General features: G+C 42.6%; 4 protein-coding genes across 8 annotated transcripts; 3 read left to right on the forward strand and 1 right to left on the reverse strand.

Annotated features, from left to right (window-relative positions):
- Positions 1-8,217: 8,217 nt before the first annotated feature.
- LOC121533686 (receptor expression-enhancing protein 6-like) lies at positions 8,218-21,509 on the forward strand. 5 transcript variants are annotated; one of them, XM_041839831.2, is made up of 7 exons: positions 8,218-8,535; positions 9,888-9,981; positions 10,119-10,257; positions 10,635-10,803; positions 13,807-13,863; positions 13,900-14,069; positions 20,646-21,509. In XM_041839831.2, exons 1-7 carry the CDS (start codon positions 8,403-8,405, stop codon positions 20,772-20,774), a joined length of 891 nt encoding a protein of 296 aa, XP_041695765.1. In that variant the 5' UTR covers positions 8,218-8,402; the 3' UTR covers positions 20,775-21,509. The 5 variants fall into 5 exon arrangements, with proteins under 5 accessions (XP_041695765.1, XP_041695768.1, XP_041695764.1 ...); XM_041839830.2 differs by having other exon boundaries at positions 8,219-8,535; positions 13,807-14,007; positions 14,044-14,069; XM_041839833.2 differs by adding an exon at positions 17,033-17,076 and having other exon boundaries at positions 8,222-8,535; positions 13,807-14,069; positions 20,646-20,733.
- Positions 21,510-22,141: 632 nt separating this feature from the next.
- LOC121533687 (UPF0449 protein C19orf25 homolog) lies at positions 22,142-23,980 on the forward strand. Its single transcript, XM_041839836.2, has 3 exons — positions 22,142-22,344; positions 22,502-22,666; positions 23,546-23,980. Exons 2-3 carry the CDS (start codon positions 22,519-22,521, stop codon positions 23,728-23,730), a joined length of 333 nt encoding a protein of 110 aa, XP_041695770.1. The 5' UTR covers positions 22,142-22,344; positions 22,502-22,518; the 3' UTR covers positions 23,731-23,980.
- A 318-nt stretch (positions 23,981-24,298) lies between these two features.
- Positions 24,299-65,726, reverse strand: LOC121533685 (adenomatous polyposis coli protein 2-like). Its single transcript, XM_041839828.2, has 15 exons — positions 65,641-65,726; positions 51,373-51,534; positions 48,515-48,605; positions 48,037-48,349; positions 47,760-47,868; positions 47,204-47,317; positions 46,805-46,891; positions 34,729-34,797; positions 34,023-34,410; positions 33,805-33,903; positions 33,531-33,670; positions 33,380-33,457; positions 33,108-33,224; positions 32,759-32,973; positions 24,299-32,627 (listed from the first exon to the last, which is right to left on the reverse strand). The coding sequence occupies exons 2-15, from the start codon at positions 51,511-51,513 to the stop codon at positions 27,023-27,025; spliced, it is 7,566 nt and encodes a 2,521-aa protein (XP_041695762.2). The 5' UTR covers positions 51,514-51,534; positions 65,641-65,726; the 3' UTR covers positions 24,299-27,022.
- A 1,598-nt stretch (positions 65,727-67,324) lies between these two features.
- On the forward strand, positions 67,325-78,606 carry LOC121532754 (GTP-binding protein Di-Ras1). Its single transcript, XM_041838547.2, has 2 exons — positions 67,325-67,632; positions 77,824-78,606. The coding sequence occupies exon 2, from the start codon at positions 77,866-77,868 to the stop codon at positions 78,460-78,462; it is 597 nt and encodes a 198-aa protein (XP_041694481.1). The 5' UTR covers positions 67,325-67,632; positions 77,824-77,865; the 3' UTR covers positions 78,463-78,606.
- The last annotated feature ends 65,573 nt before the right edge of the window (positions 78,607-144,179 follow it).

Consider the following 144,179-nt stretch of genomic DNA (forward strand, 5'->3'; position numbering starts at 1 on the left):
TCAGCCTCGAAACCTTAATGACTTGGAGAAGATCTGCAAAGAGGAGTGGGACAAAAACCCTCCTAAGATGTGTGCAAACGGGGTAGCCAACTACAAGAAACGTCTGACCTCTGTGATTGCCAACAAGGGTTTTGCCACCAAGTACTAAGTCATGTTTTGCAGAGGGGTCAAATACTTATTTCCCTCATTAAAATACAAATCAATTTATAAATTTTTTGACATGCATTTTTCAATATTTTTTTGTTGTTATTCTGTCTCTCACTGTTCAAATAAACCTACCATTAAAATTATAGACTGATCATGTCTTTGTCAGTGGGCAAACGTACAAAATCAGCAGGGGTTCAAATACTTTTTTCCCTCACTGTATACAAACTGTTACAAAATGCCGTGATTATGTGTAAAAGTGTCAATATACAGAACATTTAAGGGCTAATTGCTAAACAAAGCACACATACACTGAGTGTACAAAACATTAGGAACACCTGCTCCTTCCATGACATAGACTGACCAGGTTAATCCAGGTGAAAGCTATGATCCCTTATTGACGTCACTTGTTAAATCCACTTGTCGTGGAAATTACCACCAGGGACTCAAAGTCAAACTTTAAAATAATAATTATTTATTATCAGCAAGCTGGAGAGGTTCCAACAAACTTAATGCACCATAGTACACGTCGGTCAGGAGCTCTGCCGGGGCAGTACCGTTAGTTCTCTTATATACTGCTTACAAAGACAAGTTATATTTGCATGATTTAGCTTATTCATAATTAATTCATCATTAACACTTGGTTCATGCATGTGACCGACCAATACCTCACAAACGTATTCTCTCCAAGCTGAGACCTTGAAACTGAGATACCCCTTTCGGATCTCAAAGCAATGTTCTGGGCATACTGCCAAATTGCTTATACTGATAGTGAGGATTCCTCCCAGGCACGATCAATCAGTCACTTGCATGAACCCAGTCGAATTGGTTATTAGAAAAGCAAGAACATAAAATGTTCCTTTACACACTTAAATCAGTGTAGATGAAGGGGAGACCGGTTAAATAAGGATTTTTAAGCCTTGAGACAATTGAAACATGGATTATGTATGTGTGCCATTCAGAGGGTGAATGGGCAAGACAAAAGATTTAAGTGCCTTTGAACAGGGTATGGTAGTAGGTTCCAAGTGCACTGGTGTGAGTGTGTCAAGAACTGCAACACTGCTGGTTTCACGCTCAACAGTTTCCCGTGTGTATCAAGAATGGTCCACCACCCAAAGGACATCCAGCCAACTTGACACAACTGTGGGAAGCATTGGAGTCGACATGGGCCAGCATCCCCGTGGAATGCTTTCGACACCTTGTAGAGTCCATGCCCCGGCGAATTGAGGCTGTTCTGAGGGCAAAAGGGAGTGCAACGCAATATTAGGAAGGTGTTCCTAATGTTTTGTACACTCAGTGTGGTCCTCTGTAGCTCAGCTGTGGTCCTCTGTAGCTCAGCTGGTAGAGCACGGCGCTTGTAACGCCAAGGTAGTGGATTCGATCCCCGGGACCACTCATACACAAAAATGTATGCACGCATGACTGTAAGTCGCTTTGGATAAAAGTGTCTGCTAAATGGCATATTATTATTAAAATGTTCATATATTGTAGAATGCTAGAATAAAAATAATCAGACATTTCCTGTTGTTGGAAATCATGTATTTAATAGTTAATGTCTTTGCCTTCTGGCTTGCAATGAAAAACCCAGCGACAATCAAAATCACAGTTTCAATTACCAATACAAAAATCAAGGTGTACCACAGCACTTTCTTGAACAACCTTTTGACAATAAAGTACATAGATTCACAGTGCGTACAGACTACTTCTGTTCAAAGTTGTTGCTAAACAACTCCAATGGACCAAGAGAAGGGCCCTCTCATTTGTTATTGAAGTCCCAGGAAGCAGGGTACCAAACATTGCTGTCTTTCTCTAGTGAAGGAAGGCTCTCTTCCACCATCTTGTTTTTCCCTCTGTTGGACCGTCTTTATGTGACACACCTGGCAAGATGCCAAAGTGATCCTACACAGCTGCAAGAAAAAGACACAAAAACTTCGTACATGATGAGAAATAAGTATGGGCATTCTACAAACATGCCTACAATCACTCATATATTCAAGTCCTTTTCAAAGCACTGTCTTTCTGTTTATTTAGAAAGCATTTCCTTTCTTTTTTTGTATAGACAATTTGTTATATATTTTTCATCTTTAACATAAAACAACCAACATATTACACCAAAAAAAACACAAATACAAAACACAAATAAATACATATATAAATTATATGTATTTCATGGTCATGATATTATTTAGAATCGTTCCCATATCTTTTTGGAGTCTGTATTATTTTTCTCCAGACTCTTTGCTAACATGATTTCATACAATGTTGTTTAAATCAACATGTTCATCCACTCATTAGAGCTTTTCCAATGTAAAGCATTGCCTTTCTGTTCTCTGTGACTTGTGTAGCTTTCTATGTGTTTCTGCTTGTTCTCAAATGAACTTATACAGTATCTCTTCGAATGTGATTAAATATATTATTGGACTGTTAATCTAGTTATGGTTTTTATGTCCCCTCTGCAGCTGACAATTCACTACAAATATACATTGTTTACATTATACAATATACATTATATTATTGTATATTTGTACAGTGGGGAAAAAAAGTATTTAGTCAGCCACCAATTATGCAAGTTCTCCCACTTAAAAAGATGAGAGGCCTGTAATTTTCATCATAGGTACACGTCAACTATGACAGACAAATTGAGAAAAAAAATTCCAGAAAATCACATTGTAGGATTTTTTATTAATTTATTTGCAAATTATGGTGGAAAATAAGTATTTGGTCACCTACAAACAATCAAGATTTCAGGCTCTCACAGACCTGTAACTTCTTCTTTAAGAGGCTCCTCTGTCCTCCACTCGTTACCTGTATTAATGGCACCTGTTTGAACTTGTTATCAGTATAAAAGACACCTGTCCACAACCTCAAACAGTCACACTCCAAACTCCACTATGGCCAAGACCAAAGAGCTGTCAAAGGACACCAGAAACAAAATTGTAGACCTGCACCAGGCCGGGAAGACTGAATCTGCAATAGGTAAGCAGCTTGGTTTGAAGAAATCAACTGTGGGAGCAATTATTAGGAAATGGAAGACACAAGACCACTGATAATCTCCCTCGATCTGGGGCTCCACGCAAGATCTCACCCCGTGGGGTCAAAATGATCACAAGAACGGTGAGCAAAAATCGCAGAACCACACGGGGGGACCTAGTGAATGACCTGCAGAGAGCTGGGACCAAAGTAACAAAGCCTACCATCAGTAACACACTACGCCGCCAGGGACTCAAATCCTGCAGTGCCAGACGTGTCCCCCTGCTTAAGCCAGTACATGTCCAGGCCCGTCTGAAGTTTGCTAGAGTGCATTTGGATGATCCAGAAGAGGATTGGGAGAATGTCATATGGTCAGATGAAACCAAAATAGAACTTTTTGTTAAAAACTCAACTCGTCGTGTTTGGAGGACAAAGAATGCTGAGTTGCATCCAAAGAACACCATACCTACTGTGAAGCATGGGGGTGGAAACATCATGCTTTGGGGCTGTTTTTCTGCAAAGTGACCAGGACGATTGATCCGTGTAAAGGAAAGAATGAATGGGGCCATGTATCGTGAGATTTTGAGTGAAAACCTCCTTCCATCAGCAAGGGCATTGAAGATGAAACGTGGCTGGCTCTTTCAGCATAACAATGATCCCAAACACACCGCCCGGGCAACGAAGGAGTGGCTTCGTAAGAAGCATTTCAAGGTCCTGGAGTGGCCTAGCCAGTCTCCAGATCTCAACCCCATAGAAAATCTTTGGAGGGAGTTGAAAGTCTGTGTTGCCCAGCGACAGCCCCAAAACATCACTGCTCTAGAGGAGATCTGCATGGAGGAATGGGCCAAAATACCAGCAACAGTGTGTGAAAACCTTGTGAAGACTTACAGAAAACGTTTGACCTGTGTCATTGCCAACAAAGGGTATATATCAAAGTATTGAGAAACTTTTGTTATTGACCAAATACCTATTTTCCACCATAATTTGCAAATAAATTCATTAAAAATCCTACAATGTGATTTTCTGGAGAAAAAAAATGCTCATTTTGTCTGTCATAGTTGACGTGTACCTATGATGAAAATTACAGGCCTCTCTCATCTTTTTAAGTGGGAGAACTTGCACAATTGGTGGCTGACTAAATACTTTTTTTCCCCACTGTACATGCCATCTTCTTACTGGTCCTGCATACAGTTGATTCCTAATGACTTGAAATGTACGTTTGTGGCCTTAACTGGGGCATAAAGATATCCAGAGCAAGTAAAGACAAATCTATTTAAATTGTGACTGCTAAATTGCATTGCACTCAAAAGGAGTTTGCACTTGTCTGATCTGCACTTCTCCGGGATCGACTATGTTTGGAATATCCAGCCAAGCAAACTAAACAGGTTTTGCCCAATCAAATTCAAATTTTTGTGAATAAACTTGATTTAAACCTTTTTTCCAGGTTAAGATTGAGTTGCTTCACTGCAGTTCCATCATTATGTTCTAGGATAGTAGGTTGTGCTAAATTGCTCTTGGAAGTATTACAGCCGAGTCAGTGGTCCGTTGTCCATTGTTCTGTCTATGCAGTGCATAGTGTTGTGGTCCATTTCTTCTCATTTCATTATCATAGCAAAGGTTGTTCCCAGAGGTAATTTATATACTGTAATACTTTATTCAAGCTGAGTGAAGGAAATAGTACATTATTCATGATTAATGTGAAGCCCCCACCCCCCTCTCCCCTGGTTGAAGAACATTGCAATGTAAAATATATATATATGTGTGTTTATATTTCCTAATCGCACTGGACTCCAAGTGTATCGGCCAATCAATCACTCCAATCTTAATTCCAACCCTAAAATGTCCACAGACTAACCCATCTTTCCCAGTACACTCTCATTTTACTATTTCCTATTTCCTTTTGCAATGCATCCTTCTGATTTACTATTTGAGGTTGTTATTTGTTTGTGTCTGACCTCATTGCGCAGTTGTAGGCAGCAGGAGAAAGGCAGGCACTCCACAGGCTTCCAGACTGGGGTTCTCCTCAATGCACTGGAGGTAGATTTTATCGGACCAGTCGGTATGAACTCCACAGCACTGGAACTGCAATCAGAACCGACAGGTATATTATCCCCTCTCTCTGGTCAGTCTCACCGGAGGACGGGAAGGAGAGAGCAGCGACCGTGAGAGGCGGACCCTCGGTCGCTCTCTCCCTCCCGCTGAAACCGGTGTTCAAAATAACTAGGAACTCGGACATTTCCGACTTCCGTGCTTTCAAGACAACTGGGAACTCGGGGGAAAAAAAAGAGATCCGACTGGTGAAAATAGTTTTGAATGGTCATCCAACTCGGAATTCCAAGTCGGAAACTCTGGCATCTTTCTAGATAGGATGCAGCGTTCAAAATAACTGGGAACTCTGAAAAATATTAGGTTGAGTCATGACGTCAGTGATCATCAGGTCGGAAAGTCGGAGCTCTAGAAAGAGGCCTATAATGTTGTAAATGGAGTGGCGCAGTGGTCTAAGGCACTGCATCGCAGTGCTAGCTGTGCCACTAGAGATCCTGGTTCGAATCCAGGCTCTGTTGTAGCCGGCCGCGACCGGGAGACCCATGGGGCGGCGCACAATTGGCCCAGCGTCGTCCAGGGTAGGGGAGGGAATGGCGGGCAGGGATGTAGCTCAGTTGGTAGAGCATGGTGTTTGCAACGCCAGGGTTGTGGGTTCGATTCCCACGGGGGGGGGCCAGTATGAAAAAAATATATAATAATAATAATGTATGCACTAACTGTAAGTCGCTCTGGATAAGAGCGTCTGCTAAATGACTAAAATGTAATGTAAATGTAGCTGGAAACGGCTGATTTTTTATGGAATATCTACATAGGTGTACAGAGGCCCATTATCAGCAACCATCAGTCCTGTGTTCTAATAGCACGTTGTGTTTGCTAATCCAAGTTGATCATTTTAAAAGGCTAATTGATCATTTGAAAACCCTTTTGCAAGTATGTTAGCACAGCTGAAAACTGTTGTGCTGATTAAAGAAGCAATAAAACTGGCATTCTTGAGACTAGTTGAGTATCTGGAGCATCAGCAATTGTGGGTTTGATTACAGGATCAAAATGGCCAGAAACAAATAACTTTCTTCTGAAACTCGTCAGTCTATTCTTGTTCTGAGAAATGAAGGCTATTCCATGCTAGAAATTTCCAAGAAACTGAAGATCTCGTACAACGCTGTGTACTACTCCCTTCACAGAACAGCGCAAACTGGCTCTAACCAGAATAGAAAGAGGAGTGGGAGGCCCCGGTGCACAACTGAGCAAGAGGACAAATACATTAGAGTGTCTAGTTTGACAAACAGATGCCTCACAGGTCCTCAACTGGCAGCTTCATTAAATAGTACTCGCAAAACACCAGTCTCAACGTCAACAGTGAAGAGGCGACTCCGGGATGCTGACCTTCTAGGCAGAGTTGCAAAGAAAAAGCCATATCTCAGACTGGCCAATAAAAATAAAAGATTAAGATGGGCAAAAGAACACAGACACTGGACAGAGGAAGATTGGTAAAAAGTGTTATGGACAGACGAATCGAAGTTTGAGGTGTTCGGATCACAAAGAAGAACATTTGTGAGACGCAGACCAAATGAAAAGATGCTGGAGGAGTGCTTGATGCCATCTGTCAAGCATGGTGGAGGCAATGTGATTGTCTGGGGGTGCTTTGGTGGTGGTAAAGTGGGAGATTTGTACAGGGTAAAAGGGATCTTGAAGAAGGAAGGCTATCACTCCATTATGCAACGAAATGCCATACCCTGTGGACGGCGCTTGATTGGAGCCAATTTCCTCCTACAACAGGACAATGACCCAAAGCACAGCTCCAAACTATGCAAGAACTATTTAGGGAAGAAGCAGTCAGCTGGTATTCTGTCTATAATGGAGTGGCCAGCACAGTCACCGGATCTCAACCCTATTGAGCTATTGTAGGAGCAGCTTGACCGTATGGTACTTAAGAAGTGCCCATCAAGCCAATCCAATTTGTGGGAGGTGCTTCAGGAAGCATGGGGTGAAATCTCTTCAGATTACCTCAACAAATTGACAACTAGAATGCCAAAGGTCTGCAAGGCTGTAATTGCTGCAAATGTAGGATTCTTTGACGAAAGCAAAGTTTGAAGGACACAATTATTATTTATATTAAAAATCATTATTTCTAACCTTGTCAATGACTACATTTCCTATGCATTTTGCTATGTTTCCTATTCAAACTCATTTCATTTATGTTTTCATGGAAAACAAGGAAATTGACCCCAAACTTTTGAACGGTAGTGAACATTTATATCAACAATCTTATCTTTCTGATAGATTAGCATGGCATCATTGGTCAACATTAAAAGTATATGCTACCTTAACAGGCTACACAAGGCATGTCTCTGCTTATAATATATAATTTTTTTGTCATCTTACCCCAAAATGTAACAGCAGACGAATAAAGTGTATTTAACGGTTCTATATATATTTGTTTTCTTTCACCATTCTCATTCTGTATTAGGTGAGTTCTAGAAAAGTCGGGTGTGGTGGTTTTGAAATCGGCAGACATTACTGCAATTGGTTGTATTCCTGTTCCCCCTCCTGATTTTACTCTCAAGACATGCCTCATCTTGCATGCTTTCTAGGGACTACAATACGCATTATTTGACACTTGAGAGATAACTAACCTGACGTCACCCCAAATATGTTCCTAATTATTCATAGTGGGCAAGTTCATTTAAAATTGAAGTTGCCATTAGGCCCAGATCCAGGATAAGCGTAATTTCCCTTAACCTATCAATGTGTGAACGCAAATCTGACCTTAGATCATTGTCTAACTTCATTCCACTCCTGGAGGGATCACTATGAATCAGGACACTGACACCTGCTGGGTATCCTAACAAATTCCACACAGCAACACATATTATTCCCGTTTGAAATATAGACAAATTATAGGCACACGCCCATATAGGCTGTTTTACCTGTTGAAATGAATACAGTGTAGCAGATAAACACCTGCTGGAATTTGGCACTGTACAATTTCAGATTATAACCTGTATTCCTATTGGTTTCCTTCTAGCCAGTCATGATCCTTGACCATTCCCTCTCCACCGCAAAATGACGCACGGAGGGACTCTCCAGAAAAGCGGATTGAGGAGACGAAACCTGTCCCGTCAGCGGATTTGAACTGCACGAGGACTCGGATTTCCACAGGGAAAATAAAGTTTATTCCATTATTTATATGTTTATTATTATAATTTAGCCTTAAGAAGCCCCGAACCCTGTAACCCATCACAATGGGTATCTCAGAAGTACTTAACAAACTTCGAGATCGCGCAGATAAATTTCTAAATGAGAAAAACATAGTGACAGATTTCCTTGGGAAACTGGAGGAGAAAACCGGGATCAAGAGAAAAATTATTGCCGTAGGTATGTAATTTTTGTGTAGGCTATTTGGAGGACACATTTGTTGCCATGTTAATTTGATGTGCATGAATAGATACCCTGGATACCTAAATCGAAATAACATGTCTTATTATGTCAATGATGGAAACCTGTAGGCTATTAATTCATAGGAAGCCTGTGTTTGTCGAATGCGCAGCACACTTCGGTTAATCCTTGCTGTGAACACGAACTGCAGCTAATGGAAGTCCTATAAATAGCTTACGCTATGGCGCACAGTTTGGAATTCACCAACAGGTGTGTTTCTTTAGACGCACACTCTTCAGACTAACCTCTACCTACACTGTAATTATAAATTATAAATATTAGACCTACCTAATACTATTGTAATGAAACAAGCAGGGAGATTACTTTCATGAGATTTTTAGGAATATCAATATTTTAATGGTGCAGTATTATAATTGAAAGGACTACTGCTATTACTGTATGTAAACAAAAATAACCAAACTTCCTTCAGATACTTCACTGTCACAAATCCTACCACAGTGCCATGTCTTGGTAGTTTCAGACTGTCCATTATGTTGAATGATTCATTGTCACCCTCCAGAGGACTTTGGCAAGGCATGAGACAGGAGTGCATTCATGCCAGTGGGTGGCACTTATACAGATCTATGTCACATGTTGATATTAGCCCTAGACAGCACCACCATAGAGAGCCATGTGCTCTTGTGCCATGGGTTCAGTTGTGATGATGTAGTTACCGGTGCCTGGTGACCAATGGCACCCACATACTACCATTAACCCACAATTGCTTCCAGCAAATTCGCAATACTGTTTTATTCAACAAGGAATGAATAGCTGCAAGCATGCGCAAGACTAGAGACGTGTCTCTGGGTATAGAGATTAACAAGGAATCGACAAAGCCATAGAACAACTGTAGCCACCTGTAGACCTAAATATGAGAGTAGGCCAATGTAAGTATATCATCACTGGCAAACACAGCCTTTTGTAGATTGGACTATTCTCAAGTTATAATTTCTTCAATGTTTTTTCTGCAGCTGTTACAAGGCATTCTCTCTCTTATACTATTTCTCTCTCGCTGTCTCTGTCTTTGTCTCTGTCGCTCTCTCTCTCGCTCTCTTTATGGCCCCAGAATTATGAAAACAGTTATGCATTGCTATCAAGACAGTTATGCATTTTGCATGACATTCCACAGTTCTGTAAATCCTTTACTATCAGTCAATAGCAGCATTTGAGACTCCTTTCATAATTTCCCTAAGACTAATTACATTCTCATGAAGTAGCAGTGAACTGCTTGATTAGGATCTTTGTGCAGTATAATGCTTGACCACTCGTCGTGTCTCTTGTGTTATCAACAGGTGCAGTGTCTCTGACGGGACTGTATTTGGTATATGGCTATGGCGCCTCCCTCCTCTGTAACATGATTGGATTTGTGTATCCTGCATATTACTCGTAAGAACAGTAGCAAACTAGCTTTAAAGTTAAATGTTTAAGCCAGAGCGTTTATGTGTTGCCATTTTATGTTATGTAGTACCTTGCCTCAAGTAGGGCTATGTCATGTTGGTTACTATTTCCACTCTTCCATGTAGAATCAAAGCCATCGAGAGCACAAACAAAGAAGATGACACAAAATGGCTGACCTATTGGGTGGTCTACGGAATCTTCAGTTTGGGGGAATTCTTCTCTGACATCTTCCTCTACTGGTTTCCTTTCTACTATGCTTTCAAGGTAAGGCGAGAATCAGATGTGTATCACACAGACAGACTATCTGTGTGCCTTATATTCTAAGCAAACTGAAAACGGCTTCAACTCACTCATTGTGACCAACCACTGACCTTACAGTTACAATATAATTCAAGATCACTATAGGCTACGGAATATAGCAGCATATAACACATTAATAAGCAATTAACAAGCCATTATAAGCTTGCTATACATAAACATTAATAAGTTCCTGTCAATAAAGTCTCAGTATACCTGTGATCAAACACCTGTATTTATGCTTTATTAGGCTCATGGAGGTGTCACGCTTTGCTTATGTGGTTACTACAATATGTGTTGCCCTTCAACTGATGTTCCTGTTTTTTTCCCTCTCTCTTTGCCAGTGCCTGTTCTTGTTGTGGTGCATGGCCCCTGTTACATGGAATGGCTCTCAGATCCTGTACAACCGGGTGGTGCGGCCCTTCTTCCTCAAACACGAGGCCACCGTGGACAGCATGGTCAATGACCTCAGCGGGAAGGCCATGAACGCAGCTGAGTCCGTCACCAGAGAAGGTACAGAGGCCCCTGACGGCCCAGTCCAGAAACAGCAAGCTCCTACCCACAATGCATTTCATGTACACCTTAAAGTTAAGTATTAGCTTATTTTCGACTTCCCTAGGGTGTTGTCGTTTCCTCCAAACAAAATCTCCTTGTAAGCCTGTTCGGAGAATGTAGCAATGCTAGTGGAAACGGATTGTATCATTTTGCGGTCAGTACATTCAAAAGCATGCCCAACAAATATTGTACCTGATTTAGTTACACAGCTAATTTCCCTCTGCAGTCCCTAAATAGCTTGATATTTCACAGTATAAATCCTATTAGAGAGCTACGTGTAACACTGCACCCATATAGATGCGGTAACGAGGTCAATGGAACGCAGGCCGTGGGGGATAGAATAAGGATGCGGGATTGGCGCAGATTCAACAAATCTGATCTAACAAAGTGGATATTGGTTAAATCCGTCATGATTGATGTATTGTAACAGGCCCACAATGTGGTTACTAAAGTTCGATTAGGATATACAGTGGGGAAAAAAAGTATTTAGTCAGCCACCAATTGTGCAAGTTCTCCCACTTAAAAAGATGAGAGAGGCCTGTAATTTTCATCATAGGTACACGTCAACTATGACAGACAAAATTAGAAAGAAAAATCCAGAAAATCACATTGTAGGATTTTTAATGAATTTATTTGCAAATTATGGTGGAAAATAAGTATTTGGTCAATAACAAAAGTTTCTCAATACTTTGTTATATACCCTTTGTTGGCAATGACACAGGTCAAACGTTTTCTGTAAGTCTTCACAAGGTTTTCACACACTGTTGCTGGTATTTTGGCCCATTCCTCCATGCAGATCACCTCTAGAGCAGTGATGTTTTGGGGCTGTCGCTGGGCAACACAGACTTTCAACTCCCTCCAAAGATTTTCTATGGGGTTGAGATCTGGAGACTGGCTAGGCCACTCCAGGACCTTGAAATGCTTCTTACGAAGCCACTCCTTCGTTGCCCGGGCGGTGTGTTTGGGATCATTGTCATGCTGAAAGACCCAGCCACGTTTCATCTTCAATGCCCTTGCTGATGGAAGGAGGTTTTCACTCAAAATATCACGATACATGGCCCCATTCATTCTTTCCTTTACACGGATCAGTCGTCCTGGTCCCTTTGCAGAAAAACAGCCCCAAAGCATGATGTTTCCACCCCCATGCTTCACAGTAGGTATGGTGTTCTTTGGATGCAACTCAGCATTCTTTGTCCTCCAAACACGACGAGTTGAGTTTTTAACAAAAAGTTCTATTTTGGTTTCATCTGACCATATGACATTCTCCCAATCCTCTTCTGGATCATCCAAATGCACTCTAGCAAACTTCAGACGGGCCTGGACATGTACTGGCTTAAGCAAGGGGACACGTCTGGCACTGCAGGATTTGAGTCCCTGGCGGCGTAGTGTGTTACTGATGGTAGGCTTTGTTACTTTGGTCCCAGCTCTCTGCAGGTCATTCACTAGGCCCCCCCCGTGTGGTTCTGGGATTTTGCTCACCGTTCTTGTGATCATTTTGACCCCACGGGGTGAGATCTTGCGTGGAGCCCCCAGATCGAGGGAGATTATCAGGGGTCTTGTATGTCTTCCATTTCCTAATAATTGCTCCCACAGTTGATTTCTTCAAACCAAGCTGCTTACCTATTGCAGATTCAGTCTTCCCAGCCTGGTGCAGGTCTACAATTTTGTTTCTGGTGTCCTTTGACAGCTCTTTGGTCTTGGCCATAGTGGAGTTTGGAGTGTGACTGTTTGAGGTTGTGGATAGGTGTCTTTTATACTGATAACAAGTTCAAACAGGTGCCATTAATACAGGTAACGAGTGGAGGACAGAGGAGCCTCTTAAAGAAGAAGTTACAGGTCTGTGAGAGCCAGAAATCTTGCTTGTTTGTAGGTGACCAAATACTTATTTTCCACCATAATTTGCAAATAAATTAATAAAAAATCCTACAATGTGATTTTCTGGATATTTTTTCTCTCAATTTGTCTGTCATAGTTGACGTGTACCTATGATGAAAATTACAGGCCTCTCTCATCTTTTTAAGTGGGAGAACTTGCACAATTGGTGGCTGACTAAATACTTTTTTTCCCCACTCTATTTCTCTGTTTTCGCTGCATAACATTTAGAAGTTGTCCCTTTTCACGTTTAGAAGAAGTGATTGCTAAATGCTAACACCTGTTCGTTTAAGCTGGTAGCATAGCTAGCATACAGAAATCGGTGGTGGTAGTCAGTCGTTTTGAACTGTAATGCAGTTGATTGGTGACGATGACATGAACATGTATTGGGGTTGACATCCATACAAGCATTATACTCCGATTTTTACTTCAACGAAGTGTGAAATGTACATATAAACAATAGCCTAAATGTGGGCTAATTTTGCTGGGGGGCAATGAGGATAAAAAGGATCTTTCCCCCACACGTTTACATGGCATTTCCATTGTTTTGGTTGAGTTCCTTTGACCTCTTTACCGCATCTATTGAGAAAACAATGAGGATAGATTTAATGTGCTGTAGGCTATGAGGTCACACCAGTGATGGATTTCATAAGCTGGCAAATGGTCCAGCAGGGATTAATGTTGTCAACTGAGGTCATAGACAGCTTACAACAGTTAGACGGAAGGATGGCAGGAACCAGGTCATCTGATATAAATAGAGGTAGCTATTTTCAACCTGTGAAAGAATGGATACTTACTGTGAGAATAATGCAAAGAATAAACAAATGAATTTATACAGAATAAACAAATTAGCCTAAATATTGCTATCCATTTAAGTTTCAGTAAAAACTGAGCTATACTGTTGTGTGTGTGCGCGTGCGCGCATGTGTACTTGTGTGTGTGTGTTTTAGCCTCGATTGTTTGTTTCATCCTTTCCAACTGCTTTTGCAATTTCATATGCACAGATCGCTTACTTGTTTCTGAAGGAACCTTCATGTCTCTTTGTTTGCATGTGGCTTGTCTCTTTCTCTCTTTCCTGTCTGGCCTCAGTCCTTCAAACACTGGTGAAAAACAAGAGTATAGTACCACAAGCATCAGGGGCCAAAGGCTTACCCAGCACATCAGATGCATCAGGGGCCAAAGGCTTACCCAGCACATCAGATGCATCAGGGGCCAAAGGCTTACCCAGCACATCAGATGCATCAGGGGCCAAAGGCTTACCCAGCACATCAGATGCATCAGGGGCCAAAGGCTTACCCAGCACATCAGATGCATCAGGGGCCAAAGGCTTACTCAGCACATCAGAATCAGCTGTATGTAAAACAAACTCTTTATTTTTGTAACAAACTCTTTATTGCTTGATTTCCTTTGCCCTTAGTTACTCCCTAACACTGCTCCAGCTAAGTTAATATAGTCCCACTATTAGTTTGTTTGCATGTTCGCTGTGAGTTGTTTCCCTAGAGTATGTGTTGTCTATACAGTGCCTTCAGAAAGTATTCATACACCTTGACTTATTCCACATTTTGTTGTGTAACAGCCTGAATTCAAAATGGATTAAATAGATTTTCTTTCTCACCCATCTACACACAATACCCCATAATGACAAAGTGAACATGTTTCTAGAAATGTTTGCAAATGTATAGAAAATGAAATACAGAGATATCTCATTTACATAAGTATTCGCACTCCTGAGTCAATACATTTTAGTCATTTAGCAGAGCGACTTACAGGAGCAATTAGGGTTACGTGCCTTGCTCAAGGGCACATCGACAGATTTTTCACCTAGTCGGGTCAGGAATTCAAACCAGCGACCTTTAGTTTACTGGCCCAACTCTCTTAACCTCTAGGCTACCTGCCGCCCCAATACTTTATAGAAGCACCTTTGGCAGTGATTACAGCTGTGAGTCTTTCTGGGTATGTCTCCATAGCAGCGGGAATATGTTTGGGGGTGGGGGTGCTGTGAATTTTTTTGCCCGTGCTACAGACACCTATATAGGTCCGCTAATAAAGGACTAGTAAAGGCCCAGAGCACTACTAATATATATATTTGTATTATATTCTTCTTCTTTTTTTTCAGGGGGTGCTGCAGCACCCTCAGCACCCCTACTTCCTGTGGCTATGTATGTCTCTAAGAGCTTTCCATACCTGGATTTTGCAACATTTGCCCATTATTCTTTAAAAAGAATCTTCAAGCTATGTCAAATTGGTTGTTGAACATTGCTAAACAACCATTGCTAGACAACCATTTTCAGGTCTTGCCGTAGATTTTCAAGTAGATTTAAGTCAAAACTGTAACTCGGCCACTCAGAAACATTCATTGATTTGATATGATTTGATTCACTGACTTCTTGGTAAGAAACTAGAGTGTAGATATGGCCTTGTGTTTTAGGTTATTGTCCTGCTGAAAGGTGAATTCATCCCCCAGTGTCTGTTGGAAAGCAGGCTGAACCAGGTTTTCCTCTAGGATTTTGCCTGTGCTTAGCTCTATTCCATTTATTTTTTATCCTGAAAAACTCCCCAGTCCTTAATGATTACAAGCATACCCATAACATGATGCAGCCACAACTATGCTTGAAAATATGGAGAGTGGTACTCAGTAATGTGTTGTATTGAATTTGCCCCAAACGTAACACTTTGTATTCAGGACAAAAAGTGAATTGCTTTGCCAAATGTTTTGCAGTATTACTTTAGTGCCTTGTTGCAAACAGGATGCATGTTTTGGAATAGTTTTATTCTGTACTGGTTTCCTTGTTTTCACTCTGTCAATTAGGTTAGTATTGTGGAATAACTACAATGTTGTCGATCCATCCTCATGGTGAAATCCCTGAGCGGTTTCCTTCCTCTCCGTCACCTGAGTTAGGAAGGACGCCTGTATCTTTGTAGTGACTGGGTGTATTGATACACCAACCAAAGTGTAATTAATAACTTCACCATGCTCAAAGGGATATTCAATGTCTGCTTTATTTTTTACCCATCTACCAATAGGTGCCCTTCTTTGCAAGGCATTGGGAAATCTCCCTGGTCTTTATGGTTGAATCTGTGTTTGAAATTCACTGCTCAACTGAGGGACCTTACAGATAATTGTATGTGTTGAGTACAGAAATGAGGTAGTCATTCAAAAATCGTGTTAAACACTATTATTGCACTTAATATGTGACTTGTTACGCACATTTTTACTCCTGAACGTATTTAGGCTTGCCATAACAAAACATAATTCCACTTTGACATTATGGGCTGTTGTGTGTAGGCCAGTGACAAAACAAATCTAAATTTAAATCATTTAAAATTCAGGCTGTAACACAACATAATGTGGAAAGAGTCAAGAGGTGTGAAAACTTTCTAAAGGCACTGTAACCCCTGTTGTAGCCTCTAAGAAAACCACTCCTTCATTCTAGTTGCTAGTATCAACTCTTAGTTTTGATATCTCATTTGATTGCTATTATTTGTCAGAAATAATTCAATGGTTTAATTGAACAACAGAAGATGACAACACAGTGTGATTGAAAGTCTGAACACTATTGAAATGCATGTCATCAAATTAGAATGTCATCAAATTAGAATAGAGATATGTATTTAATGGAGCATGTGTCAAGCCTCTCACTCACATTGTGGACCACTTTTTTCTCCCCTCTGGCTGGTAAATGTTGTTGGTGTGATCGTTCCTAAACTGATACTCTGTAGAGTCGTGTGGAAGTTAATGGGTGCTAACTAACTAATCCCACTCCACTGCAATCTGTAGACAATGGATACTGATAATGTTGCCATTAGTACCAAAGTTATTTTTCACGTAGTCACTTTCTGCAAGCCTAGAATGTGGGTCTATTGTTTAATTTTGTGAGTGCCTTGTTGGAGGAAATGCAGTAGAAAGCACAGCCTCAACACAAAATAAGCTATCAAAATGGTTTGTCAGAGCTTTTAGCACAGCAACAGATGGCAAGGTCTGTAGTTGAGGGCTCTCCTCACCAACTGTTTTCTGAAGAAAGAAAACAAGGATGTAAATCAGCAAATCCCACTTGTGAGAAGAACACATGCCTGGATTAAAGATTATGCTAGGCTTCCCTCCTCAGGGTCTTATCTAGAACCACTACAGCAGGCATTAGCTGAACTGTGAAAAGAGGTAGTCCACCATCAGCCAATTAGCTGATATTTAAATGATTCTAAAAGTATGCTTCCCACTGCTTTGTGTTTCCCTTTCATAATGTGGTTGTGAAGCTATTTTGAAAGTAATTCTTCCTCACTGTCTTGTGTCTGTTCCTATTCCATGTCTACTCATAAGATGATCAATGAGTTGATCTACACCGAACCCACTGTAGACTAATGGTAAGTGACACACAGTCACACTGTGTGTGTATACAATATCACTCACTGTATTCACCTGGTCAACCACAAGGTTTTGTGGGCAGTGGCTGGATCTGGTGGCATAGATTACTAATTGCATTAACCAAGTGCTCTATCCTCATCAAGGAATAGTTCATTACCAAAGTTTGTCAGATGTTTTTAGACTTCCAAATTCGTCTCACGTCATATGCCATCTGTTGTGTAGATCCAGCTATACGGTGTTCCCAAATGAATGAGAAAAATATAGGCACCGTCTACTTTCTGCTATGTAAACTCCCCTCCATATGTATTTGGACAGTGAAGCTTATGTTTTAAATTTCTTCATGTATAAGTCCACAAATTGATGTAGCAACTGCAGATTGCCTCTTTATGTGAATTTGTCCACATACTTATGACTTGCTCAACTGGGGGACTAGATACATGAAGTGCTTTAATTTCTAAACGGTAAAACAGATACAGTGCATTTGGAAAGTTTTCAGACCCCTTGACTTTTTCCACATTTTGTTACGTTACAGCCTTATTCTAAAATTGATTAAATTACATGTTTTCCTCATCAATCTACACACAATACCCCATAATGACAAAGCGAAAACAGGTTTTCTGAAAGTTTTGCAAATTTATAAAAAATAAAAAACAGAAATACCTATTCAGACCCTTCACTATGAGACTCGAAATTGAGCTCAGGTACATCTTGTTTCCATTGATCATCCTTGAGATGTTTCTACAACTTGTTTGGAGTCCACCTGTGGTAAATTCAATTGATTGGACATGATTTGGAAAGGCACACACCTGTCTATATAAGGTCCCACAGTTGACAGTGCATGTCAGAGCAAAAATCAAGCCATGAGGTCGAAGGAATTGTCCATAGAGCTCTGAGACAGGATTGTGTCGAAGCACAGATCTGGGGAAGGGTACCAAAACATGTCTGCAGCATTGAAGGTCCCCAAGAACACAGTGGCCTCCATCATTCTTAAATGGAAGAAGTTTGGAACCACCAAGATTCTTCCTAGAGCTGGTCGCCTGGCCAAACTTAGCAATTGGGGGAGAAGGTCCGGGAGGTGACCAAGAACCCGATGGTCACTCTGACAGAGCTCCAGAGTTCCTCTGTGGAGATGGGAGAACCTTACAGGAGGACAACTATCTCTGCAGCCCTCCATCAATCAGGCCTTTATGATAGAGTGGGCACATGGTAGCCCGTTTGGAGTTTGCCAAACGGCACCTAAAGGACTCAGACCATGAGAAACAAAATTATCTGGTCTGATCAAACCAAGATTGAACTCTTTGGCCTGAATGCCAAGCGTCACGTCTGGAGGAAACATGACACTATCTCTATGGTGAAGCATGATGGTGGCAGCATCATGCTGTGGGGTTGTTTTTCAGCGGCAGGGACTGGGAGACTAGTCAGGATCAAGGGAAAGATGAACGGAGCGAAGTCCAGAGAGATCCTTGAAGAAAACCTGCTCCAGAGTGCTCAGGATCTCAGACTGGGGTGAAGGTTCACCTTCCAACAGGACAATGACCCTAAGCACACAGCCAAGACAACGCAGGAGTGGCTTCGGGACAAGTCTCTGAATGTCCTTGAGTGGCCCAGCCAGAGCCCGCACTTGAACATGATCGAACGTCTCTGGAGAGACCTCAAAATAGCTGTGAAGCGACGCTCCCCATCCAACCTGACTGAGCTTGAGAGGATCTGCAGAGAAGAATGGGAGAAACTCCCCAAATACAGATGTGCCAAGCTTGTAGCATCCTACCCAAGAAGACTCAAGGCTGTAATTGCTACCAAAGGTTCTTCAACATAGTACAGAGTAAAGGCCCTGGGTCTCAACCCCGCTCTGTGCAATTGGGTCCTGGACTTCCTGACGGGCCGCCCCAAGGTGGTGAAGGTAGGAAACAACATCTCCACTTCACTGATCATCAACACTGGGGCCCCCTCCTGTACTCCCTGTTCACCCATGACTGCGTAGCAATGCACGCCTCCAACTCAATCATCAAGTTTGCAGACGACACATCAGTAGTAGGCTTTATTACCAACAACGATGAAACAGCCTACAGGGAGGAGGTGAGGGCTCTCGGAGTGTGGTGTCAGGAAAATAACCTCTCACTCAATGTCAGGAAACAGCAGAGGGAGTACCCCCTATCCACATTGACGGGACAGCAACGGAGAATGTGGAAAGTCCCTCAGCGTACATATCACTGACAAACTGAAATGGTCCACCCACACAGACAGTGTGGTAAAGAAGGTGCAACAGCGTCTCTTCAACCTCAAGAGGCTGAAGAAATTTGGCCTGTCACCTAAAACCCTCACAAACTTTTACAGATGCATAATTGAGAGCCCACAACCGCAGGGCTCTCCAGAGGGTGGTGCGGTCTGCACAACACATCACCGGGGGCAAACTACCTGCCCTCCAGGACACCTACAGCACCCGATGTCACAGGAAGGCCAAAAAGATAACCAAGGACAACTACCACCCGAGCCACTGCCTGTTCACCCTGCTATCATCCAGAAGGCGAGATCAGTACAGGTGCATCAAAGCTGGAACCGAGAGACTGAAAAACAGCTTCTATCTCAAGGCCATCAGACTGTTAAACAGCCATCACTAGCACAGAGAGGCTGCTGCCTACATACAGACTTGAAAATCACTGGCCACTTTAATAAATGAGCACTAGTCACTTTAATAATGCCACTTTAATAATGTTTACATATCTTGCATTACCCATCTCATATGTATATACTGTTTTCTATACTATCTTAATAATGTTTACATATCTTGCATTACCCATCTCATATGTATATACTGTATTCTATACTAACTATTGCATCTTAGCCTATGCCGCTCTGACAATGACATTGCTCATCTATATATTTATATATTCTTAATCCATTCCTTACTTAGATTTGTGTGTATTAGATATTTGTTGTGGAACTGTTAGATATTACTTGCTAGATATTGCTGCCATGTCGGAACTAGAAGCACAAGCATTTCGCTACACACGCAATAACATCTGCTAACCATGTGTATGTGACCAATACATTTGATTTGATTTGAATACTTATGTAAATGTGATATTTCAGTTTTCTTTTTTTTATACATTAGCAAAAAATTATAAAAACCTATTTTTGCCTTGTCATTATGAGGTATTGTGTGTAGATTGATGTTTAAAATTTTTTTATTTTAGAATAAGGCTGTAACGTAACAAAATGTGGAAAAAGTCAAGAGGTCTGAATACCTTCAGAATGCACTGTATGTATCCTCAAATAAAAGGTGACATTCTATACTGCGGACTCGTGAAACATTTGATCTCAAATCCAAAATGGTGGAGTATAGAACCCAATTTAAAATTGTAGCTTCACTGTCCAAATAAATATGTTGGGGAGTGTATACTGTGCCCATATTTCTCTTTCATTTGCCGATATTTCTCATGCCATTTTGACATAAAACTACCTTGAAAGTGTCTTACAAAATTTGATTTTGTGAACTATGAGCAACTACGAGTGAAATATGAGCAACTATGAGTGAACTATGAGCAAGTGTATTTCATTATCTTTACAGACCCACAGGGAGAGGCATCCAACCAAGACAAGTCTCAGTAATGGTACTGAATACAGAAAACCAAACCATGCCAGATTCACAGGAAGGACTTTGGTTTCCATGTTGACGTGCAAACTGCTGAACCACTAATACTTGATGTCTTATGATTGGAAAACAATGACACAAGTCTGACAGAGATTGGGATACCATTACACAGACAGATAACGGGACAGGAAAAAACATAACCAAGGTAAAATGCTGCTTCATATCGACCAAAACCATTGCAACTGAAAAACACTTCACATCCGCGATGTTGTGGGTAGTTAGTTGAATGCTATGCAATGTCTGATATTTTGACCTTCTCATCACCTGATTAGAGTAACTGAATTTAACTGGTCTTTGGTTTACAATCAATCCTTGTCCTTGTCCTCCAATGCAGGAGTGTGAGGGCTCAATGCTTCAACAATAGCCCACAGTGTTCTGGTCTTAGACTTCATTGCTTTAGTTTTCACTGTTGTCCTTTGTTTCTTTTTTATTTGGACATGTTTTTGTCTCTTTTTGTCTTGTAACAGTTTTGTATAGTCAGATCTAGGCCATATGAAAATGAAATTGACACATACTTCTACTGTAAGTTAGAAATGCATTGGGTCTTGGAATCCGAGTGATATAATTGTCCAATGTTAAATACTAGTACTGTGTATTTAACCAAACATTTAAGTTGAAGGAGAAAGGGTAATAAGTGGTACTAGTAGTCATGAGTTATGCAATTAAGTTATTTCAGAAACATTCCTTTATTCCTTTATTATTATACATGTACCTATGTTGTACTCTCAAAAGGACATAAAGTAAGTTGTACCTTGTGTATCAATAAAAGTGTCCTTCTTATTAAGTGTATTTTTTTACTGGTCATGTTGCTTGTCATCATGATGATCACAGATTATTTGGCATGGAGCAAAGGAACTAACACCGCGTTCAAAGCAACTGGGAACTCGGAAAAATACGAGGTCAAATCATTACGTCAGTGACGTTCAGGTCGGAAAGTCGGAACATTAGAAAGAGCAAGAGTTCCCGAGTTGAAATTCCGAGTTGGATGACCGTTCAAATCGATGTTTCCCAGTTGGAGTTCGTTTTTTTACGAGTTCCCAGTTGTTTTGAACGCACTGAGGTTGGCAGTCGGAGAGTTCCGAGTTCCAGTTGTTTTGAACGCGGCATGTGCTAGTCAGAACTAGGAAATCGTAAATGTCCGACTTGCTAACTGGTTGAAGTTATACACGTGCCACGTTCAACGAATCAGCATGTCGGACATTTCCGGCAAAGGCATTTTAGAGGAAAGAGTGCTCTCTAGTCGTCATCATCATCATTGGCTCAACGCCAATCAAAAACGGTTTCTAAATTGCGTGTGGGCAATAAATACAATTGAATGTATTATTCAACAGAGGAATAAATTGTTTTTTTCTTGATAAAAACATAGGATTAACAATACAGTGAACAAGGTAAAACATAAAATATGTGAGCAATGACGTATCTGTCTCACACGAATGACGTGTCAACTTCAGTTCCACGCAGAATCAGTTGTTTTGCCTCAACCTTTGTAGCTAGCTAGCTATGAATATTAATTTTGTCTGAAGTTATGTTGTATGTAGAGTTAGCGACGTTTGCCAGACAGCTTAGTGAAATTGCACCCGTAGAAAGTCTTCAGTTTTCTACCAACAGAGAAGTGGTAAGTTTAGGAGACCCCGCAACACCATTGACTTGCTTAGGAAATCTGGCGTCTCATGTCAAGTAGACAGACACCAACAGGACTCTGATGCAAACTGTTTCGTAGCTAGCTAATGTTACATGTATAGACAGAATCTTCCACGGTGTCATTATTGCAGATAGTACGCTCTGCAGAATGAATATCAGCATGGGTGCTAAAAATAAGAAGCGAGTGGTACTTCCAAGTCGACCAGATCCGCCCACTGTGGAGCAGATTCTTGAGGACATCAACAGGGCCTTTTCGAATGATCCAGTCTTCAGCGTCCTGGAGGATGCCAACCAAGGTATGCGCCTTTGAATCAGGGTTGTACTCATTCGTCTGATTCCGTTGCAAAACATTTAGCAGTGGAAACCGTTTACTCCAAACGTAAATCGTTTTGCAACGAAAACGAGTTTCTATTGGACAAATTCAGGTAGGTCACTCTGTTTCGTTCCGTTTGCTCTGTTTTTTATTTTTATTTGTTATTTTATGACGGCCTACACCGGCCAAACCCGGACGACGCTGGGCCAATTGTGCGCCGCCCTATGGGACTCCCAATCACGGCCGGTTGTGATATAGCCTGGAATCGAACCAAGCACTGAGATGCAGTGCCTTAGACTGCTGCGCCACTCGGGAGCTTCAGTTTGATTCCTAGAGTAAACGGTAAAGAATCCGACTAATGAATACACCCCAGTACATCAGTCAAACAGATGGCAAGTCATTCAAGGTAGGCTCATCGAAATGACATTGCCACTAGCAGCACCGCAGATATTGAGATGAGCAAGATGCAAGACGTTGCTCTCTCACAGTCACACACAGTATCTGTGCATGTGCACGGGTTCTCATCACGCTGTTACAATGTGGTAGCCAGGGCACCAAAAGAGCGGAAAGGTTGAACCTCGTGCTTCACAGTTTTGCGGAAATTGACCCACTATGCTGTTAACTTTCTGCATCTTCATCATATCGCTGAGTCTACCTTTAAGTAGCCAATTCATGTCCACCTTTAAGTAGCCTGTTCATTGACATGGTAGCCTGCCTTATTACTAAGTGAATTCAAACCGACACTTTCACTTTATTTCACCTAATGTAATGTTGAGCTTTCAGCAAATGGTCTACTTGATTAGGCAGCCTATATGTTTTAACAAACCTATAGAACTAAACTGGATTTTGTCCCCTTCCACAGATGCCAAGAGGGAGTCCTCAGACAATGAAGTGGAGACAAAGTACCTTCAGAGCCGCAGGTACTTGGAGATGAACGAGCGGCTTCAGGAGTTTAGAGGTGAACTTGTGCAGCGGAGGGAGGAACTGCGGGTGGCCAGAGAGCAGTTGGAGATCAGTGTGGCCGAGGTCAAAGGGAGAGCCCTCTGACCAGTCTTCCCTCACACCTCAGGGCTGGGGGTGCACATTACCTCAGCTTAAACAGATTCACTAGGAACGAACATGCCACCTCAATCTCGCGGATGAGGTTCTCATAGCAGAAAATAGAAATGGGACACAACAGTTTAAAATTGTCTCCATACCTTGGTTTGACTTTTCACGAAATGGTAAAGCAAATTAGTTATGTGTGTTGTCTAAATTTTCTATAATGAATATTAATAAAATAATGATTGTAATCAAATATAACTTGTTTTTTAATGTTCAATCACACTGACATGTGCATGGATCGAGGGTCAGGCAGGAGTCAGGCTATGGGTCATATGACTATTATTATATTTTAACTTAAAGGTCATTATGTAGTTAATGCAATGATTAAGTAAATGTCAGTGTAGAGTATATTTGTTTATATCTTAATTAGCTCAGAAAACTCCACATTTCATTGGCATGAGTGCATGCTTAGTCAATATTATTGAAAGCTCATATTATATTGCTTTGATATGTTCAAGAAAAAGTCATATTAAGGTTTTAAGTCAGCCAGGTAAATGAAACACGTCCACAATTTATTTGATGAGGATTTATTATGATGACTTTCATTCCTTGGCCTATATCACATGGTACCATTTGCCTATGGCCCTGTTCATACATGGCATGAGATTTCTTCTACCCCATATCTGATCTGGTATAATACTTATTTCCTTTCACCCAGTGGTCCAACTTAATTGAGCCTATCCTAGTTGTAGCAAAGTGAGTAATATCAAAATGACACAGGTCTCACAGGAAACCTAATTGCTAATACAGTATTCCAGTTCCAAGTCATGGCCGATCCAAATCGGCTTTCTATTCCACCTTGGGAGGTGACTAGACTCGTTCACAACCAGTTTCCAAATCATTCTGGTGCTTTCAAGCATTGAATCTAACTTTATGTAATTTAATGCCAGGTATAAACAAGGTCTATGACATTCATGGTGTAAAACCTTAGATCTTTTAATCAGATTCGTAACATACAGTATACACCATTTCAGTTGTAAGGACCTTTACAAAAGATTTCAAGAATACTGTCTTCATTTTTGACAACATTCCTATGTAATGCATTCTCACTACTAGTCTTTAAGGGCTGTTTATACATTATCAATGGTCATTGTGACAAAGGGGCTTGGTTCATTGCATTACTCAAATGCTTTGGAAATGTTACCTGACTCAATTTAACATTGCACATTCAATTAGAATAAACAGCTCTTAAATTCCATGGAGATCACGCCAGAGTAGTTTCATTTCTGTCGAGCACTTCTCTCAATCGAGTTGTCTTGGTTACATCTCTAAGAACATATGAACAGATGATGTTACAACTACAGAGAATATGAATTTTTATTTCTAAGGTCTTTATGCTTGAGTTCTTTGACCTATCACTACTGACAGCAAGACGTTTAAGCGGATATTAACACATTCTGTAAATATTTCTACAGAATAATTTCTGTACGAGGACTCTTCTATAGAACCCAACAGTTGTTTCTCTCTTAACGACCATCATCCACCTTCACAACATATTTTACCTGCTCTCTGATTACTTTATGTGATTCTAGAGGCAAACACAAATATAATGTCATAGCATTCAATTGACAAAGGCATTTACAGCTATTAAGTTGAAATACAGTCATTCAGTCTGTTCATCTACAATTAGAATCAATGAGCATGGCATCTCCTCATTGCCACTTGATCCAGATTGCAGTGGACTAGAAATGCATGTTTGTTCCCATGGCTGGTTCTTTTTTGTTGGTCTTTTTAAATAATGAAGAATGCCACTGAGGATAAATTAATTTCTGTCCAACATCCACAATATGAACAGATGTAATACAGGTATATTTAGCATGATGTAAGGAGCAACACACATTTTAGTTTTTGCTCACTGGGAAGCTTATAGAGTTCTACTGTATGTCTGCACCAATGTTCCCTTACATTTTTTGGAGCACTGAGCAAATTTTTGGTCTTGTGAGCGGAAACTTGAATGTTGTAAGAATTTTGTGCTTGAAATGTAGCCTACACGTTTTGTGCTCTTGAAGAAGCAGTAACTCCCTATTGCTGACCTATAATTATCTATAACTAGGATAATAACTCCCTACTCAGCAAAGAATATCAACGAATGTGCACACGCACGGCTCTGCGCTTTGAAATGAACTGATCTGAAAAGCGCATTCCACTCGCGGGTGATTGAAAGACCGCTCATGGCTACCCCCACCAATAGAATTCTACTCCATTGCACTCTGGCTCTGCCTACAACAAATTAACAGACTCAATCTTGCAAAGTTAGATTTGTTTTGGTTTGTTGCATTGAAAAGGGGCTGATATAATGTTGATTCGATCACAGAATATGTTGCTCTATATAGTGCAAACTAAAGGGGGGGGAATTCAGTGAAGTTCAATCTCTTGCAACTCTGAACTGCCTGGCCTTTCTGCGTGGCAGTCCTGGAGGAGGTGCAGGGCTGCGCATGCGCTCAGTTTAGAGGGAACATTGGTCTGCATGCATTTACAATACCGTTTATAAGACAGAATAAAGATAACATAGTGTTCCAGCAGTGCTGATTGTTTAACATTAACTATTGGCAATAATAATTCCTGCAGTGGTTCTAAAGTGAAGGCTAACAGTGTGGTATCCTCAGTAGTAAGTAATTTGGCGAAGGCGAAGCAGTAACATGTGGGTACATAAGTAATACTTTACATAATATTATGTCCATATTTTGATGTATTTCAACAGTCTTTTTCAAATTAGTTTGGAGCCACAGTAGTACCTTTTAAAAAACACAAGTCTTCCAGCTGGGTTTTCACTCAATGATTTGCATATTGTTTTTCATTAATGGTTGTTCCTTCATTTTGATGATGGTACTGTATGTCTTGAAATCCAGACACAATTGTATTTTTTGTATGTTGTCATGTCTACACTAATCTTCTAACAAGCAATGGTTTATATACAAATACAAAAATTACAAAAAGGTGCATTTTGTATGAGATTAGGCTACTCCCCGTAACTCTTAGGATAGTGTTATTCTATCCAATGAAGTCCTGTCTTAATGCATACATCCAACTTGTATGAATGGCATGTGGGATCAGATGATTTGAAATGACAAGTGTTCTTTGTTGAAGACATGTTTCTGATGCATTGAGGAAAAATAAGGTTCAATACCCGAGGTAAAAGGATTGATATACACAAGTGTTTGTGTTAGTTTCAATCACAGTAGGATTTTTCTCATCTCAAATGTACAGAAATACATGCGGTACTACGTAGTAGGTACTAGGCTTCAGATTTTTCACATGACTTCTCATTGATTGTTGTTGCTTGGCTCTGTGCGTCTTGCAGGCAGCATGCCATGGGGCTGGGTATGTAGTTGAATGGGGTGACCCGAACTGCCTTGCTGGGGGAGCTCTGACGAAAATGGCCGAAGCCGCCTGTGTGAGTTTCCACAGAGTGAGCGTTTCCAGAGGATGCTGTGCTGTAGCTCTTTAGGGATCCATCAGAGTCTCCATCTTGGCCGGAGCCAATGCTGATCTTTCTAAGGAGGGCTAGTCTCGCTGCCTCCTCTGAGATGATTGGAGCTGTCTCAACAGTTGGAGAGGTGCTTGAGTTGGTCTTGTTGGACGAAAAATCCTCAGTTTGGACTGTAGCGTCGCTCGTCTTTCTTGACTTAAGTAAAATGGTCGGCAGTTTCCTTTGCAGTGCTGGTGGTTTTGGTTTTGGCCCTTCAGGAACAGGCAACAGAGGCAATGCAGTAGATGGCAGAGTACTCTTCAAGATTTGAGGCACATCCTCATCCCGAATCCTCCTCCAGGTGACTCTGTCATTGAGGCGTGATTCAGTTCTCTGCTGCTTCTTCTTTGTATCGTCCTCACTCTTGGCTCGTCCACTTGAGTCGGAGGACGAGGAGCGGAGGGAGGAGCGGCTGGTTACTCTGCTTAGTATGTTTATGCTGGGCGATGAGGAATGACGCTTGATGGTGTCTCTTGCCTGCTGCTTGGTTGCGGTGACGTTTCTCTGAGGCACCCTGCAGGGACTCTCTGAGCTGGTTCTCCTGGCTGGACGCCTCGTTGAGAGGTCTCGGTCACTAGAGCAGGCTCTGGACAGAGTCACAGTCTGCCTTTGAAGCCTCTGCTCCTGCCCCTGCCTTGGCTCTTGCCTTTGCTCGGGCCCCTTTCCTTGCATCCTTCTTGGTCCCTGAGCAACTGCCTTTAGCTCTTGGCATCGAGATGAACATAGGTAGACTGCAGGAGCACCTGGAATTGCTCTTCTGGGCGATGCATGCTGTGAGGTAGGCACAGAGCGTGAGGACGAAACGTCACGTCTTCGATTCATTGTCTTCGATTCCTTGATAAAGGTCAATTGCCTCAGGAACCCATTGCGGTCAGACTCGCTGCTGCTTGAATGGGCAGATGTCATGCAGACTAAGTCAAAACGATTTGCTGGAGGGATTATTTTTCCTGCCACCTGACTGTTTTGTCTGCTGATACTTGTGGGTTGGTTGGTTACCAATGGAGATAGAGTTCTGGACTGTCTTGCTGCATTCTGCATGAAGGGTATTCGGACGGGTGACTTCTGTGTTTTGTGTCCTGGAGATTTTGGGCTCTGATTTGAAGGAACAGTGGAACGTCCCTTCCTTTCAGGTGGACTACTTGCTGGTGTGGTATCTTTTTGGGGAACATATTTACTTGTTTGTGAGGGGGAGGTTATTTTCTTCTGTGACTGTCTCGATGGAGTAGAGCTTTGAGATGATCCAGAGGATGAGCTCTTTGGTATCCTCGGAGGTGGGGTTGAGCTTCTTTTCGGCAAACACCACTGTGTGGAGTCCAGGGGTTGTCCCAAACGGTGGAGACTCCTTGACCTCTGTTGAGCAAGGTTTGGATTCTTTGGAGCATCTGTCTTGGGTGATTCTTTATTAGGAGGCGGCCTTTGCGAAAGATTTGTCTCTTTCTTAGGTGTGTATGTCACTGTTCTACCTCTGAAGACCACTGGCAGATTTGGAACTGGCTTACGTTGGTTGAAGTCCAGTGGTTTGTTTGCTTTTTTGTCTTTAAAGATCTTCTTTTCTTTAGGCGTAAAGCTAGATCCAGACATAAATGAGAGGACAGATTCAGTCTCTTCAGAGGAATGTTCTTGAGACTTCGATGCTTGTAACCGTGTGACAACAGAATTAGCTCCTTCTTGTATTGCTCTCCATTCAACACTGTTGAGGTCTGAGTCTTTATCAGATGCTATATCGTCACTGTCAAAGTCTTGTTCATTGTTCCATCCACCGGACACTTTCTGCATGTCGTTTCTTTGTTTCTGCTTCTTCTCTGCTTTCTTTCTTGCAGAGAGCTTCTTCCTCTGCTTAGGCATTGCAGATGTTATGCATTTCTGCAGAAGATCATCCTCTGAATCCATACTGACTGAGCTTGGTGAGCTTTGTTCCTCATACTGATTGTGGATGTGCATTGGTCTTGTTTGTTGGACCTGGTTAGATATCTTGTTGTGTTTGTTTTTCACCCATACTTGCTTGGATTTTGATTGGTGTTCCTCAAATTCTGCATCACTCAAAGAGCTAAGAGATGAACTAAGAGAGTAACATGGGGGTGTTTCCTCCATGATTAGTTTGTGCTTGATCCTATTAAAGCCTTTGGGTCTTGTCTGGTAATTGTCAATCCGACCAATATTAGTCATACTTCGGGAGAGAGTGTTTCTGCTGGACTCTCTCATCTGTTTTCTCCCTGTCCTTTTCATCACTCCCTCCTCTTTGTCTGTCTGGTCATCATAGAAGCAGCAAATGGCTTCATCTGTAGGTGTTGGATGGCACATGGACTGAAATGCCTTATTCCCCTCTAGTGCTCTCTGATTTTGGTTCCCTTCTATGTTTGGCTTTATGATAGGTAGATCCAGTTTCCTTGTCAGGACCTGTCCCTGCTTTTGTCTTTGTTGATTGGGTGATTGATCAAGGTTTCTCTGATTAGCCACTCTATCAGCCACCTCTTTGCTCTGCATCAGTACTTTTTGAGTGGATATTACATGTTTGATTGACCTGCTCATTTGATTGACTGGTATGTCAGGCTGACTGGTCATTTTAGTGGGCTTGTGGAAGTGCGAGAAAACCCGAAGGTCTTCAATTCTCTTTGCCTCTTGATCCAAACATTCCTGTTTGTTCATATTTCTAACCCTCCAATCTTTTGCCCCCTTGTCCCTCACTGGGTACTGAAGTGTTTCATCACTTAACGATGTTGTGCTGGAAAAGTTGACAGGGGTGCCCTCAGCAGAATCAGTGTATGATGAATCATCAAGATATAGGTCCTTTTGTTGCATCACAATCCTTCTCCCTGAGCACATTTGATTGGCATTGTTAGGAACCATCATATAAACAGGTATAGCTTTTCTGGTTTGGGAGTTTAGAACATGGGTAGGTAAGGTGGAGATCAGGGAGGGCCTTACTTTCCTGAACTTGGAGGGCATTGCTGAATTGATGCATTCTTTGAGAATTTCTATATCATCATCTGAATTGCCCTCGCTATATCTTTCCCCTTGGTCCATAAAGGAACGATGCTCATTGTCATCTCTCTCGCCATGAGCCCGTGGGAATGTTGGATTGTTGTCCTTTTGCTGGAGTAAGGGGGTCAATTTCAGTTCCACATCCTTCTGAATGTAGTGCTCGTGGAGAGGTAGAGCACTCAAGCTAGAGGCGCATGAAAAGTTCTCTGTGGGCTTTTCCACTGTAAAGTAGATCATGGTGTCCAAATCTGGAGGCAGGTTGAACCTTTCCTTAAAGTCTGCAATTTCCATGAACTTGCGCAAGCTGCTTTCCCACTGCCCTGCTGTCCCAGCATTTTGGGTTTCTGGTCCATTTGATTCAGCAAAGCATGGGGTTTTGCTTCGACTGGGGGGCATGGTTTGCCCTGGACTGTCAGGAAGATCACTTGGACTTATGGTTCCACTGATCATTCCGCTGCATGGATCACTAAGTATGGAGCTGGCAATTGAGTGAGACTCAAAGCTACCCAGTGAGCTGACCGAGCTACAACGGCTCATCACAAGTGGGGTCTCATGGATGTAGTTCTCTGACGAACTTGAAGGTGATCTGTCCTCAAGTATTCCTGGTGATACACCCCTGAGGAACACCTTTTCACGTTTGGTGGGGCAGGGAATTTCAATAGGATCAGACCCAATGCTCAAACAGGTTTTTGAATCAGTGACTAGCAGTTGGCTATCACTTAGATCCTCCAGGGTCTCATTCTCCTCCTCCCTCTTTACCAGATCCCCATCTTCCATTTCAATGATCTCAAGTGATGAGTCACTCTCCAACTCATTTTCACTTTGACTCTGTCCGTCAAGAGCTCCATCACCAGAGGAGAGGGAGGACAGAGAACTGCAACGGGAGAAACAGATTGGTGTGTTCTCCACTGAATACTTCTGCAGTGTCTCCATTGGTCCAATGGTTGGACTTCTAGCAGAGCTCATTGGAGAAAACTTGCCTAAACTCACTCCAGTCATCACAGTTGGGACCCAGGCTTGTCTCCTCATTGCTTGAGCTGCCTGCACATTGATGGCACTCTTTGCAACACCAAACTTGGTGACACTTTGAATTAGAGGGACATGTTGGTAGGAAGGGGACAACTTAATGGAAGTCATGCTGACATCAGAAGAGAGTTTAGTTGATGCACTAGCTGGTGTTTGCGGGGGCAGCTCTTGGCTCTTCTCTGTTTCTGTGCTATTTAGTTCAGGCAATTTAACTTCTTTGTTGTCCACAGAATCTCTCTCTGGCACATCGATCTGACTTGTCTCATTGAGGACATGAGCTCTGATGTTAAGATATTCTTGATGGGCCACCTTAAGATCAAGCTTGTTAGGCCGTCTTTGAGATGTTGCTGATCTTGCTGAGGGCCTAATCTGGTCCTTGCTACCACAATAGCCATCACTGGTACTGCCACTGTTGAGACTGTCAGTGGACAAACTTGCATGGGTGGTTTTGAGATGTAAGAGAGCATGGGCTCTGTTTAGACGTTCTCTGTGTGCAAAGCTGCTGGTATCAGAGAGCCGGCAGGGGGAGCATGACTTGGCCCGGGCCTCATGGAGTTCATCTGATCCATAGGGCCAGTCTGCGAAATGGTCCTCTGAGCTAAGGCTGAAGCTGTCCTCCGAAGATGTATGCATGGTAATGTCCTCCACAAGCTTATCAATCTTGGCCACGGTGTTGGTGATCTTTTTTGCTAATTGTTCTGCTGCAACAGACACCTCGTCTTCTGGAGGCGCTGGCCTCTTATCCTCTGTCTGTGGTGGCTCCATATCTCTCTCCGGTTCACTGTCCTTCTTGCGAGGCTGGTTTTGAAGGAAGTTGGAATTGGTCAGGAACATGGAGAGCATGGAGAAACTCCCTGTGTCCAGACTACTGGAGACATTAGGGGCCTCATCGTCGTCAAAGCAGCCTGAGTCAGATGCATAATCCTTTGCCAGGCTCTCGATATGCCGCAGCGGCTTGTTAATGCTTGGATGCTTGGGGCTGCTTTGTTTTTCAATGGAATCAAATGTTTCAGCCAGGTGCTTTGCATCTAGCTCAGCCTCCAGTGCTTTCTGCTTCCTCATGTAGAGCGAGGGCATGCAGGAACCAGGGGATATGACTGCAGCATCCTTATACTTGAGGGGCCGGTTCGTGAGCAGGTTCCGTAGCGCTGCGGCACTTCCCATGGCTATCATTTTGTGCTTGGAGTGGATGAGGTTGCGCAGCATGCTGACTGCTCCCAGGTCCCACAGCAGCTCCTGGTCCTTGGGACTGCGGGCAGAGAGGTTCCAGAGGGTCCCACAAGCGTTGCTCACAATGGTCAGGCTGTGAGAGCGCAGGTGCTGAAGCAGCGTTTGGAGGCAGTTGTGGTCCCTGAGGATTTGCCTGAATTGAAAGAAGGGAAAAAATACTTAGTATTCAAGCATGTTAGAATGTATTTAGTGGATATTTATGGCAATAATTATTGAACATTTGCGCTGATATACAGTAGAATTCAATTCAAGTAAATACAGTACCTGTAATCATCCCGTGTGGCCACAAGACTGGAAACATTGCGCAGGATGCCACCTCCACTCTCGATGATTGCCAGTGAGTTGGTCTGACATCTGTAGGTGAGGGTGCTGACCAAGAAGCCCAGAGCCCCATCTACTGAGCAAATGGCCACCTTGTTCTCAGGACTGTGTGCTGACAGGTTCCACAGAGCACTGAGGAGGCTCTTCAAGGTGGATTCCTAAAATGGGATTTTGCATTTACATTGCATTAGAGATGAGAATTTTACAGATATTTTGCCATTGTTTCCATTGATTATTGCTTTGGTTACAATTGGCAGCATGCATCAAATACATAATCTCAGTGTGATCTTACCTTTGTGGCTTGAAGAGCACATGTTATCAGTCCTGTTACACTCCCTATGTCTCTAAGGACCCTCTTGCTGTTGATGTCTGCACGCCATGACAGATTTCTCAGAATACTCGACACTACCTGTGAGGGAAAAATAGACATAACCTCTTTAGCCATGTGGTACTGGAAACATTGATTTAAATCACTGAAACTGAAAAGAGTAATGTCTCGTGGTCCTGAAATGTTGACAGAAATAATATACTCAAGTAGTTAGGATAGTAGTAACAATGTTGTACCTGATGTAGTTCCTCACTATCAGATGCAAGTTGGGCGACAATGGCCTGCAGGCAGCTTTTCTTTGTGCAGAGAGTGGCCTGTGTAAAAGAGAGTTTCAGATAAATATGTATCCCGCTCAGTTTTTTCAATGCTTTTCTCATGATACCTTACCTTGTTGACGACATCTCCGAAAGTGAGGTTTGTCAGCGCCATGCCCGCGTAGCGTCGAAGCGCCATATTGATGGGATCGTTCTTAATTCCGTACAGCTCCTGGTCCAAGTGCATTAGCTCTGCAACTACCTGCAGCCCCCCTAAACAGAGACACACCAGCCATGCATATCACAAACTGAACAATCAATTCATTTACATATCATATTTGTCAGTAAGGTTATGCTTTATCATCTTTGTTGGAAGTATATTTCCCATTGACGTGTTGTTCACTAACCTAGTTCATTCATGGCCCGTCGGTACTCCTCCTCAAAGGAGAGCTTCATGACAGCACACATGGCCTGGCAGATCTGGGGCTCCAATGGCTCAGGGATGTCTGAATACAACACAGACAAGTACAGCTGGAATTACTTTCACATTCACAGTATAATCCACAGTGTGCTATAGAGACGGCAATAATCGGCTAAAATAATCCTGCTTCCCTCCACTACCAACCTGTGGTTGTAGTACCTCCAGGGGAGGGCCTCCCCATGTGGCTCTCGATCCAGTCCCAGCCGCTGTCACAGTGCGAGCGGATCTGCTCCAGCACGTGCAGCACCCTCATCTCCCGCCGGGCTTGGCCCTCGTCTGGCTGGGAGTACACTATGTTGTGCAGGGCAGCGCTGGCTCTGGATCGGGCCTCCCGGCTGCACCCTGTACTCCCGGCCGCCTCTCCGGCGCCCCCTGGGCCGTCGTGAAGGATCTGCACCAGCAGGGGGACACAGCCTGACTTGCGCATGGCGATGCAGCTGTCTTGGGAGCTGGACATGGTCAGCAGAGTGCGGGACATCTCCTCCCTGTCCCGGTTGGCCAGCATGGAGAGCAGCCAGAACACCATCTCCACCTAATCCAGATAAAATACAAAATGGCCGTGGTGAGAATGTATTTAATTCACCTTTATTTCGACTTTTGTATTTTATATATTTGTATTTTACTACAATATTTTACAACAACGACTTGAGAAGAATATTTGATATTATAACATTGACATGCATGACCAACGAATCGGAAAATGGTGGTTGGATAGGTTCATATGCATGTAAGCTCTACTTTTGCTCCACCTGAACAATTATTCATCTAAATAATGCAAAGCCAGTAATGCAAACTGCATTGTACATCTGAACTGACATTCATCATACTAAATATGTAATGGTGGCCCTACTTTGCTTCCATCTCCTTGTGCATCAAGAGCAGAAGAAGACGATGCATTTTCTGTTTCACAGCTTGAGATCTGCAAATAAAGAAAGGGATAGGAAATGGCATGGTTTTAAGATGCTTCGTGTCATGAGGGTCAAGTGACATGCACTTATTATTGTTTTGCAGCATGAAAGTCAATAGAAGGCTGTTTGCGTTGAACTTTCAATACAGTCTTCACAATCAAGACGGTCCCCAAGTGACCTTGAGAAAATGTATTCTGTTATTAATTCCATTCTAAATCTCTAAATTACGTAGAGATATATGGATCAATCCTAAAGGTTATGTAACTTAGAACAAAATCTTTGTAGATAAATTATTCTGTAATTTCCATTTGTATGTGTTTCTTTGTTTGAACAGACTTAATTTAGCAATAATGCCATTTGAATGGAAAGATTGATACATTATTTATTTACAAAATGTTAGCTAGTATCTCAATAAGTACGTTCCTGTGTAGCTCAGTTGGTAGAGGATGATAATAATAATAATAATAATAATAATATGCCATTTAGCAGACGCTTTTATCCAAAGCGACTTACAGTCATGCGTGCATAAATTTTTGTGTATGGGTGGTCCCGGGGTTCGAACCCACTACCTTGGCGTTACAAGCGCCGTGCTCTACCAGCTGAGCTACAGAGGACCACCAGGATTGCGCATGTAACGCCAGGGTTGTGGGTTTGATTCCCACGGGGGACCAGTATGAAAATGTATGCACTCACTACTGTAAGTCGCTCTGGATAACAGCGTCTACTAAAATGTAAATGTAAAATGTAAATTAATTATTGTACAAATACAATTATACCTGAATGGTAAGCCTAAATAAATAAGAACAGTATCCAGCCGCTGGCATGTGTAGATAATTGAAATTTCATACAAGATAAAAAAACAAATAATGTCCTAAATTTGCTGTTTAATCCTAAGTATTTAGTAGTCAGCATCAGAACCCCCTGAAGTGAACACCAGAGTGAGATGTTATTGTCAATAGACCACTAACAGCTACAGTGCCTTCAGAAAGTATTAATACCCCTTGACTTATTCCACATTTTGTTGTTACAACCTGAATTTAAAATTGATTAAATTCTCACCCATCTACACACATTACCCCATAATGAAACATTTATTGAAAATGAAATACAGAAATATCTAATTTACATAATTATTCACACCCTTGAGTCAATACTTTGTAGAAGCACATTTGGCAGTGATTACATCTGTAATTCTTTCTGGGTAAGTCTCTAAGATCTTTCCACACATGGATTGTGTGACATTTGCCCATTATTCTTTTCAAAATTCTTCAAACTCTGTCAAATTGGTTGTTGATCATTACTAGACAACCATTTTCAGGTCTTGCCATAGATTTTCAAGTAGATTTAAGTCAAAACTGTAACTTGGCCACTCAGGAACATTCACTGTCTTCTTGGTAAGCAACTCCAGTGTAGATTTGGTCTTGTGTTTTAGGTTATTGTCCTGCTGAAAGGTGAATTAATCTCCTAGTGTCTGGTGGAAAGCAGACTGAACCAGGTTTTCCTCTAGGATTTTGCCTGTGCTTAGCGCTATTCCGTTTCTTTTTTATCCTGAAAAACTCCCCAGTCCTTAACAATTACAAGCATACCCATAACATCATGCAGCCAGCACTATGCTTGAAAATATAGAGAGTGGTAGTAACTAATGTGTTGTATTGGATTTGCCCCAAACATAGCACTTTGTATTCAGGACAAAAAGCAAATAGCTTTGCCACATTTTTTGCAGTATTACTTTAGTGCAGGGATCCCAAACTAAGGGGTGCACGTTTTGGTTTTTGCCCTAGCACTACACAGCTGATTCAAATAATCAGCTAATCATCAAGCTTTGATCATTTGAATCAGCTGTGTAGTCTTATATATTCAATGTCTGCTTTTTTTTTATTTCTACCCATCTACCAATAGGTGCCCTTCTTTGCGAGTATTGGGAAACCTCCCTGGTCTTTGTGGTTGAATCTGTGTTTAACATTCATTGCTCGACTGAGGGACCTTACAGATAATTGTATGTGTCGGGTACATAGATGAGGAAGTCATTCAAAAATCATGTCCATGCAACTTATTATGTGACTTGTTAAGCACATTTTTTACTCCTGAACTTATTTAGGCTTGCCATAACAAAGGGGTTGTAGACTTATTGACTACATTTCAGCTTTTCATTTTTAATTTGTAACATTTCTGAAGGCACTATATAAATACATTTCATTTCAGCTAATAAATCTTAATCTTGGCCCTGCAGACAGACATACTCTTTTCTCATCAGGTACCAGCTGCACACTCCAAGCATACAGACACAATGCATTTGCATACGACATACCAATTGGCTCCATCACAAATCTTCAGAGAGTATCTATCAACTCTTTTATCCCCCCAGCCCATCACCATGGTAACCCATGGTGCTGCAGGGTGTGTGTGTGAGCCTGTGACTGATCGCCTCAAAGACTCACTCTCAGACAAAGGGGGAGGGCTATAGACATATGCTTGTCTGAATAGCTCCATGTTGTAAGCAATAAAGTATTATCTTGCCGATCACATTTTAGTCATTTAGCAGACGCTCTTATCCAGAGCGACTTACAGTTAGTGAGTGCATACATTTTCATACTGGCCCCCCGTGGGAAACGAACCCACAACCCTGGCGTTGCAAGCGCCATGCTCTACCAACTGAACTACAGGGGACTACAAGACAAACATGCTAAATGTGTCTGTGTTTTGATGGATTGAATCTGCAGTGGCTTTTACCCCATTCATTGTCGTAGCCACGCAGTTCAAATATATAATCAAAAGCTTACAATGTATTGACCAGGAACCTGCTGTGTGCTGCAAGATAGATGACAATAACCCTGAAAAACATGGAACATGTGTCTATTGTAGCCCCTTTTATTTATAATTCTCCTTGAATCCTGGTACTATAGAGCTCGTTGCTATTCTCCTATAGAGCACCAGCAGACAGAAACACAGCCACATAGACGGGCCAGTCTGGGACCAAGACCATGCTTGAAGTGCCTAAGCAACTCTATACTTTCTGGGAGGAGCGACCAATTGGAGCCGAGCTAAAGAGGGGCAAAGCCTGTGTTCTGCATAGCAACACGGCAGCGCTAGAGAGCACAGCCAGGGAGCGACACAAGGTGAGGGGGATAGAGAGAGAGAGAGGGGGATAGAGAGAGAGAGAGAGAGACGCGGCTGGGCAGTGCAGCAGCTCAGCTCAGTCAGCCCAAGGTTAATATAAAAGTGGATTTACAGTATATTACAGGATAACGGCATTCCACACTCTACAGGATTAGATTAGATCCTACTGTATAACAGGTACTTCTGTATACAGTCACAGTGCACTGTCCTTATTAGAATCATATGTTCAGGAATCAACCCCTCATAAAAACCATATAGGATGGAATTAACATAATTGGCCTATACAGTAAATACTAATTAAATATTCTACTTATGTAAAACAAGTGATTCTGTATTACAATTTTAGTTTGAACTGTGTTCTGATAAGATAATAGTACTAAGGCCCAATCAAACTGTCACTTGTGTGTACAATATGTTGTTTGGGTTAACCAATAGATCTTTTTTGTTTACCCCTGCTTTTCTAGGCCAAAGGATCGCCCAGGTTGAATCTGATAAATTATTAAATGGCCTCAATCGAATTGTCTATAATGATTTATTCAAACTAGTTCATAATTAATTAACCCTAAGTGAAACCCCCTCAAGTAAAATGACAAATAACTGATTATGTGAATCAATATATGACGATGGACTAATTTAAAACCTGAAAATGTCCAAACCTGGTGTAACCAGTTAATTACCGTTTTCAAATTCACAATTATCGAGTGTTGCTTTTCAAACGAAAACAAAATTATCTCATCTGTGTTTCTCATCAATATTAAATGAACTGGAGCAGCTTGTGGTTTTCCAGGCATAGGCACGAGAAGCTGGGCCTACCCAATAAGATTGAGCAAAAAAATATATACTATACATATATCGTTTTTATTTTATTTGTATTCTTTACTTGTCAGTGTTCCAAACGGGACATGATTTGTCTTTGCTTGACTTGCACAGTACTTGACTTGGGCAGGAGCTCAACGGAACTGAGTACCAGCACCTCAAATGTTCTTCTGCTTGAGTTCCTGCACCTCCTATAGAATATTAGCTCAAAAGTATAGAGGAGTTCCTGCACCTAAATATAAACGGTACCAGCACCCAAAATGAGTACCGGCACCTATTTCAGTCCAAGTCAAGCACTGGCCTAAACATGCATACACCATCAGATAGAATTCATAGCAACCAGTAGTAAGGTGGTGGGAAAACGAAAGGGATATATATATTGACAATAATAATAATATATTTTATTTGGCAGATGCCTTTCAGGACACTCAAGGACATCTAACATAAAATCTAGTGCTGTACATAAAACGTATTTATTTAGGCCTAGGTAATGAATTTGAATTTGTAAAGCGTATCAATTTCAAAATAATGGGCGGGTTCTGCCACTTGTCACTTTGCACTGATACCATGTGCAGTAAATAGTAGCTACAGTGGCTTGCGAAAGTATTCACCCCCCCTTGGCATTTTTCCTATTTTGATGCCTTACAACATGGAATTAAAATTGATTTTTTGGGGGTTTGTATCATTTGATTTACACAACATGCCTACCACTTTGTGTGAAACAAACAAGAAATAAGACAAAAAAACAGAACTTGAGCGTGCATAACTATTCAACACCTTAGGGTCATTGTCCTGCTGGAAAGTGAACCTCCGTCCCAGTCTCAAATCTCTGGAAGACTGAAACAGGTTTCCCTCAAGAATTTCCCTGTATTTAGCGCCATCCATCATTCCTTCAATTCTGACCAGTTTCCCAGTCCCTGCCGATGAAAAACATCCCCACAGCATGATGCTGCCACCACCATGCTTCAGTGTGGGGATGGTGTTCTCGGGGTGATGAGAGGTGTTGGGTTTGCGCCAGACATAGCGTTTTCCTTGATGGCCAAAAAGCTCCATTTTAGTCTCATCTGACCAGAGTACCTTCTACCATATGTTTGGGGAGTCTCCCACATGCCTTTTGGCGAACACCAAACGTGTTTGCCTATTTTGTTCTTTAAGCAATGTCTTTTTTCTGGCCACTCTTCCGTAAAGCCCAGCTCAGTGGAGTGTACGGCTTAAAGTGGTCCTATGGACAGATAATCCAATCTCCGCTGTGGAGCTTTGCAGCTCCTTCAGGGTTATCTTTGGTCTCTTTGTTGCCTCTCTGATTAATGCCCTCCTTGCCTGCTAATTATGTGACTTCTGAAGGTAATTGGTTGCACCAGATCTTATTTAGGGGCTTCATAGCAAAGGGGGTGAATACATATGCACGCATCACTTTTCCGTTCTTTATTTTTTTTAAATTCACTTCACCAATTTGGACTATTTTGTGTATGTCCATTACATGAAATCCAAATAAAAATCCATTTAAATTACAGGTTGTAATACAACAAAATAGGAAATACGCCAAGGGGGATTAATACTTTTGCAAGGCACTGTATCGCTGTGTAGGCTATGCTACACTGTGTAGGCTACTCACCGTAGCTAGCTAGTTAAGATTTTTTTCAAGAGGCTGTGTACAGAAGAGGATGTTGGAGCTTTTGCCAAGTTATTTGATATCAGTGATTTCGCCATGAAGGGCCTCCAGTCCCACTCTATATCAATCACTGATTGCATTGATCTAATCGAGGGCCTTAAAGACATTTTCAGTACATTCAGAGACAATGATCAACACTACAACACTATTTTTATTAAACACTTTTAGAAATCATGAAACACGCTTCTCCAATTTCGACTTGCACTCTCTTGCTCCCTCCACTGAGACATGACCATCAGTCCAGTGAAATAAAAAAACAAGTTATTTTAATTTATGCTCCGATGTGCCTCGCAAGTAATAGGCTAAAACAACTGACCTACAGTGAGGGGAAAAAAGTATTTGATCCCCTGCTGATTTTGTATGTTTGCCCACTGACAAAGAAATGATCAGTCTATAATTTTAATGGTAGGTTTATTTGAACAGTGAGAGACAAAATAACAACAAAAAAATCCAAAGAAACGCATGTCAAAAATGTTATCAATTGATTTGCATTTTAATGAGGGAAATAAGTATTTGACCCCCTCTCAATCAGAAAGATTTCTGGCTCCCAGGTGTCTTTTATACATGTAACGAGCTGAGATTAGGAGCACACTCTTAAAGGGAGTGCTCCTAATCTCAGTTTGTTACCTGTATAAAAGACACCTGTCCACAGAAGCAATCAATCAATCAGATTCCAAACTCTCCACCATGGCCAAGACCAAAGAGCTCTCCAAGGGACAAGATTGTAGACCTACACAAGGCTGGAATGGGCTACAAGACCATCACCAAGCAGCTTGGTGAGAAGGTGACAACAGTTGGTGCGATTATTCGCAAATGGAAGAAACACAAAATAACTGTCAATCTCCCTCGGCCTGGGGCTCCATGCAAGATCTCACCTGGTGGAGTTGCAATGATCATGAGAACGGTGAGGAATCAGCCCAGAAATACACGGGAGGATCTTGTCAATGATCTCAAGGCAGCTGGGACCATAGTCACCAAGAAAACAATTGGTAACACACTACGCCGTGAAGGACTAAAATCCTGCAGTGCCCGCAAGTCCCCCTGCTCAAGAAAGCACAAATACATGCCCGTCTGAAGTTTGCCAATGAACATCTGAATGATTCAGAGGAGAACTGGGTGAAAGTGTTGTGGTCAGATGAGACCAAAATGAAGCTCTTTGGCATCAACTCAACTCGCCGTGTTTGGAGGAGGAGGAATGCTGCCTATGACCCCAAGAACACCATCCCCACCGTCAAACATGGAGGTGGAAACATTATGCTTTGGGGGTGTTTTTCTGCTAAGGGGACAGGACAACTTCACCGTATCAAAGGGACGATAGACGGGGCCATGTACCGTCAAATCTTGGGTGAGAACCTCCTTCCCTCAGCCAGGGCATTGAAAATGGGTCGTGGATGGGTATTCCAGCATGACAATGACCCAAAACACACGGCCAAGGCAACAAAGGAGTGGCTCAAGAAGAAGCACATTAAGGTCCTGGAGTGGCCTAGCCAGTCTCCAGACCTTAATCCCATAGAAAATCTGTGGAGGGAGCTGAAGGTTCGAGTTGCCAAACGTCAGCCTCGAAACCTTAATGACTTGGAGAAGATCTGCAAAGTGGAGTGGGACAAAATCCCTCCTGAGATGTGTGCAAACCTGGTGGCCAACTACAAGAAATGTCTGACCTCTGTGATTGCCAACAAGGGTTTTGCCACCAAGTACTAAGTCATGTTTTGCAGAGGGGTCAAATACTTATTTCCCTCATTAAAATGCAAATCAATTCATAGCATTTTTGACATGCGTTTTTCTGGATTTTGTTGTTGTTATTCTGTCTCTCACTGTTCAAATAAACCTACCATTACAATTATAGACTAATCATTTCTTTGTCAGTGGGCAAATGTACAAAATCAGCAGGGGATCAAATACTTTTTACCCTCACTGTATTACCAGTGTTATCAAATAGCCTAGCTTGAGTTTTGAGTTTTATAAGGGACTCTACATTATTTATAATAAGGGGTAGGCCAACAAGGAGAAAATCGGACCTCTCTTATTATACAGTATATGAAAATAGGCAAATGCATGAAACAATATTTATTTCCAGTCAACATAAATAGCCTATCATTTTTTACAATTGAATTGGAAATAAAACTGCCCTGTGCTTCTCCGCTCATGCACTATAGTTAGGCCCTATAGGCTATTGATCATTTCATTGATATTAAACAATACATTGTAGGGCGCACTTCATCTCCCACGCCCAGCAGAGAATTGCACTCTGCTTGCATTTTGACTCATAAAGTGATCTCAGTCAAGAAAAGTTTGGTGACACTGTTTTAGTCTATATACAGTGGGGGAAAAAAGTATTTAGTCAGCCACCAATTGTGCAAGTTCTCCCACTTAAAAAGATGAGAGAGGCCTGTAATTTTCATCATAGGTACACGTCAACTATGACAGACAAAATGAGGAAATAATTTCCAGAAAATCACATTGTAGGGTTTTTAATGAATTTATTTGCAAATTATGGTGGAAAATAAGTATTTGGTCAATAACAAAAGTTTCTCAATACTTTGTTATATACCCTTTGTGTCACGATCGTTGACTGATGAAGCGGACCAAGGCGCAGCGTGATAAACGTACATACTTTATTCAGTACTTAACACGAACAAAACAACAAATGAAACGTGAAGTCCTGGGTTAACACAAAACCTTAACGGAACAAGATCCCACAACCTAACATGCCAAAAGGCTGCCTAAGTATGGTCCCCAATCAGAGACAACGAGCTACAGCTGTCTGATTGGGAACCACCCTGGCCAACATAGAAACTAAACGATCTAGAACAAAAACCAATGACAACTAAACATAGAAAATCCACACCCTGGCTCAACAATTAAGAGTCCCCAGAGCCAGGGCGTGACACTTTGTTGGCAATGACACAGGTCAAACGTTTTCTGTAAGTCTTCACAAGGTTTTCACACACTGTTGCTGGTATTTTGGCCCATTCCTCCATGCAGATCTCCTCTAGAGCAGTGATGTTTTGGGGCTGTCGCTGGGCAACACAGACTTTCAACTCCCTCCAAAGATTTTCTATGGGGTTGAGATCTGGAGACTGGCTAGGCCACTCCAGGACCTTGAAATGCTTCTTACGAAGCCACTCCTTCGTTGCCCGGGCGGTGTGTTTGGGATCATTGTCATGCTGAAAGACCCAGCCACGTTTCATCTTCAATGCCCTTGCTGATGGAAGGAGGTTTTCACTCAAAATCTCACGATACATGGCCCCATTCATTCTTTCCTTTACGGATCAGTCGTCCTGGTCCCTTTGCAGAAAAACAGCCCCAAAGCATGATGTTTCCACCCCCATGCTTCACAGTAGGTATGGTGTTCTTTGGATGCAACTCAGCATTCTTTGTCCTCCAAACACGACGAGTTGAGTTTTTACCAAAAAGTTCTATTTTGGTTTCATCTGACCATATGACATTCTCCCAATCCTCTTCTGGATCATCCAAATGCACTCTAGCAAACTTCAGACGGGCCTGGACATGTACTGGCTTAAGCAGGGGGACACGTCTTGCACTGCAGGATTTGAGTCCCTGGCGGCGTTACTGATGGTAGGCTTTGTTACTTTGGTCCCAGCTCTCTGCAGGTCATTCACTAGGTCCCCCCGTGTGGTTCTGGGATTTTTGCTCACCGTTCTTGTGATCATTTTGACCCCACGGGGTGAGATCTTGCGTGGAGCCCCAGATCGAGGGAGATTATCAGTGGTCTTGTATGTCTTCCATTTCCTAATAATTGCTCCCACAGTTGATATCTTCAAACCAAGCTGCTTACCTATTGCAGATTCAGTCTTCCCAGCCTGGTGCAGGTCTACAATTTTGTTTCTGGTGTCCTTTGACAGCTCTTTGGTCTTGGCCATAGTGGAGTTTGAAGTGTGACTGTTTGAGGTTGTGGACAGGTGTCTTTTATACTGATAACAAGTTCAAACAGGTGCCATTAATACAGGTAACGAGTGGAGGACAGAGGAGCCTCTTAAAGAAGAAGTTACAGGTCTGTGAGAGCCAGAAATCTTGCTTGTTTGTAGGTGACCAAATACTTATTTTCCACCATAATTTGCAAATAAATTCATTAAAAATCCTACAATGTGATTTTCTGGATTTTTTTTCTTCTCAATTTGTCTGTCATAGTTGACGTGTACCTATGATGAAAATTACAGGCCTCTCTCATCTTTTTAAGTGGGAGAACTTGCACAATTGGTGGCTGACTAAATACTTTTTTCCCCCACTGTAGGCTAGTATTGTGTGTATTAGCATACTGTTAGGCTATAATCTAAGTTTCCTTTGATGTCTAATGCAAACCGCATCTACATTGATTGGCCTCTGTGCCAGTGATTAACACTCGTTGGACACCCTCTTCGGCCCAATGAAGGTTCTTATGAAAGTCAACATTCTAACAGTCTAATAAATACATTTCATAAATGCTATTGGAAGAATAATCATTTGGTTGTATTTATGAAGGTCTTAGGAAACATTAGAATACGAAAGAGAATGTATTTCAAAGAACACAATAGCATTTCCATTAGTTTATGTAACTGTAGGCTATATATACATAAGAAAAACCAATAAAACACCCCAATTAGGTGTTAAAAATCATTAAATAAACGTATTCACAAAGATCATTCGTTATTAATTTATTAAGGGCAGGTCTTAAGGAACGAATTGCATTTCAAAAGAACAGAATGGCATATTTTGAGTTTAAATATATTACTGTGCTCTGAGTGTTGCGAGTGCATGCAGGGAGTGCTTGTAATAGCAGTAATTTTGCCCCAAAAATGTTATATTTTGAAATAGAGCTCAAGGGGTTATATTTAAGAGTTGTTTGGCAAGAATAGGTGATTTGGAAACTGCAGAATCTGCTCTTTCTGTAACTATATAGATATCAAAACGTCTTACCTGCTTGTGACTGTAGGAGAATTTGCAAAAGCCACTTTTTGGAACTCCGTTTCATTTCCCTGCCTCTATGTCAATTCCAAGCTGCGCTGTTCATTCGATTCTTCATATACAATTCAACAATTGATAATAGTCTCACCCATCAGACTATTGTCAATTTAATCTTGTCTTTAGGCTATCTATTATTATGTGTGAAATTAGTTTTGATATAGTTAGGTGTAGTTTTGACAGGCCATCATCAGCTGCACAGGCCTGACAGGCAGAGAAAAAAAAGCCATGTCCTCTTAAAACTGCTAACACAAATTCTGTTTGTGATATGAACATTTTAACAATGATAGTGTGTTGGATAGAATTATTTAGGAAAAGTCAAGGACAAGGACAGGGGGACATAACTTTAAAAAAGTAAATTTGTTTTGAGTCAATATGATGCTCTCCTAGTGTTAAATGCTTACATTTGTGGCCGCCTAGCCTAGCCTAGCCTAGCCTAGCCTACTATCTAAATTAAAAATGAATTGGTCATTTAGCAGACGGTCTTATCCAGAGCGACTTACAGGAGCAATTAGTGTTAAGTGCCTTGCTCAAGGGCACATCGACAGATTTTTCACCTAGTCGGCTCTGGGATTAGAACCAGCGACCTTTCGGTTACTGGCACAACGCTCTTAACCACTAAGCTACCTGCCGCCCGTATCTCCTGGTATCTGAGCCAGTGAGAGGTTGCCAAGCCTATTGTAATTATTACTGTTATATCAGGGCATTAGGTTATAGTCTCATTGTCTATTATTTATATGCCTATGTGTTGTGTGCGATCGATTACAGTAGGGTATAAGGTAGGCTTTTATGATCATTTAATGATGATTGAATGCACACATTTTGGCCCACCTACATTTTTGCTTGCAATCAACAGATTTCTGCCTGCGCCACTGCATAGCATTGAATATTTATTGTAAATCCACTATGGTGGTGTGCGTGTGTACTCTCCCAATCATCAGTAAAGATGCTTCTTGAAGGCACATCAAACATCACTCAGTTTCAGCATGTGCCGGTGTTGAAGGCAGCGGTGTGGAACTGCACCTGTTTGTGTACAGGCCCTCTAGTGATCGCATAGCCTCAATATTTCAAAGCACCTATAAAACATTCAGCCTAGTGCTGACAAGACACAGGAGAAAAATATTAAACCCGCCACAGGATGAGGAAAACTGACAATATTATCTAAATTCACCGACAGCTGCTGAGGCGAGGGACAATGTGAAATAAATCCTTGTCATCTTTCATGTTTTACAGTACAAAATCATTTTGTGAAAACAGAACACAGGATTATCTAGCTTGCCTCAATCTCTGTGTGTATTCATTGTTCATAACGGTCTCTGCAGTTGAAGTCTGATGTATCCACTTCAGAAAACCAATTCATCTGTGCTGCTTCTGTTGGACAGTTTTACCTGTGTCTCAAGTGTGTGTGTGTGTGTGTGTGTGTGTGTGTGTGTTTGTGTTTATTATTTCACCTCACACAGGCTCTTCTCCTGGGTGCCTCTGGACTCCTGGGCCTCCTGTAGCTCTTTCTCCAGCTGTTCCAGACGAGCCACACGGATCTGTGAGTGGAGACAGAGAGAGAGAGAGTGAGCAAGAGAGAGAGCGAGTCTTTAGTCGCCACAGACATTTTGTGAGGTGACAAACATTGTACAACACCCTCCATAACAGCACAGTTTTAATTTATGCGGTTTTACATGTAAACTGTGTGTGGATATGCAAGGCAAACTGGGCCGTCTGTTGCATCCCAAACATGTTTCAGAAAGAAGTACCACACTCAATAATGTAAGTAAATGCTTTGACAACAGTTGCCAAATGTCACTGTCTGTGTTGCCATTCCAGAGACAGACTTGGCAGAGAGTCCTTCTCCTTACCTGTGTCCTCTGGACCATTTCATCACTGGTTCCGAAGCGTTCCTCCATGACAGAACGCAACTGCTGCGCCTCGAATTCCAGCTGCTGGCGAATAAGGTCCATCTGTATGGAGAACTATGAAGTTAAGGAAGAGGAGGTTAGTTTCCACACAACACAATAATACATTTTGAAACAAAATGGTTGCTAGCTTCTCTGCCGAAGAGTTTTAATCTCACCTGCGCACCTGTTTAAATAATAATGAGTTGATTTCATGACAATGAGCATACAAAAAAAGCAATAAGAATAAATGTTGTGTCTATCTATGTAAAGGGGTGTCAAACTCAATTTGCCCCGGGGTCCGCATTCGGTCTTCAACGAGGTCCGGAGGGCTGCACTGAAAATTGGTTATATTTCCTCGCTGCTAATTTTCAATGCTCCCAACTGTCTAGCTTTCATTTAGCTAATTATTAACGAGCTGGACACAGTCAAGAAACTGTATGAATGTAGGTCCATTATCATTTCTACACAGTTTCAATTTGGTTTTAGGCATTTTAAAGTATATTGAGTTTGCGCTCACTGTGTCGATGCGTGGCAGTTGGTTCAGCCGCTGAGACAGGCCTTGGAGCTGGCTGTAGTACCAGTGACGCTCCCGCTCCTCCTTGTCTATCTCACTCACCAGCATAGTCCTGGAACACACACAGCCACACAAACCTTTAACACATAGACTGCCATCCTCAACATCACTGGGGATTCATAGTACCTCACCTTTGGGGGGACTAAAGATTTATAGTGAATTTTTCAGGTACTATTACATGTAATACATGCATCTAATTGAACAATGGCAAAGCGCTTACCTCTCTTTGTAGAGGTCTTCCAGATGCTGGGCAGTGATGCGTCCTTCTCCCAGCATGACTTTGGCCAGAGCTCCATCCATGAGGTGGGGGTGTCCAGGATGCACGGCCGTGCCCTCCCCTGACAAAGAGGAGCTCTGGCGAGATGAAGGCCGCAGGGGGCTCCTGGCTCTGGAGGAGGAGGGAGGCAAGCAGGCCAGACGATCGTCCATGTCACTCGACTGAGCTGCCAGACTGGCTAGACTGTCTGGGAGGACACGCAGATTGTGCGGCTGGTACTTCAGCTCATAGTAGTTGGTCAGGTCCATGTGCAACTCTGAGAGAGCGAGAATGAGAGAGAGAGAAAGATTATATATTTTTTTAAATGAACCATTGAAATGGCCTATTATTGAATTAATCAATGAGCTGTGTACAATATCAGTTTCATGCAAGACAGACATTAAAAGGTGAGAAAATAGACCGAAAACTACATCAGACGTACCTTTGAGCTGGTCCAGCACATCAGTCCTCCCTGAGGAGGCCAAAGTGCCAGCCTCCAGCTCCAGTTTATTCTGTAGGCCCTTCAATACCCCCTAGAGTGGAGAAAGCAATTCATAATCTATACTCCTGAGTGGCGCAGTGGTCTAAGGCACTGCATCGCAGTGCTAACTGTGCCACTAGAGATCCTGGTTCGAATCCAGGCTCTGTCGCAGCCGGCCGCGACCGGGAGACTCATGGGCGGCGCACAATTGGCCCAGCGTCGTCTAGGGTAGGGGAGGGAATGGCCGGCAGGGATGTAGCTCAGTTGATAGAGCATGGCGTTTGCAACGCCAGGGTTGTGGGTTCGATTCCCACGGGGGGCCAGTATAAAAAAAATATGTAATCACTAACTGTAAGTCGCTCTGGATAAGAGCGTCTGCTAAATGACTAAAATGTAAATGTAATAATCACTGTCTGTGTCAACTTGAAATTGTTGTTGTGGCCACAGTAAAACCAAAAACGAGTCACAATGACCTAGAGATGAAATAAACCAAGCAATGAAAATATATGCCTCTTATTCCTCTCCTTTTTATCCTCTCATTAGATGTCATATTTGTATTTATATTTTTTATTTAACTAGGCAAGTCAGTTAAGAACAAATTCTTATTTACAATGACGGTCTATAGCCAAATCAATGTAAAATCCAAGCCTTTTCTTCTTATCAATGTCCTCTTACTGGAAAATATACATTGTCTTTGTTGTTTTTTTAGATGGGCGGTTTGGTCTGTTTGCTACCAGTATCTGGCAGTGTGAGCTCTCTACAGAGCATCTTGGTTTTCTGCTGATAGCTCAAGCCGACCTCAGGAATATGAAGACTTTAGCTGGGGATTATCCAGCTGTGCTCAGCATCTGGGCACATGTGCCAGAGGAGTAATAGGGCGAACCCGCGTGCATTGGGTTTGGCACCTACGATTACAGCTTAAGATGGAGGCCTATCTTGACTATGATTGATGTTTTTGGCTGCAGCTATGGAATGAAGAAATTGTATTTCGGTAGGTTTTGTTGTTCATTTCATAAATTCTGATTGAAATGATTCATTATGAAAGAAGGATGAGCGGGGCTTTTTTAATGACCAGATTATGTTATGTGTTTTGACCTTTCTGCTCATGCCTTTCAGAATCAGGTACACAGTATTTTAGTGGTAGTCCACAGTACACAGAATTTAGGCTAAAGCCACTCTAAAGCACATTGGAAACCCTGATTCCACCCCTCTTGGGATGGTCCCTAATTCTGCCAGTAATCCAAACTCCCCTGACATTGAGAGTGTCTATTGGGTCAGAAGCAGCATGACAAAGCGATCAAATTAGTCAAGGATTCTTCTCTCCATTTTCAAATGATGGCACATCATTGGGAAAACAAAATCTCTATTCAGAGCCAGTAGACAACCAATAGGTCTATTCCTTCCTGTGAATAAAATATACCAAGGCAGAAGTCCTTACTATCCCTTTCAGCAGAAGGAAATCATTTTCCAAATAATATAGTTTGATTTAAGTAAAAGTGACAAGAGCTGGGTGATTATGCAGGATCAAGCTGATTTATTCCTGAGGTAACGCAAGGACACTGCAATGTTCTACAGGAGATTAAATGGCACACACTGAGAGTCAGGGTGTGCCATTTCATCTTCAACTGATCCAGATCATATTAATCCACACAGATATCATGTTATGATGCATGTCTATAAAGGCCAACCGTTTCGTCAATAAACAGATGGATACCAAACAATCAACCATCATTGCAATGACACATGGTGTGACAGGGAGGAGTCTATTGACAGAAACTTGAAGCAGATTCTTTCCTGGAATCCAGGGAGAGGCTTGGCCACAGAGGGAAAAAAGGACTATCCTGTTAGACAAGCAGGGATTTCAAACAGCAAAAAATCTATAATGACAAAATGTCTTAGTGGGCTGAATGGTCTAATGGTTTCCTTCTTCCTCGGCAGCTTGTCTCAATCCCTGCTGGCATCATTACTGTAACAAAGATAACTGGATGGATCTGTGCAGAAAGAGGAATGATTTGTGTAGCCCAGTGCCTCGTCTATCTAGGCTAGGGATGCTAGCCATGAAGCATTAGCGTCTCCAGTCACTCAGGAGAGAAACTGGGTCACTAGTGAAGGAGTTACATGAAGTCTACAGCATCCTCCAGAATTGGGGCTAAACTCTATCCATCTCAGGCAGAACTGAGTGGATTTTGAATAGGAATATGTCCTATCTGTATCTCAATCATGCTTTTAGCCCATTACTTGACAAAATGGAGGGAAGGATCCTACATCCTACAGATGTAGGATCTTAATTTGAGCCTGTTTGCTACTGCAGGAAAATTATCCTGCAGCAACAGGAAATGTGAATTGATATGTGGATTATAATTAATGGACATTTCTGTAGGGGTTGATACATTTTTCGTAATGGAGAATCGTCTGAAATTTCAATGTGGAAATTACAAACTTTAGAAGCCTCAAAGAAGCCTTTAGAAGCCTTTTTAAAAACCTCAAATAAACTACAGGTTTTAAATGTCCTGCTTTGCAGGAAAGCTCCTGCAACATGGTGATCAAATTAAGATCCTACTTCTGTAGGCATAGAGAAATTCCAAAATGAAAACATTGTCTTTTAGAAACCAAAGCAACACTTTATCTTAGCAACACTTAATCATCTGTGTCTTAAACGTTTTTAAATCTTTGGTCCATATGCAGAGAAATAACAAACTATAAGGTCAATGCAATGGTTGAACTTCCACCTTTCCAACATGTCACCAAATCAACACACTAATCTTATCCTATTCTTATTTCTCCCTTAGCCCTGGGGTCGTCCCTCTGTCCTCTCTCACCTTCATGTCGGTGGTCTCGTTCTCGAGCATAGACAGGTGGTTGGAGTTGTCCTCCAGCTCTCTACGCAGATGGGAGTTCTCCTGGCGGAGAGCTTCCACCTGGTAGACCAGCTGGTCATAGGAAGCCGTGGAGTTCGCCATCTTCAGGCAGTGTTGTGGTCCCTGCAAGGAAGGAGAAACAAGTGAGATTGGAGGTTAGTGTGGTGTGGAGGTTAGCTTCATGGCAAACGCCGGCATATTATGCATTGCTTATTATAAGGTTATTCCATTGTGTCTTTGCTGAATTACTTATAGGAAAACTGCTCTTTGCAGAATCACTTATTGGAAAACTGCCAGTTTTATTTCCCAATTGATACTCATAAAGCACATAGATATAAACAACATAGATAAAAAGAGATGCTCAGGGCTCCTCCATACATGGATATATACAACATAGAACATGCAAAGGGCTGCTTCAGCTACATCCCTTCTCTCTCCTCTCTGCAGTGTAAGGTTGGCAGCAGATGGTACACAGAGAACCTAATCATCTGTGCTGAATTCACTCTGTGTGGCCATTCAATATGGGCAATGTGTTAGATGCTCTGCGGTTTGTTTAAGTATCTCATTAATCTGGTTTTAGAGTCTATGACTGGTACGGATATTGGATAATATTATGGTATTTGATACCGCTGGTTACATCAGTTGAGTATAAAACCATATCAAAATGACATTGCAGCATACAATATTTATTATAGTTGCTGATCATTTGAAACTTCTGTGCATCATTTGTGTATACATAACATTTTAACTCATACATTTTGTCTGTGCTACAGATGTAGGATCTTAATTTGACCAGTATTTTTCACAGCAATTTGAACGTTTCTTAAATCAAATTAAATCAAATGTTATTTGTCATATGCGCCAAATACAACAGGTGTAGACCTTACCGTGAAATGCTTACTTACAAGCCCTTAACCAACAATGCAGTTTTAAGAAAATAGAGTTAAGAAACATTTTACTAAATAAACTAAAGTAAAAAATAAAATAACAATAAAGAGGCTATATACAGGGTGTATCGGTACCGAGTCAATGTGTGGGGGTACAGGTTAGTCGAGGTAATTTGTACATGTAGGTAGGGGTAAAGTGACTATGCATAGATAATAAACAGCGAGTAGCAGCAGTGTAAAAACAAAGGGGTGGGAGCGGGTGTCAATACAAATAGTCAGGGTGGCCATTTGATTAATTGTTCAGCAGTCTTATGGCTTGGGGGTAGAAGCTGTTAAGGAGCCTTTTGGACCTAGACTTGGCACTCCGGTACCGCTTGCCGTGCGGTAGCAGAGAGAACAGTCTATGACTAGGGTGACTGGAGTCTTTGACAATTTTCTGGGCCTTCCTCTGACACCGCCTAGTATAATGGTCCTGGATGGCAGGAAGCTTGGCCCCAGTGATGTACTAGGTCCTCTGCAGCGCCTTACGGTCGGATGCCGAGCAGTTGCCATACCAGGCGGTGATGCAACCGGTCAGGATGCTCTCAATGGTGCAGCTGTATAACTTTTTGAGGATCTGAGGACCCATGCCAAATCTTTTCAGTCTCCTGAGGGGGAAAAGGCGTTGTCATGCCCTCTTCACGACTGTCTTGGTGCGTTTGGTCCATGATAGTTTGTTGGTAATGTGGACACCAAGGAACTTGAAACCCGCTCCACTACAGCCCCGTTGATGTGAATGGGGGCGTGTTCGTCCCTCCTTTTCCTGTAGTCCACGATCAGCTCCTTTGTCTTGCTCATGTTGAGGGAGAGGTTGCTGTCCCGGCACCTCACTGCCAGGTCTCTGACCTCCTCTCTATAGGCTGTCTCATCGTTGTTGGGGATCAGGCCTACCACCGTTGTGTTGTCAGCAAACTTAATGATGGTGTTGTAGTCGTGCTTGGCCACGCAGTCATGGGTGAACAGGGATTACAGGAGGGGACTAAGCACGCACCCCTGAGGGGCCCCCGTGTTGAGGATCAGTGTGGCAGATGTGTTGTTGCCTACCCTTACCACCTGGGGGCGGCCCGTCAGGAAGTCCAGGATCCACTTGCAGAGGGAGGTGTTTAGTCCCAGGGTCCTAGCTTAGTGATGAGCTTTGTGGGCACATAGGGGTTCTATTCTCACATAGGTGTTCCTTTTGGCCAGGTGGGAAAGGGCAGTGTGGAGTGCGATTGAGATTGCGTAATCTGTGGATCTGTTGGGGCGGTATGTGAATTGGAGTGGGTATAGGGTTTCCGGGATAATGGTGTTGATGTGAGCCATGACCAACCTTTCAAAGCACTTCATGGCTACTGATGTGAGTGCTACGGGGTGGTAGTCATTTAGGCAGGTTACCTTCGCTTTCTTGGGCACAGGGACTATGGTGGTCTGCTTGAAACATGTAAGTATTATAGACTCGGTCAGGGAGAGGTTGAAAATGTCAGTGAAGACACTTGCCAGTTGGTGCATGCATGCTCTGAGTACACGTCCTGGTAATCCATCCTGGCCCCGCGGCCTTGTGAATGTTGACCTGTTTAAAGGTCTTGATCACATCGGCTACGGAGAGCGTGATAACACAGTCGTCCGGAACAGCTGGTGTTCTCGTGCATGGTTCAGTTTTGCTTGCCTCGAAGCGAGCATAAAAGGCATTTAGCCCGTCTGGTAGGCTCGCGTCACTGGGCAGCTCGCGGCTGGATTTCCCTTTGTAGTCCGTAATAGTTTGCAAGCCCTGCCACATCCGACGAGCGTCAGAGCTGGTGTAGTAGGATTCATGTGTTGACGCTTTGCCTGTTTGATGGTTCATCTGAGGGCATAGATTTCTTATAAGCGTCTGTATTAGTGTCCCACTCCTTGAAAGCCGCAGTTCTAGCCTTTAGCTCGGTGCGGATGTTGCCTGTAATCCATGGCTTCTGGTTGGGATATGTACGCACGGTCACTGTGGGGACGACATCTTCGATGCACTTATTGATGAAGCTGGTGACTGAGGTGGTATACTCCTCAATGCCACTGGATGAATCCCGGAACATATTCCAGTCTATGCTAGCAAGACAGTCCTGTAGCGTAGCATCCGCGTCATCTGACCACTTCCGTATTGAGCGAGTCACTGGAACTTCCTGCTTTAGTTTTTGCTTGTAAGCAGGAATCAGGATAGAATTATGGTCAGATTTGCCAAATGGAGGGCGAGGGAGAGCTTTGTACGCGTCTCCGTGTGTGGAGTAAAGGTGGTGTAGAGTTTATTTTCCTCTGGTTGCACGTGACATGCTGATAGAAATGAGGTAAAACGGATTTAAGTGTGCCTGCATTAAGTCCCCGGCCACTAGGAGCGCCGCTTCTGGATGAGCATTTTCTTGTTTGCTTATGGCCTTATACAGCTCGTTGAGTGCGGTCTTAGTGCCAGCATCGGTTTGGTGGTCTACAGCTTATCATGAGGTACTCTACCTCAGGCGAGCAATACCTCGAGACTTCCTTAATATCAGACATCGTGCACCAGCTGTTATTGACAAATAGACACACCACCAACCCTCGTCTTACCGGACGTAGCTGTTCTGTCCTGCCGATGCACGGAAAACCCAGGCAACTGTATATTATCCGTGTCGTCGTTCAGCCACTACTCGGTGAAACAGTTTTTAATGTCACTTTGGTAGGATAGTCTCGATCGGAGCTCATCCAGTTTATTCTCCAGTGATTGCACGTTGGCCAATAGAACGGATGGTAGAGGCGGGTTATGTTACGTGATCAGTGGTTAGGCTATTAGTTGACCAAAGTTAGGGTACATGAAAAGTGCAATACTGTTAATTTAACCATGTGTTAGTGTAGGTTTTCAGTGAATGTATGTAAATCATGAAGCTTATCTGCATTTCCTGTGTTGCAGGAAATTGTCAGCAATAAAAGAATGATCAAATTAAGATCCTACACCTGTACATGTTATTTGATAATTTGGTACTCTTTTTACTACATAAGAAATGTTGTCAGTGAAGAAAAACAATGCAGCCATTTTGATAAATGGGCTGCAGGGAGCCATTTTCTGAGGTTTGACCGAGTGGAAGTGTATCATAAATATATGGTACAATAAATCGAATTTGACTCCAATCTCACTACTGGTGGCTTTGATGCAATTATATAGAAGCAAATCAAATTCACAATTTCACCCCTAGTCACCTTGACATCAATGAAACCAAATGAAGCCAGTATGCATTTGTGCATAATGCCTGAAGCAGTCATTCGCTCTTCTTTTTATGGAGACTCAGACTGCAGTGACAGATTTGCATTATTAACGCCTTCCTGCTCTTCATGACTGGTGATGACAACAACTGCAACCGTGATTCTCCTGGGCCTGTAATTTGACACATTCTTTTTATGTGTAAGACTTCCATGGCAAGTGGTGTGAAATTTTAAATATTTGATGTTTGCTTTTCAGAGAGAGCAAGAGCAATCGTCTGCTCTATTATGGAATTACAATGATTGCTATTTTTAACAAAGAAATTAAAGATAACCCAGCATTGAAATGCATACATTTTTGTAATTAGTAGTCAGAAATATTACTTGTTGAAAAATTACTCATCATCAAATCCCCATATGAATACAAACCGAGACATACAAAAAATATTTGTCTTATTCAATGAATTTCAATGGATTTTGATGACACTTCATTTAACTTGAATAGACGTTCATTCCTACACAGTGCAGCCATCTGAATTGCTAAAGGACCTCGTCCAGTCTTTGTTGGCCCTAGTGATGAGATTCCCTTCCCGCAGCAGTAGCGTTGATAAGGGGGAGGTGCTCTCCAGACGTTATAGGCATTTCTGCACACGCAAGCACAATCCAGCCCACTTCAATATTACCGGTGAGGGCGTCTACAGCTCTGGCGCATCACAAAGGTCAGGCTATGGACCACGGTGCTCTGGGGGCAGACAGGCAATGTCAGTGCGGCAAACCGTCCGCTGGAATAGTACTGCATTTCATTACGGTGTGTCTGTCTGTCTTTCACCCCTTAGGGAATTCACAGTGGAACAAAATGGAGGAGATACGGCTGATGTAGTATTGGATTGTATGTGTTGAAATGTTATATAGTAGAAAATAGAGGACCGGTATATACTCAAGCCTCTTTCACTGGAGTTCAATCAGATTTGCATTAAGAAAAATAAAAATGTTATGTGATTTATTTGTACAATATTTATTGGTGAAACAGAAAAAAGCTCATTTTGATTGCAACAATTGTATTGCAACTTTAGCAGTGAAAACCCTAGATGATTTTTCCACAGTGTGGGTTTGATTGAATTCGATCCATTCTTTTGTTGTCCTGTCTATGTACTCTTTTGCCTTATTCCGCTAAAGTCAAATCACATAATCACTCTCAACAAGCAAACTGCGCAATTACGTAATGAACAGATGGTTGTTAATTTAAAGTGAACGTCAGGCCAGAGTTTGTTATGCAAAGGACATCCACAAGCTTGGAAAAATCAATGTAACTCAAATACAGACTCGCGAATCAATGCTGAAAACCCAATGGGTTGGAGCAATGAGAGCGGTGGTATTTTTCCAAAATGTTCCATCAGTGAGTCACATTCTCTCACACATTGTTATCTGTGTCCTCATGTACTGATAAGCAACGCAGTATGTTACTGCAATTAGGCAGGTGATAATATGCATCCAGCCTACACAAAGCAGCCTTAGCATGTCTATCTAATGGCTGTGAACATATGGGGACACATCAATGCCCATGGCTTGAACACACAGCTCTTTATCATTTCAAAGTGGGGGACATGAAACACATCCATTATTCTGCTGGACAGCATTGAAGGCAGTGTGGCAGTCTGTTGTTGAAGGCCAGCCACTGATGCTTGAGCAATGCTGGATAGGGAGTAGGGACTGAGGGGGCGTGTTGGATTGTGGTCCTAAGGGAATTCAATACAGCTGGTTGATTTTTCCAATTAGGTTTCTTCCATCAAAGGAATATATTCATGAGCTGGCTCACGGTCCAATGTTATCTCAATGTCCTTCCATCTTAATTGCCCTTGTGGCAAAAGCATTAATTGCAGTGACATATTTATGTCAGGTGATGGCTATTTCTCTTGCATTTTTTCCTCTCTCTCTTTTTATCCCCAACATGGCTCTTTCTGTTGTGTCCTATTTGCTGCTGGTGGGGCCGCAATGCATGCTGGGTAATCTGTGAGGAAATCGTCCCCCAGAGGAATATAATTCAGACAGAGCCGTGTGAGTGTTTGCGAGCCTGCCAATGGAGTGCTACAGTTCGAGACAGTTTCTATGGAAACAGCCAATCCCCTTTTCATGCTCTGTAAAAGGTGGTAAAAGTGAGGATGAGATTAATAAAGGCGAGCCAAGCAGAAGGGGTAATAGGGGGTAGGGATAATCAATGTAGCAGAGCAAAACAACTCTATATTATATTCTCTGTCCTGCAGCTATGTTGGACGTCACATCCCTGTTGTGTGTGGTTAAGTAAGCAATTCATATAGTGCAAGTCTATTGATTTCCGGCCAAATAGATGCCATTGACATGATGTGCTACGTACTTCCAAACTGGTCTGTGCAGTTTCCATTCAGAACCACAATCTGACATTGAATCAGTGAGTGACTAAAACACTATATCATCAAAAGTATGTGGACACCTGCTCGTCGAACATCTCATTCCAAAATCATGGGCATTAATATGGAGTTGGTCCCCCCTTTGCTCCAATAACAGCCTCTACTCTTCTATGAAGGCTTTCCACTAGATGTTGGAACGTTGCTGCGGGGACTGGTTTCCATTCAGCCACAAGAGTATTAGTGAGGTTGGCACTGATGTTGGGCGATTAGGCTCCAGAGTCCAATGGCGGCGAGCTTTACACGACTCCAGCCAATGCTTGGCATTGCGCATGGTGATCTTAGGCTTGTGTGCGGCTGCTCGGCCATGGAAACCCATTTCATGAAGCTCCCGACTAACAGTTATTGTGCTGACGTTGCTTCCAGAGGCAGTTTGGAACTCGGTAGTGAGTGTTGCAACTGAGGACAGACGATTTTTACGCGCTACACGCTTCAGCACTCGGCAGTCCAGTTCTGTGAGGTTGTGTGGTCTACCACTTCGCGGCTGAGCCGTTGTTGCTCCTAGACGTTTCCATTTCACAGCACTTACAGTTGACCAGGGCAGCTCTAGCAGGGCAGACATTTGAAAGTCACTGAGCTCTTCAGTAAGGCCATTCTACTGCCAATGTTTGTCTATAGAGATTGCATGGCTGTGTGCTTGATTTTATACACCTGTCAGCAACGGGTGTGGCTGAAATAGCAGAATCCACTAATTTGACGGGGTGTCCACATACTTTTGTATATATAGTGTATATACAGTAACCAGAGCTTACACAACCCTTGGCCTGGGAGGCTATCTTCGACTTCTCTACTGTGAGTAACACATTACACACCTACACTTTATAGAGAAATGTGGCAAGATGAACCCTAACTGATTGATGGCCATTTTCGGATTTCGTAATAACCATGTTTAGGATTAAGTAATACCCATTAGACAATGTAAACAAACAAAGTGTGAACAAAGCCTTGTTCCACGCCTATAAGGTCAGGCTGAACATTAGCCATGCTAGAGCATAGATGCCCTTCAGCAGCAGTGGGCTGGGGACGAGCCGTGCTGTGATTAGCTAGTCAGCTCTGTACTGCAGTCTCTCTCTCTTGCTCTCTCTTTCTCTCGCTCTCTCTTTCCATCGCTCTCTCTTTCCATCTCTCTCTCTTTCCATCTCTCTCTCTCTCTCTCTCTCTCTCTCTCTCTCTCTCTCTCTCTCTCTCTCTCTCTCTCTCTCTCTTTCTCTTTCTCTTTCTCTTTCTCTTTCTCGTCATGCAAAAACAATAGGAGCCAAAGGTCTGAGCATCTACTGGCTGCAACTGGCGCTTGTGAAGTCAGCGAACTAAGTCAGGCAAAACAAAAAGGCTAATCAAGAGCAGTGTCCCCTGACGACGGACGATGACTCATAAGCTGTGTGGGCATAAAAGGGAAAAGGGGGATCTGAGTTTGACAAGAAACAAGCAGACATCATGGTTTCTGAGTGTTGTCTTGTCGTGTTTAAACAGTCAAGGGCTCAAGTCCAGAGGTCCATGAGGGTTGTTTGTTTAAATAATTAGCCATTAATAGAAAGGATACTGTAGTAATAATACTACTACTACTACTAATAAAACATTAGAATATAATAATAATAATTGTAATACATATTCATTAATAATGAATATATTTATATTGTAAAATAATAGGCTACTAATTTTCTAACATTACTGAGTTTATAAATGTATTTCAGTCCAAAAAAGGGTAGATAAGTAATAGATTTGCATTATCATGATCATCATATATGTTTATTTTTACGCTATCATTATGTTATCATTACATTGTTTACAGGGTGAGTCATATCGATACAGTCCAACTGTCCACAGCTCATTCTGTACAGTGAAAGTAGGCCATGAATGGCTGCGCAGAGTGTGAGGCCAGAACAAAGAACACGCGTAGCATACAGCTAGGATTCTCCCCCAACCAACACACCCGCCCACCACTGCTGAATTATTTCTTCCTCCACCACCCTTTCACTCCAAGACTGTCTGGTTACCACGGCAACGGCACCTGCCAGTGAAGATGGTGAGCCTGAGGATCTCTCTCTCCTCAACCAGACTGTCTTGTCCTTGTGCACTATTGAGTGGAATCAATCTTATTATACTGTAGTAGGTGTAGGTGAAAATGTACAATGCTCTCACAGTAGCGCAGTAGCTCAGGTGCATTCAAGGTGTTGATAAATACATAAACCGTTGCTAAGCCTTTTTCTAGTATAAAATGCAATTCAATAATATAGTATACGGATCAACAATGCAGCAGTGCTGTGGTTGTTCAAACCTACTTATTATTATGGTCACTTTGGTCAAAAATATATAGTCAAAAACAGAGGTGTTGAGTGAAAGTGAGTTCTTAAACGTATGACACAGTATTAAAGGACATTTCACATCTCATGAGAAATGCTTCACCACACCACCATTTCCCATGAATGAAAATCCACTTCCATGGATTGAGCATGGAGTCAGACCAACCCATACTGACGGTGACGGAGCTTATGGGGTCAATAGGCCAGGTAATATACTGTCATACCAATACACTTAGAATGAGCCAGGTAGGAGGAGCATCTACACACTCATCCAAAATGAAATCCACAACATGAATTATTCAGATATTGTGAACGGGGGAGGAAGTACTGCAATCTGATCAAAATGTTATTTCCTAATGGTGAAGTGTTGTGAGGTTTCCAGACACAGATGTTTTTCTTCTTTCAAGATGGCGTCTTTCATGGCAATTGGACACATCCTAAGCTTACAGAAGGATTGTCCTTGCATGGGCAAATACGACAGAGCAGCGTGTTATTTTTAGATTTGTATAGAGTTTTCTGGGTCTAGCACATAGCTAACACAACATAGTCAGTAGATATACCTAGCTAGCTCATTGCTAACGTTACAGCTAATGCTAACAGCACAGATCATTGCTAGCCTGGAACTGAATTGCCATCCCAGACTAGGGACTGGACTGTGAGAGCTAGAGTATTTCCATCAGCTTGTCACAGCTGGGACTGACTCTTCTGTACATGCTCATTAAGTGAGGAATCAATACGGTGTTAGCATTGGAGTTGACTAGAATTCCCTTGCCAAAAAGCCTCTCTGCGACAGTCTTCGACTCTGTGCCGAAGTTCTCAAATGACCCAGACACAAAACGATCTGTCTCTCTGGGGACACGTCCTTCAAAAGTGACCGCAACATTTTATTTTCATCAGTTACGTGGATGCTAGATGTGAAGGGTGATATGCGAGTGGTAAAAACAACTTAAGAAGACTGCATAATTAGTGACCTGCCCTTGGCCCTTTGTTTATACAAGCTGACATCAAGAAGGGAAAGGCTTTCGCTAGCTATAGCTGTCTACAGTTTATAAACCATACATGTCAGACCACAAATGATAGACTAACGCTATGGTCTTTAACCTACAGTGGCTTGCGAAAGTATTCACCCCCCTTGGCATTTTTCTATTTTGTTGCCTTACAATACTTTGTAGAGCCACCTTTTGCAGCAATTACAGCTGCAAGTCTCTTGGGGTATGTCTCTATAAGCTTGGCACATCTAGCCATTGGGATTTTCGGCCATTCTTCAGCGCAAAACTGCTCCAGCTCCTTCAAGTTGGATGGGTTCCGCTGGTATACAGCTATCTTAAGTTATACCACAGATTCTCAATTGGATTGAGGTCTGGGCTTTGACTAGGCCATTCCAAGACATTGAAATGTTTCCCCTTAAACCACTCAAGTGTTGCTTTAGCAGTATGCTTAGGGTCATTGTCCTGCTGGAAAGTGAACCTCTGTCCCAGTCTCAAATCTCTGGAAGACTGAAACAGGTTTCCCTCAAGAATTTCCCTGTATTTAGCGCCATCCATCATTCCTTCAATTCTGACCAGTTTCCCAGTCCCTACCGATGAAAAACATCCCCACAGCATGATGCTGCCACCACCATGCTTCACTGTGGGGATGGTGTTCTCGGGGTGATGAGAGGTGTTGCATTTGCGCCAGACATAGTGTTTTCCTTGATGGCCAAAAAGCTCAATTTTAGTCTCATCTGACCAGAATATCTTCTTTAAGCAATGGCTTTTTTCTGGTCACTATTCCGTAAAGCCCAGCTCTGTGGAGCGTACGGCTTAAAGTGGTCCTATGGACAGATACTCCAATCTCCGCTGTGGAGCTTTACAGCTCCTTCAGAGTTATCTTTGGTCTCTTTGTTTCCTCTCTGATTAATGCCCTCCTTGCCTGGTCCGTGAGTTTTGGTGGGCGGCCTTCTCTTGGCAGGTTTGTTGTGGTGCCATATTCTTTCCATTTGTTAATAATGGATTTAATGGTGCTCCGTGGGATGTTCAATGTTTCAGATATTTTTTTATAACCCAACCCTGATCTGTACTTCTCCACAACTTTGTCCCTGATCTGTTTGGAGAGCTCCTTGGTCTTCATGGTGCCGCTTGCTTGGTGGTGCCCCTTGCTTAGTGGTGTTGCAGACTCTGGGGCCTTTCAGAACAGGTGTGTATATATACTGAGATCATGTGACAGATCATGTGACACTTAGATTGCACACAGGTGGACTTTATTTAACTAATTATGTGACTTCTGAAGGTAATTGGTTGCACCAGATCTTATTTAGGGGCTTCATAGCAAAGGGGGTGAATACATATGCACGCACCACTTTCCCGTTATTTATTTTTTTGAATTTTTTGAAACAAGTTACTTTTTTCATTCCACTTCACCAATTTTGACTATTTCGTATGTCCATTACATGAAATCCAAATAAAAATCCATTTAAATTACAGTTTGTAATGCAACAAAATTGGAAAAACGCCAAGGGGGATGAATACTTTTGCAAGGCACTGTAAGTGGGTCTTCCATAGCAACTAAACAGTAACGATGAGTCAAGAGAGGAGGTTAGCAATGTACTATGTAAAGAGGTGGTAGGCTTCCATAGGTAGAACAGAGGACATTTCCCATTGTTTAAGTGACAGAGGTCAACAACATCCCACTATATCCTCTGTGGATAAGAGATCTTATATTTGCATTCTAAGTGACGTGCATTCAAATGGTGAGCAGGGCAAGCCTTTGTTCACTTCAGCTAATTCTGTCAATAACTTTGGCTCGGAGCTGAAAGGTACTGCCTCAGATATTGTATCTGAAGCAGCAGCAGCATTTCAGCATCCATTAGAGGAAAGAACGCTTTCAGTGATAATGGAAATAAGGCCCTTAACTGTAGGAGAGATGAAGCAGGAAAGCCACAGAGGAGAAAAACAAACAAATGATTGTTCCTTCCTCCCAATCATTGGAAATGTCTGTTGCAGTAGGCTATTTGTTTTTAAATGGAAACTGGCAAACGCATGTCAAACGCATGTCTATATGGTTGTTTCCTCAATGTAGTTGACAGGGATTCTTCCCTATCAGTGACATTGAAGAGAGAACCATAGACATGCATTTGATCTGAGGTTCTGTAACTGACTGTCAAAATAGTCTGAAAATATACATGTCTTTGATTAGGTGATATACATTTGTAATCTGACAACATTGCTAAACTTGGATATTCCTTTGAGCGCATCAAGATAAACACACATCATTTGGAAAACACATATATCACAGCTACACTAGACTGGCAAATGCTTCCCTCAATAACAAAGTCATACAAAGATAAATAATGACAATTCTTCATACTTATTCTCTGGGTGTGGTTGACCATGTCAATTCACATCGACTACTCATAAAGTGCTCAAGATGGGTCTATATCCTAATCTCCTTTCAAATATGATGTAAAATGCTTTGGACCTGTCAGTAAAGACCTTTTCCGTTCTTCTCAGGACTAGAGAATGATGTGAAGTTATGGGAGGCAAGCCAATTAACGTTCTATTGGTTAAAAGCTAATTGATTTGTCAACCTTATTTAAATTCAATTCAAGGCTTGTCGTTTTCCGTAGACATCCATACACAGAATAAATAGCAATGCCAACGACATCAGGGTTCAGCTGTTTTCCTCCACAAAATCTGCCGTGTCAGTTAGTAGCCCATCCCTTCCCTAAAAAAATCATCAAATTATGTAATATTACGTAAGTGCTTTCCATTTTGCTGGGCTTTTTGGGCCTGGGGATTACATTAACATTTTTGTAATTTAGCAGACACTGTTATCCAGTGCAACTTACAGGAGCAATTAGAGTTAAGTGCCTTGCTCATGGGGACATTGCCATATTTTTCCCCTAGTCGGCTCTGGGATTCGAACCAGCGACCTTTCGGTTACTGGCCCAAAGCTCTTGGAAGATTCCAGGCCGAAGATTCCAGACCTGGCTGTTCTCTCTGTGGACCAGTTCAGTTCCCCTGGGCAGTTTGTGCCCAGACAGCTCAGAACATCATGACATACAGCGCTGCCCCTAGTTAGCAAACTGCAGTAAGGAGGTGAAAACTGTGAGGGAAATAGTAATATTGGATTCCTGGATGTTGGTGTGAAGACCTGATATGAGACATAGGCCTACACTGATGGTAAAATACCTAATAGGGCACAGCCACACCCCGTAGTTGTATGATTGAAGCCATTCGCAGTATAATCAAAGTCATGGGCACAGTGAGTGGCCAGTCCCTTAGAGACTCATTAGAGTAGGATCTGCACTGGTTACCATTGCTGTGTGTGTGCGTGCGTGTGTGTGCGTGTACGTGTGTGTGTGGGTGTGTGTGTGTGTGTGTGTAAATAAGATCAATGATGCTATAAAACAGAATAAAAGCTTAAAAAGCTTATTTTCTTCTCTGCTGCTGGGTTTAATCCCCATGATTCGTGTGTTATATGAAGCCTGTAATATTTAGCTGTATGTGTCTATTGCTTTCCTTCTACACATACGATATCTATTTTTCTTATGAGGTGGATTTTTTTTTGATGAGGTTCAGGTGATTGATTCAAACAAATGACAGAATTTACGTTTTATGAAAACATTGTGTGTGCAAGCATTCTAATGTAAATTCGATTAATTGTGTAATCCATAGACTAAAAATAATGACCGACAATGAAGCCTCCTTCTCATCACCCAGTATAGGTTATAAATGTCTATCCACTATTGCTCAGCCAGACAACTTTATAAAAAAGGCTCCAAATAGAAATATGGAATATAAACTGCATCTGTGAAGGAGGACATCACACAACAGCGATGGTCTCATTTTCTTCCATTGACGACGTAAATGATTCACCCTCCAAAAAGGCCACCATCGCCAAAATGCACGAATCAATGTTAATGCAAAATATGTCTAAGATTTATTGACGTCAAATCGAGGGTTGATTATCTGTTTGATAAATAGCCTTCCATTTACACTTTAGGATAAACCATCAAATTAGGTTACCTGGATAAGCCTACCTATTTCAATCGACCTTGCCTACCACAACGCCATACATTTTCAGGTATTAGGCTACTAACCTATAGCCTACACTATCCAAATACATTGGACAATTGGGACTCCAAAATATTTTTGGGGGTTCAAAAGATTGAACATAACATTCATTCAAGGATAAAAGCGTCATGTATATCTTGAACAAACCCACTTTCATGCATTTGCCTGTTTAACATTCTATTCACATCAGGACCACTCTCCGTCCGCGCAGCTCGCGACGCAACCAATCCAATATGCAGCATCTTAAGAAAGCGATAGAAATAATAATCGTAGATTTAAAATGTTGGCATGTAAGACAATTCTAAGCTTTACAATTGTGTTGGATTCTTACCTCATTTCCAGAGCCTTGTTGATTTCAATAGGGCGTGGAATGAGAGAGCGGACTCTGTGGGATGGATGGTGAATTCAACACTAGCTGCGTGCGGTGACGCTATAGTCTGATGTCACATACCACAGCCTCTCTCTCTCTCTCTCTCTCTCTCTCTCTCTCTCTCTCTCTCTCTCTCTCTCTCTCTCTCTCTCTCTCTCTCTCTCTCTCTCTCTCGCTCAATGTCACACAAAAAAGCTATTTATTTCTCTTGGCAGGCAAATGTTGAATATAGAAAGTATTATAACTATTTTTGAAATAGTTTGACCTCTAGCTAATATATATTTATTTATGTATTGCATCAGCTGCATTCAATGGAAACTTTAGAAACTCTAAAAAGCGCCAAAGCACAAATGCAGTGGGCTATGGGTTGGAAGGATTTAGTTCAGACGTTAGGCGTAAAGAATGGTCAGCAAAGCCTGAACTTTAACTTAAACTTAAAACGTGTATATGGAAGTGCGGGACAAGCAAACAGACGTCAGATTTTGTACCCACCTATAATTTGTGCATCTGTGAATTATAATACTGTGCACCCTTTTATTGAATCAAGGCTTAGTTGTTTTGACGTGTTCTGCTACAGGCTTCCCATGGGCTGTTGTCCATTGTGCTGAACAGGTGGATGGCGATGCTGCCTTTTCAGAGGTTGCTGTCCAGGGTGACGAGGTGCTGAAAGGACAGATCCCCAGTGTACTTTGCCTCCCAGTTATTATTTATTCTTATTCATTCACCTGACCGAACACAATGAAGATAAACATTGAAGAAGTGCATATGACCCAATTCATCATTGGTTAACCATGGGCCATTGTTGTGGAGGTGTTGTCTCTTTCTCTTGTAGTTTCTCAGTTTACCACTGGAGCGAGACAAAAGCTCATCTATAGTGTCAGCTGCACCAAAGAAAGGCTGGCTGGGAAGTGGGAATGCGTCTGTTGGAACATTTTTGATGGCCAGACAGTGGCGCCAATACCCTCCTGACACCAATGTGGCAAATTTGTGTGAAGTCCATGACGTACCTCACAATATGGCTTATAGTGGCTCTTGGATCTTGCTAACAAAGTTTGGGAAGTATTGACATGTTAAAAAAGTCATATTCTTTTGACATTTCATGTGCGAATTTGATTTTGAAACACGGGGTAAACACTAAAAATGAGGTGTAGCCTAGCCCTAGAATACATGACATGACACATATAGCCTACAGTAGCTACACAGATTCAATAAGCTATATGGACTAGCACGCCGGGGAGCTGTCCCTTCAGCACCATGCTACTCTGGAGCCCCTATGCTATTTAACAGGCAGAAAATAGCGACTACTCAATTACACAAATTATGTAAGCCTAAAGCACCGCATGTTACAGTATATCACATTGACTGACTAGAAGAACCCGATCTAATCAAAGGCAATCACATATTGTGATTGACATTATACTATTCCAGCTTCTCTCCAAAATAAACGGATTGGTTTCACAAACAGGCTATAATCTAATGATCGATTAGTGAGAGAGAAAAAACGATTGGAAATAACCCAAAGGATTAAATCAGGCAATCATATTAGGTATTGAAAGTAATAATGGAAAAAAAAATAATCAAGATAAAGACGGAGCCGAATAAGAGGCGTATCTCAGATGCGTATCTGAATAATGGAAGGAGGGAGCGCACACATCTTAAGCAAAAGCAGGATAAGGAGTGCCCATTCGCTTGCGTCAGTATTCGATGAGCACCTAAATAGAATGGAAAGCATCTCCTATCTTTGGCATCAAGGGGTTTCAATCAGAAAAACAGAGAGCGAGAGAGAGAGCTGCAGTGAAAAGGGGAGGACCTGGCTACAACAACACATCACGTATACTGTAAAATGTTATTGCTATAGAAGGACTCTAGCGTCAATGTATTTACTTACATGTGTTACATGCGGGCATATTTAAATCCGCATAATCACAACGGATCTGGGAAAGTAAACTTGAGGTAAGTTCGATTAATTTAAACTCAACACGTTCATCCATTCATTAATTCACTATTTATTCCCTCACTCATCTAGCCTACTGACTCATTCAACCTTCTCTCCATTGTTCAGTATCTGGTGGAAATGTTTATTTAGCCTTAGGTTACATTTTCTAGCAATAATAGTGAGGCCAGTCCTTTACTGTGTGATAATAGCCTACCTGGCCATAGGATGAGACACTGTAGCGACGCTTTCAAGACAAGTGTAGGTTAACATACCCTCTTTATGAATACAAAATTACTCAGATGCTTTAAAATGTGTGTTTGTGGTATACAGGGCTCGAAACCCTGCATTTCTCTCTCAAAGTTAACCCCACAATAAACTTTGTACAGATAATCTTCTTTTCTTAATAGGGTTTGGAATGATATCTCATTTCTGACTTCCCATAGCTTACCATTGGATTAATGTGCTGTTATATAGGCATATCGCTGCTATAATATGATATGGTCATCCATATGGGATGTGCTCCAATGCGGAGTGTGTGTTTGTGTAGCCTAAAAGCGTGTGTGGGACTCGGGAGGGAGGGCTATCAATGTTTCGTTCATTCATTCAACAGTGTGGATGTCGCCGCCAAGCATTACGCCAGGGAATGAGTGATTTATGCTTTGATTTAATGCCGTTAAGTCGGTACCGCGGGCCTGTTAAGTCAAATTCCTGTGTGATTATCCAAAACGCGTGGTTGCATTTATGTCAGTCTTCTAAAAAGCCGTGGGAGACTGACACTTCGTTATTTGCGTGGGCATGGCATAGAGGGGGGTAATGCTGCTTTGACGTAAGCTACTCTGTAGTATACTCACGTCTTTGTTGTATAAGAATGTTGTGACGTACATGATACGTTTATGTTTGTGGGCTATAATGTCTGCATATATTCGATGAGGTTTACAGTGCCTTCAGAAAGTATTCACACCCCTTGTCTTTTTCAAAATGTTGTTGTGTTACAGCCTCTATTTAAAATGTATTAGATAGAGATGTTTTGCCACTGGCCTACACACAATACCCCATAATGTCAAAGTGGAATTTTTACAAATTAATTAAAAATGAAAAGCCGAAATGTTTTGAGTCAATAAGTATTCAACCCCTTAGTTATGGCAAGCCTAAATAAGTTCAGGAGTAAAAATGGCCTTAACAAGTCACATAATAAGTTGCATGGACTCACTCTGTGTGCAAAAATAGTGTTTAACATGATTTTTTGATGACTACTTCAAACACAGATTCAACCACAAAGACCAGGAATGTTTTCCAATGTCTCTCAAAGAAGGGCACCTATAGGTAGATGGGTAACAATACAAAATTCTGAAATTGAATTTCCCTTTGAGCATGGTGAAGTTATTCATTACACTTTGGATGGTGTATCAATACACCCAGTCACTCCAAAGATACAGGCGTCCATCCTAACTGAGTTGCCGGAGAGGAAAGAAACCGCTCAGAGATTTCACCATGAGGCCAATGGTGACTTTAAAACAGTTACAAAGTTTAATGTCTGGGATAGGAGAAAACTGAGGATGGATCAACAACATTGTAGTTACTCCACAATAACCAACTGACCTAACTGACAGAGTGAAAAGAAGGCAGCCTGAACAGAATACAAATATTCCAAAACATGCATCCTGTTTGCAACAAGGCACTAAAGTAATACTGCCAAAAAATGTGGCAAAGCAATTAACTTTTTGTCCTGAATACAAAGTGTTATATTTGGGGCAAATCCAATACAACACATTACTGAGTACCACTCTCCATATTTTCAAGCATAGTGTTGGCTGCATCATGTTATGAGTATGCTTGTAATCATTAAGTACTGGGGAGTTTTTTTTAGGAAAAAAAGAAACAGAATGGAGCTAAGCACAGGCAAAATCCTAGAGGAAAACATGGTTCAGTCTGCTTTCCACCAGACACTGGGAGATGAATTCACCTTTCAGCAGGACAATAACCTAAAACACAAGGCCAAATCTACACTGGAGTTGCTTACTAAGAAGACAGTGAATGTTCCTGAGTGGCCGAGTTACAGTTTTGACTTAAATCTGCTTGAAAATCTATGGCAAGACCTGAAAATGGTTGTCTAGCAATTATCAACAACCAATTTGACAGAGTTTGAAGAATTTTGAAAATAATAATGGGCAAATGTTGCACAATCCAGGTGTGGAAAGCTCTTAGAGAATTACCCAGAAAAGCTCACAGCTGTAATTGCTGCCAAAGGTGATTCTAACATGCATTGACTCAAGGGGTTGAATACTTATCTAATCAAGATTTGAGTGTTTTATTTTTCATAAATATTTCACAAATGTTAGAATTTTTCTTACACTTTGATGTTACACAGTATTTGGTGTAGATTGTTGACAAAAAATAACAATTAAATCAATTTTAATCCCACTTTGTAACACAACAAAATGTGGAAAAAGTCAAGTGGTGTGAATACTTACTGAAGGCATTCTAGGTTACCTGAGCAAATCCACATGCACATAACACAAAGGAAAATAATGCAACACGGAGGCTGAGGAATTTAACAGTTGTTTCTGCAACGGACACCTGTGTTGCATTGGGACAGAACTCATTCTAGCACATCAAACAGTTTCTTCGAAGTAATACTATAATTTCTTATTCTTACTCAAAGAAAGTAGCCAAATACAGGTAGGTCATTTTCTTTGCTCATTAATAGATTTGAAGCATTGGTATAATGACATGTTATTACAGTGTTTGCAAGGTACACTCTTAGAAAACGAAAAGGTTCTTCAAGGGTTCAGCAGGGGAACCTTTTTCATCTGACAACGTTCGAAAGACAGGGTTCTAAAAGGGTTCTTTGTTGAGTGAAAAGGTTCTTACCTGTAAACAAGGGCTGTTCTGCAGGTACAAGCCGAATAACCCTTTATGGTTCTAGCTGGTGAATATAGGCTACAACATTATAGACCACTCCAAAGATGTAGCCATACTGCTAGAACTACAATCAATCATTTAAACTTGTATACTACACTTGTACATTTTACATTGGAAATCAATGTCATTATTGTGTGAAACGGAAAGGGATTTTCAAGGCAACCATTTCTAATTTGCAAGAAGCAATGGTGGCATGTAAGATGCATGAAATATGTATTGTAGGGGTGAGACCCTGTTAAAGTGAATGATAAAGAGCCCGACTTTATAACTGCTAACATTAGCATGTGTTCGGAAAGTAGTGGTGCAATCAGCACAGCTTGATCACTAGCGTCCAGGGAATTATCAACCATTTTTACCACCACCAGTCAATAGGGAACCAACTCCACATAAATGACCCCTGCATGGAATGTTTCGCAAGGGCCATAACATGTTTTATTATCAATCTAAAATACAATCATATCTGCTACATAAACATTTCCTCAGGCATCACCAGATGTTAAGAATCTATGAATGTTTTAAACATTTACTGATTTTCTAATGTAGCCTACATCATATTACAATTACTTTTCCCCTGTTATCTTTTGGTTGATGTGTGACTTTTTTCACCATATCCTATCCTTTTATATCTAAACATTGAGAGGTATGGAGGAACTAGGTTGTTCTAGATGGGTCTAGAACGTCATGGGGTTGTGGGGCAGCGGGTGGTTGCCGCTATAAACCTGTAGTAGGGAATCACAGGGGAGGTTTCAAAAGCATGAAACTTAGTCCCAGTGGAGCAATTTGTCCAACGATTGAAAAAGAAAAAGCTCACACACACACACACACACACACACACACACACACACACACACACACACACACACACACACACACACACACACACACACACACACACACACACACACACACACACACACACCATGTACAAACTGAGAAAGACAGTGGATACATCTAGCCAGGAGCCCCATCTATCTTCTCTCATGTCCTCTGCCCACTTTTCCCAAGGCCACCACCTAAATGTTGTATGGCAACATTTGGCTCAACCTACACCCGAGATCTGCAGTAATAGTAATAGCATACAATATAATACAGTATGTCATGTCAGCATTATCTTTGTTGTTTTGTGGTCCTCTGTAGCTCAATTGGTAGAGCATGGCACTTGTAACGCCAGGGTAGTGGGTTCGATCCCCGGGACCACCCATATGTAGAAATGTATGCACACATGACTGTAAGTCGCTTTGGATAAAAGCGTCTGCTAAATGGCATATTATTATTATTATTTATTATTTGTTTGGGAAATTCAACTGTAATTCGTAGATCTACAGATATTATTCATATTAATTTCCATCAAAGAGTAACTACCCGCTATATATAACTGATGTGTGTGTGTGTGTTGCCATGTTTGGCAGTTATTCCTTGCTGAAATGCACATGAATCAAGAGATTTGAGGTTGGAATTATTTCCCAATTGTCATGACATTCAAAATCCCCCTCTCTTGACATAATGTTGTTTATCAGACATTTTGGTCTGTTTACTAGAGGTAGTAGAACCAGGCGTCACTACAGACCCTGGTTCGATCCTGGGCTGTATCACATCCGGCCGTGATCGGGAGTCCCATAGGACGGCACACAATTGGCCCAGCGTCGTCCGGGTTAGGGGAGGGTTTGTCCGGGGTAGGCCGTCATTGTAAATAAGAATTTGTTAAATAAAGGTTAAATAAAAAATACAAATAAATACTACCTCCCCCACACCATTCTGGCAATACTGGTATGTACGGCACTTAATGTCTCTTATAGATCTGAGTGTATGTGTGTCTGTGTAGATGGCCCATCCACAAATGGGCCAAATGTTTGAATGGTCTTGTGGGAGTAACCAACATACAGTAGCGCATACTATTTCAAAGTCCTCCTTTATTCAAGCCTACAGATGCCTTCAAGCAGAGATGAGACTGAATGTGGCTAGCAAGTTGTCAAATCTCGGTAGTGGTCCAAACATAGGAATTACCAAACTGTCAATGTCAGAAAGCTGTTAGTCAGGAAGAGTTTGACGTAAATCCTTGACATTTTCCTGTTGTGTTGTTGACCTCTCTGAAAAAGGATGTGACATAGAAGGGTGTGGGCAGGTAACCATGGCAACTGAGTGCTGACAGGGGTGATGACATGTTTATGCCCCCGTCCCCCAATACACAAGTCATTACCCCCTCCGCTCTCTTTGTCTATCTCCCTTATGTATGCGCACCCACGCACGCACGCAACACACACACACACACCTCTGTCATAGATTTTCCTCTGGGCCCTGTTGCCACAGTAACCAAAGAACTCCCAGAGATATGTAGAAAAAAACACAACAGAGAAATCCCAGGGCTGCAGAGGGAGGGAACATGCACGCACGCACACACACATGCACACACACAACACAGTACACACCTATACATAATAGCAAGATACACCAACACAGCAAGAACACCTGCCCACCCGGCTCGTCTGCTGTCATCATGACCAGTGGTTTACAGTTGTCACCGAGGAAGAGCATACATGGACCAAATCTGGGGACTAGATCGATTAGCAGACCTTCAATTAGTCACTCTTCTAAATCTGTCTCTCACTGTGGGAAAAGGACTGATGTCAAACATGAGCGACAAAAGCTCCTGGAAATGCTACATTGTGTGAAATGACTTTGAAGCTCTGTTCATACAGTAAATGAAATATAAATAGAATCACAAACACTCTCCCTTTAAGACCAGAGTGATTTATTTGATTTATTTTGTAAGGTATTTATAATTTTAAAAAACATGAAGCACGTGTCAGGGAAACAATATTAGTCTAACTGGAACAACAGGCTACGTGGTTAGTTTCCCATATAATTCATGTCACAAATTACAATGTAACCACAGGTCCACACGCCAGAAGAGGGGTTTTCAACGAAAATCACAGAAGTGGGCTACTCGCCAATCTTTCCCCATTGAAAGCAGTTCAACCAAGCCTGAATTCAAGCAATAACGACACACATAGTTAAAAAAGATATAATGGAATTATAATCGGATTGTAGCTCCCCTTCCTAATGTTGAACAATGGCCTCCTGGACTATATGATCTGACAATCACCCTGTCACTTGAAATGGCTACCAGACATGCAGGTTGGGGGGAGCCCTGAGCAGCAGTGTCCAGGCTGTCACTACGCATGATATCACAGGCAGATAGATGGGGGTTGAAGTATGGAAACATCTCTGATTGGGGACCCAATCTCTCCACTGCTCTACAGAGCCATCATAACCAACCCAGCAGCCTCTGTTGGTGGACAGAGCTGTACAGCAGGCACTGGCGGAACTGACAGTGATAGAGCAATAACTCAAACCCTAGTAGCACCATTTCATTATGTAGCAAACCTGACATAAACATAAAATGAGGAGTTGTTTTTGATGTTCATACAGGACATTAACATAGTGCTGTAAGCAAGAACCAATGCTTTTTACTGTCAACCTTTTTTTTTGTTGCAATTAGCCGTTAGCTTTATAAGAACAAAGTCCAGATGCAAATTACATACAGATGTAGAATCTTAATTTGATCACTCTTTTGTTGCTCTTTTGTTTCCTGCACAGCAGGAAATGCAAACTTGTAGTATATTCAACGTTTAAAAGGCTTCTAACGTTTGTAATTTCCACTTTAAAATGTAAAACTAGATTTTCCGAAAAATGTATCAATCCCTACAAAAATGTCCATTGATCATAATCCACATAATAATTCACATTTCCTCTTGCTGCAGGATTATTTTCCTGCTTTAGCAAACTGGCTCAAATTAAGATCCTACATCTGTACGATAGACAGTAATTGGGCAGCAGATCACAATATACTATAAAGACTACATATTTGTGTATTATGTATGTTGTGTAGTGGAGTTGTGCCGCATAGCATCATGGGGGTTGTATGTGTTGAGATGATCACATTCTGGACAAAATTGTTGAACTGAATTCCTGTCTCCCATCTCATCATTATTGAATTGATATAAAGCCGTGGTTATGAAACCCTCGAGGCATTACAAAAGATCTGGTCTGAACCTACAGTAACTATTCTGTCAATAAAAAGTCGGGTTTTACAAGTTTAATTAAAACTGTTATTTTCCGTGGTACAGTCGAGGCTAATGTTAGCACAGTGTATTGCTAGCAAAGGCAAGTGCATAGTCGAGCTAGCTAAGAGACAGTTAGCATCATCATGGACTGCAGAAAAGGATTCGAGGCAACGTCGGAGTGGGACGTATGGGGGTATTGTGGAAATACTTTGACACTTTTCACTAAAATCACTGGAAGGTTTAGATTCCACAGAAGAAATCAGGAAGAGAAAATGTTTGCTAAATAAACTTTCAGAGCACTGTGAGTTTAATGATGTTTTAAATGACACCATTAGAGACAGACTAGTATGTGGGCTACGGAGTCAAGCTACACAAAAGAGACTATTGACTGAAAGTAATCTGACCATGGCAAAGGCTATTGAAGTCAGTGTTCCCATGGTACTAGCTGCTAAAGAGGCTCAGCAGTTGGGTTCATCAGGACGAGTGCACAGAGTTGCAACTGAAAACCAGAGACAGGGAAATCATGGCACATGCTTCCGCTGTGGCAAAGCGAGACGTCTACATGCTGGCGTAAGGACATGGATTGCCGAGCCTGTGGAAAGAAGGGCCTCTATGCACGAGCCTGCAGAAACAAAAAGAGATCAGAGAAAATGTCAAAGACTGAAAACAAGAAAGAGACATTCCTATGAAAGAAAAATAAACATGTTTCACGCTGTTGAGCAAGAGAACACAGAGGTGAGTGACTCATCAGATGAGGAAGTGACATAAAAAATACTGACTGTTGCTGGGGGGCCGCACGGGGCAGCTGTATCTTTGTGTCAGACACAGTCTACAAAAAGACACTGAAACACCTTCCACTTTGCCAGTACACATCGTGTTAAAGACTTACACAAGTGAATCTGTCGCCGTGAGAGGCATCACTGAAAAGCTGCCACTCTACGTTGTTAAAAGGAGACTATCCATCACTATGGCTGGAGAAAATCATACTGGACTGGCTATCAATGACACATGGAGACACAGGCCTACCCACCATCTTAAAGAATCATGGAGAAGTCTTTAATGGAGAACTGGGTAGCATGAAAGACATAATAGTGAAGCTTAGCATTAAGCCAGACAGCAAACCAAAGTTTCTGAAAGCACGACCCGTACCTTATGCTATCAGACCAAAAGTTGAGACTGACTTGGACGCTTTCGTCAAGAACAATGTACTGGAGCCGGTCAGCATGAGTGAATGGGCGACAACCATCTTACCAGTCCTTAAAGGAAAACTCCACCCAAAAACTATATTTTGGTATTTGTTTCATTAGTTCATTCTTGATTTAGTCCCAAAATGTTTTGCTTGTCAGGAAGTTTTCAAGATATGTAACTCAAAATACAGAAATCATCCCTGTATGATGCATTTTGCATCATATGATGCAAAATGCATTATACAGGGATGATATCTGCATTTTGAAAGTTACATATCTTGAAAACATGATTGCTGACAAGCAAAACATTTTTGGGCTATGTCAACAATGGACTAATGAAACGATGTAAACCATATGCCATAGACGTCTCAGTCACCAGATCTCAACCCAATTGAACACTTATGGGAGATTCTGGAGTGGCACTTGAGACAGAGTTTTCCACCACCATCAACAAAACACCAAATGATGGAATTTCTCATGGAAGAATGGAGTCACATCCCTCCAATAGAGTTCCAGACACTTGTAGAATCTATGCTAAGGTGCATTGAAGCTGTTCTGGCGGCTCGTGGTGGCCCAACGACCTATTAAGACACTTTATGTTGGCGTTTCCTTTATTTTGGCAGTTACCTGTACTTAAAGTGATTTTTAGCAGTTATTTAATAGGGATGCTTTGAGTGTTTTAAACAACACAGAGTCAATAGAACTGATACCGATCACTTGATTAAGTGACAGATAGCTGGCAAAATGCTTTTTTGACCATGTCCCTATGTTTGAGCAAATCCCCCAAACAAAACCTTACATTTGTCATTTTGACTCTAGATCCGGACTGTTCTTCCTCTTAGTCTCTCACTCAGTCATCTTCCCACTCAGAGGCAATCTGTCAGCCCTCCCCAGGCTTAGCCCCCTTCTTTCTCCACCACCTCCACAGTAAGATGAATGACTCCCTAATACAATCTGACTATAGTGTTGATGGCAGATGAATCACACACACACACGCAATTCTTATTTGCATGTCTGAACGCGTTCTCATGTGACTGATTGGGTATTGAACCTGGGTTATCTGTCGCCTCAGGATTGTGTTAGCCCACTGAGCTAAAGGCAAGGTTATTCATCATGCAAGCATAGCTTACTGAACCACCTCCGTAACACTCACTGTCATGCACCTGAGCTCACATCTGAAAATACAATAGTTCTACATAACACCCCAACTGTGAAGATACAGTATTGCTTTTCCTAACATCCATTTCTATCCATTACCAATGAGCATTAAGTTAAATGGTTCTTGTAATACATTTTCAGAGGCTATTTGGATCAGTCAATTGTGTCGATGTTTTCCATACCTTTCCAATCTCTGGCATTATTTCAAGGCAGTCCTCATGTAACATTGGACCACACAAACACTAGCCTAGTCTGAGATATGTTTTTTTGCTGCCAACAGTCATTGCTTGCCGTGACAATCTACATAGGAGTTGGCAAGACTGCACAAAAAATATGTGGGCCCAGGCTACACAAACACACCTTTGATGACAATGTACTTGGCCTCTGCTTCCCACTGCACTGTGCTTTCATAGATCTGAGAGCCCATCAATGAACTGCCTCTCCTGTGTCTTGTTCAGGTTAATGATAATCTATGATGGCAAGCCTGGCTTTAAGGGGACCAGCTTGTTGCGCTGTTTATCTCAGTCAAGGGTCTCTGAGATATTGTTCAAGTGCACAAGAAGATAGCGAGGATGCTATTTAGATAAGAAAATAAATGCTTTTTCAAGATAAAGCTCACTGCATGTCATGATTATGCTATTGTGTTGTGTATGATCTCAATCTGATGTGATTGTAGTGGGGATATTTTTTTTGCCTTATCCCAGCTTGTAAAAATGATTGAAATGACATCATGTCAACCAGCTTTACCCGGTGGGGTAGCTTCAACACCAAGGCAAATTCAAATCAACATAGTTGGCATTCATGTTTTTCCTGATACTGCTTTCGATCCCATATTTGATGAACATTCCTGATCTTCTCTTCCTTCTCTCTTCCTCAGGTCTTAGGAAACAGATAACACAGGGATCCCAACCCCCCCAACATGCCGGAGCAGAGCAACGACTACCGTGTTGTGGTGTTTGGGGCCGGCGGTGTGGGCAAGAGCTCCTTGGTCCTTCGCTTTGTCAAGGGAACCTTCCGGGACACCTACATCCCCACCGTGGAGGACACCTACCGCCAGGTGATCAGCTGTGACAAGAGCGTGTGCACCCTCCAGATCACTGACACCACGGGCAGCCACCAGTTCCCCGCCATGCAGCGTCTGTCCATCTCCAAGGGCCACGCCTTCATCCTGGTCTACTCCGTCACCAGCCGCCAGTCCCTGGAGGAGCTCAAACCCATCTACCAGCAGGTGCTGGCCATCAAGGGCAGCGTGGACGCCATCCCCGTCATGCTGGTGGGCAACAAGAGCGACGAGACCCAGCGTGAGGTGGAGACCAAGGAGGGTGAGGCGCAGGCGACAGCATGGAAGTGTGCCTTCATGGAAACCTCGGCCAAGATGAACTACAACGTCAAGGAGCTCTTCCAGGAGCTGCTCACCCTGGAGAAGAAGAGGAACATGAGTCTGAGCATCGACGGCAAGCGCTCCGGCAAGCAGAAGCATGCCGACAAGCTCAAGGGCAAGTGCAGCATCATGTAGGGAGGGAGAGGTGATGCCTGACCCCTTGGAGGAAAGACTGAGGTTGGGAAGGGTGGTGGTGGTGGTGGAAAGGGTGGGCGTTCTTGAAGAGACTCACTTCGAGGAATGGAGGGAAGGTGGGGGTGGAACGGGGGTCGTCTGAGAGGGATTTTGTTATCTCGAAAGAGGCGACCCCCCCCCTCCCCTTACTTTATACGACTACCCCCATCTCCACCTTTCCCCCACTCTGCTCAAACCATTAACCAGGAATCGCCCCTAGGGCACAGTCAACCCGTCTGTCTTATTGGTTTTGATTTGGAGGTTTGCCTCTCCATCAAAAAATGTATGCCACTGAAGGACCGAATAGAAAGGTTTGGGACACAAGAGTCAAGTTCTAAGAGAAGGTTAAGTATTGATGCAACTCTACTGTGATGGGAAAAAGGAAAGAATATGCAGCTCTGGCAATTCATATCCTCTCATGTTCAGGGTATAATCACAAAGAAGGGGGAACTCCCTACTCAGTGCCCATTTCAATATTATTCACTCCACGTACACCCTCTTTTCCCTATAGCTGTCTCTCTCCTGCTAATATGAGATAGCCACTTGACTCTTATGATTGTGAAAGGTAATAGGGTGGATTTGCGGGAGATGAGAGGGTATCAAATGTATTGTGAAAGTAATGGAAACATGACTTTCATCAATTCAAGTAAATTTCCAAAAGCAGAAGTTGGACTTCCGCTTTCAGTCTCTGTATTTACCTGGTAATTGGATGGGAGTTGAGAACTAGACATTGTCATCAAGAAAGGGCTCTATTCAATCCGTATAGTGGAAGTTCAGCGTTACAGCATCGTTTAAATGTAAAGGCAATGTTCTTGTGTTAGTGGAGACTGCATTCACGGGAAACGCTGCATACAGTGCACTCAAAGTATTCAGACCCCTTGACTTTTTCCACATTTTGTTACATAACAGCCTTATTCTAAAATTGATTAAATCATTTTTTTTCTTCATAAATCTACACACAATACCCCATAATGACAAAGCAGAAACAGATTTTTAGAAATATTTGCAAATATATTCAAAATAAAGAACTGAAATATCACATTTACAATTTAAATTGCAAAAATGTTGAAAAACCTGTTTTCGCTTTGTCATTATGTGGTATTGTGTGTAGATTGATGAGGATTTTTATTTATTTAATCCATTTTAGAATAAGGCTGTAACGTAACAAAATGTGGAAAAAGGGAAGGGGTCTGAATACTTTTCTAATGCACTGTATGTTGGCTTAATCGGAAATTACCTTTACATTTCTAACGCGCAATCTGTAACGCTTCAGCGATACAGATTGAATAGAGCCCAAAGTTGTTTATTGAAAGTTATTGATACATTAATACAGTGCATTCGGAAATTATTCAGACCCATTGACTTTTTTCTAATGTTGTTACGTTACAACCGTATTCGAAAATGTATTACATTGTTTTTTTCCCTCGTCAATCTACACACAATACCCCATAATGACAAAGCAAAAACAGATTTTTAGAAATTATAGCAGTTATTAAAATAAAAAAACTGAAATATCACATTTACATAAGCATTCAGACCCTTAACTCAGTACTTTGTTGAAGCACCTTTGGCAGCAATTACAGCTTCGAGTCTTCTTGGGTATGACGCTACAAACTTGCCACACCTGTATTTGGGGAGTTTCTCCCATTCTTCTCTGCAGATCCTTTCAAGCTCTGTCAGGTTGGATGGGGAGCGTTGCTGCACAGCTATTTTCAGGTGTCTCCAGAGATGTTTGATCGGGTTTAAGTCCGGGCTCTGGCTGGGCCACTCAAGGACATTGAGAGACTTGTACCGAAGCCACTCCTGCGTTGTCTTGACTGTGTGCTTAGGGTTGTTTTCCTGTTGGAAGGTGAACCTTCACCCCAGTCTGAGGTCCTGAGTGCTCTGGAGTAGGTTTTCATCAAGGATCTCTCTGTACTTTGATCCGCTAATCTTTCCCTCTATCCCGACTAGTCTCCCTGCCGCTGAAAAACATCCCCACAGCATGATGCTGTCACACCGTGCTTCACCGTAGGGATGGTGCCAGGTTTCCTCCAGACGTGACGCTTGGCATTCAGGCCAAAGAGTTCAATCTTGGTTTCATCAGACCAGAGAATCTTGTTTCTCATGGACTGAGAGTCTTTAGGTGCCTTTTGGCAAACTCCAAGCAGGCTGTCATGTGCCTTTTACTGAGGAGTGGCTTCCGTCTGGCCATTACTATAAAGGCCTGAGTGGTGGAGTGCTGCAGAGATGGTTGTCCTTCTGGAAGATTCTCCCATCTCCACAGAGGAACTCTGGAGCTCCTTCAGAGTGACAATCAGGTTCTTGGTCACCTCCCTGACCAAGGCCCTTCTCCCCTGATTGCTCAGTTTGGCCGGGCGGCCAGCTCTAGGAAGAGTCTTGGTGGTTCCAAACTTCTTTCATTTAAGAATGATGGAGGCCACTGTGTTCTTGGGGACCTTCAATGCTGCAGAACATTTTTGGTGTCCTTCCCCAGATCTGTGCCTCGACACAATCCTGTCTTGGAGCTCTACAGACAATTCCTTTGACCTCATTGCTTGGTTTTTGCTCTGACATGCACTGTCAACTGTGGGACCTTATATAGACAGGTGTGTGCCTTTCCAAATCATGTCCAATCAATTGAATTTACCACAGTTGGACTCCAATCAAGATGTAGAAACATCTCTAGGATGATCAACGGAAACAGGATGTACCCGAGCTCAATTCTGAGTCTCATAGCAAAGGGTCTGAATACTTATGTAAATAAGGTATTTCAGTTTTTTTATTTTTAATACATTTGCAAAATATTCTAAAACGCTGTGTTCACTTTGTCATTATGGGGTATTGTGTGTAGATTGAGAAGGAAAAATATTTATTGAATGCATTTTAGAATACGGATGTAACGTAACAAAATGTGGAAAAAGTAAAAGGGTCTGAATACTTAACGAATGCACTGTATATTACAGGGACAGGTTAGGCCTATCAAAGTTAGCTAATTAACGGGAGCATGTGTAGTAATAAAAAGATAGGAAAGATAGCTGCAAGTGGTCTCTGCATTTTGCTGTACATTTGAAATGCCTTTCCTTCCAGCTGACTTGACATTATGTATCATTTCAACATCTAAGTGAGCTTTAGCTAAACAAAGCACAAACAGAACAAATAACGAAAGCAACAAGCAGACAAAGCACGTTTGAAATGTAAATGTTTTTGAAGAAATGTAATTAATCTCTGTAGCACAAATATTTGGACCCTCATATCATTAATGTAGGTGTCTATATCAATGTTGATCACATTAAATGCGTATCTTCTGTTAATATACTGTATAATATACTGTAAATAATATATTTTATGCTCCAAATGCTCATATTGTCTTGCTTTGCCTCTCCTCCCTATTGAATATTTGTTGCAATCCAAAAATCACATGCCCTTGCTTTAGCAATATGACATGACAGCACTTTGAGGATTTGGAGCACAGTGACATTTGATCTTTTGGTAAAGCCTTTGACGTGCTCTGGTTGAATAATTTCACTTCATTTTGCAATTTGAATCATATGAAGGAACTGCTAAATAAAGACAACTAAATGTACATAGAATTGGTAATTGGTCAATTTACATACACACTGTTACATGCAATGTCTAAAGCAGTGATGTAGTGGTAATAAAATAGGTAGGTAAACTGATAGCCGGTCGCAGTGAGAAAAGTAACTCTCCCTATATTTTCAATGCATCTTTCCCCAAAAGGTGGGCAAAATGTTGTTGAAAAAAATGTGGGTAAACTGCATTTACTTGCATTTTATTTCTTCCACTACACCACTGGTTTAAAGCATGAGTCCTGCAGGAGTAAGTACATGATCATTTTATTTAGAGAAATACTTGTTCTTAGGTGAGCTGTACCATTTAATTCATTGCCTAATATGAATAGAATGATAGAACATTTATCCAACACTAATCCCTCATCTCAATAGATGTCCCAATCTTTTCAACAGCTTGACTTCCATTGTTTTGTATTCAGTTAGTTCCCAGAAAGAAAATGACATCTGTCATTCCTGTACATGTTTCCTCCCAGACAGTGTTGCTATAACAGCACCATGATTACATTGTAGATGTTATTCTACTTCGTCTGAATGCTGACCCGTCGTGTCATGCATTATTGAAGCAGAGGGAGGTTCTGTGCAGCAGCTGCAGCTGGATGGATGATAGCTACCGAACAAGCTGTCTTCTTCATTGATTGACTAGAGGCGAAAATGCCCACAAGTCCGGCGGTTGGAAGGAGCGGGCTGAAATCAATGGGGGGATTTGCTCTGAGGGATTGGACAGGTCGCAGGGCGACAGTGTTTGATCACTGCAGAAAACGAGCACGAGCTGCCATCGGGATTCTTACTAAGTAGAGGGCAGGAGAGATAGAGGAAGAACCACACATGTGTAGTGGGCCAACAGACCGCTATAAGGGGATTACACAGGGCCAATGGGCCATAGTAGTAGCCTAGCCAGGAGGGCAATGTGTCCACTACAGTAAACAGGGTTACAGAGTGTCACTGTTTGACTGACAGATATAGATTCAAGGCTGTCATACCCTATCATTAGCAACACGACTGACTCCAATGTGCTCTGCCTGGGGAAGGGTCAATAAGAGATGTTCCCCATGACAGTGTTCAGTGTCACTTTATATTAAGACGATCATTCAGAGATACGATATTATGGACAGAGGAGCAACACCTAAATGTAGCTACCTCTGTATTTGTTTTGATTTGATCAGATGATCAGATCTTTTTCAGGGCATGACAAAAATAGCATTCTTCCTGCCCTGAGAGAGAGTCCTTATTGTACATATATTCTACGTAACATATATCTGAACAAGCTCCTGTTTTTCTGGGTTAGAATGACACCACATCCAGGTCAGCAATACACAGCATCGGGAGTGACTTATTCTTTCAAAATCGTACAATCTCATACAAACAATTTATATCTTAATCTTTTTACGGATTTGGGATGCTTGACATCTTGAGTTTTCAATATTATAGATTTTTCCACTATACAACAAGGTGCTTGATTTATCAATTTTTGCTATTTGTTACTGTATTATAATTTTGGGGGGGAGATGTCTTACATTTACATGATCCCTTATTAAACCCTCGCCTAAAAACTAGTAATCCTTCAATTCCTGCTGAAATATGCAGTGACTAGAACAGAATGAAACAGTGGGACTTGTAGATTGCACAAAATATGGAGCCAGCATCCTTTGACTGGCACTGATGTTTACAATTTTTATCAAAATCTTAATTTTTTTAGTCTTTATAAAATAATTTGTATCCCCCTATATAATATATATATATATATATATATATATATATATATATATATATATATATTTTTACCCTACCACAACAACACATCTTCAACTGCTACTTACAGCCACTTACACTCACATATACAGTACACTTTAATCTTAATTCCAACCCTCAGATGTCCACAGACTAACCCATCTTTCCCAGTACACTCTCATTTTACTATTTCCTTTCGCAATACATCCTATTTTACTGTGATGTCTTACGAGGGTCTATTTGTTACGTTTTTACAGAGATTGCCCTAAAAATAAATACTTTACCTAAGAGTATAATCATATTTCCCATTGATTGATCATGGTTTTTCAGATCTCCTACCAGTACTGTTTGTACGTCCATCTGAACACAGTCATTATGACCTAAGGATCGGACCCTTTTTTTCAATTTTCGCCTAAAATGATATACCCAAATCTAACTGCCTGTAGCTCAGGCCCTGAAGCAAGGATATGCATATTTTTTATATCATTTGAGAGGAAACACTTTGAAGTTTGTGGAAATGTGAAATTCATGTTGAGAATATAACAAATTAGATCTGGTAAAAGATAATACAAACAAAAACATTTTTTTTTGCGTCATCTTTGAAACATTTACATTTACATAATTCAGCAGACGCTCTTATCGACTTACAAATTGGTGCATTCAACTTATGATAGTCAGTGGGACAACCACTTATTTTAATTTTTTTAAATGAGCGGGAACTGTGCTTCCGTAGAGGTAGGGGAGCTAGCAGGCTAGAGGTGGATGAACGCAGTGCCCTCGTTTGGGTGTAGGGTCTGATCAGAGCCTGAAGGTAAGGAGGTGCCGTTCCCCTCACAGCTCCGTAGGCAAGCACCATGGTCTTGTAGTAGATGCGAGCCTCAACTGGAAGCCAGTGGAGTGTGCGGAGGAGTGGGGTGACATGAGAGAACTTGGGAAGGTCGAACACCAGACGGACTGCAGCGTTCTGGATAAGTTGTAGGGGTTTAATGGCACAGGCAGGGAGCCCAGCCAACAGCGAGTTGCAGTAATCCAGACGGGAGATGACAAGTGCCTGGATTAGGACCTGTGCCGCTTTCCGTGTAAGGTAGGGTCGTACTCTGCGAATGTTGTAGAGCATGAACCTGCAGGATCGGGTCACCGCTTTGATGTTAGCGGAGAACGACAGGGTGTTGTCCAGGGTCACACCAAGGTTCTTTGCACTCTGGGAGGAGGACACAATGGAGTTGTCAACCGTGATGGCGAGATCATGGAGTGGGCAGTCCTTCCCCGGGAGGAAGAGCAGCTCCGTCTTGCCGAGGTTCAGCTTGAGGTGGTGATCCGACATCCACACAGATATATCTGCCAGACATGCAGAGATGCGATTCGCCACCTGGTTATCAGAAGGGGGAAAGGATTAAATTAATTGTGTGTTGTCTGCGTAGCAATGATAGGAGAGACCATGTGAGGATATGACAGAGCCAAGTGACTTGGTGTATAGAGAGAATAGGAGAGGGCCTAGAACTGAGCCCTGGGGGAAACCAGTGGTGAGAGCACGTGGTGCGGAGAGACAGATTCTCGCCACACCACCTGGTAGGAGCGACCTGTCAGGTAGGACGCAATCCAAGAGTGAGCAGCGCCGGAGATGCCCAACTCGGAGAGGGTGGAGAGGAGGATCTGATGGTTCACAGTATCAAAGGCAGCGGATAGGTCTAGAAGGATAAGAGCAGAGGAGAGAGAGTTAGCTTTAGCAGTGCTGAGAGCCTCTGTGACACAGAGAAGAGCAGTCTCAGTTGAATGACCAGTCTTGAAACCTGACTGGTTTGGATCAAGAAGGTAATTCTGAGAGAGATAGCAGGAGGGTTGGCTAGAGATGGCACGCTCAAGAGTTTTGGAGAGAAAAGAAAGAAGGGATACTGGTCTGTAGTTGTTGACATCGGAGGGATCGAGTGTAGGTTTTTTGAGGAGGGGTGCATCTCTCGCTCTCTTGAAGACGGAAGGGACATGGCCAGCGGTCAAGGATGAGTTGATGAGCGAGGTGAGATAAAGGAGAAGGTCTCCGGAAATGGTCTGGAAAAGAGAGGAGGGGATAGGGTCAAGCGGGCAGGTTGTTGGGCGGACGGCCGTCACAAGTCGCAAGATTTCATCTGGAGAGAGAGGGGAGAAAGAAGTCAAAGCATAGGGTAGGGCAGTGTACTGAGAGACAGGCCAGACAGTGATGTAGGATTCTAGATGTAATTTAGATATTTTCCACAAGATGGCAGCAGTGTGTGTGCAAAGTTTCAGGCTGATCCAGTGAAGAATTACATCACTACACAATATTTTGTATCAAGTCTGCAAGGAGTTTTCCCAAATGTGCTGAATTGGTTTTCAAGTACATAACTATAGAGAACATACAAAAATGCTATGGTAATACAAAATTTAAGTTTGCACACTCTCAGGAATGTCATAAATGATGGTTCATTAGCTTCCCTACAGAAAAGACAATAACCTTCACACATCTAGATGGCCGGGCAGGAACCCAGTTCCTACATTTTTAATATAACAATTGATTTTTCAAAACAAACTACACTACATTTGATCTCTGGGACCCTCAGGATGACAAATCAGAGCAAGATTACTGAATGTAAGTACATTATTTACCTTCAGAGGTGAATGTACCAAACCAGTTGCCGTGATAAAAGTGTTTTGTTGTTGTGTACTATCCTCAAATAATAGCATGGTATTTTTAGCTGTAAACGCTACTGTAAATTGGACACTGCAGCAGTTAGATTAACAAGAATTTAAGCTTTCTGTCCATACATGACATGTCTATGTCCCAGAAAATTGGCTGTTGTTTACAACACCATTCTAGTCACATGTCGCATATTGAGCAACAACCGTCCCATGTAAGGGACACCGATCCCGTAGAGGTTATGACCTAACAACCACTCCTGGACTTGACTCGGGCCCAGCTCCACGAGGGGGCAAAAGTGTGCTTAGCGCCCTCAGTTGAAACTTGTGCCCCCTCAGTTTTAGTTTCATTGCCAAAAAGTTCAAATGATTGAGTGACAGGTTGGCACAAAATCTGTGTCTCTGCTGCACTGTGTCAGCACAATGGACAGAGCGCACCGCTGTGTGTGTAGGGAGGCTATGCAAAGCCACTGGGGTGGTTATGTATGACTCCTTTGTGTTTCCATAAAAAAGCGGGAAAAAACGCTTCTAATCTGTGGTACGCTAAGTGAATAACATGATATGCCTCCGGGCGGGGTCAGGTTTACAGTTGAAGCTGCTTCACTCAACTCTGCCTCACGCCTCACCACTACAGAATTGAGTTAGCTTCTTAGCTAGCTGTAAAAATAAAGTGTTAGTGTTATTAGCCTTAGCCTATTTAGCTAGCTCAAACCAGCTAATCTGCCACTTCCACGATGGATATCAGAAATTGGCTTCGCCAAAGTACCCAAACAAAGCCACAGGAGAAGGAGAGCGATGATGCTGCCAAACTCCAGCTAGCAGAGCCTACCCACTCTTCCACAAGCGCTGCCAGGATAAAGGCTCCACAACCCCTTCCACCTCCGACTGTTCATGATGATCTTGGAACAGAGGAGCCAGCCCAGGTTAGCCTAGAATCCTAATCTATACCACAGGTTTTCTGTTCAAAAACGTTAATTTAATAGCAACTGGAAAATAGGAAGAGTGTGGCTGGAATACTCGGTTACTGCAGATGCGGCCTTTTGTTTCCCATGTCGAAAGTTCTGTGTTCAATACTAACGCAGACAGGGCTTTCACCAAAAGCTGGGTATTCTAACTTGAAGCATGCTATTGATAGTACCAAAGGATTCGCTAGGCACGCATCAAGCAAAGAGCATTTGAAATGCACTGCACTGTGGAAAGAAAAACAAGTTTGAAGTGCTATGGGAACATCGGTGTCAACACTTGTTAAGGATGGGCAGCTGACAAGAAATCACATGTATTTGTCGGCGATTGTGGACATTATTGAGTTCGTTGTTTCAAACCAGCAACCATTGAGGGGGACTTTAGATGCAATAGAGTTAAGAGGGGATGGGGCAGTGGACTTTTTCTGTCTGTGATGGAATATACTCTTTGAAAAGATAAGGAACTTGCCAAGGTGTTTAGCACCATACCCCACAATGCCACATACGCGTCACACGATATTCAAAATGAAATCATAGGGCTCATGACTGGGGCGTCCACAGCTACATGAGAGAACTCATTTTCCACTTTGGCAAACGTGCTCAGTCAGCACAGAAGAAGCATGCTACACCCGAGGAAAGCTCAACTAATATTTCTGGCATTTGAGGGGATCTTACAAGAAGATTTCGGGAAGAATGGAATGATCTATTACTCAGGAAGTTCCACAGAGCATCAAGAGGCTGCAACCAGCTAGAAACAATCTAGCTGGTTGGTTTTTATCAAAATCTTGGTGGTATAGCCAGTGGTGTCGTTTCAGCAAAAATGTAGGGTATGGAATGACAAATGTACTTCCTTAGTCAGCCTAGGTTTTCAACGGAATTGCTTTAGTATGTAGGGCACTGTCCATGGTGCTGATAGAGCACAGTGGCGATTTCGCTCCAACCTGTCACTTCTTGGTCAAAAGCACTTAATGGTATGGAAGTCCAGAGAGGACATATGAATAAGAAAATAGTTCCCTCGTTATGTCGAGATCACAACTTATTTATCTCATGATCACTACATAACAAAAGTTGTTTTGTCGAGATCACGAGAGAACTTTCTCGTGATCACAACATAACAAAAGTACCACTCATCATCCATTAATTTGGTCAGATGCACCATAGTCATTTCAGCAAGGAGCCCTGCGGCTTTGATGGCAATGAAGTTTACATACACTAAGTTGACTGTGCCTTTAAACAGCTTGGAAATTTCCAGAAAATTATGTCATGGCTTTAGAAGCTTTTGATAGGCTAATTGACATCATTTCAGTCAATTGGAGGTGTACCTGTGGATGTATTTCAAGGCCTACCTTCAAACTCAGTGCCTCTTTGCTTGACATCACGGAAAATCTAAAGAAATCAGCCAAGAAAATGGTAGACCTCCACAAGTCTGGTTCATCCTTGGGAGCAATTTCCAAACGCCTGAAGGTACCACGTTCATCTGTACAAACAACAGTACGCAAGTATAAGAGATGAACGTACTTTGGTGCGAAAAGTGCAAATAAATCCCAGAACAACAGCAAAGGACCTTGTGAAGATGCTGGAGGACACAGGTACAGAAGTATCTATATCCACAGTAAAACAAGTCCTATATCGACATAACCTGAAATGCCGCTCAGCAAGGAAGAAGCCACTGCTCCAAAACCACCATAAAAAGCCAAACTACGGTTTGCAACTGCACATGGGGACAAAGATTGTACTTTTTGGAGAAATGTCCTCTGGTCTGATGAAACAAAAATAGAACTGTTTGCCCATAATGACCATCGTTATGTTTGAAGGAAAAAGGGGGTAGCTTGCAAGCCGAAGAACACCATCCCAACCGTGAAGCACGGGGGTGGCAGCATCATGCTGTGGGGGTGCAGGAGGGACTGGTGCACTTCACAAAATAGATGGCATCATGAGGAAGGAAAATGATGTGGATATATTGAAGCAACATCTCAAGACATCAGTCAGGAAGTTAAAGCTTGGTCGCAAATGGGTCTTCCAAATGGACAATGACCCCAAGCATACTTCCAAAGTTGTGGCAAAATGGCTTAAGGACAACAAAGTCAAGGTATTGGAGTGGCCATCACAAAGCCCTGACCTCAATCCTATAGAACATTTGTGGGCAGAACTGAAAAAGCGTGTGCGAGCAAGGAGGCCTACAAACCTGACTCAGTTACACCAGCTCTGTCAGGAGGAATGGGCCAAAATTTACCCAACTTATTGTGGGAAGCTTGTGGATGGCTACCCGAAACGTTTGACCCAAGTTAAACAATTTAAAGGCAATGCTACCAAATACTAATTGAGTGTATGTAAACTTCTGACCCACTGGGAATGTGATGAAATAAATAAATGCTGAAATAAATCATTCTCTCTACTATTATTCTGACATTTCACATTCTCAAAATAAAGTGGTGATCCTAACTGACCTAAGACAGGGAATATTTACTAGGATTAAATGTCAGGAATTGTGAAAAACTGAGTTTAAATGTATTTGGCTAAGGTGTATGTGAATTTCCGACTTCAAATATATATATATATATATTTATACTCTGGACTCCGACATTGCTCGTCCTAATATTTATATATTTCTTAATTCAGTTATTTTACTTTTTAGATTTGTGTGTATAGTTGTGTATCGTTAGATATTGCTGCGCTGTTGGAGCTAGGAACACAAGCATTTCGTTACACCCGCAATAACATCTGCTAAAGGAAGGCCCAAAAAATTGTCAAAGACTCCAGTCACCCAAGTCATGAACTGTTCTCTCTGCTACCGCACAGCAAGTGGTACTGGAGCGCCAAGTCTAAGTCCAAAAGGCTCCTTAACAGCTTCTACCCCCAAGCCATAAGACTGCTGAACAATTAATGAAATGGCCACCCGGTCTATTTGCATTAACACTGCTGCTACTCTCTGTTTATTATCCATGCATAGTCACTTTACCCCTACCTATATGTACAAATTACAGTGGGGAAAAAAAGTATTTAGTCAGCCACCAATTGTGCAAGTTCTCCCACTTAAAAAGATGAGAGAGGCCTGTATTTTTCATCATAGGTACACATCAACTATGACAGACAAAATGAGAAAAAAAAATCCAGAAAATCACATTGTAGGATTTTTAATGAATTTATTTGCAAATTATGGTGGAAAATAAGTATTTGGTCAATAACAAAAGTTTCTCAATACTTTGTTATATACCCTTTGTTGGCAATGACACAGGTCAAATGTTTTCTGTAAGTCTTCACAAGGTTTTCACACACTGTTGCTGGTATTTTGGCCCATTCCTCCATGCAGATCTCCTCTAGAGTAGTGATGTTTTGGGGCTGTCGCTGGGCAACACGGACTTTCAACTCCCTCCAAAGATTTTCTATGGGGTTGAGATCTGGAGACTGGCTAGGACACTCCAGGACCTTGAAATGCTTCTTACGAAGCCACTCCTTCGTTGCCCGGGCGGTGTGTTTGGGATCATTGTCATGCTGAAAGACCCAGCCACGTTTAATCTTCAATGCCCTTGCTGATGGAAGGAGGTTTTCACTCAAAATCTCACGATACATGGCCCCTTTCATTCTTTCCTTTACACGGATCAGTCGTCCTGGTCCCTTTGCAGAAAAACAGCCCCAAAGCATGATGTTTCCACCCCCATGCTTCACAGTAGGTATGGTGTTCTTTGGATGCAACTCAGCATTCTTTGTCCTCCAAACACGACGAGTTGAGTTTTTACAAAAAAGTTATATTTTGGTTTCACCTGACCATATGACATTCTCCCAATCCTCTTCTCCCTCAGCCCCCAGCTGTGCCCTGGACACCATATGTGAATTGATTGCCCCCCATCTATCCTCAGAGTTCGTACTGCTTGGTGACCTAAATTGGGATATGCTTAACACCCCGGCCATCCTACAATCTAAACTAGATGCCCTCAATCTCACACAAATTATCAACGAACCTACCAGGTACAACCCTAAATCCGTAAACATGGGTACCCTCATAGATATAATCCTGACTAATTTACCCTCTAAATACACCTCCGCTGTTTTCAACCAGGATCTCAGCGATCACTGCCTTATTGCCTGCGTCCGTAACGGGTCCGCGGTCAAACGACCACCCCTCATCACTGTCAAACGCTCCCAAAAACACTTCAGCGAGCAGGCCTTCCTAATTGACCTGGCCCAGGTATCCTGGATGGATATAGATCTCATTCCGTCAGTAGAGGATGCCTGGTTGTTCTTTAAAAGTAATTTCCTCTCAATCTTAAATAAACATGCCCCATTCAAAAAATACAGAACTAAGAACAGATATAGCCCCTGGTTCTCCTCAGACTTGACTGCCTTTGACCAGCACAAAAACATCCTGTGGCGTACTGCATTAGCATCAAATAGCCCCCGCAATATGCAACTTTTCAGGGAAGTTAGGAACCAATATACACAAGCAGTTAGGAAAGCAAAGGCTAACTTTTTCAAACAGAAATTTGCATCCTGTAGCACTAACTCCAAAAAGTTTTGGGACACTGTAAAGTCCATGGAGAATAAGAGCACTTCCTCCCAGCTGCCCACTGCACTGAGGCTAGGAAACACTATCACCACCGATAAATCTACAATAATCGAGAATTTCAACAAGCATTTTGCTACGGCTGGCCATGCTTTCCACCTGGCTACCACTACCCCGGCCAACAGCTCTGCACCCTCCGCTGCAACTTGCCCATGCCCCCCCCGCTTCTCCTTCACACAAATCCAGACAGCTGATGTTCTGAAAGAGCTGCAAAATCTGGACCCCTACAAATCATCTGGGCTAGACAATCTGGACCCTTTCTTTCTAAAACTAGCCGCCAAAATTGTCGCAACCCCTATTACTAGCCTGTTCAACCTCTCTTTCGTAACGTCTGAGATCCCCAGAGATTGGAAAGCTGCCGCGGTCATCCCCCTCTTCAAAGGGGGTGACACTCTAGATCCAAACTGTTACAGACCCATATCCATCCTGCCCTGCCTTTCAAAAAGTTTTTGAAAGCCAAGTTAACAAACAGATCACCCGACCATTTCGAATCCCACCGTACCTTCTCCGCTATGCAATCCGGTTTCCGAGCTGGTCATGGGTGCACTTCAGCCACGCTCAAGGTCCTAAACGATATTATAACCGCGATCGATAATAGACAGTACTGTGCAGCCGTTTTCATTGACCTGGCCAAGGCTTTCGACTCTGTCAACCACCGCATTCTTATTGGCAGACTAAATAGCCTTGGTTTCTCAAATGACTGCCTCGCCTGGTTCACCAACTACTTTTCAGATAGAGTTCAATGTGTCAAATCGGAGGGCCTGTTGTCTGGACCTATGGCAGTCTCTATGGGGGTGCCACAGGGTTCCATTTTTGGGCCGACTCTTTTCTCTGTGTATATCAATGATGTCACTCTTGCTGCTGGTGACTCTCAGATCCACCTCTACGCAGACGACACCATTTTGTATACATCTGGCCCTTCATTGGACACTGTGTTAACAAACCTCCAAACGAGCTTCAATGCCATACAACACTCCTTCAGTAGCCTCCAACTGCTCTTAAACACTAGTAAAACTAAATGCATGCTTTCAACCGAACGCTGCTTGCACCCGCCCACCCGACTAGAATCACTACTCTCGACGGGTCTGACCTAGAGTATGTGGACAACTACAAATACCTAGGTGTCTGGTTAGACTGTAAACTCTCCTTCCAGACTCACATTAAGAATCTCCAATCCAAAGTTAAATCTAGAATCGGTTTCCTATTTCGCAACAAAGCCTCCTTCACTCATGCTGCCAAACATGCCCTCGTAAAACTGACTATCCTACAGATCCTTGACTTCGGCAATGTCATTTACAAAATAGCCTCCAACACTCTACTCAGCAAATTGGATGTAGTCTATCACAGTGCCATCCGTTTTGTCTCCAAAGCCCCATATACTACCCACCACTGTGACCTGTACGCTCTTGTTGGCTGGTCCTCACTACATATTCGTCGCCAAACCCACTGGCTCCAGGCCATCTATAAATCACTGCTAGGCAAATCCCCGCCTTATCTTAGCTCATTAGTCACCATAGCAACACCCACCCGTTGTATGCGCTCCAGCAGGTATATCTCACTGGTCATCCCCAAAGCCAACACCTCCTTTGGCCGCCATTCCTTCCAGTTCTCTGCTGCCAATGACTGGAACAAATTGCAAAAATCTCTGAAGCTGGAGACACTTATCTCCCTCACTAACTTTAAGCATCAGTTGTCAGAGCACCTTACCGATCACTGCACCTGTACACAGCCCATTTGAAATTAGCCCGCCCAACTACCTCATCCCTATATTGTTATTTATTTTGCTCATCTGTACCCCAGTATCTCTATTTGCACATCAAATCAAATCAAATCAAATCAAAATGTATTGGTCACATGCGCCGAATACAACAGGTGCAGACATTACAGTGAAATGCTTACTTACAGCCCTTAACCAACAGTGCATTTATTTTAAACAAAAAAGTAAGAATAAAACAACAACAAAAAAGTGTTGAGAAAAAAAGAGCAGAAGTAAAATAAAGTGACAGTAGGGAGGCTATATATACAATAAAATAAAGTGACAGTAGGGAGGCTATATATACAGGGGGGTACCGTTGCATAGTCAATGTGCGGGGCACCGGCTAGTTGAGGTAGTTGAGGTAATATGTACATGTGGGTAGAGTTAAAGTGACTATGCATAAATACTTAACAGAGTAGCAGCAGCGTAAAAAGGATGGGGTGGGGGGGCAGTGCAAATAGTCCGGGTAGCCATGATTAGCTGTTCAGGAGTCTTATGGCTTGGGGGTAGAAGCTGTTGAGAAGTCTTTTGGACCTAGACTTGGCACTCCGGTACCGCTTGCCGTGCGGTAGCAGAGAGAACAGTCTATGACTAGGGTGACTGGAGTCTTTGACAATTTTGAGGGCCTTCCTCTGACACCGCCTGGTATAGAGGTCCTGGATGGCAGGGAGCTTTGCCCCAGTGATGTACTGGGCCGTACGCACTACCCTCTGTAGTGCCTTGCGGTCAGAGGCCAAGCAGTTGCCATACCAGGCGGTGATGCAACCAGTCAGGATGCTCTCGATGGTGCAGCTGTAGAATTTTTTGAGGATCTGAGGACCCATGCCAAATCTTTTTAGTCTCCTGAGGGGGAATAGGCTTTGTCGTGCCCTCTTCACGACTGTCTTGGTGTGTTTGGACCATGATAGTTCGTTGGTGATGTGGACACCAAGGAACTTGAAGCTCTCAACCTGTTCCACTACAGCCCCGTCGATGAGAATGGGGGCGTGCTCAGTCCTCTTTTTTTCCTGTAGTCCACAATCATCTCCTTTGTCTTGGTCACGTTGAGGGAGAGGTTGTTGTCCTGGCACCACACGGCCAGATCTCTGACCTCCTCCCTATAGGCTGTCTCATCGTTGTCGGTGATCAGGCCTACCACTGTTGTGTCGTCGGCAAACTTAATGATGGTGTTGGAGTCGTACCTGGCCATGCAGTCATGGGTGAACAGAGAGTACAGGAGGGGACTGAGCACGCACCCCTGAGGGGCCCCCGTGTTGAGGATCAGTGTGGCAGATGTGTTGTTACCTACCCTTACCACCTGGGGGCGGCCCGTCAGGAAGTCCAGGATCCAGTTGCAGAGGGAGGTGTTTAGTCCCAGGATCCTTAGCTTAGTGATGAGCTTAGAGGGCACTATGGTGTTGAATGCTGAGCTGTAGTCAATGAATAGCATTCTCACGTAGGTGTTCCTCTTGTCCAGGTGGGAAAGGGCAGTGTGGAGTGCGATAGAGATTGCATCATCTGTGGATCTGTTGGGGCGGTATGCAAATTGGAGTGGGTCTAGGGTTTCTGGGATTATGCTGTTGATGTGAGCCATGACCAGTCTTTCAAAGCACTTCATGGCTACAGACGTCAGTGCTACGGGTCGGTAGTCATTTAGGCAGGTTATCTTAGAGTTCTTGGGCACGGGGACTATGGTGGTCTGCTTGAAACATGTTGGTATTACAGACTCAGTCAGGGACATGTTGAAAATGTCAGTGAAGACACTTGCCAGTTGGTCAGCACATGCTCGGAGTACACGTCCTGGTAATCCGTCTGGCCCTGCGGCCTTGTGAATGTTGACCTGCTTAAAAGTCTTACTCACATCGGCTACGGAGAGCGTGATCACATAGTCGTCCGGAACAGCTGGTGCTCTCATGCATGCTTCAGTGTTGCTTGCCTCGAAGCTTGAGCATAGAAGTGGTTTAGCTCGTCTGGTAGGCTTGTGTCACTGGGCAGCTCGCGGCTGTGCTTCCCTTTGTAGTCTGTAATAGTTTTCAAGCCCTGCCACATCCGACGAGCGTCAGAGCCAGTGTAGTATGATTCAATCTTAGACCTGTATTGACTCTTTGCCTGTTTGATGGTTCGTCGGAGGTCATAGCGGGATTTCTTATAAGCGTCCGGGTTAGAGTCCCGTTCCTTGAAAGCGGCAGCTCTACCCTTTAGCTCAGTGCGGATGTTTCCTGTAATCCATGGCTTCTGGTTGGGGTATGTACGTACGGTCACTGTGGGGACGACATCATCGATGCACTTATTGATGAAGCCAGTGTTAATACTAATTGTAATTATTTTGCACTACAGCCTATTTATTGCCGTACCTCCATAACTTGCTACATTTGCACACACTGTATATAGATTTTTCTGTTGTATTTTTGACTTTGTTTTGTTTTACCCCATATGTAACACTGTGTTGTTGTTTTTATCGCACTGCTTTGCTTTATCTTGGCCAGGTCGCAGTTGTAAATGAGAACTTGTTCTCAACTGGCTTACCTGGTTAAATAAAGGTGAAAAAAACAACAACAAAAAATAAAAAATTCTGGATCATCCAAATGCACTCTAGCAAACTTCAGACTGGCCTGGACATGTACTGGCTTAAGCAGGGGGACACGTCTGGCACTGCAGGATTTGAGTCCCTGGCGGCGTAGTGTGTTACTGATGGTAGGCTTTGTTACTTTGGTCCCAGCTCTCTGCAGGTCATTCACTAGGTCCCCCCGTGTGGTTCTGGGATTTTTGCTCACCGTTCTTGTGATCATTTTGACCCCACGGGGTGAGATCTTGCGTGGAGCCCCAGATCGAGGGAGATTATCAGTGGTCTTGTATGTCTTCCATTTCCTAATAATTGCTCCCACAGTTGATTTCTTCAAACCAAGCTGCTTACCTATTGCAGATTCAGTCTTCCCAGCCTGGTGCAGGACTACAATTTTGTTTCTGGTGTCCTTTGACAGCTCTTTGGTCTTGGCCATAGTGGAGTTTGGAGTGTGACTGTTTGAGGTTGTGGACAGGTATCTTTTATACTGATAAAAAGTTCAAACAGGTGCCATTAATACAGGTAACGAGTGGAGGACAGAGGAGCCTCTTAAAGAAGAAGTTACAGGTCTGTGAGAGCCAGAAATCCTGCTTGTTTGTAGGTGACCAAATACTTATTTTCCACCATAATTTGCAAATAAATTCATTAAAAATCCTACAATGTGATTTTCTGGATTTTTTTTTCTCAATTTGTCTGTCATAGTTGACGTGTACCTATGATGAAAATTACAGGCCTCTCATCTTTTTAAGTGGGAGAACTTGCACAATTTGTGGCTGACTAAATACTTTTTTCCCCACTGTAAATAAACAATGTTGTAAACAGTTACCTTAAGGCTTTCGCCTAGTTCATAATTTTACTATAGAAATTACTATAGTTTACATTGAATTCATACACAATGATGATAAATTGAAAAAGTCATGATTGTTACTATCATGTGAGATATGTACCGCCATTGTCTTCTGAATCTAACATGATGGTGGTTCAAGGTGGTTACCATGACAATATCATGACAAGAACTACGTCACGTGATATGTTGACCCAGTTGAGGACTTTCAGGTGGAAAAGCGTTCATGTGATAATGCAGCAGTCATTTCTGTTGAGGACTGACAGGATGAGAATTGGCTTTACAACTGACTTTGTGAGTGTTCATACCAGTGGTGAAACATCAGATAGGTGGCAATATTGTAACTTAATGTACTTATTGGTGACTCCTTTTTTGGAACTGTGTGAATACAAATATCAACATTTTTCCAGATATTCTCAGCATGGTTGCCAGTCTAGGGCAGTGGTTATCAAACCCCTCCTCTGTGACACCCAGACATTTCACAATTTAGTTGTAGCCTAGCTCACCTGATTCACCTTTTCAAGGTCAGGGCTTGATGATTAGTTGACAAGTCGAATCAGGTGTGCTAGCTGTGGAATAGTTCAAATACATGGAACGGCTGGGGGTCCCTGAGGAGAGGTTTGAAAACCCCTGGTCTAGGGTATAAGCTTCACTAACTGGTTCTAGAATGCAGCCCAAAATGTATCCCTTTGCACAAGCACATGTGCAAATGATAGGACATTGGACACTCAAATCAATCAAATCAAATCAAATTGTATTTGTCACATGCGCTGAATACAACAGGACTTTACCGTGAAATGCTTACTTACCTCAATGCAGGTAAGTACTAACCAACAATGCAGGCTTTTAGAGTTCTCCATGGTTAGTCTTGGGATGTACAACATTTATGGCTAAAAGTAACCTTAATAATTGAGGTGACCATGAAAGTAATAGACATGTTGATCAATGTCTTCTTATGTGTCAATAATTTTTAATTTTTTTACTTACATTCTGTCTGCTTTTTCCTCATCTCCCTCATGCACTACACCTTATTAAAATGTTACAATACGAGTTGTTGGTGAGATCATGTTGACCTGTTAAGCTTTTGTCTCTGAAATATGTTAATTAAGTGTGAGAAAAGATCTGTTTGCCTTTGCATCCAGGGTTTCAACAAAATATATTACCATAGATTTTTCTTTATTTACATTCTGCAGATTCTGTAAGAGATGTTTTTTTTATAGTGGCTGGTCCTTTGAGTTGATATATTCAAAGCTCCTTTCCCTTTCACATTATTTGTTGTGTAAATGAAGAATCCAAATAGCCTCTTACCAGGTTTGATTGGATATGGCCCACAAAAATACCTGAAATCAAAAATATTTGAGAAATCAAAACATACACTACCGGTCAAAAGTTTTAGAACTCCTACTCATTCAAGGGTTTTTCTTTATTTTTACTATTTTCTACATTGTAGAATAATAGTGAAGACATCAAAACTATGAAATAACACATATGGAATCATGTAGTAACCAAAAAAGTGTTAAACAAATCAAAATATATTTAATATTTGAGATTCTTCAAATAGCCACCATTTGCCTTGATGAGAGCTTTGCACGCTCTGTTTAACACTTGTTTGGTTACTACATGATTCCATATGTGTTATTTCATAGTTTTGATGTCTTCACTATTATTCTACAATGTAGAAAATAGTAAAAATAGAGAAAAACCCTTGAATTAGTAGGTGTGTCCAACCTTTTGACTGGTACTGTATATAATGACAAAATGCTCATGTTTCCACCCTAACAATGGGAGTCAATGTCCAAAAGGCGGGAATTTTATTTAACTAGGCAAGTCAGTTAATAACAAATTCTCCCCTAACCCAGACGACGCTGGGCCAATTGTGCTCCGCCCTGTGGGACTCCTGATCACGGCCGGTAGTGATACAGCCCGGGATCGAACCTAGGTCTGTAGTGACGCCTCTAGCACTGCGATGCAGTGCCTTAGACCTCTGCGCCACTCAGGATCCAGGAAAGCTGGCGACAAGTTTAGGTCTGCATAGAATGCCCATAGAAACGCATTAGGCTTATTCTGGACACATTTTGGCGAGAGTGAGCCCTCTCGCTTCACCTCTTCCTCTCTTCTGAAACTCTCTCACCGGAGAAAGTACCCCAGTGAGCGATGGCATGCTGAAAGGAGGCAAGAGGACTGCAGATGTGGCCAGGGCAATAAATTGCGATGTCCGTTCTGTGAGACGCCTAAGACAGCGCTACAGGGAGACAGGACGGACAGTTGATCGTCCTTGCAGTGGCAGACCACGTGTAACAACACCTGCACAGGATCGGTACATCCGAACATCACACCTGCGGGACAGGTACAGGATGGCAACAACAACTGCCCGAGTTACACCAGGAACGCACAATCCCTCCATCAGTGCTCAGACTGTCCACAATAGGCTGATAGAGGCTGGACTGAGGGCTTGTAGGCCTGTTGTAAGGCAGGTCATCACCAGACATCACCGGCAAAAACGTCGCCTATGGGCACAAACCCACCGTCGCTGGACCAGACAGGACTGGCAAAAAGTGCTCTTCACTGACGAGTTGCGGTTTTGTCTCACCAGGGGTGATGGTGGGATTTGCGTTTATCGTTGAAGGAATGAGCGTTACACCGAGGCCTGTACTCTGGAGCGGGATCGATTTGGAGGTGGAGGGTCCGTCATGGTCTGGGTCGGTGTGTCACAGCATCATTGGGCTGAGCTTGTTGTCATTGCAGGCAATCTCAACACTGTGCGTTACAGGGAAGACATCCTCCTCCCTCATGTGGTACCCTTCCTGCAGGCTCATCCTGACATGACCCTCCAGCATGACAATGCCACCAGCCATACTGCTTGTTCTGTGCGTGATTTCCTGCAAGACAGGAATGTCAGTGTTCTGCCATGGCCAGCAAAGAGCCCGGATCCCAATCCCATTGAGCAGGTCTGGGACCTGTTGGATCGGAGGGTGAGGGCTAGGGCCATTCCCCCCAGAAATGTCAGGGAACTTGCAGGTGCCTTGGTGGAAGAGTGGGGTAACATCTCACAGCAAGAACGGGCAAATCTGGTGAAGTCCATGAGAAGGAGATGCACTGCAGTACTTAATGCAGCTGGTGGCCACACCAGATACTGACTGTTACTTTAGATTTTGACCCCCCGTTTGTTCAAGGACACATTATTCCATTTCTGTTTGTCACATGTCTGTGGAACTTGTTCAGTTTATGTCTCAGTTGTTGAATCTTGTTATGTTCATACAAATACTTACACACATGTTAAGTTTGTTGAAAATAAACGCAGTGAGAGGACGTTTCTTTTTTTTTGCTGAGTTTATATGTAGCCCATGTATCTGATGCTGTCTGGCCAGAAATAGTATGACATACTATTTTGGTCCAGACAGAATCAGATACATGGTCTCCACATACTGAGAGAGATGGGCACTGTTTCGCTCGCTTGGATGCTTTATCTGAGATTGATGTCTTTCTGTCGGCGCGAGTCTCCGTCAAATAAATGATCAATATTTCATTGTAATTTGGACGGGCAAGGTAGGGCAGGCCAGGCACCCTAAGGCCCACCATGAACAGAGAAGAAAGCGTTTAACTTTCAAGCAGCTCAATACACAAGTCAATCCACGTAAATAGCCTAAAATATGTATTTTTTTGTGATAAAGCAAATAAACTATATTAGCCTCTAAAGCAAAGAGTGAGATCCGCCTCAGCAAGATGTGCATTCAGTGTTCTAAACTGAAATCATTATGCACATATTTCTAAACAGATTTGTTTTGCCACTACCATGTCTCATGCCCATGACCGCATTTAGACCCAGTTGTTTTTGGCTTTTTTAGCTTTTTAGCTTAGATATAGGGATGGAGTTGAGCGGCAACTAGTGTGGACGCTGACTGGAGCGCTGACATCACATTTTTACAAAAACAACGACTGATTTCAGACCCTAAAGAATAGCCCGCAATTACACACAACATTGTGATGGTGGACTTTTGGGAAACATTTTACTTTACTGTTTTCTTTTTAATTATTTATGTCAAAACTGTATTCATAACCCTAGCCGACACTATAACATTGGTTCCAGAACTTTGATCCTAGAAAATGTGTCTGGACAGAAGTTGGTGTGACCATCAGGAGTCAGTGATAAGGGTTTGTTTGCTTCACCATCCATGGCCATCAGTCATGGTCATCAGTAGCCCATTCTACAGACAGTAATGTTAAACATTATACAGTCTATTCCTAAGCTGCCCAAATACTCTGTCTAAATGCAAATACGCCTCACACACAATACAGTTTTGGAAACATTTGTAACTTAACTTTCTTATAAGCAAGCAGTGGCGACCCATCATTTAGGGTAGGTGGGGCACCTGTTTAGCTCACTCTAGACAAAAAAACACTATTTTTTTTGGCCTGTTTTGCTTGTTATTTTGGCATTAATACGTGTCACATATCAGTTTGCAAACAATGTTTAAAAAAAATCATTGAATTAATAAAGCCGCATACAAACATGGTCTCTTTTTCACTTTCTTGAGTAAGGCAGCTCCAAAATGCAGGTGTTTCAGCCTAGCTCAGTGCTTTCTGTGGTGCTGGTGCAGCCAGCGGAAAATAAGGAGCATAGGGGTTGGTAATGTTCTCTAGTTGCGCTGTGATTGGCTCAGCGTTCTGTCACTCATGAGGACACTACGTCACCGCAAAATCTACGGGGAGAGCTCGAAGATTCAAGCCCCTCGGGTGCTGCCATAGAGTTACATTAGAAGTGCCCATCCAAGAAAGCTCAAGGTCATTGGCCACAGATAAAATGACGTCAAATCACTTTATATCTACTGTAACTTTGATTGGATTGATCATGTCAAAATCATACTTTCAAAATCTTAGCTAGCAAGCTAGACAAGCAGTCATCATCACGTAGACAATCTACTGGCAAATCCTTTTCAATCCTTGTCATATGAAGAGAAATTAAAGATAAACTGTATCGGTGCTCATCGGCCATTGGACATAAACATTACACAACAAGTTGGAAATCGCAAATTCAACAATGAGTGGTTTGGAAGGAATCAGTGGCTAACTGCAAGCGTTGCAAAGCAATCACTAGCCTGCTATTCAGTAGAGTGGGTGTGTGGTCCAAGTCTGGGTTTCTCTTTTCCAAGCTTAAAAGGATAAACATTCAATATTGGCCATACTGTCAATCCAGCATGACTTCTGCCGCATTCAAAACAACTGGAAACTTGGAACTGGGAAATCTCAGACTACAGTGAGTTCAAGACAACTGGGAACTCGGGAAAAAAACGAGCTCTGACTGGGAAAATACGTTCTGAACGGTCATCCAACTCGGAATTCCAAGTCAGGAACTCTGTCTTCTTTCTAGAGCTCCGACCTGAAGATCACTGGCGTCATGATTCGACCTTGTTTTTTTCCAAGTTCCCAGTTGTCTTGAAAGCACCATAAATCCAGAGAATGCCAGACTTTGATGACAAAGTTTGATGACAAAATTTGCCCACAAGGACTGCCGCCCCACCTTCCTGTTCAAGTGATCACAGCACAACAAGGTGAGTCCAAAAATGTATTGTATGCTGTTGCATAAATTATGTAATATGCCAGGGAGATATGTATACCGTAGCTAAGAATGTCATCCTAAGTGTATGTTGTGTAGTAAGCTGCTAGTAGCCCATGTGCCTCACCCTAATATTTTGGTCCCTTTCCCCCTCATAACTTAGCTTACTGTTCTGACTTGGTGGTGCACATGTAGCCTATAGCCTGTTTTAGATAAATGTAATCATTGAATATTGTAAGAGCATTCATTGTCTGCTTATATGCCCCCTTTATTTATCCTACGGTTCTGACTTTGTGTACAGGGAAAATACTGTAAGAACGGCCCATGTTCTGAATTCTGTCGCTGTAGATTTCAAAAGTGCTGAACAAATAGTTATATTGACTACATCCATCCTAGCTCGCTCACTAATGTCTTAATCGAAATTACGGATTGCCTCTTATCTGCTCGTCGTCCCCTTATACCATAGTTTGTACATCTCAATTGTCAGTAGAAACCACTTTTGTTTAAGCAAGTCAGCCATATCAGCTATGTTTTTTTTTTAAGGCAGTAAATGAGGCTGAATGAACTGTTTCGCTGCCAGACAAGGCTCCGCTGATAGCCAGGTGTAGCGGTGGTAAGGATTCACTCCATGGTGCTGAAAAGAAAGCTCTGGTGTTGGGACAGCTTTATGTAGGTCCTAACAGTTTGTGGGCACCGTTTGTAAGTGCAATTAATATATTGTTTAGTGTTGTGTAGTGGCTTTGCTGGCATGCATCTTTTTTATTTTTGTTGAATTTGCCCCACCAAGATTTACATGCTACAATGTCACTGTAAGCAAGAAATTATTTTTCAAATACAAAAGATAGGAAAGTTGCACCTGGCTGTATTTTGAGAAACACCGGAAATGTGGAATGGAATGGTCCACTGGAAATGCAAGCACAAGGTTAGAGTTTGTGTTAGCAGAGGCAGTGTGTGAAAACATCCCAGTGCAACTTTGCTAAACTACGCACAGTAAGTGTATCTTTTGTATTTGAAAGATTCTTTCTCACTTATTTTAAAGTTAAGTTCCAAAGGTTTCCAAAACTGTATCAAAAGTGAGGCGTATTTGCGTTTAGACAAAGCATCGGGATTGTACTTCACATGGAGCAGCTGTGGTCCATACCATGAACTGAGAACCCAAAAGGGGGACCCTCTTGGGGGCATATTCATTAAGCCGATTCTGTTGCAAAACATTTCTTAAACGGAAGCAAATGGAACAAAACGGGGAGGGACCTACCTGAATTTGCCTAATAGAAACTCTTGTTTTACTTACAAAACCTTATGTTCTGTTTGGACTAATGAATACACCCTTGGGTTCTTGAGAGCTAGGTCATCAATCATGGTCCACAGCCAAGCACCACTGGTCTTCATTAACAAACCAAACCTGGAAACCTGGGGTGTGTTCAGGAGTATGGAATGTTGTAGAGTCCAAATAGAAATGTATTGTGTTTATCAGATCATTATCTCAGTGATGTAGATCAGGAATTGTGTCTGCTCGTTACATTTCAGCAAGGTTCTAAACATTTCAACATTTTCTGAACAGCCCCAGGGTCACTTTCAGTAGGCACAAAATGGGAGAAAATGGTTTGAATCGTTGAGTGTTTTGAGCTAGGCATAAAACCTGAATTTGTCCAATAAGAATCATGTTGATTTAGGCAGAGGCCTATTGACGTCACCAGACCCGGGCTTTCTGGGTTTTTCCCCGAATGATTTTGTCTCAGCCCCGACTCTTTTGCCCTGCTGGGATGGTGTAAAATAAACTAGGCTACACTGCATTACACACTGTAATGAATACTCCAAACATGAGCCCCGGCTTGCCCTGCCTTTTTAGCTATGCCTAAAAGCAGCATTTCTGTGTACGGTGGCACTTTAGGAGTCAGAGTCAAAGTGGTTTTCAAAGTCATTTTTGATTTGTCCAAAGAAATTCCGTTTCGGTGCGCACCGGCGACTGTTCATTCTCTGAGGGCGAGAGTGCAAAGATGAGAAGGAGAACCGGAGGTAAACTTTGTTAGCTTGATGCTACTATACCTAATTTTGTTAGCCCATGATGAGGCTATTGAGAGTTATTGACCTCACAGTAAACCAGATTCCAATAGTTTACATCATTGACGTCACCACGCACTCTGGCTTCTATTTCTGGTCAATAGTGCAGCCCTACTATTAAAAACGGAATTTGCCATATGCGCTGCATGTATATCTGATTTAGATTTGCAAGTGTAATTCATGATTGTGGCTGGGGTTAACTCACAACTGCAAGTGTTTAACTGTAGTATCCTGCCTGCCTTCCCCATAACACACTTTCTCTGTCCAATGATGGATTATATGCTGTTGCTATGGTGCACTGTGCAGCATTGGATTCAGCAGAAAAAAGGAAGAATGTTCAAGATGTGCTGCTGCTACTGACCAAGTCCTGCTCAAACCACTGTGTGTGCATTGCAGTTTTATGTATTTGGGGATAGACAACTGGAAAGGGACTACTGTAGTTTTATCTATTCATCTCTCTGGATTTCCAATAATTGACAGGGAATATTTCTGCTCAGCTTTGTTTTTCCATCTGGCTTGTTGATGAAGTCCCCGTTTCCCCTCTAAATTCTATCAGGGCCCTTTGTAGTAGTAATTACAGCTAGACTTGCTCAAAGCACTAATTGTTGGTATCAATCACTTCACTTAAGCAGGAGCTGTAATTACATCCAAAGCCTTTATGGCTACTTGTGGGCCATGTAAAATGCATGGGAGATAAAGTAAAATAGGCTGATAATATGTTCTAATGACATCACAGACTTGCTGTTTGTTAGCCCTCTTAATGCAGAGCCAATAACTTGACATTAACAACTTACTTCATGGCAACAATTTTCTATGGTTCAACTTCTTAGGACCCATGCTTTGTATTTGATATGTCACCTATTCTTCAATCTTACTTCAAATATGTATTTGGTTGTATAGAAGCACATACTATGAATTGGACTAAAGATATAGGGAAGGGAACTACACACCAAACAGGAGGGATACTTGTTTCAGGCTAGGAGTCCCATGACTGTTCACATGCTCAGTGGCGATTTTAGCATGTAAATCTTGGTGGGGCAAACAAAAAAGAATGTTTTGGGATGCATGCCAGCAAAGCCACTACACAACAAATCACTAAACAATACATTGATTGCACTATAACGGTGACAAACGATGCCAACAAACTGTTGGGGCCTACATAAAGCTGTCCCAACAGCAGAGCTTTCTTTTCAGCACCATGGAGTGAATCCTTACCACTGCTACACCTGGCTATCAGCGGAGCCTTGTCTGGCAGCGAAACAGTTCATTCAGCCTCATTTACTGCCTTTAAAAAAAACTTAGTTGATATGGCTGACTTGCTTAAACAAAGGTGGGTTTTACTGACAATTGAGATGTACAAACTATGACATAAGGGGATGACGAGCGGATAAGAAGCAATCCGTAATTTCGATTAAGACATTAATGAGCGAGCTAGGATGGATGTAGTCAATATAACTATTTGTTCAGCACTTTTGAAATCTACAGCGACAGAATTCAGAACATGGGCCGTTCTTACAGTATTCTCCCTTTACACCAAGTCAGAACCGTAGGATAAATAAAGGAGGAATATAAGCAGACAATCTTATTCGATGATTACATTTCTCTAAAACAGGCTATAGGCTACATGCGCACAACCAAGTCAGAACAGTAGGCTAAGTTATGAGGGGAAAAGGGACCAAATTATTAGGGTGAGGCACATGGGCTACTAGCATCTTACTACACAACATACACTTAGTATTACTTTCTTAGCTACAGTATACATATCTCCCTGGCATATTAATTAATTTATGCAGCAGCATACAATACATTTTTGTACTCACCTTGTTGTGCTGTGCTCACTTGAACAGGAAGGTGGCGCACAGGTCCTTCGTGGGCAAATTTTGTCATCAAACTTTTTCATAAAAGTCTGGCATTCTCTGAATTGATGGTGCTTTCAAGACAACTGGGAACTCGGGGAAAAAAACAAGGTCGAATCATGATGACGTCAGTGATCTTCAGGTCGTAGCTCTAGAAAGAGGCCCGATTTCCCGACTTACAATTCCGAGTTGGATGACCGTTCATAACGTATTTTCCCAGTCGGAGCTCGTTTTTTCCCGAGTTCCCAGTTGTCTTGAACTCACTGAAGTCAGATTTCCCAGTTCCGAGTTTCCAGTTGTTATGAGTGCAGCAGAAGTCATGCTGGATTGACAGCATGGCCAATGTTGAATGTTTATCCTTTTAAGCTTGGAAAAGAGACCCTTAAACTCAGACTTTGGACCACACACCCACTCCACTGAATAGCAGGCTAGTGATTGCTTTGTGATGCTTGCAGTTAGCCACTGATTCCTTCCAAACCACTCATTGTTGAATTTGCGATTTCCAACTTGTTGTGTAATGTTTATGTCCAATGGCCAATGAGCACTGATACGTTTTAGCTATAATTTCTCTTCATTATTTCTCTTCATATGACAAGGATTTAAAAGGATTTGCCAGTAGATTGTCGACTTGATTGAATACGATGCTAGATAAGATTTTGAAAGTATGATGTTGACATGATCAGTCCAATCAAAGCTACTGTAGATATAATGTGATTTTACGTAATTATATCTGTGGCCAATGACCTTGAGCCTTCTTGGATGGGCACTTCTAATGTAACTCTATGGCAGCACCCAAGGGGCAAGAAATTATTGTTTTTAGCAAGAAATGTGGGGCTCTGCCCCCTGCCCTGAATGACGGGTCACCACTGCACATGCTTCTCAATATTGTTTGATCTAGCACCAGGATCCAGGATGTTGATGTGCCATGCCATCTAACCTATATCAGTGCAGAACAACTCTGAGTAGGAATAACACTACATTATGTTATTGTGGTTTGCATCCATACTCTCTTCAGCATGGTTTACTTTTTGTTATATTTCATAACAGGTTGGAGCCATCAGTCACGATTACCTTGTTTTCAGGACAGAATACTGTATCGTGGCGATTAGGCGCCACCTGGTGGAAATGTTTTGCAATGCAGTCACATTTCCACTTTCACATTACTGTGCTGTTTGATGTCTGGATTTGTGGTACTTGCCTTATAATTTTTGCCTTATGTTGTAAAACTTGCCCAGCAAGGCCTGTACTGTAGTAGTACAGTAACATAGTACTAACAACCATCATTCCTGACAATTGAGAGTTTATTCTGAATCTGAAATGAAGATTTGAACCCTGAACATAAACCAGTGGAGAGTTTAGTCTACCTTGAATGGGAGGGTTTAATAAGACATTTAATTACTTATGTGGTCCTCCAATTCTCCCTCTGTGCTTGTGGCCTTAGGAAAGTGCGTCAAGAAGACGTATACTACAGAGGCAGACTGACTGGTATCTGCTTCTCAGGTAAGAGTGCAATCCATCAGTTGTTGAAAACTAGCTTCTGTTAGCTTGCAGGTTGCAAGCTTACATACATAATATGTAGCCTTGCTCTTGAGTTGTCTATATTTCTTTAGAGTGAAAGAAATGCTTGCATTATACATTACTGCAAAATCTTTGATCTCCCCTTTAGGACATAAAATAAGCAGGGCTTGTTTTATTATCGTAAATACTGTATGTCTTGGTGTAAAAAATATGACTTGCTTTTGAAATGATTTGCGATGCAAATTGATGGGAGACGTCATGCAGTAAAAACATGTCCCTATATATTTTTATTGCCACCACAAGATGGTGCTATTATCATTTTGAATCTATTCTGTTGTCTACATGTGCTGCGGAGTCCCACTGTTCTGCTGCGTTTGACTACGTCTGAGTCAGGTATGCCTTGCTGATGTGATGTTTGTTTGAAATGTCTCAGTTTTAGGATGTAGCAGGCCTAGGATCAAGACACTAAATAATGGACTTCAGCAATTACCTAATGAATTTAATTGCATTAGGTATGGAATAGATCCCTATGTAGCCTAGTCTTCTGACAGGGAGGCTGTGCATGGTAAACACAGCATTATCTGGCACACAGTCAGAGTAATGGGATTATTTCTGTGCTGCTCCCATGCAACGCTACGTAAATCGCCCCTCTGTCTATGATTAATGACACAGTTAGCCTCTCTGCACACAGCCTCAAGCTTCTTAATTTCACGGCATCAGTCACATCTCACTCTCTGGTGATTAGAGTGTTAGTAGTTTGGCCTATTGACCTCGGCCTGGTGACTATATCCCTGTGTGTGTCAGTGCATGTTTGTGTCTGTGTGTGTGTACATGTATGAGTAAGTGAGAGCAGAGGAGTGTGCAGTAGAGGAGAGGGTAATTGGCCCCATGCCCAATGCTTTGTCCCTAGCCCATGTGATCTCATCATGTCATCACTACAGAGGCCCCACTTGTTTTCAGAGCTCCTTCAAAACAACACAGACATCCGGACAGTTATCTCTCAGTTAGCCTACTAGCGTGCAGCGCGGGGTGCTAAGTGGCTAACCAGCTACCACCCCATCTCAGACCCAGGGCTGTTGCATAAAGTCTTCCAGATCCAGCTGACGCATCCCACAACACATGATATCATGGTGCCGGTGGGCAACAAAGGCCCGGTGGGCTCAGGAAGAGAGGGGTAATTGCCTAACTCACACACCCCTGGGCTCTTGACTTAAAGGGCCAATCAGCAGTTGAAACAATAACAAAGTGTGTCCCCGCCATTGTTTTGGTAAAAAGCTGAGGGATGGGGCTGGAGAATTCAAATTCATAGACAGAGCTATGGATGCAAGGACTGACCATCCATGATATCAAAATGATAGTTTAACCATGTTTTGAGGCTATACAGTGTTTGTTTACATTTACTTTGTTTACAAACATTGGAGTAAAACAAGCTTATAATTTGGGTTCTGATGGGGTACGACAGTTAAACTAAGCTCATTTTAAGTTATATCTTCAAGAATCAATGGTTACATATCATTAATACGTCCCAAAATGGATGTAGCAACTGCTGATTGCCCCTTTAAGCACGCAGACACGCACACACACACACATGCACGTGTGTCCTATTGTGTAGTGTAGCCTCTTATCTCCTGTTGTGTTGAAGGAGAATATAATTTAATTCAGGATGTGGTAATGATTAAAGATGAAGAGTTCCTATGTGTGTGTCGATGGTGATAGATGGTGAGCTTAAGGGAGGATACAGTGACTCAGGCTCTTTCAGAGGGGCGTGTGTGTGGAATGGCTTATAGGTAATGAAAACTTATGCACACAGGCTTTGCTCGGAAGGAAGGCAGGTTCAAGTAGAAATTGCCCTCAATCACAGATCTAGGATCAGCTGACCCTATACTCAGTTCAACGCTAACTAGTAGGCTTGGTGTTAAAATGGACCTCAACCCTGCTAGTGCATATGGTTTCTGCTCACGTCTTAACTGGCTCTCCCCCTCTGCTTACATTTTACATTTACATTTTAGTTATTTAGCAGACGCTCTTATCCAGAGCGACTTACAGGAGCAATTAGGGTTAAGTGCCTTGCTTAAGGGCACATCGACAGATTTTTCACCTAGTCGGCTCGGGGATTAGAACCAGCAACCTTTCGGTTACTGGCACAACGCTCTTACCCACTAAGCTACCTGCCGCCCTTACAACACAGCCATGCAGATATGCTGTTGTGTTTTATCTCTGAGGCTTGGTACAGTTTGTGCTGATTGAGGGACAGCTCAAGATTTGGACTCCTGGGAATTGGGTTTATGGTGCAAAAGATACAGTAAGCAGTAAATACAATCACAGCTCAGGGAAGTGCTCTCTATCCACAGAGAAGTCCCTCGGTAGATAATGATTACTGTAAATGCTGAACTGAAGCATTGGGGTTTAGTTGCCCGTACATGGTTCTCACAAGTGCGTTAAGGCTATGATTGGAAATACAGGAAGAGAGAGGGCCTCATTAACGACAGTTTTAAGTCATTGACCGTTAACTTCGTGGTCTGTTTTCGTTTCAGTTTGCCCTATCATGTGTTGCAATGAATAATTGAATGACATTAGGTGATGTCAATATTGTTTCAGTGTTATCTTGTTACAATACTTCAATGTTGAATATTGTGCCTTAATGCTTTCATCACAATTCCTACAGCAACTCTAGTAGGGTCAAATTCATTACTCATAACCATTATATTGCCTTAGCACCATGCAACTGTCTTAATGTGATCAATATCTGTCCCTGCACATACTGTATGTGGTGGCTAGTTGTGAACAAAATGAACTAAGAGGAGTGAATGACGTGCTTACAATCACTGTTCTCAGACGTTTTGGCATCAGGCCCAAGGCTTAAGTCTACAGTACGTGCTCTTCCACTGGACCTACTATTTCTACTATACGAGCCTCCCGCCACTCGGACTGTAAGCTTCCCAGAAGCAGATTTAGGCCTATGTTTGTTTACCTCCCTGTCATGTTCATTACATAAAGCATAAAAACATGGCTCCAGTCCACAGCCAGTTCCTAGGGAAAGGACAGTTTGAGTAAATATGAAGGCTTCAAGTGGCTTTATTTTCTCAGATGTCACTCCTCATGAACTATGACTGTTGTTGCAGCACAATATACGCGAGTGACAGTAGGGTAGCACGGTTGATGGTAGTGTGACGCAGGTGACGCAAGGACACGTCATACAGACAAGGCTGGGCCCTGGCTGTTCTGTCAGAGGACCAAACAACAAGTGCTTGATTCTCCTTCAGTACAGGCGCTCGCTATCTATCACACAGACTGGAAAAAATACTACAGACAGAAATACGCAGGCCATGAACATTCTTAAGTAGTGCAGCTACTAAACTCAACATTTCTGGAACATGCATTGGGTAATTATGCATAAAAGAAACAATATTGGCAATGTTTTCAGCATACAAGTGGAGTGGATAAATGGGCCAGTGTTGAGGAAGCTACTCTAAAAATATAGTCTACCAAACTACCAATTACTTCACACTGGAATAAGTTAACCTACACTAAAGCAACCCTTTAAGAAACACATAGTTTACTGAACTAAAGTTACTTTTAAAATGTAGTTCACTACATCCAAACTACCTTGCGATAAATTATCATATCTAAATCTGAAATGTCATAGACTACAAATTGCAGATCAGAGTCAGATGTTAACAGAATGTGTAATTTAGCCTTTAAAACACACAAAACATATGTTTCAAGTGAGAATTAGGCTGGTCTGAAATTATTGCCTACTTCACTGCATATTTTATTTTATTTTAGCAAAAAAAAGTAGTGTGTAGTTCCAGTAGTTAGCTACACCGCTACATGGCAAAAAAGTAATCAACTACTGAAAACACTACAAAGATTTGAATTTAGTTAAACTACCACCAAGCTACTGCAAAATGTTGTTAAATTACTAGTTGAACTACATGTAGTTCACTGCTCCCCAACACTGAAATGGGCATGACGCCACTGTGTGTCTGTCTATGTGTGTGTCTTAGAATTTATTGCATAGGCTCTCTTTTTCCACACCAGGAGGGCTTTGCATTGTGGGAGTCTGGGAGACACATCTGCATCAGAGCAGTGCAACAAAGAAAAATCTACGACCCATAATTGTTTCTCCACTTTGTGTGTCAGCAGGATGAGAAAGGAGCTATTCTCTGCGTCACACATACAGTCTTGCATTGTGTTTCCCCCACTGTTTCGGAGTTTGTGATTACCCACATCTCTTAGCCATCAGGGGCCAGGCACAGTGAAACGGCCCGGGGGAGGGGTGGGGGGGGGGCAGGGAGGCCAAGCCAGAGCTAAATGGAAGCCAGCTATTCTATTAGCCACCCTGACTGTGTCTGCTCACTGCGTGTGTGTCTGTGTCTGTGTAAGGTGTGTATCTGGATGAGATGACCTCACTACCTTTGCTCAGCATTCCCTATTGTTTGGTAGTGGCGTAAGAAGTAGCTGTGTGCAATCAGAGACAATTACAGCCTGATTGGTTCCAGTCCCACTCAGAGTGAGGGCTAGGCTGCGTTCCAAACTCTCTCTGAAAAGGCCCCTTATCGTCTCCTCGCCTCAGTGGGTTTCAAAGGGCTAAGTAGGTGAAGGCAACTCCTTTCTTTTACACTGCTCCTATGGTCAACTCTAAAGAAAATGAGATGAGGGTAGGAAGCTACAAAAAGTATTTAAAAGTATAAGGATGGAGATGCAAATCAACCCAGCTAGCACATAACGTTTCTTAGAGCTTGGTGAGAGCATGGTTGTCCTATGGTTATTTTGCATACATCCTACCCACAACCTTCTGGGAATGATGCAGGATAGTTGCTTGGCTTTGGAACATTCTTAGCACATTTAAGGAACTTGACAAAAAAATGTAATTTTCTTTGTATTTCATTACATTTCCAGAACGTTTCCTAAAAGTTAAAACATGGTTACATTTAATTTCAATTTTGGTAATGTTCTAGGAATGTTCTCCAACTGATTTGACATTGGGAATGTTCTAAAATAGTTCAGAAAAGGTTAAGAAACAATGTTCTTCTGTGGAAATTTCAGTACTTCAACATAACGTTTCCTACAGGTTTCCTCGTGGTTCTATTTAAAGTCATGTTCTCAAATTGTTTTCCGAGAACGTTAATAAAAACTACAACAAAACTTTTATAATGTTCAGAGAATGTTTTAAGAATGTTATTTTAAAACATTTACATTCCGTTCTCAGCATCAACAACACTCTCTCTTCCTCTATCTTGTTAAGTGTGTTCAGGTGTGTTGGCCGTGCCCACTAATTGGCCACACCTGATCTTAATGAGTGCTTGTTTTCTTTGAAATAGGGTCTGTTTGAATCAAATAAAATAAACAGCTTTGAATGTGTAAAAAAAAAAAACATGGCACGCTAGCTGCATCCTGGTGGCGCAGTGGACTAATTCCATGGATAGAGAACAGAAGATCATAGATTTGAATCTCACTGATGCTGTGCCATAATAAAAATTACATGTGTTTGCATGATTAATGCCTCAGCAAATGAATTTCCATGTGTCCTATCTGTGCTTGGAGTTCATAACAGTTAACCCAAACTAAGCTAGCAGTTTATTAAAAGTCTTATAGAAACATGTTCTCAGAACTTTATTTAATTACCTTCAAATAACCTATAATTACCGTTCTCAGAACGTTATAAAACCTCCCAGGAAAACTTTCAGGTAACCATAGCAAAACGTTCTTAGAACCTCCCTGCAACCTAAAAATGTATGTTCCCAGAACAGGCAACATTTTCTCTTCCATTCTCAGAATGTTTAAAAACCTTTCTGTTTTACCAGTCAGGAAACGTATAGCTTTGTTCCCAGAACCAATGGGAAACCAAAAACGTATGTTCCCACAACTTCCAAGGAACCAAATGTGCTAGCTGGGAAGGGTCCAAGCTTGGAAGTGGACACTGAGTGGGCTCTTGTCTTGCCCTTCCCTATCTATAACAGAGTTTCTCGACCTTTACTGACCTTTACAACCTTTTACTGTAATGGGAACCAGAAAATGTTTGGAGGAGGATGTCTAAGATGGAGGTCTGGAGCATGTCAGCCTCTGTTTCTCGTTCTCGTTCTCTCTCTCTCTCTCTCTTGGCAGTTGGGAACTTGCTGAGGTAGCCTGCTAGACTCTTGCTCAAGGTTTTCTGATGTGTTGTCGAGTGTCCTATGTCCTGTGTCCTGTAGTGACACAATGCTCAGCGTGTTCCTGAATCAGTGCTGAGTGATGGAGACAGACAGACCAGACAGAGAGACAGACGGACAGACAGAGACACCCATGTTTGTTTATTTGTTTGTGATGATTGGCTTTAGTGTAAGTAATCTAAGCTGGTGTTCTGGGGTGTTCTAGCTTTGATGTGTGTGTAACATGTATGTACACACAAACATAATAGTTTATTTTGATACATTTTTATGGAGTACAAGGTCAAAATGTATGGGTGATAAAACATTGGCCGATAACAACTTGGTCATAAATGGTAGCAAAGAGCTGTTTGTCTGTCCTCAGAAGAATTGACCATTAGGTACATGATGTGTTTTTCCATTTCCTCCTTGACCTGGACCGACGTCAGTTTGGCTGCTGCTGCCTGGTCAGATAACTGTGAACATAAAACATACACACACACACACACACCCCTGGCACGCGTGCCTAGAAGCCTCAGGGTCACAATACACACTCTCCGTTGCTGGCCAGAAGTTGCACCAGGGCATCAACTGGCACCGACACGAGCCAAGAGACGAGACACTAACGAGGGGCAGATATGAGTGTGACTCACACACACATCCGTCCCATTTTAACGCCCCCCTTTATCCCTCCCAATGCCCAGACAAACCACTCATCCCATTAGGGGGTGTTCTGGTGGGGTGTTCCACTATTCCCAGAAATTGACTTAGCAAACTGGGGTTTCTCCCCAAAAATGAGTTTTTTGCTGAGGAAAAAGTGTAGCATTTCTGGTCATGATAGGAATATATGGCTGTCCCCTGACTATGCAGGTCAGTTTTACTGTGCGCAAAATGAGTCATACCACCAACCTCAGAGTTTATCTCTTGTGGAGAGTTCAGTGTGGAGGAAACTCTTAAAAGGTTTTTGTGTCATTTTGGGAGACCACTGCAAACCCTGCGAATGAGTTTGTTGTTGCTTTCGCCATGGAAACCCCAACGTGTGGCAAGGATTTCTGTCAGAGAAATTGTTTATTGTGTTTTTTTCCCCCTAAAATGTTTGTGGGAGGCTCTGGGATTAAGCCAACCACTTAAGGCTACTGTATAGGCCTAGGTGCCCCTTTTTCAAAATGTGTTGGTGTGGCTGTGGTATCATGGCAACAGTTTAGTTCCAGCGTCAGACACAGCACCTCTGCCTTATTGCATAACTCGTATTTACAGAGCTTTAAACTAGCAGGCTGTTCAAAACCCACATGTTATGTGACACTATCGGAGACTAGTCCAGAAAAGCAGCAGAAAAAGTAAAAGTTACAATCTCCACTAAATCCAGTTATTTTGTAAAAGGTCTGTATTGATGTCACGAGTGTCAGTGTAATGCGGTGGATCGAAGTCAGGCGCAGGACACAGAACTCTCAGAAACGTACTTTACTGAATTAAGTAAAGAATACAACACATAATACCTCCACACAGGGAGGAACTAACCCGCTCACCAATGACACACGAAACGAAAAACAACCACGCACAAAACACATTGGGAGCCACTGGGTTAAATAGGGAAGGCGTGATTACAATAATGGGCAACAGCTGTGTGACAATAGACAACAGGTGCAACATAGAAACATAGAACATAGATCGGCAGCAGCTAGTATTCCGGTGACGACGAACGCCGAAGCCTGCCCGAGCAAGGAGGAGGGGCAGCCTCGGCCGAATCCGTGACAATTGATGATGCATTCCATTGCCATAAACATTGAAAATTGATTAATGTCAAAATAAATATTGCAACTCTTTTAGGACACCCAACACTAAAGTTGTATAATTGTTAGGAACAATTCACAGTAGGTTCTCCATTCTACTATAGAAATAGCAGAATGCTATTTAGAACATTACACATTCTGAGCACACCTGTGATAGCCCGTGATAGTCCTCAGAAACAACAGAGGGGTGGGGATGGGAAAACCTAATATACACACCCCACCCCTTCTCCTCCTCTCACTGAACTCTGACCCTCTTCCTCTTTGTCTCTTTCTCACAAAGCAAGTGCTCTCCTGCCCTGTCGGTTAGCGGCCCACTTTCCTCGCTCTTTTTCCTGAGGTGGGTTGGTGTGGTCAGGGGTGGGAGAGGTTATATAACGGGCTATTCATTCGGGAGCCCCACCTGTAAAAGGCAGGCCCACTGGCTTTGCGTACACATGCTGGAGGTGACTACATCTCAACACCATTTCCATCCAAATGGCTCAGGCCAGTTTTCCAATGCATTGCGCTGTTGTATTGGGCCTATGCATTGTCCAAAAGTCAGATTATGTTTGTACGTTTGTTTATGACCTTAGTTGAGGTCAATTTGATTTAAATTCAACCATTTCAATCGTTTAAAAGTGTATTTATCTATCCATGAGGATTTCACCCCTCATTTTCATTTATCATTTGACACCAACCCGAATTTGTGAGCTGTGGACTATTCTTTCTGTCCTCAGTCAGTGAAACCCTTATTTGCCAAACTTTTCCTGAATTCCAGCCCAGTGCTTTGTAATGTGGTGCTTTCCTCTGTTGGTTTGTTTGTCAAAGGCTGACTTTTATTTACTGTAATTGCTATGCCTCTCGTGTGTTTTGGTCATGTTTCATGTGGACTTGACCCACAGAACAAGGTGATGTCCCTACTAATACTGTAGGACTGGAACACAAAACACAAACAAGACTGTTATCAGTGAGAACACTGTCCTCCCACATGCACACCAACACAAACATACCTACGTAGTACACACAGACACACACACATACACACACACACACACTGGCCCATACACAGATATTGATCCGCCACCTCAAAACACACACACCGCCTCTGCAGAACACAGCATTCTCTTCAGTAACTGCCAAGTGACATCAATAACCGGAAAACTCCTCACGTCTCTGCACCCTCTCCCATTTGGATTCTATTGGCTGCTCTCTGATTGGCAGTGCATTGCAAAACTCTGCTCAGGGATTGGCCAGCCACAAGATGGGTCCATCCTATCAACTATGGTGCACTGCAATCTCCCGTGATGCTGCAATTGCATTGCCGGGAAGAACCTGAGGACTGTACATGTGGGTGTGGGTCATCAATCTTTCAGTGGGCTGTTAGGGAGGAGGGTTAGCTGGAAGGTGTTAATGAAAACATTACCTGGAGATGCTCTCTCTGCAGTAAGAGCTCTGTTTCAGTCAGATGCTGCAGGATAATGGTCACAATGACTCATCAGAATGCACAGCTACTGACATTAACTGACCGTTATATAGGCCTTTTAAAGGTCTTTAGAGATAATTAAGGAGTGGTGGAGGGTGGTTTATTGTGGGCTTTGCCTTGAAAGGCAAATGTTACTATAAATACTGTCAAATATGCATAACCACAATGGGGGTATATATATATATATATATATGTATTTCTTTTTCATTATATCCAATTGGTATGCATATTCTTGTCCCATCGTTGCAACTCCCGTACGGACTCGGGGAGAGGCAAAGGTCAAGAGCCATGCGTCCTCCGAAACATGACCCTGCCAAGCCGCACTGCTCGCTTAACCCGGAAGCCAGCTGCACCAATGTGTCGGAGGAAACACCGTACAACTGGCGACCAAAGTCAGCGCGCATGCGCCGGCCCACCAGAAGGTCGCTAGAGCGCGATGGGACAAGGACATCCCTGCCGGCCAAACCCTCCCGTAATCCGGACGATGCTGGGCCAATTGTGCGCCGCCTCATGGGTCTCCCGTTCGCGGCCGGCTGCGACACAGCCTGGGATTGAACCTGGGTCTGTAGTGACGCCTCTAGCGATGCGATACGGTGCCTCAGACCGCTGCGCCACTCAAGAGGCCCTATAGCTGTATTACTATAGTATGGATCTGTGTCCTTATGATTGGTGATTTTCATTTGACTGTTTTATGTTTACTTATGAGTATTCCACCTGTTTTTGTAAGAACAGAGGTAACCCAACGGAATACATCTAGCAGCCACACGGGGGCGATATAAGACCACAAAATGGCCACCGCCTGGCCTCTTTTCCATAGTATTGTTTTCCACCTCAGGCTGAGAGAGCGGGCCAGGCTGTCTAGACTGGCGGTGTATAGGCCGGATTCCTGCCCTGTTACATCAGTTCACCCGTAGACTGTGACTCAACGGGGGCAACTAATTTCCATTCTCAGAATGTTAAGAAAACCTCCCAGGAAAACTTTTGGGGTACCATACTCAGGAAACGTATGGTTTAGTTCCTAGAACCAATGGGAAACCAATAACATACAATCCCACAACTTCCAAGGAACCAAATGTGCTAGCTGGGTAGCTAAAGCATCATCGCTAACCAGGCGTCTCCTTCACTCTCCTCTCTGGGGGGGATTGTTTCCTGTGGTGGGATTCTAGACAGGACCCCAAACCGACTGCTATAGGTTGGTGAAAGTAATTAAATAACGTTCTGAGAATGTTCAATAAATGTTGTGAATGTTTTGAATGAAATGTAAAGGTTATTTGGAGGTTTTTGAATAACTTCCTTAAAACTTTCACTGAATGTTTCAATAAGACACTGCCAAAACACTGCAAGCTTAGGTTAACTGTTTTGAACTCCAAGCACAGATAGGACACATGGAAATTAATTTGCTTTAATCATGCAAACACATTTCTTTTTTATTGGGGCACGGCATCAGTGAGATTCAGATCTATGATATTAGCTGTCTTCGAATACCCATACTAACAAACTGTGTACTACATACTTAATGAGTATATACTACATACTATATACTATTAGTTCATTTTAGTATACTGTAAACGAACGGTATCCTTTCAGTTGAGCGTACTAGCACTTCGCCTGTCTACCGGAAGTTGATGCTGTTGCTATGCAACCTCTTCGTAAATTCAAAGCGTTTCGCTCTCGGAGCGCGTCACTGGACGCTCTGGCTGAGGAGTAGGGTTGATCCGAGCATTCTGACCTTACAACGGCAGTCAAGCGCCCAAGCTAACTGGCTAACGTCGGCTAGCTTGCTAGCTATTTCCAGACACAAATGAGAGAACACCTCACTCTGACCATTTTACTTGCCCTAGCAGATATGGTTAGACTGTTTTCATGTTATCCAGAGCGTTGGTGACTAACTGTGCTGCTGGCAACAATTTAATTAAGCTTTTTTTTGCCGACGTTTATTGACACCGGCCATATATTCAACGGGTGTTGAGCGTTCGAAAATGAATCAGTTATTCTGGGCTCTGGCACACTCAGACGAGAGTGCTCTGAAATCAAAGTAGATAGCCAGAATTAACAAAGTCCATTGAGAATGCACAACGACTATACCACTTAGCTAAGAATGATGTGAATAATCAAGTCAATAAACGTTGGGTAGTTAGTTAGATTATAGTTAATATACTGTCTGGCAGGTTCAATGTATTAGTAGCCAACTAATGGAATTAGTCCACTGCGCCACCAGGATGGAGCTAGCATGCAATGTTCTTTGAACGTTACTAATGTTTTCTTGTGTTTTTTATGGAAAGTTCTGAGAACATTACTTTAAATAGAACCATGAGGAAACCTGCAGAAAATGTTATGCTGAAGTACTGAAATTCCCACAGAAGAATGTTGTTTCTTAATGTTCTCTGAACGTTCTGAGAACATGACTTTAAATAGAACCATGAGGAAACCTGCACAAAACGTTATGCTGAAGTACTGAAATTCCCACAGAAGAACGTTGTTCCTTAACGTTCTCGGAACGTTCTGAGAACATGACTTTAAATAGAGCCATGAGGAAACCTTTATAAAACCTTATGCTGAAGTACTGAAATTCCCACCTAAGAAACATATGGTTCTCAGAACGTTATGTGCTAGCTGGGTATCCTGCAACATTCCATTAATGTATTAGGAAGGTTGTATGCAAAATAACCAAATGATAACCACGCTATAAGAGACATATGGTTCTCAGAAAGTTATGTGCTAGCTGGGGACTTTAGATAGAACCATGAGTAAACCTGTAGGAAACGTTATGCTGAAGGACTGAAATTCCCACAGAAGAACATTGTTTCTTAACATTCTGAACTATTTGAGAACATGCCCAATGTCAAACGAGTTGGAGAACGTTCCTAGAACATTACCAACATTTTAATTAATTGTAACCGTGTTTGAACTTTTAGAAAACATTCTGTTAAAGTAATGAAATACCAAGAGTTCCTTAAATATGCTGAGAATGTTCCAAAGCCATGCAACTATCCTGCACCATTCCCAGAAAGTTGTGGGAAGGTTGTATGCAAAATAACCATAGGACAACCAAGCTCTAAGAAAGCTCTCAGAACAATATGTGCAAGCTGGGTGCTGTCTAGATTCCTCACATATTAATGCATGTTGTTTTCCCCTTAACACATACTAGGGTCGCTGGCTGGCTGGCTCCCCTTCACTTGACTTGAACCACACATGCTACCGCCGCTGGCTGGCCTCATGGAAACGAGAGTGTCCCTTGTGGCTCAGTTGGTAGAGCATGGCGCTTGCAACGCCAGGGTTGTGGGTTTAATTCCCACGGGGAACCAGTACAAAAACAAAGTATGAAAATGTATGCCCTCACTACTGTAAGTCGCTCTGGATAAGAGCGTCTGCTAAATGAGTAAAATGTACACCATATATACAAAAGTATGTAGACACCCCTTCAAATTAGTGGATTTGGCTATTTCAGCCACACCCATTGCTGACAGGTGTATAATATTGAGCACATCGCCATGCAATCGCGATAGTCAAACATTGGCAGTAGAATGGCCTTACTGAAGAGCTCAGTGACTTTCAACATGGCACCGTCATAGGATGCCACCTTTCCAACAAGTCAGTTCGTCAAATTTCTGCTCTGCTAGAGCTGCCCCGGTCAACTGTAAGTGCTATTATTGTGAAGTGGAAACGTCTAGGACCAACAACGGCTCAGCTGCGTAGTGGTATGCCACAAAAGCTCACAGAACGGGACCGCTGAAGCGCGTAGCGTGTAGAAATCCTCTGTCCTTGGTTGCAACACTCACTACTGAGTTCCAAAATGGCTCTGTTTTCTGAGGGCACGCGAGCTGCACAAGGTGTATACCCCCGTATCACCCGTTTTTGGAAACACATTCCCCCAGGAGAGATGGAGAGACAGAGTGAACGAGATATACTTTCAACATCCTTCTTTTTAATTTTAACCACTCACTCAGGTTAAACAAATAAGCATTAAAAGGGTAAAGCAGCAGTTACTGCACAGCACATAAACATTAACACAGAGAGAGAGAGAATTAAGAAGGATGAAGGCAGCAGTTAATAAGCTGAACAGTCACATCACTAGAGAAAGGGAACGAGAGAGAGGTTTTCCCGCTCTCTCAAGGGGAAAAACCCATTGCTGTGTGGTTCAGTGAGAAACCCTTCCCTTAATTCGCTAGCTGTTGCTGAGGGCAGATTCTGGTGCGTTGACCTTGAGTTGCCTCATAGTCTGGGGAACAGTAGTATCAGGGTTGTTTACCTTGGTATGTTCTGACCTATATCACCTTCCTCCCTCCCCACCTGGTGAGGAGATGACTCCACTACTTTAAGTTGAACATTCTGCTCTGCTTGGTTATATGTCGGCAGCATTTTCCCACATCATCACAAAAAATATCAAATCAAATTGTATTGGTTGCGTACACAGATTTGCAGATGTTATCACAGGTGCAGACAAATGCTTATGTCTCTAGCTCCAACAGTGCAGTAATATCTAGCCAATACAATAACCCCCAAAAATAAGAAATAGTCAGAGTCCGGAATATATATATATATATATATTAAATAAATATATCAAATAAATAGTGTGTATAGACAATATGGACAGTATATGAATAGAAAAGATGTGTACAGCAGTAGTTATATAGGATGAGCGTTGACTTGAATACAGTAAATACATATAAAGTGGGTAAAATAGTATGTAAACGTTATTAAAGTGGCCAATGTTCAATGACTCTATGTACATAGGGCAGCAGTCTCTAAGGTACAGGGTAGAGTACCGGGTGGTAGCTGGCTAGTGACAGTGTCTAGGTTTCAGGGCAGAGGCAGTGCTAGTGATGTTTAACAGTCTGATGGCCTGGTGATAGAAGCTTTATTTCAGTCTCTCGGTCCCAACTTTGATGCACCTGTACTGTCTGTTCCTTCTAGATGGTAGCGGGGTGAACAGGCCGTGGCTCGGGTGGCTGAGGTCCTTAATGATTGTCTTGGCCTTCCTGCGACACCGGGCACTGTAGATGTCCTGGAGGGCAAGCAGTTTGCCCCCGGTGATGCGTTGGGCTGACAGCACCACCATCTAAAGAGCCCTGCGGCTGCAGGCGGTAGAGTTGTCGTACCAGGCGGTGATAGAGCCTGACAGAATTCTCTTGATGGTGCATCTGTATACGTTTTTGAGGGACTTAAGGGGCCAAGCCAAATTCATTCAGCCTCCTGAGGTTGAAGTAGCGCTGTTGCACCTTCTTTACCACAACGTCAGTGTGGAGGGACCATTTCAGGTCCTCGGTGATGTGTACTCTGAGGAACTTGAAGCTTTTGACCCTCTCCACTGTGGTCCTGTCGATGTGGATGGGTACTTGTTCTCTCTGCAATCAGTCAAGGTCTTCGTTTTCATTCGCCATGCTGGAATGCCGTAAGTAAGATTCTTCACAAATGCACTGCACACGTTCCTCCTTCACCTTGTGTTAGAATGGATAAGATGGATTAATATGAATACAGGATGTTGCAACCGTCTCCTCTCTCCCTCCTCCTGTCATTCTCTGCAGCACCCTCCTACTCCTACTCTCTACCCTTTGCGCGGTTCTCTCCGTTCTCTACTTGCACTCCCACACTTCCACCCACGCTTGTGTCTGTGAGTGTTTGAGAAAGAGAGGCAGGCGACGTGTAATCTAACCTTTCGTTTTTGAAATCGTACCACACACGCACACTCACACACACCTACACGAGCGCCCACACACACTCACACTTACACAACCACACGCTCTCTGCCATTCAGAAGATGATAGTAGAGGCTGAATGATTATTTGTCTGAACTTTGCGCATCGACAGGTAGAGAATCATACATATTAGATGATGCATCCCTGCAGAACACACACACCACGCTCACAGTGATCCATTTTCTCCTTCTACTCTATTGTAGCCCAGGGTAATTACATTGGTTATTTCACTGTAGCAACTCTGGAATAAAATGCATATACAAAAGCCAGAGTTTGTTGTTCCTCATACAGCAGTATTTTTCCACTCAGCAGCTGAAACTGACTGTCGACATGACAAATCATAGACTGGGTTGTAAAAAAATTATAGTCTTGTGTAACAACACTCCAGCAAACAGTTCCTGGAAGCAAACCCTTCCTTCTACAGAAGGCATTGCACTATTAGCTTTACTGTAAGAGGGGTGTGTGTCCAAGTGCGTCAAAAAAAATATTTCTGAGAATTTCATTTGCTTCCTGCTGCACTTATCAGCTCCGGTTTCCTTTTTGAGCTATTAGGCATAACTGTTAGTCAGCATGCTAACGTTTTGCTCAAATGTGCATCGTCATCCTTTATGAGGAATACAGTTCACCTTGATACTGGGCTAACTCAGTTTTCAGTGTAATGTATCCAATCCCAATTAAATCCAATCCTAATTAAAACATATACATGCAGCTTTTACTTGCTTTGCATATCTATATACTTTCATTTATAATTAATAACAATCTCAAGCCATTTGCATGTAAGGAATTGTACTGATATTGATGAGTATGTACCCTACTTAGCTGCATCTACAGATAATACAATATTTGGCAACGATTTACTTAGACTACATATCCAAAACACATTCATTGCACATCTATAATATGTTATAAAAGGTCCCAACTGCATTATTAAAAGGTTAATGAAATATATCCATAGCATATCTATAGCACATTCATGTCATGCTATGCAAGAGCTCATATTTAGGTATCTTAATAGATGCATCATTACAATTACAGCTTAGTGTCATCATTATGGCTGTTGTCAAAAGTTTGCTTCTGCCATACCAGTGTTAAATATGCCAAAAGGCCAAATCAAGTTTTCAAATGATGCTGTACCAGACCCATTTTGTTCAGGTCAATGCATGAAGATCCCCACAGTGTTGGATCCTCAAAGTCAGGGGTGGAAAGAGTTCTGAAATATCCTATTCAAGTAGAAGTACTGTTACTTTAATGAAAATATACTCAAATAGAATTAAAACTACTGGTGTAAAAAACTAATCGAGTAAAAAATAGCTCATTTAAACAGTACTCAGAGTAAAAACATTGACCTTATAGCTACACTGAACAGAAATATAAATGTGACATGCAAGCATTTCAAACATTTTACTGAGTTACAGTTTACTGAGTTACAATAAGGAAATCAGGCAATTTAAATAAATTCATTAGGCCCTATGGAGTTCACATGACTGGGAATACAGATATGCATATGTTGGTCACAGATACCTTTAAAAAAAAAAGGTAGGAGCGTGGATCAGAAAACCAGTCAGTATCTGGTGTGACCACCATGTGCCACATGCAGCGCGACACATCTGCTTCGCATAGAGCCTGTGGAATGTTGTCCCACTCCTATTCAATGGCTGTGCAAATTGCTGGATATTGGCAAGAACTGGAACACGGTGTCGTACACGTCGATCCAGAGCATCCCAAACATGCTAAATCGGTGACACGTCTGGTGAGTATGCAGGCCATGGAAGAACTGATACATTGTCAGCTTCCAGGAATTGTGTACAGATCCTTGGGACATGGGGCCGTGCATTATCATGCTGAAACATGAGGTGATGGTGACTGATGAATGGCACGACAATGGGCCTCAGGATATCGTCACGGTATCTCTGTGCATTCAAATTGCCATCGATAAAATGCAATTGTGTTCGTTGTCTGTAGCTTATGCCTGCCCATACCATAACCCCACCACCACCATGGGGCTCTCTGTTCACAACGTTGACATCAGCAAACCGCTCGCCCACATGATGCCATACACACCGTCTGCCATCTGCCCGGTACAGTTGAAACCGGGATTAATCTGTGAAGAGCACACTTCTCTAGCATGCCAGTGGTCATCGAAGGTGAGCATTTGCCTACTGAAGTCGGTTATGATGCTGAACTGCAGTCAGGTCAAGACCCTGGTAAGCACGACGAGCACGCAGATGAGCTTCCCTGAGTCGGTTTCTGACAGTTTGTGCAGAAATCCTTCGGTTGTGCAAACCCACAGTTTCATCAGCTGTCCGGGTGGCTGGTCTCAGATGATCCCGCAGGTGAAGAAGCCGGATGTGGAGATCCTGGGCTGGCGTGGTTACACATCGTCTGTGGTTGTTAGGCCGGTTGGACGTACTGCCAAATTGTGTTGTGTGACAAAACTGCACATTTTAGAGTGGCCTTTTATTGTCCTCAGCACAAGGTGCACCTGTGTAATGATTATGTTGTTTAATCAGCTTCTTCATATGCCACACCTGTCAGGTGTATGGATTATCTTGGCAAAGGAGAAATGCTCACTAACAGGGATGTAAACAAATGTCTTCACTAAATGTGAGAGAAATAAGCTTTTTGTGTGTATGGAACATTTCTGGGATCTTTTATTTCAGCTCATGAAACATGGGACCAACACTTTACATGTTGTGTTTATATGTTTGTTCAGTATACAAGCTGAAAATGTTTCAGAGGGTTTATCTACTCTTGCCTTGTTCGATTTTAACTCATATGGCTCTGGCTAACATTAGTTGTTGATCTTAGAGAGGGAGAGATAGCCTACCTGTTCGTGGTTGTTTGATCAGTAGGACTGTAAGTTCCCAAATGTAAGAGGACTTCCATGGTATTTATATATTTGCAGAAATCCATTCAGGTGCATTTTGTGGCTTTTGGCGAATGCATTCTAATGGTCTAAAGTCGCACTCTTGCTACTGCCTATAAACACACAGTCCAAGTATATGATGGCAAGGCCCTTGTGGCAAATGGCTTATTTGCATATAGGCCTACAGTAGCTCTGATTGGCTATGGCGCACCGGTCTGTGTAGCGTCTGGTCCTGGACAAGACTGACAAGTTTTTATTAGGTTTTATTTACTGCAGTGTCTATTAATTGTCCAAATGCACGGCCGCTTACCTGCTATATATTGTTATAGAATTTTCACAAATGCCTTACTCTACGTCATTCCCAAACATTCTATAAAAGTATACAAAACGTGAAAATTACCATATAAAAAAGGCGTCATCCTGGGGGTGTATATGAACAGATATACTGTTCTACTTTAAACCTCTGGGAAATCTCTAGAGACATGACCCTATTTAAGAATGGCATGCATTCCAGCCATTATTGTTAAATGCATCAGTAAGAGGACTGTGTGTCCCTGCTCCAGGCACTGTCATTTGAATTGTGCCATGGTCGTGGTTTCCAATGAAGCGAGTCTGTTGACAAGCCCTGGGTCCATACAAGCAGTGCGTGCACATTCCTAGTATTCCATTGCTGTGAATGTGAGGGCGTTGTGAGCCAGAGGGTGTCAGGCAGGCTGCATTCACAACCTCTCCCCAGCCGCTTCAGGCTACACTTGTTTCTCTCTTTCTCTTTCACTCTTTCCTCAGATGCCTGTGTGGAGCCGTATTCTGAGCAGAACGCTTACCTGGCTGCCACGGATGGAGGGGCAGGTTGAACTTGGTCTGTGCATGCCTCTCCTATGTACTCAGCCCCCCTGTGGTTTGGGTGAAAAAGTACAACTTATGCACTTCCAAGCAGTAGAGTTCAACCAATCTATGATAGGGAGTCTAGGGACTTGAACTTGCCATCATAGTGTTGTCATTGCAGGATTAGTCTATATACTTTGGGGTTAGTCCATAACCATACTGAAAAAACAAGCATCAGCTATTATGTCTGCTTATAATGTCTGTTATGTCAAGTTATTGTCCATCTAAGGAAAAACATGTATGGAAGAAATGTCACTACATCCGTACAAGCTCTGAGAGCGAGAAGCAGTGACATTATACTATATACAGTGGGGAAAAAAAGTATTTAGTCAGCCACCAATTGTGCAAGTTCTCCCACTTAAAAAAATGAGAGAGGCCTGTAATTTTCATCATAGGTACACGTCAACTATGACAGACAAATTGAGAATTTTTTTTCCAGAAAATCACATTGTAGGATTTTTAATGAATTTATTTGCAAATTATGGTGGAAAATAAGTATTTGGTCACCTACAAACAAGCAAGATTTCTGGCTCTCACAGACCTGTAACTTCTTCTTTAAGAGGCTCCTCTGTCCTCCACTCGTTACCTGTATTAATGGCACCTGTTTGAACTTGTTATCAGTAAAAAAGACACCTGTCCACAACCTCAAACAGTCACACTCCAAACTCCACTATGGCCAAGACCAAAGAGCTGTCAAAGGACACCAGAAACAAAATTGTAGACCTGCACCAGGCTGGGAAGACTGAATCTGCAATAGGTAAGCAGCTTGGTTTGAAGAAATCAACTGTGGGAGCAATTATTAGGAAATGGAAGACATACAAGACCACTGATAATCTCCCTCGATCTGGGGCTCCACGCAAGATCTCACCCCGTGGGGTCAAAATGATCACAAGAACGGTGAGCAAAAATCCCAGAACCACACGGGGGGACCTAGTGAATGACCTGCAGAGAGCTGGGACCAAAGTAACAAAGCCTACCATCAGTAACACACTACGCCGCCAGGGACTCAAATCCTGCAGTACCAGACGTGTCCCCCTGCTTAAGCCAGTACATGTCCAGGCCCGTCTGAAGTTTGCTAGAGTGCATTTGGATGATCCAGAAGAGGATTGGGAGAATGTCATATGGTCAGATGAAACCAAAATAGAACTTTTTGGTAAAAACTCAACTCGTCGTGTTTGGAGGACAAAGAATGCTGAGTTGCATCCAAAGAACACCATACCTACTGTGAAGCATGGGGGTGGAAACATCATGTTTTGGGGATGTTTTTCTGCAAAGGGACCAGGACGACTGATCCGTGTAAAGGAAAGAATGAATGGGGCCATGTATCGTGAGATTTTGAGTGAAAACCTCCTTCCATCAGCAAGGGCATTGAAGATGAAACGTGGCTGGGTCTTTCAGCATGACAATGATCCCAAACACACTGCCCGGGCAACGAAGGAGTGGCTTCGTAAGAAGCATTTCAAGGTCCTGGAGTGGCCTAGCCAGTCTCCAGATCTCAACCCCATAGAAAATCTTTGGAGGGGAGTTGAAAGTCTGTGTTGCCCAGCGACAGCCCCAAAACATCACTGCTCTAGAGGAGATCTGCATGGAGGAATGGGCCAAAATACCAGCAACAGTGTGTGAAAACCTTGTGAAGACTTACAGAAAATGTGTAACCTGTGTCATTGCCAACAAAGGGTATATAACAAAGTATTGAGAAACTTTTGTTATTGACCAAATACTTATTTTCCACCATAATTTGCAAATAAATTCATAAAAAATCCTACAATGTGATTTTCTGGATTATTTTTTCTCATTTTGTCTGTCATAGTTGACGTGTACCTATGATGAAAATTACAGGCCTCTCTCATCTTTTTAAGTGGGAGAACTTGCACAATTGGTGGCTGACTAAATACTTTTTTTCCCCACTGTATGTAAATGATGTTGGTTGGCATAGAGTAGACAGTAGAGTATCTCAAGAATCAAACTAAAATGTAAAATCTACAGTGCACCTAAAAGACAATATGGCTGTAGAGGTTGTCAAGCAACCGTCCTGTTTACATAGCACTGATTCTTCAATTCAGTTCGCTATCTTGCATACCTAGCAAAGGTTTGAATAGCATGGCAAAAGGAAGTCATATGCAGTGAAACAAAGCTTTCCGGAACTAAAACACATTACCAGCATTCCCTGCTCATCTGACCTGGCATACCAAGGAAGCAAAGACATTTACCCTGTGCTATTAGCAACATGTGACATGATGTCGCTGACACAGAGTAATGTTGTTGGAATGATGTTCGAAAGACAAAGACAGTCAGTCACCTTAAAAAAAGACTGCATTGTCTTGTTCAGCTGCAAGCCAACTTGTATTGAGCTGTGTGAATTGTCTAATGAGAATGGAATGCGACCTCGTCCTGTCCAAAGAATGGCTAATGCATTGGACTGAAATAGTTGTAAGTTAAATATTTCAGGAAAGAATGGATGGTAGCTAGCCAGACTAGTACTGTAGTAGGCTAGATAAAAGTGCTGATGCAGTGGTCAGATTTGGGGGACAGGAGGTAGAGAGAGATTACTGGAAATAGCAGTCAAAAATCAACCCTGGCTGGAGAAAAATAGCTAGAGGCAAATGTATTTACACTGCATAGCATTTCATTGAAAATGTGAATGTTTTTCTGGTCTTGTGACAAGAAGAGTGCAGATTTGACAATGCGGGGTGTTTCCCATGTCATAGCAAGTGAAATCTCTCTTTGATGATGCCGGATAGCATTCCCCTGAGCAGAAGACTAAGGTCTTGTGGTATGTGACTCCTGTATTGGATCTGATCACTTCTGTCAGGCAGGCTTTACTTGTTTCGTTCTTTCTCAGGCGTGGCCTTGAACTTTAACAAGCGTGGCCTTCCTGATAATTATATTAGCGGTGGAGACGTATAGCCTCTTGGCTCCACTAATCCTCTCCCCTCCCGTCATTCATTCCAGTCTCGTTCCAAACGTCCGTTCGGCCGGCGCGGCCAACCACGTGAGTGGTTAGAGACTGACAGGAAACCTGAAACTAGACTAGAGCGGCAGGAGCGGGAAAGGCGCGGGAAGTCCAGAGCGGCGTAACACTGCCAGCTAGGGCAAGGTCTGCTGGGACTGGGCGGGCAGCGAGAGAGGGAAGGGGGGGCAAGAGGTGGTGGTAGGAAAAGAGAGCTTAGAACAAGACAGAGGGATGGCGGGATAGATGTAAAAGGAAGGGAGAGAGAGAGAGAGAGAGAGAGAGAGCGAGAGAGAGAGAGAGAGAGAAATTATGTTGTCGGTTAGAGGGCGGTGTCAACCAGTAAATCTGCTCCCTGACCCACAGAGAGTTTCAGTGTGAGAAGAATTCCAGTAGTTTTTTTCCTCATTGTTTCTTTCCTCACTCAACTTCCCTACTGTGTGTGTGCATGCCTGTCTGTCCAGCCTGGTCTCATAGACTAGGCGTAACATAGTAAACGTAAAGCCGATACACTATAATGCTCTGTTACGTTTGGTATGGTTACATACGACAGAAGGTTTGGTCGGGTCGATGTGTGGCAACCCAAAGGGCGAACGTCTAGCAACCCAAAGGTTGCGAGTTCAAATCTCATCACGGACTGCTTAGCATGTTAGTTAACCCTTTAACCAACTCCTAACCCTAACCTTAACACCTAACCCTAACCCCTAGCCTAGCTAACGTTTGCCACCTAGCTAATGTTAGCATTAGCCACCTAGCTAATGTTAGCAACAACAAATTGGAATTTGTAACATATCATATATTTTGCAAATTTGTAACATATTGTATGAATTACAATTCGTAAAATATTGTACGAATGGTAATTCGTACTATATCATACGAAAATGGATGATGGACATCCACAAATTAATACATACCATACGAAACGTAACATATTATACTCCCTTACTTACTCTCCTCCCTTTTGAAGACAGCCATTTTTCTATGTTCAATGTTGGGTGGTTCTGGGAACGTCTTTCACAAAGAGGCTGGCTTTGTGTCCAGACTTACCTCAAATCAGACCATCCTCCCCCACTGACCTTCCTCTCTCAGCCAAGACTGTCCAAACTGACCTAAGCTCAGCTGTCAGAGGGGCATCTAATTTCCACGAGGACTCATTTATTGGCTTTTATTTTTACATGGATCTAGAGTTATATGCAAGCTGGGCATTAGTTACTTCTGACCCTCTTTCGATGGATGCTCTCATGTACACGCACGCACGCACGCACGCACGCACGCACACACACCCACACCCACAGTCTCATAGGCTCGTATCAGGTGCTGCTCTATCTCTGAGCCTTTATAGGAACATTCTGTCCAGGGTGTGTGTATCTTTGACTTTCTTCCCACCCTCTCTCTTGGCACATAGAGCGCCGCATCTCGCCGCCTGGCATTCCTGCCCACTTACGGCCATGGCACAGGGGTCAGCTCTCCTTTACAGTGCCCGCCTGGCACTCCCAAAGCGTGGGCACCACTTAGCTGGCATATGGCGATGCCAAGTGGAACTGAAAAGAGTTTTGGCATGCAGAACGTGTCTGTAACAGTTACTGGTGCAACGGACTGCTTTATTATTGCCACCTATAAGCGCCCTCAGCTTCTAATGAGGTCAACCCTCATCCACTGCAACTGTTCCCAATGTCATGTCAAGAGAATGTGCTCTTATTCAACCTTCCTGTGTGGAAATAACCGTCACATTTCAAATAGAAGGGAAGGGAAAATTTGTTTGGAATGTTGCATTTCACGATTGCATTGTGCACATTGCCTATATGGTTTATGCCCAATTTACTTCAGCGATTTACTGCACTATTTACTGCGTAAATGATCACCATAATTTCAGTGACATGGTAAAAAGAGAAGTTTTGATGATCGATCCCGACGAAAGGATTGTGAGTAATGCCTTCTTTTTTGAGCATTCAAGCAAACAGAAAATGTCACCCAGAGACACCCTCAACATCTATAATCTACATCAGTGAGCTTGGGAAAAACCCCTAGTAGCTTGAACCTGCTGTGTCTCCCGTGTACCTCTCTCTGTTTGTCTGAGATTGATTAGAAGACCAGGGGTCCTTCCCAGCCAAGCCCAATCAAGCCTGTCCAGCCCCGCCTCCTCATAAATCCGTCTACCAGCCTTAATAGCCTCTATCAGCTAGATCAACAAGAAGCTGTGTCTCTTCTCAGGCCTCCGTGTCAAGCTTCACCCCCCTCCTTTGAGGGGTGCTGGTTCCCACACTTGAACCCCCCCACCGTCCCCTCCTGGGGTGCCCTGACCCCCTTCTCCCATCATTACCCCCTGCACCCCTCTCCTCTCCTCTCCCTTCCTTCTTCCATCTCCTCCTACGTTCCCTCCATCATTCACTTCTTCGTTAGCTCCTCCTTGGCACCCACTCGCTCCCTCCTGTCTGAATAAGGTCAGATCAGATTAGTGCACTTCATTTCTTCTCTCAGGCAGGCCCTGGTTAGTTCCTGATGTCACGGTGGTCTGTAGTGTTTCCCTGGCTCTCCCATGACCCAGAGTTGGAGGTGTGAAACCCGGAGGGGTCTGCTCCCTGGAGGCAGGGGGGCCTCTGGCTGGTTGATTTTGACGCCCTCTAGCCAGGGTGCAGGTACCTTTCCCAGGACTGGCCACAGGACGGACATACCTCCCCCATCCCCTATGGTGAACTCTGGGTGAGCTGACCTTACTTGCTGAAAACATGGTTCCCCTGCAGACCAGGTGGTGTGTGTGGGTGTGCGGGTGGGTGGGAGTATGCGTGTGTGCATACTACCTGATGTTGTTCATGACAACAAAACACTGTGTCCTCAAGTTTCAGTTCATTCAACTTTTTTCTGATCTCTACTAACAACACTCAATTCACTTTGGTGGCCCGGATAAGGGTAATTATAGTGTAGTAGTGTTGTTAACTTCCTTCATGTTTGTGTAACTGTTAAAAATTTCCTGGCAGCAATCGTGTCCCCAACAATCAACAATGGAACAGAGCTGTTTGTCCCCAAGCATTGACCTCACTCCCAGATGACACATTAGCTAACATAGTGTTCTCTGTCCTTATTTACACACACACTCACTCTCTCCCCTGTACACAAACATATATTTACCGCTCCTCTGTGGCTTGGGTACATGTACAAGCACGTGCACATACATGCAAACACACACACTAGGGGGCTAGGTATAGGTAACTGTGCCTGAGTGTGTGTGTGTGTGTGTGTGTGTGTGTGTGTGTGTGTGTGTGTGTGTGTGTGTGTGTGTGTGTGTGTGTGTGTGTGTAGCACTGCCTGCTCCATGCCCCAATTAAACAGGAGTGAAAGAGGGGAGGGTCAAACTCACACCAAAACGTTTAGAGTTTGATAAAAGTCCAGCTACCACTACAATGCCTAAGGTTTAAGACTGTGCCATGAAACATTCAGCGCTGTCATTCATACTGTAGATCACTGTTCAAGCTTGCAGCTGGAAACTGGCAGAGCGGACTTCACCCGGGCGCGAACATGGTTGCAAGTCAGGAGGCCTTGCCACTAGCCTGTGTGTGTGAGTAAATATAGTGCTGCATTTGACAACTGCCTGCCTGACTGTTGTCGTCTTTGGGGTTAGCCAATAATACTGCTGTCTGTGCATCACTGTCCCGCGGGCTCCAGAGTTTCCAACCAGACTGGTATTTGTACAGTGGAGTCGCCAGGGGCTTTGCTCTGATATTTAAAGCATGGCCTTTCATGGCCTCCCATTAGTGGTGGAGGTGGTCGGTATATAGATTCTTATTTTTGGAACTTCTTATTCTCTAAATGGCACTTTTTACGTTACCCAAAGACCACTTCAAAGTTAGCATCCAAATGATATCTTAATCTACAAGGATTCTAAATGTATCATCTTGAACTCTGAAAGTCCTTTATTTTTTATCATCCTGTTTTCTGTGAAATCTTTTCTCACAAATTTGAACAAACATGGTGTGTGTCGAGGACTAATACTCGAGGTTCAAGGAATGTGCAGAAACTCAGGGGGTATCTATGTATGTTCAAGGCCCCTCAAGTTTCCCTATGTACGAGATGTTCTTACAAAAGAGCTACAAAAGAAAACAAACCAAATAAAGACTTCAGAAGAGTGGTGGACCTGAGAGCGTTGAAGTGTTTATCTCCCCACAATGATATTTCAAAGATGGCTGAACATTGCATTAACATTTATCACTGCCTCTAAATTAAATAAATACAGTAGATCAATACTACCTTTCTCTTTAGGCTCCTCCTTGTGGATAGTTTTCAGTAAACCTATTGCATAAATTGTTTACCAATATCTCCTTATGATTAGGCTCCAGTGTCCTTGTTTGTTTGCATGAACATGGGAACTACACCCGTAGCACTGACGTCTGTAGCCATGAAGTGCTTTGAAAGGCTGGTCATGGCTCACATCAACACCATTACATCACTGGGGCCAAGCTTCCTGCCATCCAGGACCTCTATACCAGGCGGTGTCAGAGGAAGGCCCTCAAAATTGTCAAAGACTCCAGCCACCCTAGTCATTGACTGTTCTCTCTGCTACCGCACGGCAAGCGGTACCGGAGTGCCAAGTCTAGGTCCAAAAGACTTCTCAACAGCTTCTACCCCCAAGCCATAAGACTCCTAAACAGCTAATCATGGCTAACCGGACTATTTGCACTGCCCCCCCCACCCCATCTTTTTACGCTGCTGCTACTCTGTTAATTATTTATGCATAGTCACTTTAACTCTACCCACATGTACATATTACTTCAACTACCTCAACTAGCCGGTGCCCCCGCACATTGACTCTGCACTGGTACCCCACTGTATACAGTGGGGGAAAAAAGTATTTAGTCAGCCACCTATTGTGCAAGTTCTCCCACTTAAAAAGATGAGAGAGGCCTGTAATTTTCATCATAGGTACACGTCAACTATGACAGACAAAATGAGAAAAGAAAATCCAGAAAATCACATTGTAGGATTTTTAATGAATTTATTTCCAAATTATGGTGGAAAATAAGTATTTGGTCACCTACAAACAAGCAAGATTTCTGGCTCTCACAGACCTGTAACTTCTTCTTTAAGGGGCTCCTCTGTCCTCCACTCGTTACCTGTATTAATGGCACCTGTTTGAACTTGTTATCAGTATAAAAGACACCTGTCCACAACCTCAAACAGTCACACTCCAAACTCCACTATGTCCAAGACCAAAGAGCTGTCAAAGGACACCAGAAACAAAATTGTAGACCTGCACCAGGCTGGGAAGACTGAATCTGCAATAGGTAAGCAGCTTGGTTTGAAGAAATCAACTGTGGGAGCAATTATTAGGAAATGGAAGACATACAAGACCACTGATAATCTCCCTCGATCTGGGGCTCCACGCAAGATCTCACCCCGTGGGGTCAAAATGATCACAAGAACGGTGAGCAAAAATCCCAGAACCACACGGGGGTACTTGGTGAATGACCTGCAGAGAGCTGGGACCAAAGTAACAAAGCCTACCATCAGTAACACACTACGCCGCCAGGGACTCAAATCCTGCAGTGCAAGATGTGTCCCCCTGCTTAAGCCAGTACATGTCCAGGCCCGTCTGAAGTTTACTAGAGTGCATTTGGATGATTCAGAAGAGGATTGGGAGAATGTCATATGATCAGATGAAACCAAAATAGAACCTTTTGGTAAAAACTCAACTCGTCGTGTTTGGAGGACAAAGAATGCTGAGTTGCATCCAAAGAACACCATACCTACTGTGAAGCATGGGGGTGGAAACATCATGCTTTGGGGCTGTTTTTTCTGCAAAGGGACCAGGACGACTGATCCGTGTAAAGGAAAGAATGAATGGGGCCATGTATCGTGAGATTTTGAGTGAAAACCTCCTTCCATCAGCAAGGGCATTGAAGATGAAACATGGCTGGGTCTTTCAGCATGATAATGATCCCAAACACACGGCCCGGTCAATGAAGGAGTGGCTTCGTAAGAAGCATTTCAAGGTCCTGGAGTGGCCTAGCCAGTCTCCAGATCTCAACCCCATAGAAAATCTTTGGAGGGAGTTGAAAGTCTGTGTTGCCCAGCGACAGCCCCAAAACATCACTGCTCTAGAGGAGATCTGCATGGAGGAATGGGCCAAAATACCAGCAACAGTGTGTGAAAACCTTGTGAAGACTTACAGAAAAAGTTTGACCTGTGTCATTGCCAACAAAGGGTATATAACAAAGTATTGAGAAACTTGTGTTATTGACCAAATACTTATTTTCCACCATAATTTGCAAATAAATCCATTAAAAATCCTACAATGTGATTTTCTGGATTTTCTTTTCTCATTTTGTCTGTCATAGTTGACGTGTACCTATGATGAAAATTACAGGCCTCTCTCATCTTTTTAAGTGGGAGAACTTGCACAATTGGTGGCTGACTAAATACTTTTTTTCCCCACTGTATATAGCCTCCCTACTGTTATTTTATTTTACTTCTGCTCTTTTTTTCTCAACACTTTTTTGTTTTATTCTACTTTTTTATTAAAAATAAATGCACTGTTGGTTAAGGGCTGTAAGTAAGCATTTCACTGTAATGTCTGCACCTGTTGTATTCGGCGCATGTGGCCAATACAATTTGATTTGATTTGATTTACATTATCAGTGAGGAATTCAACCGAAATGGCTAAGAATTGAGCGTGCTGCCGGAAATCGATGTGATATTACTTGGAGGTTGTTACTCATTATAAAACAGGTTGTTTGGATCCTGGATGCTGATTGGTTGAAATGCTGGAGTTGTGGGACATCAACTCCTGCAAAATATCATGACATATTAATGTCATAATTCCGCAACCCAGGCAGGAAATTCATAAACGTAATTTCCTTCGGGAAAAGAGCGTCTACACATTATTTTCCCATGCTACTATCTGGTTTTCAACAGTTGGGGGTTGTATAACCCTACCCGTCTGCCTCTACGACCTGTGCAACAACGTATCATTTTACAAATGCGATCTCTCCCGTGCCAGCAAAGAAGAGGAAAGCACTGGCTGTCACCAACCAGCGCCAGGACCACTCCTGTGCCATAAATTGAAATGTTACTATTAACATCACCAACTAGCTTGGTTAGTTCGAACTCGCCAACCATAATAGTTGTTGCCAATGTAGGCCTATTGGATATTTATTAAATCATTATTTATTGAAGTTTTTGTCTCTCATCATCATTGAATCTCTGCTAGCTAGCTACATGCCAATGATTTGTTTAGCATAGCAACATCGAATCAATAGAACAGTTAGAATCACACAATCATTCGCTTAATTAACTGTCACTGTAGACATCTGTGTAACCATTACATTTTAGCCGCTCACCTACTAACCTCTCGATGAAAGGAGTCATCTTTCTCTTTAATGTTACTAGCTGACTGTTCTCTGTGTATTAGTCCGACGTTAGTCCTTACGTGCCCCCTATATATTAAGTAAACGATCTTGCCAACGATGGCTTTGATAACCGATGCAATACATGTAGCCACTTCAATTTTTTGTCATTGCGTAGCTCATTTTCAGGAGATTAGAATGGTGTCATTTGGGTGTTGTTTGTGTCACTTCTGGCATAGATGAATGCTTACACACACACAAATATATACAGTACCAGTACCAGTCAAAAGTTTGGACACACCTACTCATTCAAGGGTTTTTCTTTATTTTTTACTATTTTCTACATTGTAGAATAATAGTGAAGACATCAAAACTATGAAATAACACATATGGAATCATGTAGTAACCAAAAAAGTGTTAAACAAATCAAAATATATTTTAGATTCTTCAAAGTACGTTTACGTTTACGTCATTTAGCAGACGCTCTTATCCAGAGCGACATACAAATTGGTGCATTCATCTTATGATAGCCAGTAGGACAACCACTTTTTTTTCTCCTTTTTTTTTATTGGGTGGGGGGGGGGGTAGAAGGATTACTTTTATACTATTCCAGGTATTCCTTAAAGAGGTAGGGTTTCAAGTGTCTCCGGAAGGTGGTCAGTGACTCCGCTGTCCTGGCGTCGTGAGGGAGCTTGTTCCACCATTGGGGTGCCAGAGCAGCGAATAGTTTTGACTGGGCTGAGCGGGGACTGAGCTTCTGTAGAGGTAGGGGGGCTAGCAGGCCAGAGGTGGATGAACGTAGTGCCCTCGTTTGGGTGTAGGGTCTGATCAGAGCCTGAAGGTAAGGAGGTGCCTTTCCCTTCACAGCTCCGTAGGCAAGCACCATGGTTTTGTAGCAGATGCAAGCTTCAACTGGAAGCCAGTGGAGTGTGTGGAGGAGCACGGTCACATGAGAGAACTTGGGAAGATTGAAAACCAGACGGGCTGCAGCGTTCTAGATAAGTTGTAGGGTTTAATGGCACAGGCAGGGAGCCCAGCCAACAGCGAGTTGCAGTAATCCAGACGGGAGATGACAAGTGCCTGGATTAGGACCTGTGCCGCTTTCTGTGTAAGGTAGGGTCGTACTCTGCGAATGTTGTAGAGCATGAACCTGCAGGATCGGGTCACCGCTTTGATGTTAGCGGAGAACAACAGGGTGTTGTCCAGGGTCACGCCAAGGTTCTTTGCACTCTGGGAGGAGGTCACAATGGAGTCGTCAACCGTGATGCGAGATCATGGAGCGGGCAGTCCTTCCCAGGGAGGAAGAGCAGCTCCGTCTTGCAGAGGTTCAGCCTGAGGTGGTGATCCGACAACCACACTGATATGTCTGCCAGACATGCAGAGATGCAATTCGCCACCTGGTTATCAGAAGGGGGAAAGGAGAAAATTAATTGTGTGTTGTCTGCGTAGCAATGATAGGAGAGACCATGTGAGGATATGACAGAGCCAAGTGACTTGGTGTATAGAGAGAATAGGAGAGGGCCTAGAACTGAGCCCTGGGGGACTCCAGTGGTGAGAGCACGTGGTGCAGAGACAGATTCTCGCCACGCCACCTGGTAGGAGCGACCTGTCAGGTAGGACGCAATCCAAGAGTGAGCAGCGCCGGAGATGCCCAACTCGGAGAGGGTGGAGAGGAGGATCTGATGGTTCACAGTATCAAAGGCAGCAGATAGGTCTAGAAGGATAAGAGCAGAGGAGAGAGAGTTAGCTTTAGCAGTGCGGAGAGCCTCCGTGACACAGAGAAGAGCAGTCTCAGTTGAATGACCAGTCTTGAAACCTGACTGGTTTGGATCAAGAAGGTCATTCTGAGAGAGATAGCAGGAGAGTTGGCTAGAGACGGCACGCTCAAGAGTTTTGGAGAGAAAAGAAAGTAGTTGTAGACATCGGAGGGATCGAGTGTAGGTTTTTTGAGGAGGGGTGCAACTCTTGCTCTCTTGAAGATGGAAGGGACATAGCCAGCGGTCAAGGATGAGTTTATGAGCGAGGTGAGGTAAGGGAGAAGGTCTCCTGAAATGGTCTGGAGAAGAGAGGAGGGGATAGGGTCAAGCGGGCAGGTTGTTGGGCGGCCGGCCATCACAAGTCACAAGATTTCATCTGGAGAGAGAGGGGAGAAAGAAGTCAAAGCATAGGGTAGGGCAGTGTGAGCAGGACCAGCGGTGTCATTTGATTTAATAAATGAGGATCGGATGTCGTCAACCTTCTTTTCAAAATGGTTGACGAAGTCATCCACAGAGAGGGAGGAGGGAGGGGGAGGAGGAGGAGGAGGATTCAGCAGGGAGGAGAAGGTGGCAAAGAGCTTCCTAGGGTTAGAGGCAGAGGCTTGAAATTTAGAGTGGTAGAAAGTGGCTTTAGCAGCAGAAACAGAGGAAGAGACTGTAGAGAGGAGGGAGTGAAAAGATGACAGGTCCGCAGGGAGTCTAGTTTTCCTCCATTTCCGCTCAGCTGCCCGGATCCTTGTTCTGTGAGCTCGCACTGAGTCGTCAAGCCACGGAGCATGAGGGGAGGACCAAGCCGGCCGGGAGGATAGGGGACACAGAGAGTCAAAAGATGCAGAAAGGGAGGAGAGGAGGGTTGAGAAGGCAGAATCAGGAGATCGGAGGGATAAGGATTTAGCAGAGGGAAGAGATGATAGGATGGAAGAGGAGAGAGTAGCGGGAGAGAGAGAGCGAAGGTTGCGATGGCACATTACCATCTGAGTAGGGGCAGAGTGAGTAGTGTTGGAGGAGAGCGAGAGAGAAAAGGATACAAAGTAGTGGTCGGAGACTTGGAGGGGAGTTGCAGTGAGATTAGTAGAAGAACAGCATCTAGTAAAGATGAGGTCAAGCGTGAGAGGGTGAGGTCAAAAGAGGAAAGGAGTGGAAAGAAGGAGGCAGAGAGAAATTAGTCAAAGGCAGACGTAGGGAGGTTAAAGTCACCCAGAACTGTGAGGGGTGAGGCATCCTCAGGAAAGGAACTTATCAAGGTGTCAAGCTTATTGATGAACTCTCCAAGGGAACCTGGAGGGTGATAAATGATACGGATGTTAAGCTTGAATGGGCTAGTGACTGTGACAGCAGTATGTATTTGGCTAAGGTGTATGTAAACTTGACTCTGTACCGGTATCCCCTGTATATAGCCTCGCTACTGTTATTTTTACTGTTATTTTACTGCTTTTATTTTTTACTTATCTATTGTTTACTTAACACTTATTTCTCTTAAAACTGCATTGTTGGTTAGGTCTTGTAAGTAAGCATTTCACTGTAAGGTCTACACTTGTTGTATTCGGCGCATTTGACAAATAACATTTGATTTGATTAGACTTTGAGGTACTATTCAGTGTCAACGCCTTTAAATTAATGAAGAGGTGTTAATACTAACGGCATAGCTTTAGTATTTTTACATAGTGATACATTTTTCAAAACACAACAACCCCCCGCAATGACTGGTCTGGCTGCTTTCCTCACTTCTCTTCACACTTTTCCAGTGCAAACGGCATGTTAGCTAACACCTGGGCCTTGTAGCATGGCTAGCGTACCGTCCTCAAGGCTCTATTGGATTTCTATTGTCTTTAACCTTAGTGGATAAGAGCATCTGCTAAATGACTAAAATGTAAATGTAAATGGGTGTCAGAGTCATCTATGTATCATCACCTAATGAGAATATTAATGCAAATACTAATTAGTGCTAATGCTAATTAGCTAGTTGTTTCCTCCAAGCTAATCCACATATACGCCCCGGCCGGGGAGACAAACATGGATGCCTAATGTTGAATTTACTTCCTGTGTTAGTCACTTGTGCATCTAGAACCATTCTACTTTTTTTTTATTATTGTTTGCTGTATTTAGCCAATGCATTAATAGCAGACCTGTTTTCATACAAGCTAAATGACCGCTGCACAAGAGCTAATGCTAAATGCCTAACATACAAAATGTAATGAGGCATTTAGATTATTTCAGTTAAAGTCACTTTTCTTTCAAGTTGTTGTCAAGTTGTTGTTTCAGACAATAGTGTTTTGCCTTTGTAAGTTCAGTTAAACTACAGTTGGGTTTTCCCAGGCAGAGTAACAAGTCATGTCTCCCCTGGTAAATTCTTCAGCGAGGGATGAGGTGCAAAATGTTTACACCTGGGCAGCTGGTGGGAGGTGCCAGAGAGGTCAGAGTAGGGGCTCAGGGAGAAGGAGATTAGAAGGGTGGTGTGTGAACGGGTGTATTGGCCTGTTCCAGGGCAGAGGTGTGAAATTCCCTTAGACTAAGTGATTGTGAATAAACTTCTAAAAGTGTGAGAAACGCTGGTCTGTCTTGATGGGAGTTGCAGACTCTTCTGATGAAAAACCTTATGATATCTTCTGAGAGACTTGTTTTGTGTGGTGGTACGGAGTGCCCAATTGAATGGTGATGCTAATTTTGTAATGATAATTAGAAACGTATAAACTCAACCACTTACTTATTTTCTGTAAGTGCAGTGAATAATTAATAAAATTAACTTGTGTTTCCCTGTCTTATTTATACCGCTAAGAAATACAATTGTACTCTCTCTTCCTTATTCATGATTAAGTTATGTTCCTTAAAGTAGCTATGATACACCACAGACACTGTTTGGTTTGACATATTTTGCTCTTTTCAAAGCAATTTAGTGTCCCCCAGTTTCCCTTTGCCATTACTATTTTCATCATTATTCATAAGACTAGATTGACATGGTTCTCTGAAATGCACTTGAATGAAGAAGACATCTATTAGCTATAGGACAAGGTAGTGTTTTGGTGCGATAATTCTCCACTTGAATCATCATCCATTTACAGGAGTTCAAAGGTAACAGGTCACCTATCACTTCCTCACTTCCTCACCTTTGGAGTAGAAGCTTCAGAAGCCGTGGTTACACCTGGCATTAACATGTGGTTGTCGTCATCCGATCAAGATGATCCGATCAGTATGTGATCGAGATTTGTTGCGTGTACACATGGTTATAAAATGTGTCTCTTATCCGCCCACTGCGTCTGCATTGTGACCAGATTCCCTGGTCCCTCCCTGTATGCAAATTCGTCAAACCTGCCTTATGACACAAGCTGTCTAAATCGACAGAAAACAGCACACTTTTATACTCAATAGTTGTATGCTCTCATCATTACAGCCTCATTTTGTTATTCAATGATTTAAGACTGGGCTAATACTGTCCCGATAACCTTGACCTGTCCACAGCCGTACAAATTAATATTCAGAGAACCTCTCCCATCCCCAAAAAGTCACCACACAAACGAGCTGAGCATCTGGATGTGTGTACAGAATACAATTAATGCACAGTATGAGTAGAAATGACACTTAGGTCCTAGTGCACAGAGTAGAAACAGAAACAGGTTAAGTTACAGCATAGGCTACAGATTATTGCTCTTAGTCACAACTGAAGCTGGTGTTTAAGGGGAATAAAACGCACACAGTAAACCATCAATAACCTTGATGAGAACGAAGTCTCACTGGACTGCACGTCTGGCATTCAAAGAGCATGAAAAAAAGAAAGGGAGAGAAGTGTGGGTCGAGGAAAAAGAGAGCGGGGAGAGGAAGGATAGAGAGAATAATGTGGAGTGAAAGGGCAAGGTACCAGAGAGAGAAATGGCAGGAGAGGGTGAAAGGGGATTGCGAGGGGGCGGAATGAGGTAGAGAGTGTGTGTGGTGTGTGAATGAGTGTGTGTGTGGTGTGTGTGTGTGTAAACACTCAAGTGTTCAGTCAGTGATGATGTATAAAGGAGGACACCCATCTCAGGGGCAGGCAGTGTGACTCATGTGCTCTTTGCAGAGAGCCAGGGTGAAAAAGAGCGGAGGGGTAGAGCAACTGTATAGGGGAGAGAGGGGGAGGAGAGGAGGAGTGAACTGTGTCATACAACCCTACTGTAGCCAACAACACTAGCCAGTATGGATTGCATGCCCAGTTTAAAGGTCTCCCGCTGGAACAATGAGTCAATACCTACCCACAGTTGCCAATTCCATAGAGCAAGGCCAAGATGGCACGATCCCTTTTGATCTTTTTTGTGTGCTGGTTTTGGCCACTGCACTCCTAACTCTCCATCCATGTCTGTTAGACATTTAACTCTTAAGAACATTATGCACATCAGCAATATATACTTCCAAGTGTGTTTATTCTAACAAGGTTCTGATCCTGATGAAGAGCTAAAGGTTAGAATATTGTTTAGAATAAAGACACTTTGGTGTATATTCTGCAGTATGCAGTCTTCCTATTTTGCTGAGGCATTCAAATCTTACAATGAATGCATTTTTGATTCATACAACTTGACACAGTCAGTTTGGATCGAGTGTGTGTGGAATGAGGCAGGGTTTTGCTTCTTGCACCACCCTAGCTGTGGGGTTAAGTGCCTTTCTCAAGGGCACAGTGGCACAGCAGTGGATTGTACCTGAAATCATAAACAAACAGCCCTCTAGTTAAAGTTAAAGTTAGTTTATTATTCATATACACATAAAAGTATGCAGTGCAACAAAATGCTTACTTGCAGGTTCACCTCTGGACACTGCAACAACAATAGAAAAGTAATTAAAGATGCAGTCCGAGATCTTAAGCACAACAAATGTGTTACATGTTGTACTAATTGGATTCGTAACGTATCATACAAAGTGCACCCCCCCAAAAAATGACGTAACATATACGAATTGGATGACGTAGTACACACAAAACGAGGAGTAAACACAAACTCTCGAGCACCACTTTCAAAACTACTGGCTGAAATTATAAAAAAGTTATGGAGCATCACTTTAAGTGAATAAAAGAGCACTAAAAAATAAAAGCTCAATGAATAAAAATAGAATAAAAATGTAGCAAAAATACAATAGAAGAAGGCACTTAAACGAATTGAAGTAGGATATTTACACAATGTGCCGGCAAATTTTGCAATAGATTGTGCAATAATAGTCCAGTTGCAGAAGTCATGGAGTGTGTGTGT

This window comes from Coregonus clupeaformis, chromosome 20 (assembly GCF_020615455.1).
Source record: "Coregonus clupeaformis isolate EN_2021a chromosome 20, ASM2061545v1, whole genome shotgun sequence".
Lineage (NCBI taxonomy): Eukaryota > Metazoa > Chordata > Actinopteri > Salmoniformes > Salmonidae > Coregonus > Coregonus clupeaformis.

Bases quoted from the DNA above. Each gene is read 5' to 3' on its own strand.
- LOC121533686 (XM_041839829.2), top strand. From the start codon at position 8,403: ATGGGTATCTCAGAAGTACTTAACAAACTTCGAGATCGCGCAGATAAA. The intron at 10,258-10,634 runs GTAAGGCGAGAA...TCTCTTTGCCAG, and splicing joins CTTTCTACTATGCTTTCAAG to TGCCTGTTCTTGTTGTGGTG. The intron at 14,070-20,645 runs GTATGTAAAACA...TTATCTTTACAG, and splicing joins TCAGCACATCAGAATCAGCT to ACCCACAGGGAGAGGCATCC.
- LOC121533687 (XM_041839836.2), top strand. From the start codon at position 22,519: ATGAATATCAGCATGGGTGCTAAAAATAAGAAGCGAGTGGTACTTCCA. The intron at 22,667-23,545 runs GTATGCGCCTTT...CCCCTTCCACAG, and splicing joins CCTGGAGGATGCCAACCAAG to ATGCCAAGAGGGAGTCCTCA.
- LOC121532754 (XM_041838547.2), top strand. From the start codon at position 77,866: ATGCCGGAGCAGAGCAACGACTACCGTGTTGTGGTGTTTGGGGCCGGC.
- LOC121533685 (XM_041839828.2), bottom strand. From the start codon at position 51,513: ATGGCGAACTCCACGGCTTCCTATGACCAGCTGGTCTACCAGGTGGAA. The intron at 33,671-33,804 runs GTTAGTGAACAA...GTCTCTGTTTAG, and splicing joins ACGGGCCATGAATGAACTAG to GGGGGCTGCAGGTAGTTGCA. The intron at 33,458-33,530 runs GTAAGGTATCAT...TCTTTTACACAG, and splicing joins TCGGAGATGTCGTCAACAAG to GCCACTCTCTGCACAAAGAA.